We start from the raw sequence: 144,179 nt of genomic DNA on the forward strand, positions 1-144,179 counted from the left end.
TTCATTCTGTTAAGACCTGTTTACTCATCACAGGTGTTAAAAACCATGTGACATGTTCCCCTGAAATCATAAAAAATAGACAAAGTGTTGACGTCAAACAAGAATCAAAAAGTATCTAAGCTCCAAACCAGGTTTGGTTACTGTGTATTTGTATTTGTTTCACCAGTGTTGTACAGTAACAAACTAATTAAACTCATAATCCTATCAATGAGGATTATGTTGTTTCTCATGCTGCGTTGGAGAAAATGTGAATTAATGTGAATCTACATCACATTAAGCTGCTGTATGTTTACAATGAGTTTAAAAAGTTGGTTTGATCAGATGAGACCAATTAAAAACCTCCAAGAGCTCCAAGCACTCACTCCGATGTCCAAGAGAAATTTCAAAGCTTTATTGCATCTTAGTTAGCATACAAGGCATTTGTGATGATGGTCTATTTTTTGACATGAAATGTTCAGAAAACAGTCAGACTACCAGAACAATAAATATTAATCTTAACATTTAATATTTCACTTTCTGGAAAACGCCTGGACTCTCTGGAGTGTGCAGAAAAGGAAGGTGAGCCAAGGTTAATTAAAAGCCGGGACACAGGAGAGCACTGTCATGTTTCATAAAGACAAAAAAAAAAAAACACTCCCTAAGACATAGACAAAGTTTTAATGTGACTTACATGTACACACAGATACACAGAAACTGGGTTTTGGTGTGTAATATCCTCAAATCCTCCTAAAAATCTCCCCTACAGAGGATTATAAAATAATAATCCTTAAAAAAACAATGACAGTGCTTTGGATTCTAAAAAGGGTGTAAACGTAAATAAATCGTTGAAGCTCTTAGAAAGGCAGATGCTTTAGTTAAATACAGTCAAAGCTCAGAGGCTTTTTCCCCATCGACCACCGGAGAATTCATTTTTGGTATTTTGCTGTAAAATATAACCAATTTATTGAGGGAATTCTGCATAGCAACTAAAACATGTGGAAAGTGCTTTAAAGCAAGTGCTCCCCTGAAATTACAACAATACTGAAAGGTTTTTGGAGCAATAGAGATGTGCTTGTTGAGAGAGTTAAGAGCGAGAGAGAGAGAGAGAGATAGAGGGTAAACAGCATTGAGGGAGAAGAGGATTAACAATCAAGGTAGTTATTCATATTTGACAAAAAGAAATGATTGCAATGGAAGAGAAAGGAGCAACATTAAAGACAATCGCAAACAAAAATTGCAAACACTGTATTTGCACGTCTCAGAAAATATACCGAGTAGCAAGACACTATCAAAACATTCTGTTAACCACAATAAAATAACTTATTTTCTTGCTCCTACAAGTTTTGATTTTGTATTTAACACATGTTAATAGTATTAAATGTTAACTAAAAAAAACAAAACAAGGAAAACTAAAACATGAAGAACACGAGCGATAATCCAACCGAGCAGTTAACAGGCAATTTGATCATGTGAAAAGACAAATTCATAAGACACTGAAATAAAGCGTTACCAATTATTGTTTACGTGCTATACCTTCCATGTGGTATCACTGTCATTATGTAAACTGGTGGAAGTCAGTGTTGGTCTTTTGTGACCCACTGGAGTAAACCTTATCCTGTTACAAGAAAAACAAATCACCTTCCCTCCAAATGAATAAAGGGTCAGTAAAACCCTTCAGTATTAAAACTATAGGAACCTCTTCACTATGTACAGTAAGAAATGAACCTTATTGGTGCTTGTTTTATTTGTGTTTTACTGTCTGATATACTTCTCATGAAAGAGATCTCAATATACTGTAACTATATAGAAACTGCTCTCTTCATGTGTGACTTCCCTCTTTGGTATCTTAACAGAAGTTATGGAGGCGCACTGTCATTCTCTTTCAACACATTAGTTACTTAACAACACTGCAAACTGACACAGCAACATTAACAAGCTGGTGGGTCAAACAGATCCACTGGACCATGATGGAGAACTATGTGTTTTAACTGGTTTTTTTACCTGACGCTATGTAATAACAGTATACGTTGCTAAAGCTGCAGCGGGGAGGAGATATTTTGGTGTCGGTGACGAAGGTAAACAGCAGATGTAAAACTGCTTGTGTTACAGTTTCTACCACATCCCTCCAGGCAGTCAAGAAAAAGACACACTCTGAATTTTTCAAAGACAATACATAGGTGTCAACATGACTTACATTCAAAAGTGTTGTGGAGACATTTGCCCATGTTCTTCCCCCAGCATATCTCCAGTCTACCCTGCAGATGATCTTTCCTTTCCTGATGCATTCATTAGACGTGATCACCTTGCCAGCCGTCTTTCACCAGGATTTGAAAAAGTGCAACACAACAACACTTCAAACCATCAATAACGCTCTTTACGTCTCTCACTTCTGCTGCAGTTGATTGAAAATCTATTCACTTCAGAGTTACCGTTGTTCTAAAAAGTTTTCATGGTCTTTTTTTTTTTGTGCCACTTGTTGACCACAGGTCACATGAGACTATTTTTTAATGATCTTTGCGTTGATGAATTGCTTTGAGGACATCAAGCAACACTGAAAAATACACTCATGTTTTCTAATTTGAACATTTTCTAGTATATGTGCTTTAAACAGAATCTTCTGAAGAATGGCTATATTTCCCTACATGAAAATACAATGGACATGCTTATTTTAAGCCACAGCAACAAACACATCAATGAGCTACAACACACTGATTTTCAGTGCTGTAACATCGAAGTCTAAGGAATGGGAGGTCCATGTGACAAAACATTATAATCTCTATAATCTTTATCGCAGGGAAGAAATGGTTTGGGAGTCAGTGGTGTCGTAGACTGTAGCATCACCTTGGAAATAAAAATCAGTTTCACGTTCTACTTATCACAGGGAGCTAAACTCTGGAGTAAGTTATTGTATAAAAGCTGATAGATGTGTACAAGTCCAGCATGAAAAGCGAGGGGAGGGGTGTTGGGACAAGTTCTGCAAAGCGATCAGGTGTGTAACTGTGGGCTTAGCTGCCCTGTGTATGGTTCTGCATTTGTTTGGCAATGTCGTACACGTAGGCGATGTCCGGCCTCTTCTCTGGGTCGGGGTTGATGCACATATCTACCAAGTTCCTCAGCTGGTGAGAGATAGACAGGTGGGGTGTTGGTTGGAAGGTAGAGAGAGATAATATAGTCAATGACAGTAATGAAACAGATTTTAAAAGAGCAGATCCACAAATGAACAGACCTAATTTTCTCATTAGCAACAGGTAACTGAGACAAAGACGTGAGGATGGGTAAGAGCACTAATCCCTTATTGGTCTGCTGAATCCATTTGTACAAGAGCCCATGATGCACATCTGCCCGCAAATGTACATGCACACACGCACACACGCACACACAAACACTGCTGCCACTCCATTGCCATCCAGAAACGGTACTTGAAGCTGAGCGAAGCGGCTGATTGGAGCAGATAGATAGACAGGCTTGCTGGCGGAACAGCCACCGCCATCATTAAAAAAAGAAGAGAATAAAAGATGGAGAGGAAAGAGGAAAAAAAAAACATAAATTCTACGCGAGGTCGCTATGGTAACCGTCTACCAACGGCCGTTGTTGCATGGCACCAGCTTGGATGGGTTCTCGTCAGCCGCTGTACACGTGTGTGTGTGTGTGTGTGTGTGTGTGTGTGTGTGTGTGTGTGTGTGTGCTTGAGTGAGAAAGTGAGAGAAACATGCAAATTCAGACAGTCTGAGAATTAGTCCCACAGAATGGCAATGGTGGTGGTGGGGGGGGGGGGGTAGATATGTAAAATATTCATGTGCTTCTTTGCATGGCGAGTGGAGTGGGGGAGTGTCAGGTGGAGGGAGGGGAGGGACGGGGAGCGAGTGAAGGGAGGCGTGGGGGGGAGCATAGATGGAGATGGTTAAATGACACAACAAAGATGAGCAGCTGACAGTTTGCTGCCGATCCTTCAGGAGCATTGTTTACATCCAGACAGGCGCTGCAGGCACCCCCCTCATCTCCATCTCTCCATCGCCCTGTCTCCCGCTCTATCATTCCCTCTCTCTTTCGCTTTGTCTCCCTTTCTGCTGGATGGGGGTGACATGTGGGGCAACACAGAAGCTCACTGTGGTGTGTGTGTGTGCTTCAGTAACAAATATAAATTTGCACAATATCTGTTGCATACATAAAAATACACATCAGACACTGAGGAGGTTTGAACCACTTTACAATTAGCCTCTATCAGCCTAATGAGAGAGTATTATATTATAACAGTCGGGCTCTACAGGGTGTAGTGTCTGACCCCAGATAGTCACTTCATAGGACACACTGTGTAAGTCCGGATCATAGGACACAGTGTGGACTGTGTTAGTCCAGATCATAGATGTGAGGAAGGCAAGGACACAATTTATTTTTTCTCTGAGTAAGTTTCCATTAATTTAAAACTAATACATCCAAAATGAAACCTCAATATGACCAAAAGTAATACATACTTGTAACGGATTACACAAGTAAAGTACATGGCAATAGTCCGAGGACTTCAGTGTTGTTAAGAACTTTTACTTTAAGAATCATTTTCTAGTTTGTGTCTTTCAAATGTGAAGTTTTGCTCTTTTTTCTCTATTTTAAGTCACTGTAAAATAAATATAGGTTTTGGACTGTACTACTATGATAACAGTAGTATAAAAATCCCTAATGTCAAAGTCCATACAATATCTGTGCAAATGTTTGTGTGTGTGTGTGTGAGAGGTCCAGGTTATACTCCAGTTGTTGGGACTTAAATCTGTTTACACACACAATGGGGACTTATTTTCATTCTGGGGAAGCAAGTGAAGACATATTTTAAAGTTAGGTTAGGGTGCAGGTTAAGGAAATCAATGTAAGTCAAAGTAATGTCCTCTGATGTCATAGAGACATGACTGTGTGTGTGTGTGTGTGTCTTAATATACTGTATGTAAGAGAAAAGAAATGCCACCCACACAAACAGGACATGCAACACAAAGCCATACGCACTCAAACACATGTCACCAGCAATCACCAATAAGACAACATTTGACCGCAGCCCGACTAAATTACATTTTTTGGTGCACGGATAAGTCAACGTAGAATTACAGCAGATGATTTAACATTTAGTTTAGGGAAACATGACTCTCCAGCCCATTTAGTTTCACCTCACTCTGTAGCACGGCCAGATGCTTTTGATATGTGCATTTAATTTTAAAATCATAGCCGGCCTTTTGATCACAGAGTAATATCATGGTTCAGACAGTTGGGTGGATTACACTTACATATAAGAAAATAAATTTGGTCAGTAGAAGTAAAAATCAGCAAACCACCACAGAGAAAGAGGAATGGGCCACTATTGCTTAAAGCAGTAGAGTGTTTGAAAATATAAAATATTTCTACAGTTTCTTTTAAAGGAGAAGAGACGATTGTGAGCTCTTTTAAAAACATTGAGCAGGTCCACGGCAGGAAAAGGCAACTGAGACGGTACTCACCTCCTCTGAGTAGTGATCTGAGGGAAGAGGAGGGTAGTCACACTGTTCTATCTTCTTACAAAGGGAGTAAAGGTTCATCTTATCCCCATAGAACGGGCTCTGTAGAGCTGCCATCTGAAATGTAAAGATGTGAGGAAAAAAGGAAAGGAGATGGTGAGAAGACAAGAGGCTGGGGTATGAGAGGGTGAGGTAAAATTCTCAACAGGTGCTACACAAAAAATAATGTAGAGTAGTAAAAGTATTGCCTGCAGTTTACTGCTATCAGGCTATACGACTAAAAGTTTTGTGTACATACCAGAACACATTTATGTATTTGTTTTCGTGGTGGAATGAGCGATGGTCATGAAATTCAAGTGAAGCGAGATAGAAAATTCCACAAGAGCCTCCCTTAGCTTATCTGTGTGTTTTTCTCCAGTTTGCTGGCCCTTTCTGCTGCATGGCTTCAGAAACTTAAGTGATGAAAATGAGAGGAAACAAAGATTTGAGGGTGGAAAAGAATGAGAGGTGGGGTGCAGGGATGTGGTGGGAGCGAATTTTTCAGTTTGCTGGAGCAGCTAGAAAACTGTATCCTCCTGAAAACAAACGCAAGCAGGCAGAACGGAGGGAGGGCAAATGGGAATGGTAAGGAAGTGTGGAAAGCATGAGGAGACCTTTGCTGGTGAGTGGAAATAGGAGAAAAATCCCCCTCCATCTTTCTTAGACTCTAAAACATGGCATGCACTTTTGCCAGACTTGTGACTGACTGACTTCCTATTATTTGAATAGTAGTGTGGAAGGTGAAGCTGACAACACACATAGAAATCACACTGGAATTTTTTTTCATTCAATATAAACTGTTAAGCTTATGTGTTGGGCCCATAGACTCTAGATTAAGGACAAAGCATCTGCTTATCGATACTGTTTGTGTCTGTTACCTGAAAAACTACTATCATATCATACTGTTATATTTCTAGGTAGAAAAACTTTACTGTTACATCAAAGTTCCAATGTAGGATGAGCATCCTCTGGACCAATGCCCGCTTGGTTTTGTTTTAGCATCATACCAGTTTGTTTGGATCTTGTTTAGTGTTTTTATACTTTGGATGTGTTAATTTATTAGCATGGGGACGGTGGTAACTTGGAATGAGGAGCATACATTTCTATAAAAAGAAAAGAAAAGTTGATCATATTGAGAAGTTGTTGTTTTGTTTATATATATATATTTTTTAATGTTTTGCTTAAATCCCTGTATTATGAGTGGATAATGTGCAGTATGTGTTTGACAGGCTGCTGATTGAAAGTGTGGAAGTAGATGAGAACATCATCTCCACATATGAATCCAAATGGAATCGTTCCATACAGATTAGAGCAGGTTAGTGTGAATGTGCCACCTTCCACAATATCAGGCCACATGCAGAACTTTTCTGTGTCAATAGGACCAGAAGGGAAAGAAGTGCAGAAGAACAGAAACTGTATCCTGTGATGAGTGTTTGAGCATTTCTACTGCAACCAAGAACACCAGGTGATTTTTCAGCATCCTTTAACAAATGTTTGTCTCAGCAACAGGAACCATTCTTCCCTTCCTGATCTGATTCCGATACCTGGTCTTAAACATTTCATTCTAACAGATGAATGCTACTAACCCTGTATGGAAGTGACATTGCTGACATTTTCGCTATAGCTCTGGTATGATACCAATAATCACTTCTTCATCGCTCTACCAACACTACTTGCCAGTGGCAGTTAAGTGCAACTGCTTTTTTGAAGCAGCGAAGAAGAAGCGACTTCTGGGAGAGAAAATTGCAATTTTATCTGGGTGAAAATAATAGACTTGAAAGATGTGGTACTGGATCAGTACATAGATTCACATAATCGTTGATGCCCAACCCGACATGTTCATCAGTATCAGAGTTAGTCAGTTGTTATCAGCCAACAGATAATAGATAATTGGTCAGTCTCCAGTCAACAGGCCTCTTCATCAGCTCACCTGTTAAGTCAGTTATTACGATTACAACATCTGACCAACTGAGGGATTTCTAGCTTTGTTTCCTGTAGGTATGAGGGGAACTGATACTGCCCAAAAAGCAATGCAAATCCCAAATTTGTGAACAGCTTCTTCATTTTAGTCTTCACTGAAAAATGTGTCAGACATTGATGGTTCAGAAAGAGAAAAGTTCCCGCTCCCTATCGGGCAGATTTTGACAGCGTCTCTGTCACAGCTTCCAGTGGGAAGTCAAGATGACAGCAGCATCTCAGCGGGCCATCTCTCTTCTGGACACGATACACTATCGCTCACTCATCCGCTCAGTTAATCAAACACTTGCATTAATATGATACAGCCTCATGAAAACGCATGTGAACAGTAAGTAAAGAGGATTCCCCTCCCTCTCTCCTTGGACACCCTTCCTCCCTCTGCTCCAGCGATTAATACTGAGACTGGCACAGCAGGTGGTTGACAGTGATGAGGTGTGTGTGGAGATGCACGTTCCTGTGTGTGTCAGCAATGATGCACTTCTACTAGTAACAAAGCCTCATATCTGTAACCGGAGAGTTCACATTTGAATGTACAGTGATTAAGAGACAAACAGATACAAGTATAGATAAAAACACAAGCACCAATCCTACAGCCTTTAAAGGACCAGTTAGAATTAGCATATATGGTATCTGGTGAGACATATGGTGTGCTCGACAAAAACAGCTGCAACAATATTAAAATTGTTAAAACAATATTTAAATAAAACCTCCAGCAACTAAACCAGCAGTTCAATTGCCAATGACCAGGGCCAATCAACAAAGGTGGCGGCCTTCATCGCTCGCTTATATTTGGATTTTTTTTTTTTTTATGCTCCACTTTTTAAATTTTTTTATATATATTGCATGTTACAAACATTATCAACATGTGCACTTGTTTGCTGTGAATTTTCCAGACATTTCCCTGCTGTATTGTGACATGTGTTCGCTGGAATATTTTCAGGACATTCTGGCAGGAAAAGTAACGGAATATGTCCCTTAAAGCATCTCAAAGTAGCCTAAACAGGCATTGCATTGCATTTCATTTCAGAAACTCATCACTTCGAAGCAACTACACATAAAGCTCTAAAAATGCAGCGGTGCCAGGTTTATCTGATTAAACTCAGCTTCAGGCCTCGGTAAGACTTCAATGTCTTAGAAAAGACTCTTAACTGATTTAAATGAATGTTCTTACAGCTTTTGTTACTTTATAGGAGGTGGTGTGTATGTTTGTAGGGTTGTGTGTAAGGAATGCATAGTACTTCCCAGAAACATACATTTCTCAGTAAGAGGAAAAGAGGGGGAGGGACAGAAACAGAGAGAGAGAGAAAAAGAAGAAACTCAGCCAGCTCGAGACACCAGGAGGCAAAGGGTTAAACAAGACCCCATCGTATTTTCATGCATCTTCTGCTTTTGACAGATGAAAAATGTCAACTGTCCTGTTTGTATTTGGGAGTTTTTGCACTATTCATCTGCTTCATTAGTGCCTGCTGCTCTGAGCCCCTGACAGCTGCCGGCCCCCTGCTCTCAGGCACGCACATACGCGCACGCACACATGCAAGCACACACACACACACACACACACACACACACACAAGCAGAAAGATGCATGCCCACAGACACACACACTTACTCCTTTTTTCAGACTGTGTCATCGCAGGGTTAGATGATTGACTCACTCTCTGACCTCTGCATCCCTAGTGTGTGATTGTGAGACTGTGTGTGTGTGTGTATGTGTGTGTGTGTGTGTGTGTGTGTGTGTGTGTGTGTATATGGTTCATTGATATTCGAAAGACATACAATGCACACGCATGCCTGCTGTCTGTCTGAGGGGTGTGAGCTGCTGGTGGCAAAACACACCCACACCCTTACTAACACGTGCACGCACTCACACATTCACATACACATGTACCCACGCATATACACAGACACGTACACACGCACTTCTTTGTTCCTCAGCACATCTTCAGCTGGCCAGGTTGTGCCCTCCTCAGCCCAGGCATGTAAACCCAGCATCTCTGTCCATGTACAAGGTCTGGATGGGGTCTTCCAGTTTAATTAACACCGATCCATCTCTTTCTCTCTCTTCAGTGTCTCTCCCTGTACACCAATTAAAAAAGAGCTACGGAAGGCTCCCGTCTTCTTCCTCTGCCCCCCCATCATCCCTGGAGCCCTTACAACCTGGGACCAAAGGGCTTCTCATAAGTTTCCTTACTCAATTACAAACACACATACAATTGTAGGCATATGTCACATCAAAACAAACATCTAAATGTTAACACACACAAACAAGACACATGTATATTTGTATATTTTTATCCATCAGTCTCCCTTTCTCTTTCCATCTGTCTCTCATAACACACACGCACACTATAACTGTAGAAGTGAGCAAGGCATGACTTTTTCATGTTCTCACTGGTCCTTCATGTGGCTTTATGATGATATATTAATCAAGGCAATAAGTCACAGAGCAGGGACAGTCATTAAAAATATACCTACACCCAGTGGAGTCATCACTTCTCTACTTCAACACACTAAAAAGGGAGGAGGGAAGGAAGAAAGAAAGACAAGAAGAAGAAGAATAGACGCATGAGCTAAAAGAGCAAGATTGTTCCACGAAGCTGAACTTTTGAGGAAGACTGATAAAAAAAAAAAAGGGTTTTCCCCAGGACCCAAATGCAGGCATTTGAATTGTGAAACATAAAAGGAAAAACTTAATTTGGGAAATATGATTATGAGTTAATTGTTAATTGTTAGTTGTCAGTTAAATATGAAGCTGCCACCAATTAAGCTTATAACTGAAGCATGGGTAAACAGCCTGGCTCCATCTAAAAGTAACAACATCTCCCTACAAGCTCCTCCACAACATCACCACATTTTCTTTTCTAGTTTGTTTAAGCTATACCAAAATGGACATGAGATGGGTCTTGATCTTTTCATTTAACTCTCACCAAAAATAGTTTTTTAAGACATTGTCATATTATAGAGGTACAACTGAGTTTAATATTTGGTTATTAATACAGATAAAATACCATAAAAAAAGGATTTCTTCAGGATGGGAAGGAGAGAGTGGATAAATAAGAAAGGTAAGGGATCAAGAAATGTATAAAGTGGTGAAATAAAAAAAAAAAAAGGCTTGAGATACTGCACAAACGTTAAATGGTTTGTTGGATATGTCACGGCCAGACACTGATATTGGTGTGAGGAACGTGGGTTGTTAAAGCCTCAACAGATGCACACAGTATAAAAAAGGTTAAAGGACAAGCAGGCTTGTTTTGCGAAAAAACCTGAAAACATGCAGAGACATAGCCACAGGGGCAGCTCATCACACACAAACCGCAGCTCCTGAGAACACAGCCTTTCTGGCTCTCATAAAACAGCAAAACAAGAGGGGAGGGACAGGAGTGGAGGCAGGAAGCATGGGACATAGGCACAGTGAGAGGTATGGATGACTGAGCTCCACACAGGAAGGAGACAGATCTTGTAAAGCTTTTCAAGATATTCTCCTCCTTTACGAGAGTGTGCATATAATGCACTGAGCGTGAGAATTACTGATGTAAATATATAATAAGACATTTTGATTGCGAGCCAAAGGAGAGACTGCTGTGATCTCATTGACTGGCATGCGACCAAAATATTTTCCTAATCACTCTCGGCGACAACCATGACGAATGCAGCATCCCTGTTTACCTCGGTGAGTGCGTTTGGGTGAGGAGGCACAGGGCAGGGTCAGGTGATGTAATGAGGTTAGACACGAAGAGAAAGGGATCAAACAGAATGGGAGATGAAGACAGACGCAGATACAATGACCAGGTATTGACATATGGACCCTTCGGACCATTACCCAACCCTCGAGCACAAGAATAAAAAATGCAGGCGCTCTCAAACTGAGCCGTTTCACACATAAGGAACCAAACTCCCTCGGATGCAAACACACATAATCATGAACGCACACACACAAAAACCTCAACCCACGGAACCTCAGCCCCCACTGTATGTCCAGAGTGAAATCAATGAGTACCAAAGGGATCAGGCATGGATTTCTATGTGAATTTCTAATGCCTGAAGGTTAAGTGAGGAAAAGGGAGGCATACGGAGGGGAACCTAAAAGAAGGGAGGAGAACAGAGCACAGAGGAATGAAAGAGAGAGTTTGGGAGAGAAAGAGGCAAGTTTCCTGACACCAAAATGTACCGCGCAGCCCACTTACCAAGAAGTTGGAAAGCAAGGATCTGTTCTTCAAAGAGAATATGCATGACGTGGTGAGCAACTCCTCTGGTAACAATGAGGCTGTAAAATCTTTATCTCCACAGGCTCCTTGCATGGCTCACCTTGACCTGATGGTTGGAGTTCTGTCTCTGCTCTTGTACCAACAGTACTTTCTCTCTGAATGAACACCCCCCATCTTCTCTTCGCTCCAGCAATCTATAACCCTGCTCTTGCTATTTGTTATTTTTCCTTTCCACTTCTCACCCTCTGTTCCCCGTCTGTCTAACCTTCCATCTCCTCTTTCTTCTCATTCTCTCTTAAGACTAAGCCCTCACCCTCCACTAGCTTCCTATATTGTTCCTGTATAGATTCCTAAACTTTTTCACCTTATATCTTCATTCAGAGTCCTCTGACCTCCTCAGGGAGAAATAGGTTTCCCTCCATCTTTTCACGTTTGCTCTCCATAGCACTATCCTTTGCTCTCCTCATTTCTGGTCTCCATCTTGGCTTTCTCAGTGTTTCGTCTAGACTGTGACCCCTAGCAGTTCTCCTGTGGTGAAAGGTATAACAGATCAATGCACTGCACCGTGACTGAAACTGTATAACAATCAATGCTAAGGCTCCACATGCAGCACCTTGACAATTTCAAACTGAGCAGCTTGCCCAACAAAATATTAGAAGAATTTTGGAAAATGTCAAGAACAACAAAGCACAATGTCTGATGTTTAAAATGAGAAATACCGCCCTGCAGTTTTATCTCTCTGCCGACCCGTGCAGATTCAGTCTCTCCAGGTGATCCTAACATCACCATGACCTTTGACCACTGAAATCTAATTAACTGATTAAGTGAAAACTGGTCAGAAATTTGAACAAAGATGAGATATCATGTACAAGAGGCCAAACACTTGCTGTGAGGTCACCATGACCTTTGCCTATAACCACCAAAATCTAATCAATTCATCTGTTAGTCCAAGTAAACTTTTGTACCAAATTTAGGAAGTGTTCCTGAGATATCATATTCACAAGCATTAACTGGGATTTCTTAGGACACAAGAAAACTGCCCAAATCAGTTTTTAAATAAACCTTAATCAACATAAAACTTGCCTCAATGAAAAATACACCACCCATATCGAAATGACCTTAATTTAATAAAACCAATTGGTGCTTGTGAGGTTACACAATCATGACACCTACATAAACTACACAACTGGAGCAATGTAACAAAGAAGTCCGATTTTTATTAACAGCACAAGTAACATCTTCTGTGCAAACACACAAGTGCACCACATATAAAAAGTACAAAAACAGACTGTGACCTGCGGCACCCGCTGCTGTAAGCCAACCACAGCCGTGCATTACCACAGTGCATTGTGGGGAACTAATTAGCATGAAGGACTGTGGTCTCTGAGCAACCATGACCTGCAAGCTGAGCTCAAAACTTCTTCCTTGCGTTCTCTCCACCTCCTTGCCTGAGGCGCTGTAGAGTAGGTGCAGTCACCGGTGCGTTGAAATGCAGCCCAAGTGATCAGCAGCTCAGGGGAGTTGGGAGAGAGGAGGAGAGGAAAATGTGGGTGTTTCCTTGCCCGGCAGTGTGTCTCTGACTTCGTGCCTGTCTGTTTGTATTCAGTGCATGCCAGGGTTGGCAAGGTGAAAAATCAGATTGACTGCTATCATTCATGTCCATCATTATTCAGCTCCTCACTCTTCCGTCTTTGTTCCCTGTGCTGTGTGCTCCTCCCGGGCTTGTCTGCTCTCAGTGTGGTCTGCAGCCCTGTGGTGTTTTACTCCTGACTAATCAAACTAGTCAGTGTCACCGGGCAGCCTTATCTAAAACACATGGCCATGTCAGTTCTCTTCACTCACCAGCTTTTCAACATTCAGCAGGTACCTTGCCTAAAAACCTCAGTCTCAGAGTTGAGCCAGGGACAGAAGCAAGGAACACGAGGGACATGAGGTAAAGAATTATGACAAAGCATTTAACATTTAAATGATTAAACTGTGACTAAAGAGTGTGTATTGTTTTCCTTGGCATGTCTAGTGATGCTCATTGTAAATACAGCATCGCTCCTTGGGGAAGCATAAACATCTGTATATATTTTCTTATAGTACTCCATTATATGTGGGATTGGGGATGGTTTGTTTGTTTGTGTGTGTGTGTTTCAGCCGCTGTGTTCTCACGTCACTCCTGCAGTCGACTGCAGGGTGACAGTATGTGCACATATTCCCATAGTTTACCTCATAGAGCAGACATCCTAGCGACCAGATGTCAGATTTGAAGTTGTATCCGTTTTCATGTATCCTCTCCGGTGACATGTAGTAAGGAGTACCCACTGGAACACAGACAAAGGGGGGAAGGAGGGGGGAGGCGGAAGGGGGGGAAAGGACAGAAGGAGATAGACGGAGGCAGAAGAGAACAAGACAAAAAGAGAGAGTGAGTGTTAACATTTTGCATTGCAAACCCATGCTTCCCCCCCAGTTCATCAGCATCACTGACACAGCTCACACAGCACAGAGAAGCGGGCGAGGAATGGAGGTGTAGTCTCAAACTTTGACACATTCAGGGGCTGCAATACTTACCATTTTTTAGCAATAGTACAAAAATAAAACAAGACTGACTTAAGGTGGATTCCCTCTGTTAATTCTAAGTAGGATCGGATTTAATAAGGTTACATTTCATCATGTACACCCACATACAGTGCATGCAATTGTGCAAGTACCACAGAGTTGCAAACATATGTACAGCAGACATACTCGCACACACAAAATACACATAAATCAGTTTTGATTACTGGAGCTTGGTAATGATCTGAAACAGTAGTCAGTGAATATGCCCGGAGAGCAGTGGTGGAAACTTAAAAGTTGGCCACTTTCTGGTTCTGGTTTTGAAACTCAAGAATCCCAAACTGCCATGGCGACTGGCGCAGCGCCAAAGAATCAGATCTTCATCCGAATGGACACGACAAGGAACCCCAGCTCTCAACATTACATCCATAACACACCGCAGGAAGCTTTGGAGATATGCTGCTTTCTTAGCTGAATATGACCAGATGCTTTTTTTTCCTGCATTTGCTTTCTGTTTATTGTGATTTCCCATGTAAAAGTCTATCAAGCACATCCAGCAGAGGGTCCACATTAATCACGTATGATTTAAGGATGGGAATTTTAGGAGCTCTTTAACCTGTGCTTAGCAGCTCCCGGGCTTCTCTTTTCAAACCCTCTCAAACAAACGTGTGAACTGAAGACTTACTGAAATATAATGACGACAGCTGCTCAGACGCTGCCGAGCTGCTATACAACTTCCATCAGTAGCATTGCAGCAATGACTGAGTAGGTTGTGTGTCTCTTGTGCTTTAAATGTCAAAATAATCGACATGTTCTTACATTATCCGTAAAATCCACACTGATTGTTAACCTCGTATATATGAGAAAGATAACCTCACACTGTTACTTGTTAATTACGCAATTTTTCTGCTTATCCAAAATCCTGCGTGTCCAGTGCTGTATCATAATTCTCAGCTTCAATCACTGCACCAGCTAATTTTGAGGGTGCACATACTGGTGAAATGTGTTTGTAAAGTAACTAATGAATTTAAATCTTAAATAACACTTCACACCACAGAATGAAAGGGAAAACTAGGGACTTCATAGATCTGCTGCACATATTACACAAATTAAACTAAAATTTAATTAAGAGCAGTGTATTTGTTATTGTATTTCTGAGAGTCTCCCCCGACCTTTAAACAAAGAGTGTTGTGATGAGTTTTTATAGAGGGATGGTTGTTGCATTTACAATACTGGAAAACAGTTGCAGTGAGCTGGATAGGTAAGAACAGGTCTCAAGTGAAACTCAGAAGAAAAGTCAGCTTTCAGTAATATAGAAGGAAAAAAATCCACAACTGCACTTACTCTCACTCACATTAACACACACACACACACACAAACTCTCCAGAGCCGCTTTGCACATTAACAGGTTGGAGGAAGCTGAACTGATGTAATTGTAATTAACAGAACTAATACAGAGGGGGTATTAGATTTGAAGTCTGTGGGAAATGAAATGAAAGCTAGCACTTTTAATTTTGGTGCACAACTAATTGAGTTGAAAAAACACGCTTTTATCTTAAATGTGCAGTTTTGAATAATAAGGTGTTACCTGTCATCCCAAAAAAAATCTGAATCTGCACAGCCAGAAGCAAGAGAGAGCACGCAGAAGAATAAACAGGGCACTGGGGATTGCCATTTTAATTGGTCATCAGGTTTGTGCTGTGGTTTTTGTGAGTGTGTGTGTGTGTGGGTGTGTGTGCGCTGTGAGATTTCATGGTACGGTCTGAACAAGCTCCCCTAACATTCATTATTAGTTGATTAAAAAGAATCAGCCTCTCTTATGCTAATAGTAGCATAAAAAAAGGCAGCAGCGCCCGACTCTGTCTCCTTCAGCATGCTAAATTAAGGGTACATTACTTATTCATGCAAATAAATTGAAAGTCATGTTGGGATTGATTTCCATTATTGTAAATGTCTATGACAACACTGTATTTTCTGTTTAACAGGGTAAGTGTTACTGTATAGGAGGTGAGATGCTATCCAGTGTAACGAACCCTCCTCATCTGAACTGCTGCAGAATGTACTGTGAAAATTAACAAATCCTGTCGTTTTAAATACATTTATTGATATAATTGCAAAGACTGTTCGCTTAAAGCTTTAAATGGACCGTTTAAACACAGTGAAGCATTTTGTGGATAGTACTCATTAATGATGTTATTCTTCTCTAATCTGTGATCTATTACCAGTTTACATTTGTGTGTTTTAAACAGGGATGAGATTCTGCTGCTGTCTCAGTGGATAATAGAATTTCTTCGGCGTTTCTCCAATCTACACGAACAATCCACCCAAGAAGATTGAGACTCGTCCAGAAAGGTGAAATCACTCTGTTTAAATTTCATATCTTACAATTTGAAAGTCTTATTTCATTTTTTTTCTATACTAAAACATTTTTTTATCACACACCAAACTAGCATCTACCGATAGTCTGGATGTAAAGTGTTTGGAAGATGTCTGTGAATTTGGGCTACAGTTGACCTATGTCATATACACTCTCCCTCCCTGAACTGCATGAATCTCTATATGCACATCAGACATGATAAATTCTCATCCTGTAGAATGACTGTTCTGATTCAGAGCCAGTGGAGGAGTTAGGAAACTGCCACTCCAGCGTGTTTTAACAGACAAAAGATTTCAACTATTAATCAGGAGCACAGCCACAAACGATTTATTCTCATAGTCAGGGGATGTTTTCTGTATTCTCTTATAATCCAATTAAGTTTTCCTTGGTTTTCTACATGTCCTGGTGAGCCCTCGCTCCCTCTCTGGTCCTCCACCTACGCCTCTTTGTTTTATGACTCGCTTGTTTGGCTTTATAAGTTAACCAAGTCTTCATAAACACATTGAAACAGTCATAATTCATCTGCCTCTCCTACTTCCGTCTGCTTCAATTTTGTTTGCTCTCCTCCTCTTTTCCTCCCTATCCCCCAGTCCTCATCTTTAACACCTTTCTCATTACAGGTGTTAATTGTAGGTTTATTATTCTAATTATTACTGCCAATTGGCTTGTCTCTCTTTTCTTTAATGATTGCATTAGCTTTCCTGTTACTTCTCTTCTTTTGTTCTTTTTTGCTTTATCCAACTGTTTCCATAACCCTACATACCTATCCTCAACACTGGAAAGCATAAAGTGTATAGTGGGTGTCTTTTGCATGCTTGTGTTTATTTTTGTCTTATGTCCCAAGTGGATATCTATGATGTATATATATGATGATGACTCTATGTGAATGGTTATCTGCTCTTTCATATGTGTGTGCATGCGTTCAAACCCACGTGGATGTACATTTCAACATTCATCTGTATAGGAGACAAAGAGTGTGTGTGTGTGTGTGTGAGAGAGAGAGAGAGAGTCTGAGTGTCTGCAGGCTGCTGAGCAGCTGAGTTGAAAGCCTAGGAGCTGACAGGCTGTATGCCTGGACCTCCATCTCAGCTCCACCACCCTGCTCTACTGTTCAGCTGGGTGGCTGGGCTCATTACAGACCCACGCTGGCACGTGATTGGGCATGCGAGTACACGCGTGTGTGCGTGCGTGCACACACGCGAAAGTACACACACTCTTTCTTTCTATCCCTCTCTCTCACTCATGTTTTCCCTTTTCTCCTCCATTTTTTCTGTCACATTGTCATATTCTCTCCTCTTACTCTGCAGCAAACTTTTTTTCCTTTCTCTTTGCTTGGTTTTTTTCTCCTCTTTTTTCATTGTCACTCTGTCACGTTCTCCTCTCTCCCAGCACTCTCTGCCTTTCTTTTTTAGTTTCTTTGTCACTTGTTCTTTTTCTTATGCACCTTTCTTTTTCTGACATATTGCTTTCTCCCTCCTCTCCCGTCTCTATTCCTCTCTCTGTGTGCTGTCCTCCATTCTCCAACTCTAGTTTTCTCACACCTTCTCTCTCTTTCTCTTCCACCTTTGTCTTTCTCTTTGACTAAAAGTCAAGGCACCAGAGGGAGGGACAGAGGGAAGAGAAGTGAGGACGAGTAAGGTGGAGAAATAGCAGCAGGAGAGAAGGAAAGGTGACAAAGAAAGAGAGAAGATCAGCTGTTTAAAACGCACTGCAAGAAATGTCAAATGGAAAGCCAGTGTCCCTCAGAATCCCTTGTTGACAGGTCACTGTAACCTGGGACATCATGCATTGCTACGGTACAAGATCATCTTGGAAAACCTTCTGCCAAATATCCTTGTTTGGTTAAAATATTCTTAAAAGAGTAAAGAGTACTGTGGTGACATAAAGACAAATTAAGTTCATCTTTGAAATGAACATATGCATTCTCATCATGCTTATGATATCATGTCAAATGCATCTACATATAAAAGAAAATACACATGGCAATATTTCCCCCTTCACTAGAAGAAATATTACACTGTGAGCTGTGTAGATTAACGCAGTTTGTTTGCTAGGAATTAATAAGTGGAGTATTCCAGTTGACCCCTCAGCTTACGGGGCTGCCTATCCTCTGTCAGCCTAAAGAGGGTGCTGCGGACTCAACGTTTAATGAGCAATCACCCCGCTCTGCGAGCACTGCAGGCTGCTTAGCTGATCGAGCTTCTGCTGAGTTCATCATGTGATTCACACTTTCAAAGGCTGGGCTGCTGCTGTACAGGGGCTGAAGATAGCGTGCTGTTTGTGGTAATAACAGCGTGAAATAGGGAATCGAGACAGTGCGAATGACAGCGTATATTTTGGTGTATATATTTTCCAGTTCTTGCTAAAAGAGTTGGAAAAGGGAGAATTCCTTTTTGTGCTATGAATATATATTACTTTTACTATATCATGTACAATTTCAGTTCCGTTATTGTCATGTACAATAGTATACACATATCATATGCAATATGATGTTTATTATCATGTGCAATACTTCTCATGTCACTACCTTTTCTATTCCTATTTTAATGTAGTTCTTATTTTTTCTTGTATATTTTTTGATTTTTATAACTTATATTACTTGTATTGTTATATACTTAGACATATTTTTCTATACATATTTTTAATACTATTACATCATTCTTTGTGATTTTAACTTTGGAGCAAGATTTGGCACAGGGATTTCCTTCAGATTAATAGAGGCCATTCTTATCTTATCTTAAATAACGATTAAAAGAAAATTCTGCTAGAGTCCTGGCATCCTTCACTCTCTTTACCACCATTAAGTACATTCTGCAGGATATCCCTACATTCTCAAAACATATCAGTGGTTTAAAATTGTGCCTTGAACAACATCTTAATTTACAGACTTGAACAGTAAACTGAACATAGAGGGTTTGGTGTTTTTCTTGATTTCTTCTATCTTCTAGTTCGTTACAGTGGCCAATTTGCTCCGACTCTTTCTTGACATTGCAGCATATGCACAGTTAATCACCAGAGGAGGTGCTGGAGCAGAGAGACTGAAACAGTGATAAAGGCTGGTTGGAATAGTAAGTTGACAAATTGTTTAAAAGGTAAGCTTGTATTTTAAACACCCATGAAGTGAGGGAGATGAGTGTGTGCATTTGTGTTAAAACCAGTGCTGTGTGGTAAGTGCGATAAGCTACATGTTTTCCCTGAGAAGACAAAGCTAGAAGTGGTAGAGATGTCTTTGTAGTTTATTTTAAAATCAAGAATTACTAAGTTTTATTTCGCTCTCCTCTTAATCCAAAACAGATTTGCAGTATAATTCCCATTGTCCTTGAATACCATAAACATTAAAGAATGTATTCAAACATGTGGTACAGTTCGTATAGTCTAAGGTTCGGAAAACCCTGTTTTGTAATGTCTTAGTTATCGTGGAAATTTTGGGCAACAATTCTCACTTCTCTGAGACACAAAAAAAACTGTGTTATATGATTTTATTTCCAAGAGTGACAAACACACCCAGCACTGCCAACAATAACCCTGATTGTAAAGTTGGCTTGTTTTATGGCACACAGTCACAATCAGAGCTGTGTTTCAACCCACCTCTGCCCACTCTTCATCTGTGTTAGGGTTAAAGGTCAAGGCAACAGGAAGTGGCTAAGTGGCCTATGAAGGGGGTGGGCACAGCCGTGGCCAGGCTGCATGACTGTATGACACATGGCTCTGGGCTCACCATGCCTAATGAAACACATCCAACATTGGGTGATTACTGGGGGCCGCTCTTTCTCTCTTTCATTCACTGCGTCTGTCTGTGTGTGTGTGTGTGTGTGTGTGTGTGTGTGTGTGTGTGTGTGTGTGTGTGTGTGTGTGTGTGTGTGTGTGTGTGTAGACTGCTGAAAAATACCTAGCGAATGAGCGGCAGTTGTTTTGGAGCTGAAGAATCGTCCCAGTCCCAAGTCTCCTAGTTTCACTACTCCTGTGGCTGTGATGAAAACATTGGCAGGCTTGATATCTGGAGAAGAGAAGTGAGGAGAGGAGTCAGTAAAAGCACAAAAGGAAAGCATTTACGAACTGGTTGAAATTAACCCAGACTCACTGTTTAAGGGCCTAATATAAATGATATATTAGTAACAGAAGCAGCAACAACACCTGTGGTAGGGATATACCATAGTAAACCAAAAATTGCATCTCCTCTTTGCCAAGAAAACATGTCAGCGTTACGGAAAAAATGTACACAATAAAAATATTAATCTGAGGTAATGTGGGTGTTAGCATCCCATTTCTGGAGCTTTTTCAAACTTAATGTTAATGATACACGCATCAGCCTTTGAAAATTACTGCTCCCGTATAACTGTAAGCAGCTTTTGAATAGACGGTCTCTGTTAAGTGGTCATTAAAACTCAGAGCTTAGGGTTCATTAGTGTCCCTATGCCCTAATCAGAGTCAGTCCAACGGAAGTACATCACCTGTAGCTGTGTGCGTGTGTGTGTGTGTGCGTGCGTGCGTGCGTGCGTGCGTGCGTGCGTGCGTGCGTGCGTGCGTGCGTGCGTGCGTGCGTGCGTGTAGCAGCCTATGTACATGAATCTGGGGCTTGACTTGACCAGGCCCTATTGAAAGCATGTGGGGCCATAAACACTGTGTTCTCTGGTCTATGTGTTGTTTAACAGCTGCACTTAAACTTTCTGTCATATGCAACAAGGTCATTCACAGTAAAGAAAACCCAGAGTCAAATACGGACATAATGTTCGGTTTTCGGTCATTATCCTTTTTTTGGGCCATAGTCTGAGTGTTGTATGTTTTTTTCTGTTGACGAGGGACTGTATATAATCCAAATAGCTGGAAATGATATGCTTCAACTTCTTAAAAATGCCAACATTATGCTTTTCAGGTTTCCTCTCTTCCCTTAGTGTGTCATATATTTTCATATATGTAACAGGTCTGCTAAGTTACAAAAGCCATGGGACTTGATGAGTGGCAGGGACATTCCCTTGTATTATATTACAGTAGTATTACAGTATTCTCTCGATTGCCCTCGTAATGTAATGTACACCAACATTTTCATACATGCATGATATATTTAGTTAATGGGAAAAGATGGTGCACTGTCAATCACTAAGTATATTAACCTTAATGAATGAATTACTGAGCTGTTCAGGAGGTATGAAATAAAATTAATTAAAATAATGAAATTAATTGGGTCTACAAGTCTGAGAATGAATATTTTCATATAAACCTGGAAATAATTAGGAAGTTTAAGTATTAAAAATTATTGAAATACATAAGACGTTTTGTCATATCAATAAAGAAGGAACATTAAAGATTCAGGAGGAATAAAAGTTACAACACCATCAAGAGATCAATACATCAGTCTTCATTCCCTGAGAGATAGAAATATCTCTCGTCACAGATACAGATAAATAAAGAATCCAAGACAGCAATCAGCTGTCAAAAGAGGGCTGTCTTGTAGTGGTCTCAGAGGACGAGTAGCAGTTTCTAAACTGCTTCTCAGCCGAGAAACAAGGCCAAACATTTGGTGTGGGCTAAGAAGTACTGGCATTTCACTGTAGATGAAAAAAAGTCCTATTTACTGATGAATCCATGTTCGAAATTGAAGGCAGCAACAGAAGAGTGTATAAAGGAGACAAACCGGAGAAAGAATGATACCTCAGTCTATTAGACTGACTGCGAAACATCATGGAGGGAATATTCAAGTCCGATGGTGTTTCGTCTGATCTTGAGTCAGAGACCTGCACCGAATCGACTACACTCTGACCAAAGAGAGCTACCACTTCATTCTTCAGACACATGCTATACTCTGTGGTTTGCATATTTGTGGAGAGAGCAGCAGGACAAAGACTTGGGGTCTTCACCTCAAAGCTACAAACTAAGTCCTGACTGTCATTGCATTTATTCACAGTCACCTGTCCTCTAACCCTGAGAAAGTCCTCTGTGGCATCACTAGAGGGATCACTGGGACATTGGGAAATATTGCAGGTCTCCAATGAGGCATCAAATTCCAAATTCAAAGATTTTCTGAAACGTATGTACATTTGTTCAAAGATTCAACGTGAAATTATTCAGCTCATACAGTCATTGAAAAAGTTAAAAATGAAAATCCACAAATGCAAAAATGCAGCAGATGTAAAATAGTTACATCTTTTAATAGAGACTTTGTATATATTAAATACAACACAATATATTTTCAAGGGCTGACCTATACGTTTGAGTGTTCACATCTCTAACTTAAATTTCAAAGTAAGAAGTGGTACTTCTGCTTCTGTGTTTACTTTTCCATAAAATTCATAGGAGGTGAGAACAGATCTGAGCAGCTGCAGCATTTGCACGTCTCTCTATCCAAGATACATAATCCATTACAACTGAAACACTTTACATTCATGGAGGCTGATTTTATAAGCACAACCTGGTCCAGATTTGAAAGATTTCTATATACTGTATTTGTGTTTGTGTGTGTGGGTGTATGTTTATGTCCAGTGTGTGTGTGTGTGTGTGTGTGTGTGTGTGTGTGTGTGTGTGTGTGTTAACTCTACCTCTGTGCATGACCCTCCGGGAGTGCATATGTTCGAGCGCACTGCAGAGTTGGACGAAGTACTTCCAAACCGTTCTCTCTGGGATAAGCCTCCTCTGCTTCTTAAAGTGCTGAAAAGTAAGAGAGGTAAACTTTATTAGTCCCACAATGGGGAAATTTGCAATGCATGCATAAACACTGACAGGAAGACACACAGAAAACCAAAGTATCATTAGAATACCTGAAAGAAAAAAAATATAAAATACTTTAATAGGGATAGTAAAAGGTCTTGTGTGGAAAGGAATACAATTTTAAGATTGTAGCAAAAGTTTTTATGTCTGCGTGCGTTTGTGCAGCATCAATCCCCGGCCTCAGTCCTCAGCTCTATGACTCCACTCCTAATGCAACCCAGACCACTCTCCTCTTGGTCGGTCCTTTTTCCTAACCAAGCTCCATCTCATTTTCTCAATGACCTACAATGAGAAGCACATGAATTCCCAGAGAACAGAGAAAAGAAATTTGTGGTACCTTCCAAAAGTCTCCCATCTGGCACACAGCAGCTCTTTTGTTAAGTGCAGGTTTGTGGGACGACGGTTCCAGTTTTTTTTCAGTTTATTTATTTATTTATTTTGGGGTGGTTCTGGATCATCAAGACTCTGGTCCCTCCCCAGAAAAGCCACAGTGTTGACAGAGTTTAAACTTGGATATCATGGCTTTTTGATCCACAAAGACTAAAATCACTGACTGAGAATTAGAACTCCTCATATGGCAACATCTAAGACTAAGAAAATATGGCTACTGGCATGATTTTGCAGGATGTTTTCATGGGTCCGTTTGCAGCAAGGAAGAGTCTCAACCCGAGCCAACGATTAGAGTCATGCACATGGAAATTACAGTTTAAACATTTAGCAGAGAGTCTTACCTACAAAATATTATAATAAGAGCAACATTACATTAAGTTCAGTATCAAAGAGGACACTAAATAAATCAAACTTACGACACAGAGTAACTGTGGACGTGTGCATGTTTATATTTTGTATTCGTTGTATCTTATAAAACTAGGGATATCATTTTGACAAAGCATGTGTGTGATTGCTTATGCTGCGCAGTATTTACAGAATTTAGAGGAGCAGATTACAATATGTAGTAGGAAGAAAGTGTATTTATTATAGAAACAAAATAAAATGTAGTCTCTAGTAAGATCAGGGGTCAAGGTGGGGAAAGGATAGGACTATTACAAATTCATAGACTTTAAAGACGACGTAAGAAAGAACAAAAGAGACAGAATATGAGAAAAGAAATAAACAGATAGGAAGAATGATGAGGTGATGGCACATTAGGAAGAATCAGAAAGTAAAGGATTTAGACGATGGAACAGAAAACGAGGGAAGGTGTGCAGGAAAGAGAGGGATAGAGATAGAGGGAGAGATGGAGGGAGAGACCTTGGCCTACATCGAAACAAAGCGTCAGTGAGGAGCCATTCTTCCCTTGCCCTCCCATTTCCATATCAGAGGACTGTTTGATGTCAATGGGGGAGCACACCAACACCACCCTCTTCTCCATGCCTTTAACAGCAAACACTGCACATGCAATATTCTGTAAGTGCATGCAAATCAAGGACCATTTGATTTCATTTGAATTCTGAGATGGTCAGAGAGAGTAATAGAGAATGAGGGAGGAATAGAGAAAGGAGGAGAGAGCAGCAAGGAAGACGGGAAATCAAAAAGAATAAAAAATGTTAAATTCATGCATCGAGGGGGGGGGGGGCATCTGTTTTACATATGGAAAACTGTATGAATGTGTTTACTTCCCATTACAGCCAAAGAAGTGGGGGCTAAGCCCTGGCATGCACCTCTGGACTGCCACTGTTACATTAGGAAAACAAATCATTTAGAGCAGTGCAGGAGACAAATGTGTGTGTGTGTGTGTGTGTGTGTGTGTGTGTGTGTGTGTGTGTGTGTGTGTGTGTGTCTGTGTGTGCGTGTGTGCGTGCTGTCAGCAGCCGTAAGGAGAAGGCACAGTCTGAATGCTCCCAGCATCCTCGGTAGCTTGGCTAAGATAGTGATGCTGTGGTTTGTTACCTTACCTCTTCAGACTGCCATGTTATGTCTTTATAAAGTGAATATCTGAATATTTGTGTGGGCGTTTCCATGGTCGTGTCTGCACATGCTTTGGAGTATGGCATGGCATATGTACACTATGTGTTCAGTTACTAGGTGTATGTCGGCACTGGATATATACCAGTATGTGTATGTGTGTGCTGAGCCTGCCATGTTCACTCTCTTGTACAGCTAATCCTCGCCTCTCCTAATTTGCTGTGTTGAACTATGTGGATGTGGAGCTGCTGAGTATGACTGCAAACAGCTTGTCGAGCTGTGCCGATACAACACTGCAGCATCATTTATGCATGGGAGAAGACCAGGGTTTTTACATGCACACCACTAATTTGCTACACTGGCAGGTTTTTTATCATAACTCAGGATTTTAGTCTAACTCAAAAACGAATAATAGGATGAGCCGGAGATGGAATCACTGCCACTTTTGAACAACAATGTTTTTTTCTTCTGCTCCAATTTTCACAGCAACATATCTGCACTAGAAAAACTAATAGATCGAAGTCAACCGTGTTCACCTATGTGGTTCAAGGTCACACATGACGTACTTTATTCAAATATATAAATGAGAGTTTTAATGGCTATTGAAATGTGTCCTTTATGAAGAATATCAAGTTATGATGAATAACTTGGAAAATGAATTCCAAAAACCTGTGGTCAGTATTTGGAGAAAAAAACAATGTACACAACGAAAAAAAACTATTGAAATCTCAAATTTACCCAAATTATATTGATATTCAACTTCAGGATTTAATATGTAAAAGATATGAGGAAATCCAAAGATTAAAGCCAGATAAGTTATGCTGGGTATTTGTTTACACACTCCTGCATAAAGAAACATGCTGTAACTTCAGAACAATTAATCACAGCTTGATTTTTAACAACTTCCCTTTCACAGTCGAGGCACATGTCACCACAGACTTTCGGGATTAAAGGAGTTTGCAGGAGGCCTTATATTATTTGGCTTTGGTTTCATTGTGGAGTGAATGATTCACTGTGACTCAGTGTCCAGGTAGTCAAAATCCTTTTACAGCCGCAAACCACAGACCCCCTGCCACAATTCCTTCAGTCATAAAAAGCCACATCAGCAGTTTGTTGCTTTCATACTCACATTTCTTTCTGATACAAAATGTAAGATACAATGCTGGACTGGCTATTTTTATGTTCACATATTGTCCCCCAAGGCCCGAACATGAATTAAAACCAGTTATACAAATATTCGTCATCATATTAAAGTACTTCAAAATGTTTGTGATGAATAATTGCTGATTGGGTTATGTTAAGTTTTAAAGTTAAGTAGTGTTAAGACAGGGTAAAGAAAGAAAAACAATATCTGTATAAATCATATTGGTTTTCACAACTCAATAATCTGTAAAACCAAAGTGACCACTATCAAAGCTGGTCTCAGACTTTCCCTTAAAATGCAATAAAATTACTGTATACTTCTATATCATCTGTGTCCTTTAAGCCTCTTGTGGTTGGGTGTTACTGAATTCCTTACCTTGATCATACGTGAGAGGTCCCCGGCATCCGCTAACTCCAGGACTATGTTAAGCTCATTGTCCTCAATAAAAGATGCGTGGTACTTTATCACATTGGGGTGGTTCAATTGCTGTGGGAGAAAGAAAAAAAAATCAAGACATGTCATGAGAGAGATAAAGAAAAAGCAAGTACAAGACATGTTGGTGACACTTGTCATATTAAGAGTGTCCTTGGTCACACTACCTAAACCAAGAGTGGAAAATCCCTCCCTTGTCGAAGCTATAGACAGCCACGTCTTCTTACAAACTTCTTACACATTCTATATCAAAACAACCGACCAGCTGATAAATAACAAAGGTTCATGTCATAAGTTGTGCAATCAACTATACTTTCAGCACCAATTAAAATAAAACAGTTGGATCCATTTTTGGATTCCATATTTGGTAAATGCGGACCTAATGAGATGCTTTTGTCCTCAAGTGTGACAAAGCTGGGTGATATGTCACAACAACCCCTCTGTCTGTGCTGACAACAACCCATGTGTGAGACACACAGATACACAGACACACACACACACACACGCACACACATGCCTGACAGGCTGACATAGATGGCAGTCAGAAAAACAAGCATCCTGGGTTCATCTCTGTCTGAGATTCCTTCCTGTTGGTTGGCCAATAAGGCAGAAACAGCATTCCCTGTAGTAAGCACAAAGTCTCTATCCATCCAGAGCAAGAGAGGGAGGGAGGGAGGTGCAATGAAGGGAAAGAAACAAATGACATAGTGACACAGACAAGGAAAAAGGAATGATGGAGGCAGAACTGGATGGGGTGACGAGTTAGGAAAAGAGAACAAAGGTGAAGGGAAAAAAAGAATAGCAAGAGAAGGAGAAGGTGAACGGGGGTGGGGGGTGATACATGGAGAGCTGGAGGTGTGGAGCTGTGTGGCGTGGCGATGTGGAGGAGAGGGGGCCCGTGATGCAAGCAGACGGAGCGGTGTGACAAGCGTCCTCGACTCGGCTCCACTCTGCTTTCTCTGCTGTGATTAAAGAAATGTTCATGCTCTGGATGATCCAGACAAGAGGGGAAAGGAGAGCACAGTACAGTGCACTCCGTTACACTACACTCTCCACTCCATCCCTGCATCCCTCCGCAATACTCTCCTTTCCATTCCTTCCCCCTTTCCCTCTCACATGTCTCCATCTTTCCTTCACCCTCCCGTGTCCGCTCTTGCCAGATGTATTTTTGGCTCAGGGTGGCAGTTCTGCACGGATCCACACTGTCGCACAGCCAGGCAATGATGACAAGTCCCCTCCTCCACCCATCCCAACCCACTCCTCTTCCACAACTTCAACCTCCAGCGGAGGAAACAGAGAAATAAAGAGATGTGTTCACGTGCAGATGTTTATGTAAATGATGGATTGGAGACTACTACAGTACAACAATCATTCATTGGGAAATATCACATAGCGTCTTGCTTGATTATGTAATTACACATGCTGGCTGAGACCTACCAGTGTGTGTAATCACTTAATCATGCAAAGCTGTGTGATCTATTTGGTGAGCTGGTGATGTGTTTCAAAGAAGAACAATAAACTGATTAATGCTGATGACTCAAAATTAACCATGATAATACATTAGATTATCATTATAAAATTAAATTACATGCTCATGAGCAACAAGGATTGATCCGGTGTACGGATGACCATCACCAGCAGAAATGAATGCCTTGTGTTTTATACTATTTATAATATTCATATTTTTCATTGCAGAGTAAGAAAATGAGTGCATATGGAAATGTTGGTTCATTGATGGAGAAACTAAATAGACATTTAAACTGCAACAAGAAATATAAAGCTTATAAACAGACCTAAAGAAGTGCAGTTAGTTGCTGCCAGTTCTTGGTCATGTCAGTAAACCGCTGGAATAATCTAATCAGATGCAGAACCCTGACATACACGCTAGACGGTGGATACCCGATCCGAGTTCGAACAAAAATATAGGATCTGTGTTTGGTTTCCATTTGGTCATCTCAGTCAAATAATATTTGAATTTTGTGTGATAAAACAATCTACCTATAGCCATTACAATCAATGCTTTTTGACTGTAATTTATAAGGTGCCCACCCGTGTGTAATCAAGGTAAACAGGCAAGCTGTGACCATGGTAACAATTCCATGACAGGGTAACTTAAACTCAGTGCTTCAGCTGAAATTAACTGCATCATGTTCAGACATAAAAACAGAATGCCTGTTTGGTTCAGGTCGGGCTCAGTTACTCTCTCAGACTTGGGTCAGGTTCAGATAGAAATATGCTGTTGTAGCCACACTGTAATACACACACAGACAGACACACTCATTTTTACACAAATACATAAAACACAGAGCACAGAGAAGGAAGCAGAAAGACATCATTATGGCTCTTCACTGTTAATTTGAGCAGATCATTAGTCTTCAGAATACAATCCAGTCTTGATAGTAACCACAAGCAGTGGAATACACAGCTGTGGGATTTCAAGAATGGTGAAGCTAGCAGATTGGCAGGGAGCAGGCTATTTCTGCAACCAACATTCCTATCAGCGAGGGTTTAGACAAAAGGACAGAGTGAGAAGTGAGATTCTCAAGTTGAAATCATCATGCCAGAACAGGAAAACACAGATGAATGAGCAGACACAAACACAGACAGACAAACAAACAAATAGGCAGACTGTTGAAAGGCCATGACTGAATGTGTGGATATGTGTGAGTGTGTGTCCATGCACAAGTATGTGTGTCATTCCAGTAGGCCCATGCCAGTGTGCCTCTCATTATTCTGATTTGGCTGTGTCTCATGTTGGCCTGTCTAGTGTGGATAAGGCAGAAGGACTGTCTCTCTCTCACACTCGGCCCTTTATTATAAGGCTGGCTGGGCAGCACAGGGCCAGGCATAACTTCCATGTTCACTACCAATCAGCTTACACGATAAAAGGAAGGGAACAAAAAGGCAAAAAGCTCTGAGGGGGAAACAAGGGATGGAGAGTGAAAGGAGGAGGGGACGGATGGAACCACATGGCAATCGGGCGAATAAGGTATAGATAGACGAGAAACGAGAAAAGCAGAAGAGACAGACAGAAAAATGGTACGGAGGAAGAAGATTCATATAATGAGAGAAAAAAAGAAAATGCATAAGGAAATGTAGTCACCTGGCAGAGGGTGACATTTAACCCTGCACTGACCCCTCTTAGGAGGTCAGAGATACGGACCCAGGCAAACTTGGCTGTCTCATGCCGTCAAGTCAGTGATCTGCTACTCAGATTACAGCTCTCTGCAGGATCTCGCCAGCATCTGAGTATCGTTGTCTTTGATTGGTCCAAGGAGCCCCAGGAGCTTCACTGAAGTGTTTGAGTGGCACAAACTAATTGGTTTTGTTTTCTTGTTCTCTCTAATGTGTACGTGTGAGCACGCATATGTGCACAAACCGCCTGCAGTGCGCACTCACACACGCACACAGAGGAGCTGCATATATGGAGGGAAACACTACAAGGGATGCATGAATGCACACAATCAAACCACAAACACACACAACTTTGACACACATCTACAATCTTTCAGATAGGAAATACTGAAGCTGTCATTAGTTGTTCATTAGTATTTGAGAGCAGCCCATCTGACATGTTTAAGATAGTTTGATAAATGAAACCTCTTCAATGGGAAAAAGAAAAAAGAGAAGAAGAATGAAAAACCAGAGGAGGTAAAACATCAAGAAGCACATGAGGGAGGCTGCTAAATTTCCATGCTGATGCTCTGTTGCCCACCTTTAAACATTACAAAAAGATAAAAAACAATAATTTTGGCATTGCAAAAGGAGTCAATGTGAGCCTGGAGGGATGTAACACTGCTGCACAATACACACGTACTTTAGAGTCACACACATATTCATTCACTCTTTTTACGTGTATGCACAAATACAAAAACACCCCCTCTGCATTCATAACCATGCAAGGGCGCGTGCACACACATGCACAGGCCCACGCACACACAACACACATCCAAGCCGTCTGGTGCAGATCAATTGTTTTCCTGTGGTGGAAGGTCTCAGCTGAGGCACCTTAAGAGAACAGAGCGCAGCGCATGACGCTGTCTCCCTCTTCTCTGGTTCTTTACCTTAAGGAGATCTATCTCTTTGATGCAATCTTGCCGAGCTTTGGCATCCATCAAGTCGAATATCTATCAAGAGATCAAAAGGGGGGAGAGAGGGAGAGAGATGGAGGGAGAGAGTGAGAGAGAAAGGGGTGTTATGACATGTTCAAGAAATGGTAAGATGGATGTGGATCTGGAAGTGTAGAGAAAGTGGGGGGGGGGGAAAATCACTTAACAGAAAACATGGTTGCTGTTATCTAGACAGTGGCGTTGGAGTGACTACAGGTGTTTCACATCTGAGTAACACGGACCTATCACTCTGTGTGTGTGTGTGTGTGTGTGTGTGTGTGTGTGTGTGTGTGTGTGTGTGTGTGTGTGTGTGTGTGTGTGTGTGTGCGCCAGAGCAGCTTAACACCTCCTGGTTTTGTGTATATGTGTGCGAATCAGTAAATATTGTACATATACAGTATCAGTGTATGTGCATAATCAACATGAGATCTACAATCACACTGTAGTTAGTCATCGCATGTAGTAAATAAGATGTGAAAAACAATCTCTTACCATTTTCTTAAAATGTTCAGCCTATTGACACAGTTAATTTCATATTTAAATTAATTTCCTAAGTTTATTTGTGTTTACACTTCAACACCATAACCAACATAATAAAATCAATGTGTGGATTCAGTTTTAGGTGCTAAACCTCCCTTGTGAGTGTGAGTATATGTTTCGGGTCGGTCTGGTTGATTTAACCTTATGTCAACATGACGACAGGTGATAAAAGGTAGCTGAACATTTCACTTTTTCTAAAAACACTGGCTGCACGAAGCATTCAAAAGGACTTGTTTTCTGTAACCTACCTGGACCTTCTTCAGGGCCACCGATGTGTTGTCGAGCAGATACCTCGCCCGGTACACCTCACTGAACTGCCCACGACCAATCTTCTTCTCAATCTGGAAGTTAGCCAGTGAATTATGGCCCATATCTGGCTGCAGTGGTTTCTGAAAGAAAAAAAACAATTCTATTCAGTTTTTACACAAACACATTGGGGGTGTCACGAATCTGAAACTGAAAGAGAGTTGAACCAAAATACCCAAATTCAATAAACATTTTACAAAATGTCAGTAGGGAACAATGGGTTTTGCATATCGCTTCATCGAGTGGCTGCATCCCAAGTGAATCTGGAATTTTATATTGCAGCTTGAATTTTTTATTTTCTTATTGTGATTGATCCTGAACTGGCACCCAGGAGAATCACAGCTGATGTCCAACTTTTTTTATATTTTAGAAATACTATCCACTAAACCTTACTCCATGTATCATGATGTTTTGGTCCAATCATGAGTGAGTCTACCATGTCCTCTAACAGTCCTAAGACATGCAGTTTTTTATAATTGGTGACTGAAAACCTGTCCGTCTGTGTGTGTTAACGTGAGTGTGACTGGTTGTTTGTCTGGCATCTGTTTGTTCCCCTCCTCTTACCAAACGTCAGCTGGGATTGGCTCTCCACCCCCCCCACCCCTGCAACACTGACAGGATAAGCGGTGTGGCTCATGGAATAACTTCTCAACATTACTGGAAGAGGAAAAGAATGAGAGCTGAAGGATGGGGGTAAAACTGTAGAGGGCCGGCCTCTGTAGTTTGTTTTGCTGAGAGGCTGCTGTAGGCTTCTGATGATTTGACTGGCATCTTGCTGATGTGTCATGCTATGAAAGGTCCTGAGGAATCTGCACAATTTTAACTGCAGCAACACATCACCTCACTAAAAGCCCAGAGATGGAGGAAACTACCTAATTTCTGTTAATTAATGAACTATCAATTCAAAAGTGTTACTTACATGAAGCAGGCCAACATAAACCTTGAGGCATGCAGGAAGACACCAGACATTTTGGCACCAACTTCTGATTAGAAATTAACACTCACCATCTACAATTTAAAATAAAATGCACACCCACACACACACACACTAATAAACCAGAATGAGCCCCTTGGATATGACGTGAGAGGAACAAAAAGCAGAGAGCAGTCTGCATGACCTTTCCAGCCTTTTGTTAAACTTGTACAAGGCGTCGGCGGGAGCAAACAGAAGGTGACAGATATCAGAATGCCACATGTCACCAGTGCTTCTGCCAATGTAGCTGTGGGTGCTGCTCTGGGGCAAGCGACTTAGGACAGACAGAAGGAAGACGAGGAGAGGGGAGAAGGTCAAAAATGAATCTCCCAACCACCAAAACACACGAGGAAGGAGTGTCATCACACTTGTCCGCTTCACTTTAGTGCCAGAGGCTATACAGGAGTCCCTCAGTTGCCAAATCACTACCAAGGAAGACAAAGTCACTACCAAGGAAGACAAAGTAAAAAAAACATGAAGTTAGCAAAATGTCTCAAAATTACTGAACCAAAACAAAAAACATTTTCACATTCAAATTTATTAAATTAAGAAAATCTGTAATTTCTTGCATTTGAGGTGTTAGAAACTGATTCATAAATCCATAATGAGCCCAAGCAGGATTGTTCATCCAAGGCTGGGGTGGTTGGGTGGGGGGTTGGGTAAAGAACCAATTTAAGCACGTCATTGTTTTATGTGTGACAGCCAATGGAAGAGGTGCGAGCCAATGAGATGCCCTGTCCAATTAACACTGCTGAGGTGTGTGCATTTTTCAGCATGACACCACCATCATCCAAAGCTGTCTGAGAGTCAGTCTGACAGCGAGCATGACACTCTGCTCCACAGCCCACTGTTCAACATTACCATTGCTCAAAAGAACTGTAATGTCCTTTGGTAATAACCACTGAATGCTTTAAAAATATAATAACATACCAATGGGGATTTCACAAGAAATTGAACTTGTATTTATTACATGTTAAATGCAAACCTACACAAAAATCTACAAGGGGTGTGTCATGCTGAAAATGTGGCTATATAATGCTTAATAATGACAACTGATGAAGGATGAACATTTTGAGGTGTACAGATCAGGGAGGGAAGAAGAGAGGGAATGAGAGAAAGAGAGACAGAGCGAGCTAGAGAGAGAATGAGTAAGAGAGAGAGGACAAGGGGGCATTGCTTTCATTCGCTGCGTGGTAGCTTGACAAATGTTAGCATGAACCTCTAAAGCGCTGTGACAACCGCCTGCTGAGAGCACAGTCTCGCTAATGTGTCCTGGCATGCCAGCCCCGTAATCACACATTTACATATGCAATGACCTACATTTGCATGTCAGATCGCACACTGTCCGGCATGATTAACAGTGGGCACCTCCCTGTGTGGAGTCGCCCTGGGTGGCAGCAGAGGCCATGCGAGGGTGGAAGAGAGGGCTGGAGGGAGGGCGGCTTTTTTGGCAGCCAAGGGGCCGGGCTGCCAGGCAGGATTATGTCAGCCAGCAGCCCCGGCATTAGACACTTCATTAGAGCTAATCTGTTTAGCAGTGGGCAGTGTATGTAAACTTCACAGGCCATTTGCGGCACCTCTTCGCCCCCTGGCCTGGCCTTCAAAGGGCAGCCAGGCCGCAGCTGACTGACAGGCCGTCTCATCTGCCGCACACGGGTGTCACACAATCAGGAGCTCCCAGCTGAAACACAAAGCCCTGACAAACACACACCCACACATGCGCACATACGCACATACAGGAAGTCACAGAGGAATGACCCTGAAGGACGCAGGGTCAGAGCAAAATTGGGAGGGCTTTACAGACGAGCGCATGAAAAAAATCTAAACATGACTCTCAGGTGTATGTTAAATAAGAAGGTTGAGCTAGAAGATGAGAGTGTCATGGACCTTTCAGAAGAACAGGTCATGTGCCTCATGTTTATCTGAATGAGTTAAGCATCGCACAAATGCTGCCAAGGCTAAATGTTTTATTCATTCATGGGATGTTCATGATTTAAAATACAAAAGAACATAAAAAAATAATAAGTTATGTCAGGTAACACCTCCTGCTCAAGCCATTTATAATTATTCTCCAGAAGATTTAGAATATTTACCTGAAATTAATTAATCACTTTATTTTACTTTTATCCATGAAAAAACAACAGGAGCTGAAATCTTATAGTATTATAAAATATTTTGAAAAGTCTTGGATGACTAAAATAATGAGAGAAAACATCAGATATTAGTAATGATCATTTTTCTACAAGAAAACGCAGAGAAGAAGAAGCAATTAATTTTAGGACCATTGACTCTCACTGTCTCTTAAATCATGATTTTCGTGATGCAGACTTTCTTCATGTATTTCTCACCTCCTACAGTGTTCACTCTTTTCACTCACATCTTTCTGGTTGGTGATGGAGACAAGCTGCAGGGGATGGAAATTAGGTGGCAGCCGTGCAAGGAATTATGGGAAAGGTCTTTAAGGGACAACATGTCTTGGGTATAAAGGTGACACACAACCGCCATGGGCAATTCACCAGCAGGGGGATTGAAAGAGAGAGAAAGAAAGAGAGAGGGGGAGAGAAACGGAGAGCGAGAGACAGGGAGAGCAGACAGACAGCTCGTCGGAGGAAGTGTGATACAGGCTGCCCGATAATGACACCATTGCCAAACAGCTGACAAGACACATGGTGAGTGGAAAAGGGAATGCAGAAGACAGGGAGAGGGAAAGAGGGTGAGAGGGGGGAAGACAAGCAGCAGAGGGAAGAGGGTGTGATGTGACAGCCCAGCAGTGCCAACGGCTGCCACAGAAAGGCCAGCGGCGGCAGAGAGGTGCTGTCTCCCATGGAGAGAAACAGAGGGGGGATGCAGAAACAGAGAGGGAGAGAGAAACTCAGGGCACGTCCACACTGAGCTGGCTAAACTTGAAAAAAAAAAAAAAAAAAACATCTCTAGATCTTGGCACACTGAGCATTAAAAATGCCTGGTGGAATAAATCCGAACCCTGTGGTCACATTCTTTGGTGTGATTGGAGAAAATTTGATATCCAATCATACATAAATGGAAAAAAGAGAACACATGATCGGGAGTGAAAATGATCCCAGACCAGACATGAATGGGGGTTGTTGTGTGTTTTATCATTGGTGCCCTCTTCCCTTGGCCTCCAGGATCACTGATTCAAATGTTAATATACCCAATCATGCAGTACATGTGTTGACATTGACCTGATGTAGAGCTGCCGATAATCTCATATCCTGATTGAGGCAATATCTTAATCCAGACAACGATACATATAATTTCTTATCATTGTTGTAAATTCGCACAGATCTGGAGTGGCCATTGTAATATCCACCATGGTAAATCTTTAACTCAAGATGAGACACTAGAAGAATCCACAAATGTACTTTTGTTGACTCTCTCTGTGCAGTTTGACATGATTTTTGTGTAGTTATGAAAGAGGTTTGTGGTGATTGAGACTTGTGATGACTGGTCTGAGACATTATTTGCCAAGCTTTCTGGTACCTGTCATTACGTAAGAGATCCTCATTTTGTCTCGGTTGGGCAGAGTCCTTCTCATGTTTGGAATTACCCCCTTGTGTCCCATTCACACTCCTCCTTATTTCCTTTGTGCAAATTTCCTGCTTGCACCTGTGCCATGTGAAAGAAGGCATGGTGTCATCCAATAGGAACTGTGTCTTTAATTTTCTTAATGTTTTAGTATGGACAGGGACCTCTGTGTGATCTAGTGTGGATGTAGTCTCCAAGACAGACAGGGAGGGATACAAGGACAGGCAGAAACAGCAACTGGCAAGCAGGGGGGCTCTCTCCCACCCTCTGCAGTCACCAGGCCCCTTGAGCACAGCACCATGCAATATTCATCCTCAGCCAGGGAGCCAGCCAGGCAGTTAAACCGGCAGGATTCACCCCAAAGGTGCTTCTCGTTCCTCTCCTCTCAATCTGCTCCACAACTGCTCCGCCTTGTCCCAGCGCTTACAGACAGATCTGTGTCTGTCAAACTCTGCAGTGACGATCAAAATCAGATCTAAGGGGGGCCTCCTCGCCAACCCTCCCACTCACTCAAAGAGCAAATGCTCCATTAAAAATGCACACCTTTCCAGCTCATCTCGTTTACCTTATGCATATGCATCATACCTTCGGGACCAAGACAAATGATATTGCAAGCAATACAGAATATCCTTTATTGCACATACAATTCAGTAATCTTCAGGAGGCTGGCGGATTTTTTCTCCTGCACTGCAAAACAGACTGAACCTTTGGAAAGTGTGAAAAAGATAGAGGACTTGTTGAAAGGCACCCATCTGGTTTCTGGCTAGACAGCCATCTACATATACTTACTGACTCTCTCTCCAGCTCCCACTAAATGGGAAATCAGTTCAGACGTGTTCTGTCAGAGTGAAAAAACAGGATGCCACACAGAAAGTTCACTGTGCATTCAATAAAAAGTAGGCCTGGAAATAAAACTGATGTAAACTGCTAGAAATAGAATGGAAAAACAGAGACAAGAGAGAAATCATTAAGCCTGAACAATAATACATAATCAACTGTTGGGAGATCAGCAGAAGATCTAGTGCCTGTATGTAAGCATGGGGGGCTGTTGCCTGAGTCAAATTAATCATTAGAGCTTTTATCTGACTTTCTTCTGTGCACAACCCAATTATCCTTAATTCTGCAATTACAAATCTTAGAATAAATTAACCCCCTTGGCAATTCCAGTGTTAATGTTGCAGCGCCCTTGCATACGCAAGAAAAACAACTACTGAGAGTACTGGCCTATTTTTAGTGTTGTTTCTTTCTCAAAAAAAATTACTCTGGGGCATATGGATGATCCTCTTTGTTTAAAGTCTATTCAATAGTTATGGAGGCAAAAACATCCTTCTGGAAAGAAATCAATGGGCCTGATGTTGGAGGGCGGTATTAAAATCCAACAATGACCAGAGCTGCACACAAACCTGAGCTGTATTGAACCAAGAGAGGCATGTAGGGAGGCCAGGCTCTGCCAGGCTTCACAGCTCTGATCAATAAAACAACTCATCATTCATCCACTGCTGTCTGTCTCACACACAGGCTACCGTGGTCTGAAGGATGTTTGGACTGTAAGGCACATCTTGATTGACGCAGGCAGAAGGGGGGGGGTATTTAGAGTTCAAAATGTGAAGGAGGTGGGATAGTATCCTGGCAATGAATGGATGAAGGGATATGATCATAAATTATTGAACACTTTCCCTCATAAATTAATCTACAAGAAAAATGATTAATTCCACAATATCCTTAGTAAATATTTACAAAATCACACTGTATAAAATAAACCCTTATTAACCAAGATATTCAATACAGGTAAAATATTTTATTGTAGCATTTCTAGTTTTATATCAAAATCAAGATAGGTATTGAGTATTGCGTCAACTAGAATCTTAAATATATAAATTTTACTTTATTTGTCATCCTTTTTCACAGGACTAGTTTGTCTCATCTTGTGTGTCTGTGTGTGGGGTTACCTGGGGTTGGAACACTGGCACTGCTGCTTGCTGTCCTTGTGGCTGTGTATCCATATCCATGGTGTCAGGAGCTTGATCCTTTACACCTCTAAGAAACAAAAATGACCATTATCCAATGGAAAAGAAAATCAATAATGACCCTAATCAACGAGATTAATGTCCGTCGTTGTTGTTGTTCAGCAGCTAACTATTGAGTGCTGGTTGCTGCCATGGTGTCCTGTTACAGCTAAACTGGATCCCACGTCACGCCTGTGGATTTGACACTCTTTCTCTGAGTCATTCTCAAGTTGCAGCATGGCACAACTACGTCAGGCAGCAGTATCAATCTGAATGAAGTAGAGACAATGCTACTCTGTTTTTCGTTGGCATTCTTCCAAAGATTCTTCCTTGGAATTTCTGGTTAAGTCGGCATTTAGTCACTTCCACTTCATTCTATGTGTACTAAGAAAACACAGACCACACAGAGGTAAATGTGTTGGGTGTGGGTGTACACCATGAAGCTATATAAACGCATGTTCTGGCATGTAGCCTTGAAGCAAGCTAATTGCATATGATACTTCACCAGCAGTACCGAGGCTTATGAACCCATTTAAAACAGACAGTACCATAATATGAAATGTTACCTGAATGAATAATTTACACAAATGTTTTAGAAAAGTATGATGAAAAAATGATTTTCAAACACACAATTAGCTTAGGATTTTAGAGTCTGCTCTCAACTCATGTATGTGGCAAGAACTCGGATTCTGACAGATGCTCTGGGATCATTGCCAGTGCACACTAAATCACATAATGTGGTTGCATAGCCGAACAATTAACACCAATTTACACAGGATACAATGCTTGTATAACAGCAACAGTGTGTCATCCTCAAGGAAACACAGGTGAGGTGTTTGCATGAATTCAACATTCAAAATTAGGGTTTGGAGATATTTGCACACATTTTCTGTGATGTTTCGCAGTGTGCATGTGGGCGTGAGTGTGTTTCTGTCATCTTTGAGTATAAATTTTACACTATTTCATACTAATCAGTCACTTTGGGATGGCTTGTCCATTTGAGAAGCCACATCCTCAATAGGGAAAATAATGTTTTTTGTGTCGGAGGTTAGATTCAGTTTAGAAGTTAGGTTAAGACAAGTATTTTTAATGAACCAAAAACAGGCAGAGGACAACATACCTGCGTGCGTGTGCTTTTGTGTGATGGTTGGTTTTAGGTTTTTAGTTACAAGTGACAATTATGGGAGTAAGGAATGCAATATGTCAGTGAGGGTAGGGTTAGGGTTGTGTGTGTGTGTGTGATGCAAATAGCTAATGGTTTGATACAATAACAAGCAATCTCCCAATAACTAAAAATTATTAATCCAAATTATAGTGAGTTTATGAATTTAGGATTCTGCCACTATTTGTTGCCCATTTGTAATGTCTTATTTAAATGAATACTGTAAATGCACTCAAACACAAACAGACATACACTCAAGTTCCACACAAGGATAGGGACACAAACACTTCACAGTGGACATATGTCTCCAAATGTGTCTGTCTTTTCTGTGGCCTCAAATAAATTTAAAAATGACCCGGTACTGGCAACATCCAAACTGAGTTTTAGTCTTCAAACAGCTTTTTAAAACTAAAACATCCAGTCGAGCTTTTAGCTTTGTGTCAGAATCAAACTCTGCGCATTCTGACACATCAGAATACACAGATCACATGACCATTCACATACACTGGTCATGCGCACAAGCGTTATCTATTTTCAGTTGCTTCAATAGTTGCAGAAAATCTTAACAATAAGAACAGCAATGGTGAAAAGTCAAGCCAGAGAATGTCATTAAGTCTTAGCATCTACAGCTGGTAGTTGAGTTGTGACTGATAAGGCCCAGTCAGGAAGCGAATGTTGGCGACCGCGTCATTGTTTCCAAATGTCTCAGTGTCTGTCTGTACAAACTACCAGGCAGCCTCCAAGTTTTCAAACTAAAATAGGGCCAGAAGTGTTTCCAAAATTCTCTGTAGTAGTTGGCAGGCCATGCTTAAACATAACAAAAGTGATGACTTTTAAAACTCAAACACGTCATTGTGGATGTAGCCACACTGGAGAAGAGCTGTGGCTCTCCTGATGTTGTCAATACCATTCACTAAAGGTTAATAACGCTAATGAGACACCAGAACTGCTTGTTTGTATTGTGCGCTTTCATGTGCATGTAATAAGAATGTAAATGTGCACATGAGCAGGCAAGAATTGTGCAACTACTGTAGATGTTTATTTTAGATAAGTTCAGCTTTTCTTTCCGGGCGTTCACTGGCCTTCGAGTGAGCTTTGAAGATCAGGAAAATAAGTGTTTGCACAGTGCTTTCTCTCCTGGGATTGTATCGGCTATTTTAGGGAAATTATTTCCTGAAATTTACATTAAAAGCTTGTTTCAAACAAGTTTAAATCAATTCGGATATGAAAAGGGTTTACAAATAATACGGCTTTAAAAGCAACCACTGCTGGAGGCAGCAGAGGCAAACACTATAAAAATGTCTAGTCCTGGGGATTTTTTTTGCTTTCCATTTTTGACCTGATAAACTCACTAAAGGAAAACAACTTTTGAAAGCCAACTAATGTCACAGCTTTCATAAAGGTCTATCTCTGGTTAGGCTGCATAAACACCTTACTCAGATTTTTGGCTGTTTTCATGAAAACCACTATAAGGATTTTAGGGCCCAAACACTGAATGGTACACAGTAAGCTGCCTTAAATTTAGGCAACCTACAATGTACAATTCAGTGTAACCAAAAGTGGTGACAGTGTTACCACACTAGCTTTTTGACAGGGCAATAACATAATTTCAAAAGATAAGAAAACAGCACTTTTTAAATACCCCAACCAGAGAAATGTAACTGAAAAAAAATTAATCACATACATTATAATCACAGTATATGCTGTACCTATGCAAATCCTTAACAAGTAGACTAATGGGTTGAAAATGTAGTTTTGTAATCTGGTTATGTGATTTTACTGTCATGGGGGACTTGCAAGTTGTCCACCCAGCCAGCTTTCCTGCCTCCTGTCGTGACTCTTTTCACTTCAGCCTTGTGTTTTGTTAGATTGGGGCTGGCACCCTCACTCCTCTCCCTCACTCGCTATTGTTTCTGACTCTCGACGTGTCAAATTAACCAGGAGGCATCTGAGGTCCCTGACGTTCTTTTGCCTTCCATGTCCCACATTAACGAGATCAATTAAGACTGCCATGTTAGATTAACGCACGCAGAGGAAGAGCACAATTAAGGAAGCTAACTCAATCAAGTGGAGTCAGCGGGGCAAAGTCAATCTTACACACAGTTCCAATAAAATGCGACCGATCAGAAGCAAAGCCTGGTCCTAGTGATTGAACCAGTCCAAAAAACAGATTGACTACAACCTTCACCATATTAACCCTTAATCTCCCTGAATCACTGTTTCCACAACCCCACTGCGACGTTTCTGTCATCGCCCCCCAAAGGTCCTGTTGTCATCACAGGAAGGAATTTTTGACTGAAAAGATTTGGCTGACTCTAACAGCAGTGGAAACTCAAGGTACCAGTCTGCCTATGAGAATATGGTGGCTGGCCTGACTGGCTGGGATTTTGGCAGCAGCAGCTAAAGCCTAAATCCCCCAACTATTCATAGATGCCTGTCAGAGACTAGTATAGAGATTTGTTTTAAGACAGCTGCTGTATACAACAGGATTAACTTGTGTTTGGAATGTAGTAGAGAATCATGTAGCCTAAATATGTGAATGCACAACAAGGAGTGTTCCTAAAATATTATGTTTTACCAGTAAGGAGTCATCTCACTGCTGAGAACTGCGAAGTGACAGTCATATAATCATACTGTTAAACTTTAAAACGTATGAATATATAATTTTTTTTCCAGATGAATACTGGGGAGATCTACATTATATTAAGAATTGAATATGCAAGAACCAAATTTATCTTCTTCTTTTTTCTGTTGAGGAAAGTGAAAAAAATCTGCCATCCAGACCACCAACCACTCAGTGTAAACAATGTTTTTTTTTCAGTGTGTTCCAACTAATGTGAAATTCTAACCCGACATTCTCACAGCAGGCCCAACCACAACAAGAAAATTATATGATGGACGAGGGAAGGGAGGAACAGAGTGAGGCAGAACAGGAGGAGGAAAGACAAAGACATTAACTATGCTATTCAGTAATTTTCAGTGAACAGCGTTCTTCCTCTTCCAGCACACACCATGATTTTTTTTTTTATTGCTTGACACATGACCACTGTCTTCATTTAATTTCTATCGTACTTATTTTATTCGCCTGTGACACAAGCTCAATTAACCACTGTATCGTGCAAAACATTTAGTTTTTTACTCAACATGAAAGCTGCATTCAGACATTAGACTGCAGTAAAGACATTTTCCTCAAATGTATGGGAGAAGGTAAATGTCTGAGACAGTTGCACCAGACATTTTCCAGCTCCCTAGTAAAAAGTTTGGAAAATACCTGTGTGAGAATACAACAAGAAATTCAGAGCAAGCAAGTTTGGAAGGACATGAAACTGGAAAAATAAAGTGCAGTATATGTAGAGGATGCTGTCAAAGAATGAGATTCAAGACCGAGATTCAAAACAATCTGCTGTTTGTATTTTGAGGTGTAATTAATTTTCTGCTAAATGAAAAATATAAGATTCCATAAGAGATATGTGACCTCATGGTTTGCATGGTCTATTCACTGATAAAAGCAGGTAACTGTGTTCAGCCTGTGTTCATTTATTAGTGGCCTATTTAGTTATTATACTGCAGAATATTTCAACTTATTATTTCTCAAATCAATATGACGATGAGCTTTGCTGAGCCTCAAAAACACATTCTGGAAAAGTATGTACAAGTCGGCTTTTCGCAGACACAGTGGACAACAAGGCGTCCAACTTTGATATGAAAGAGCATATCTTCAATCATCTGTGGCAAAACTGAGTGGGAGTAGGGCACAGCGGGGATGAGGTAGGACAGAGTGAGACAGATGCAGAGCCGAGAAAAACGCCAGGAGAGAGAAAAAAGAAGCTTGTTAGCCCTGATGTGCTCCTGGTCGTGTGAGAGACGGTGTGGAGCTGCGCACCATAGAAGTTGGCACTGGCTTTAGCGCCTCTTTAATCCCCATTTCCTCCCTTCTGCATTATTCATTTAAAACAGGAGAAGAGGAAAAACAAAGAGCCGGAGCCGATTATAAAAGAAAAAAGGTGGATCAAGCGACGTGGGAGGGGGGAGGGGGGTGAATGGGGAAGTGAAGGGGAAGGGTCCTGGAATTAAGCGGTCCCAAAGAGAAGAGTGCAAAATCAGCTTTCGATTGAGGGCAATAAATATGAAAACACACTGATGAACTTGGGTCTAAGGAGGAGAGAAAAGAGAGGGGGGCAAGAAAGGGGGTGACAAGAGGGGTTTGGGGGGTATTTAAAAAGGAGAGAGGAAAAATATAATGCGACACTATCCGGCCCGGGTGTAGGATGTGAGGGAATCAAAGACACCTTTGAGACGCCAGAAGATGACAGTGAAAGTGCTATAAGAGTGCTGTCCATGATTACAAGAAGTGCAGAAATCTTTGAGTCTCTGCTCATGAAAGCCCACCCCAGGCCTCGTCTGAAACCCCTGCTCGACTAACACTGATGACACAGAAACGGAAAAGAGGAAGAGAGAGAAAGAGAGAGCCACTAATGATGGAGGGGTCCAGATACTACAGAAGCAGCTCGCTCTCCAATTCATTTTAATCACTATTCAAAATCATTAGCTCAAATGTGCGAGCACTCGTGTTCGTTGGACCGAGAACCGAGAGAGTGTCACGGAGTGAGAGGGTAGCAATTACACCTCAGCATGTGAGCCGGTCTTTGAGGACTTTGAGTAAGACGGCCCAAGACTTGATGGAATAGAAAATGAGGAGAGGAAACTATTGTCTCTCAATCTATAAGAAAAAAAATCACAACATGAAGATAAAGGAGAAGGCTTTGAAAATGTGCTTTGCAGAGGCAGCCAAAACACGACAGAGTCAAACCATTTAGACTTTTCCGTTTCCCCAAATGCGCCTTTAAAAGCCTTCAGTTAATCAGGGAGCAGCTCACTATGAAAATATTACAGAATCTCAAACAGTCAAACAGAGGATCCAAACAACAACAGAGACATCAAACTGGATTCATTATTCAACAAGCTGAACATGGCTCGAATAATGACCAGGTCTCTTCAGATTGTTTATAGTATGTGAATGTCTAGTTAGTGACTGTAATGTACAAATAAATGTATCTGATCAAACTCAGTGTGGCTTTTCAGGCTCTTCCATCTAAAGTCTGACCATCACTAGATTTTTTAGGTGAACACAGACGACAATGTTCCAGATTGTGATGCTACAGTCACACAGAAGCACTTAGTGATAGTGTCTTCAAATGGCTGAATGTGACTCTTGGTCTAAAATGAGCAAAACAAAATCCATATGAATCCCTTACATTTGGTTATTTAACATCTGTGTTGAAAACCAAACCGACAACATTTGTAAATAACTTAACATATCTTTGGCAGTCCAGGGTGTACCCCACCTCTCAGATGAGTACCATACATTTACTGTCTCAGCTGCTTTTTAACCAAGGGTCTTGGACGGCAGCTGCCTGTACCTGTCACATCTTCACCAAGCGGACAGCACAACTGGACACCACAGCATGAAAGCTAGGAGAACTCATAACTTGAAGAATCTCAGTCAACTAAGGGAGTTCGACTGATGATTCAAGTCTAAAACAGTCAGGGGGCAACCCTCGTGCACAGATGTGCTTGTGAATTAAGTTTGCCATGAAGAGTTTGTAAAATAAGAGACAGGAAAAACAACTTAAAAACATGTAATTTGTGATGTGTCGTGTATTACATGTTTATGTGTCTGTGAGTCTGTGTGATAACTTCACCCTCTCCCTTGTGAAGAGAGCACAGCAAAATGATAAAAAAGGGAATAAAAACAAAGAAAACCACTCAGGTCCACTGGGACAACACAAGGCCAGTGATCCATAATGCTGCTTCCCAACTATTTATAGCCCTCCTTTACATTTTTCACTTTCCAATTTTTATAGGCTAATGATTATTTCACTCCAGAAGTAAATAGCACAGCACAAATAGCCTGGGCTTCATGTGCGGCCTGAATTGATTTATTCCCCAACAATCCAAACAAAGTAGCACAGTGCTCCGCTCTGGTGTGTGTACATTTCACCTACTGCAGCTTCAATAAAACATCTGCATTATCATTTGGCCTTTCATGAACCAGTAAACCCATTAACCACACTGAACCCTCCTCTGTCTTCATCTGTGTGTGTCTGTGCATGCCCACCTGCACATTTGTATCTGCTTCCATCTCAGTTTTCATTTTACCTTCTCAGCCACTATGTATAGTAAACATGTCCACCATTGTGAAAAGAACTCAAGCACATGCAGGTGTCAGCCACTCTCCATCTCCCTTACACTTGTCCTCCCCACCTCCTCCCCCTCATGCTCCTCTGTTGCTTCTGTGTCTTGTTGACACGAGCTGGCACGTGGCTAAAAGCCCAGGCCACCTCTCTGCTCTATTGTCCTGCCCACTACACTTCGGCACCAATGGCTCTCTTGTGGCAAGGGGCCCTTTGTTGCCAGCCCGTCACTTCAGCAGGTGCCCTACAGCAAAAGGCAGAAACCAGCCAGCCAGCCCTCACCGCTTCGTTAGCGCAGAGGCAGCGTTTGATGTGCTCATTTCATCAGCCGGAGACGGCAGCCAAGGAGGATGCTAATAATCACTTGAAAAACAAAAACATTCTACTCAAGCTTGTAAAAGATAAACTCCAATTTCAATGATAAAAGAAGAGTGACAGACAGCCATGGTAACAGTTGGAAAAAAGACCGCCAACCACACTACCCCTCTCTCTTTTTTCCTTAACTACCCACCTTTTCCTAGGTGAATCCAATTCATACTGTCAGTCACTGAGAATAAACAGTACAATGACAAATTGCTGACTGTGTAAGGAAAGACAAAATCATGTGGCTATACTATGCAAAAACAGAGCTGCATTTAAGACAGCTGTGTGATCCCTCGGAAACCTTAGTGAGTGACGGAGCAGGCTGTGTGAAGCAGAGAACCCCCCCAGGCGTGCAGGAGAGGGGACCCCTGGGGGTTTGGCCTACACTTGCACACCCTTGCTAAATTCACAGCCCTTCAAAATGCTATCTCAACATCACACCCCAGTTAAAACATATGAATTGAATGCATAACAACACGGGAAAGAATGTCAATGTCACTTAATTCATGCTGGGTAATCTAGCTGTACGTGATGATTGTGACCATAGTTCCCTCGTTTCCAGTGCATTAAGATTATTCCAAACACGGATTAACTTCCAGCTCCTGGTTGCAAATGGTTCAAGGGTTAGGGTTTTCAACTTTTACAATGACACTGCTTCATTAAATGAAGTGCATCATTACAAAGAAAATTAAAACTTACAGAAAGACACTAGAAGGGCATTCAGACAGCCCACCTCCGCCAAGGCTGAAGCTTTATCTCACCATGTTTAAGAAAGTGAGGGGGAAAATTGGACACAATTCTCCATCCCTTCACAAAACTTCATAGAAATTGGTTCCAAAATTTTGAGTAATCCTACTGACGGATAAACATGGAGGTAAAGGGCTGGGATTATGAAATGATCAATTGATCATGTATTTTCTTGGTCAACTGATTAATGACTAGTCAATTTAACATTGGAAAACAGTGAAAAAGAACTATCACAATATCCTAGAGCCCAACGAGACATCAAAACCTGTTCAATTACTTGCTCTGTCTCACCTTTTTTACAACTGAAGGCCATAAATTAATCATTTGCCTGATTAATCACATCTACAGATATTATTTTTGTTCTATTAAAAAAGCACAGTGGTCACTGTTGGGGGTGTTAAAAGGTCAAAAATACTTTAATATATGAAACTATTCAAGTTGAGAAACAGTGCATCTGTAAAGCACTGTAAGGTGGAGCCTGGTTTGGTTATTTAAGCCATTATGGAAAATTTGTTGAGCCTTTTATTATTTTGTGAAGCATTTTAACTTTTTTAATAAAAGTGCTACACAGATAAAAATGATGATAGATTATTATCAATAACATTATCAGTTCATCTAAACATTTGAAACAAATATCCACACCCAGATGTGCACACCACAGCATGCCGAAGATCCCGAGGCTTTAGGGTGCATCAGTGCCCTGTGGCAACGGCTCATAGCCTTTCACAATGCAAAACAGAGCATTGCACAGCAGAGCGCCCAGTGCTCGGGGACCAATAAGGACTTTGTTTGTTAGCCATGTCACTGACCACTAAATTAGCTTCATCACCTCTGGAACCAGGATATCGGATGTGACATTCTGTACCACGGGGCAGGGGCTTTGTTTGTCTGCAAGGCTGGAGGGTGTTTAGTGTAAAAAAGGAGAAAGACATAAAATGGGGACAAATGAAGGGATTTTACAAAAACATAAAATAAGGAAATGGCATGCCCACTTTTATTTTTTTGCCCTGTTCTAAATAAAGGATTGTTTTACACAGCACTGTCAGCACTGACGGTCTGGTCTTCGTCAGAATTGCTGTGTTTTCTGAAGCCTATAACCTTGTGATCATGCTAACAGGAGTCAACAGATGGGAGCATCATCTTCCAAGCAGCGTTCAGGCTCTGAAATTACATTACCCTTCTTCGTCCTCTAGCAATATCTATAGAGGAGGAGATGAGGCTGCAAAGGAGGCAGCTTGACATGGCCCATGTGAACTGAAAATTGCATAAAAGCAAACAACCAACGGCAACAGAAACTTGACTATACAGCAAACAGCAAATAATTTGGCCGAATGCAATAAGACCATTGCAGAGAAGAATTAATTAGTACCCTGTTGTTTGGAAAAGAAACTAGATGTTTATAAGGAGATAAAAATTTACTCTGCATTTCTAGCTGTGCCTAGGTTTTTGGACAGCATCAAATGCATTGGTTGAACAAGAATGGTGGAGGTGTGGCAGTGCAGGAGCAGCTTATGAATGAATGAGTGAGTGAATGTGATTCCTATTGTAAAGTGCTATTAGTGGTCATTAGTAGAAAAGCAATTTGTAAATGCAGTCTTTTTACCATTTAGGTACGCTTGCAGCATGGTAGATGCTATTACAATGGCGGATTTGCAAGGTAGAAAGAGACAATGTTCCTCTTCAGAGGAAACAGATCTGTGTGTGTAACAAGCAGTATACGTGAGTTGTGCACATGTGTAAGTAGGTGTAAGTGCGTGTAATGACTATTTTACTCTTAAAATAACAATGAAATACTGCAGCAAATCTGTTGGTCAAAAGTGCAATCGCTTTTCCAATCGCTAACAATGTACCTGACCACACGGCATTTTTAGACCAACACACCCATGGGCGCTCAAATAGGTGCGAGTACATGTTCTGTGTGTGGGCGCCAGATGAGAAAATGACAACTGCATCGCTCTGAAACTAGCAAAGATACTTGGGTCAAACTTGGCAACGCCAAATGAAAGATAGGGCCCTAGTGTTGTTTGAGACAATGAAACCTGTCATTTTATTTTCTCATCTATGAAATAACTATTGAAAAACATCTGGTGAATGTAGTCTATTTTTCCTCCACACAAAGCCAGGAGTCTCTCATACTCTCTTCAAGCAGTCTCCCCCCTCCCTGGATAGATTGAGGCCATTACCCTGCGTCATCACCAAAGTTTTTCTAACGGGAAATGTCCAAATCATTAGTAACGTGAGAGGAGCAGTTCCCAGGCATGTCTTGTTACATAGTTGAGTGCTAACGTGGGGGCTAAGGACTCGTGTTGGGGCTTTACTGAGCCAAAGTCTTTTCATAGACTGTGTGGGGGGTGGGAAAAAGAGGACCACAACCCCTCAGCATCTCCATGGTCAGTAATGGAAATATCCAAGACTCTACCAAAAACAACCTGAGCTCAACACTGGCACACTGAAGAAAGAGATACCAAAACATTAAGTGTGGTCCACACATTAATGTGATACACACAAACCCACAAACAAACATATGCAAATGGTTTTAAACTGAACGCATATACTGAATACATACAAATAGTGGGCCCATGGGAGCACGGCTCCACAAAAATCAATCTTTGGTCTGGCTCTGGATCCATTTCAGCTCGCTGTGGCATCTGTGGTGGGCCCTGCTGGCTGCCGCACACACGCACACACAATCATCTAACCAGATCCAGAGCACTGCTACTAAATCAGAGGTCAAACGCAATAATGATGCTGCATATGAGTGCGTGTATACCCCCATGTTGTTTTCATTCTGCCAAATAGGACGACTGCAATCTATGAAACCAACAACAACAGGAGCATGTCAGTTGATTCCAGGAGCCCAATTTATCCCGTCCTACTTCACATCACACAGAGATGATTCAGCTTCACCCCATATGTTGATCTACAGAGCAAAGCCAATTTTAGCAGCAAAAGTTTTGGTTTTACACTTTTGAATTTAGGATTTGAAAAACAGACATTGTGTGATTATTATTATCAGGGGTGCAGACAGGCGTGCATTGTTCATTTCTAGACATAAGGTTCTGTCTTGAAGAGTAGGTATACCTTTGAGGAAAACCTTGGAAATGAAAATAAATCAGGAATAATGTGACCATATAAAAGCCAGTCAACATTTTTGGAATGGGTACTTGAGAGAAAAAATTCTTTTGGCTTCTATTTCAGACCACGTCTCTATTTCCCATATTCTATGGACAGTAATATTTGTTTTCTCTGCACAGCAATGGAGCGAGAAAATGAGAAATGAAGCTTATTCTACTGTTTCACTCACTCACACTGCTCTGAATGACTTTGGCAAAGATGCCGAACGTCTGGAAAATGTACATTTTGAAACAAATTGTTACAGAAACCTATGAACTAATATGCATGTGAGCACAGAAGATGCACAGGCAGACCCACAAATGCACACGCGAGAAGTTAAACGTTTATTTTTATTCCTCAGGCGCTCATTCTTCTTTGCATGAGTGCATCATCCAGCGCGCTGACAGAGCATCCCCAGTATGTGAGCGAGTGTGTGTGTAAGGAGCTGACGATCAGAGAATAACGTTACCCCTTAGGGGTTGCACCTCTCTCCATTCTCGCCCTCCTCCCGTACCCCTCTGCTCAGTGCCTGCAGGGATTTCCCTTTTCAGTCCAGGAGAGATGTCAGACCTGTTCCACCATCCCTCACACAGAGGCTGGACTCTGTCCTCCATTCACCCAACATCTGTAACCAACTCCATCAATCAGCCTCATTTCTAGATATCAGCTCCAAATGGGGATTAACAGCTCCAAAGCTAAATTAAAAACAGGAAATAATCATAATGTAATGGGAAAAAGTGTTACAGCCCTTTAGACGGTCGCTTTTATATAGCTCATACCAGCAAGTGCAGTGACGGATCCATCATACTCCATTCTAAAGATCATGACACTAATTCCTTTCTTTTGTCTCTCTTGTCCTTCCTTTAATATAGCAACTATCTTTATTCCGCTACCAGAAACACAAACAATGTGAAACTCAATCTATAAATAATTATAGGACACAATCAATCTATTTAAGGACCAATCACACGGACCTCATGATGCAGGAGAGCATCTGGCATGTTAAAGGTTTTTGCTTTTATATACCTTTGAACAGATGGTAAATACACAAAATGAATCCATAACTGCCAAAAAACCTTTCAAAGACTTAATGATTAATCAATTGACAGAAGAATAATCTACAATTGTTTTGATAATCAATTTATCGTTTTGAATAAAAAATCTCAGGTTTTAGCTTCACAAATAACAGGATCTGCAGTTCATCTTTTTTTATACAATATTTTTTTTGTTGCAATTTTAAGAAATGCATGTCAGTTCATACAGTAAGAGCTCCATTATCATCTCGTAAGGTCACAAACACAATCAATTTTTCTCAAATTTATCAATCCGAAGGTTTAACAAAAAGGCGATTCTTTCCATACTGGTTACAATATTTATCCAGTCTGTCTTAGCTGAAGGTTCGGTCTGCAGCAACTTTTGTGTCACCGCTTTCTTACTGGCTGCTAGTAAAATGTTAAAGATGTATTTGTCATGTGCAGATAGGTGAGCTGCAATATTTCTCTGATAGACTGAAGAAAAGGAGCAGTCAACTGTGTCAGAAAAAAATGCTCTTTATTGCCCGTGTTACCCCCTGCCAGTAAGTCTGGATGGCCGGGTAGCTCCAAAAAACATGGAAATGACCGGCCAGCTGTTCTCCAGCAAAGACCTCTGCTCTTAAGAGACATTTTGACCATCAGATACGAGTCTGAGGATAAGCTTCTATATCCGAATAGAACTGACAATATTCAGAGGGAAAGAAAGAAAGAGTAAGAGAGAGAAAAAAGCTCCACAACAGGGGTTGAAAGCAGCTAAACCAAAGAGGTCTTCCCTGCCGCCTTCACATATTACAATATTAATATTAATGAGACTCCCTGTTTTTCCCCCTATGTTTTTCCCCCTTAGACGATTTGAACATGAAAAACTTAAAAAGCACAAATTCCAGGAGTTGCGTATCACAGTTTGACCTGGAGCCACACAGCAGACACCAACCACGACAGACTCGCTGTTCAAAGTAAGCAGGAGCCGCTTTCATCAGGGGATCCTGGTGTTTTTTTGTTTTTTTTTTTACAGTGTGACACCACCAGCCCATGCCATCTGCCTTTTTCTAAAATGAGAACTTCAAGATGTGCTTTCTGCTTATGTGTTGTTTTTAGGTGGGCTTCACAACCAAGGCCCAGCGTCACGCAGGCTTTTGCTTCTATGCAGCTTGCTGACTGCTGTTTACAGCCAAGCCCCGCAGTGTGGCGCAATGTTGAATATTCACTGTTAAACTGTCTAGCCAGAACTGGTTGGGAACCCAGCCAGGCCTTCACAGTACAGTGGCGTAGGATTCTCCCCCTCCTCAAAAGCAACCCGACAAAAATCCATCACTCCTTCTCCAGCCAATCCAGAGACAGACCGGTCTACTTCCCTCCTCCTACAACACACAGTCTTCCTGAAGTGTCTCGCCTCCTGAGGAGTCCTATATTAAGCCCAAATCCTCCTCCATTCTTACTTAAGTACATTTAGTTCATCATAAATAACTACAAACCAATACATTACCACACATATCATTTGCACATTAAAGGCACCTCTCCTCTATATAGGGGCAGGCCTCTGCTGACTCCTGATGCCTGCCTTCAGACATCTGTAAAATATTTTTATTCTGTGCCCCAATACCGCACTGGCAAAGGTCTCTCATCCTTGGCTTGGCAGGACTTCTGACAGAGCCAGCCGGCAGCGCCATACAGGCCTAACCCCTGCTGCTGCAGCTTCCTGCTGCTCCTAGGGAGTCAGGCTGCCTGCCTCCCATTGACAGAGGGCCAGGCTGGGCAGGGAAAATGAGGCTGAGGGGAAGCCCCCGGGAGAGGACCCCCACTAGTGGAGAGCAGAGTCAAGAATGGGGGGGACAGACAGAGACTCAGAGGCTGAGGGGTGGACAGAGGCGAGTAGAAGTAGTGAAAACTAAGTAGAGAGAAGAATGGCAAGTCAGCAAGAGGAGCTAAGGGTCTAATGCATGAGGCAGTCATACAGACATAGGTGGCGTGGAAGTGGAAAGGGAGCGAGACAAAGGGGCTCGAGGACATGTTCAGCAGCAGGAGTTGAGGGGACCTTCTCATTATGACTCCACTCCCTCCTTCATGCCCCCAGGCCGTGACCACAACCTCAAAGCCCCAGGCCAAACCAAGGGACCATGGGAAACCAGGGAGGACTGCTGTGAGTCAGGGTACAAATGCAGAAAAAGGAGAGGAGGGGGTGAAAAGATGTCCTCAGCACCCAAACTAGGCAGCGTGAAACAAAGAGACTGAAAAGAATATGGATTTCACAATTAAAGGTGTTTTTTCTGTGATCCTAGTCATGTAAGATGAATTTTCATGAAACTTGCTCTGTTATTTATTTCTTCTAAATTACAATCTATATTAAAATTAGTCTAGCCAATCCAAGTTAGAAAACATCTGACATCCATAATAAATAACATGAAGAAAAGCCTTTATCACAAACTTGATCTGAAATAATTTCTCATGATATTTATTATTTTATATAATGTGCTTGTTGTTTGAACTCCCAGTAGCTTTGCTCTTAACAATGACAATATGAATACAATTGAAATTGCTGTTTTTGCTGCTTAGCAGTTCAGTAGCTCTGTAAAACAAACAAAGCACACTAATGTTTTTATCTGGTATACCAAAAATACAATGTGTTCAAATAGAGCTTCTGGCTTTAAAAACCTGATCCAGTTAGATTTTTTTTTAAATGCCTTAATCAACCCTAAACTTAATCTTGCAGCTCAATTTGCAACGTCAATAAAAGATTAAAAAACAGAATATTAAACAAAAAAGAGAGACAGCGACATGTCCCTATATTTTCACACTGAAAAGAGGGAGGGTAAAACAGACAGTCTGTCAAAACAAAATGCTCTCATACAAATTTGTTCTATTCTGCAGCAAATCCCGTGTGAAACATTAACGCTCATTTGTGGTGAGGCTGGAACAAACGCCCATAGCACAGTCAGCAAGCAACACACAAAAAAAATCATTCCTCTCTTTTCATTTCGTTCATGAGTGCAAATTCATTCTGCTTTTGTCTCATCTCATGACAAATGCATACTGTCACTGTCACTGATGTGGTGTTTACACTGGCATACAGCATCTTGTAATTATTCTGTGAAAGTGAATTCGTATCCTGAGGGATTTGTATTTTTGCATGTGGATAATCAAAAGAGATAGAGAGGGAGAGGGGACACTTGGAGAGTGATCTCCAATAAAAAAGAGAAGATAGTGCTTGAGAGCCATCTTTTCAGTGCAGTTTAAAATATGCCAACATGACTTTGGTATCTGTTTTGATCAAATGTGGACAACCTCCGGGGTCCGGGTCGTATACAGCCCTTAAAATTTGACACTAACCACAAAACAAGTGATTGATAAAAAAAAATTAAAAAACACCCAAAAAACAAAATCCTAACAAATACAAAAAAGATGTTAAGATTGCAATTATTTTTAGTAAGCAACAAAGTGCAGCTTATTTCTTAACTTGCAGTAACCCAAATGCGTAGTTTGTAGGGTTCTATAGGTAGAGATACACACAGTATCTACGGTATAATTAATATACAGGTAGTCCACAAACAGGTAAACTAAGAGGCTCTTTTTGTAGCCATAATTTGAAATACAAACTCAGTCATTAGAGTCCTATGCAAAGTTAGAGGAGTCTGTGGACTTAAACAAATACTTACAACAGCTATACCACACAGCTACTCCGTTAAGTCAGCAGCTCCAAACAATGAAAACAGAAAGCTGCATGCTAGTAGTGTCAATACATCAAAATTAATGGAATAAATACTCATTCTGTGTGGATTTCCAACATAATTTCAAAGTAGACCCTGTTTTAACCTTTCCAGTACGCAGTGGAAAAAGGGCAGGTGTAATGAAGCTATTTTTTCATCTTTGTTTAACATTTAACAGCGTAAAGAAAGTTCTTAAATTAACCCATTATTTGAATAGGTTCCTAACTCAATTACACATAAAGAGAATAGTTTTCTATAGACCAGGATTTCAGAGTCAAAGCAAAGACAATAACTGTTGAAAAAATAAAAAGGAATGAATAAAATCTTTATCTCAGACACCCTTTGCGGGGAAATAAACCATTGATATTGTGTGGTCATGACATAAGCTGACCAAGGGGCACTGACAGCATTTCATAAACTTTAAGCAGGGTCCTAGGTCAGTAATTTTTGTGTTTGCATGTCTTTTTAGTCTGTTTCCCCCCCAGAGCACTATAGAGCCCAATGAGAAAGGCATCGACGCCACAGTGAAACTGAGAACTTTCACGTGACGTGGGGAGCCGCAAGGCATCCTCCAAGGATATTTGAATGCTTGAAACATCAGTGACCCTTCATAAGATAGAAAAGAGATGGATATGAAAAATATTGACGGGCTGGCTGTTTGAGGGGAGTGTAAAAAGCAGCTCAGACAGCCCACTCTCATTGCCAAAGACCTTAGTCTAAACCCTAACCAAGCTGAGCCTGGAAAGGATAGACGATGCTTAATTCTTCTGGGAAAAGCTTCTAGTTCGCTTTTTCTTCTTTGAATTTTCTTGCTTTTTATCATCTGATAATCTAAGAGATAATTGCAAAGCCCCAACACCAAAGTAGCCCATATCCTAAGCAGTGATCTGCTACCTTTGCCAGCATCATTTCTGTACAAGGCTTGGCCAAGGTCTTTGACATCATGCAAAAGACAGTGTTTAATGTAGCTCAAAAGTCGCCTAAGGAAGCATCTTCCTTTAAATATGCTTTGTGAAAGAAAAAAAGGCGAGCATTTTTTTTTGTTCTTTGCGAAAACCCAAAGGCAAGATGACTATTACAGTGGTCAGATGACAAATGTCTCATCTGATCTTTAATCCAGTGGAAGGGCCAGCTCCAGGGCTAAAACAGGAAACTCTCACAGGATAGAGCGATTTGGTAAATTCCACTGTGCTAAATCACTTCTGTGGGTGCAGTAGATTTCTCCACACCAATGAGTAGCATTTTAGTTTCTCTCTCTCTGAATGTCTTAGTAGTAGAAAGCCATTAAAAGTGCACCGACAGAGAAGATATGTACTGAACGGCCTTGGCCAATATTTATGTATCTGAGACTAGGATAAATTATCGAGAGAGATATACTTTTTATCTCTGCTTCCAAGAAGGCAAACAAGTAAAATAGAGAAATAAAGGTCAAGTAAAATGACCATTATCTGTTATCAAAACAGCAAATAACACATTTTCTGTCAAATTGAAATGATTTTTTTTCTGTGTAAATTGGGATCATGCCTTTGTGGATATAAATTGTCTGTGATTTGCTTTTACATTTGTGGCTCTCGTCTGTAATTTGACACAATTCCTGCGTAGGTGGTTGTGGGGACCACTCTGGGATATAATTTGCAAACTATGCTTTTCTAATTCGTGTAAGACTCAAGACTTATCATACATGTGAGAGAAGTGGCTTCTTTTTTGTGTGAGCTCCACGTTGACTCAGCTGGTTAGAGTCCTTCTCCTTTTGGCACTTACTCTGTTCTGTGTCACAGTCACTTTCTTTGAGTTGCTTTCATGCAAATTCTCTGCCTGAATGTGTCCAAATTAACAAAAAAATATTGCCAAAAAAGTGTGGTTTAAAGTGAAATAAACATTAGCAAAACATGGAACATTATATATTTTTCTATCGTAGCACAATTGACATAGTCACATTAAGTGTGATGACAAAAGAGCTCTTTCTGTTCTTCTATTTTCAGTCAGACTAACCACAACTGAAAACCATTGCTATTATCTCTCTAGTTTAGCTACTTTTATAAAATGCAATCACTGCAGCCGGAAATCAAAATCTTTACGTTTTGCCAAAAGCTGTCAAAAGTAATCCACCTCTCATCAGCTGAGATTCAAAGCAGGGTATACTGGCAGGAATCCCTCATCACACAGACTGACACGAACATTTGGCAGGGATTTGCTGATCATCCGGTTCATGACACATTCCTTGATAGTCAACTTCACAGAGCCAGCCGGTGTTCATCTCCATCACCTGATGACGCTGGCACATTTAAGCCTGTTGTCTTTGACGATAATCGAATGTGGCAACACAGAAGTGAGTAATAATTGTGTCAACAAGGTATGTCAGTTTCCACTAACTCTCATCTGAATCATCCCTGTGCAGCGTAGCCAAATGTGATAGTATGACGCCTGAGATATTTGGCTGTGATAGGCAGCGACAGCAAACATAGTATGAGATACTGTTTTAAACCTTTGTGTGACCTCTAAAACGTTCAGGCCACGGAGAAGCATGCCACTGCCTACATACCTGTATGGTTCAGCTCTCACTTCATTTTCTTGATTGTTTTTGAGGCTTTTGGTTCACTTTATTTTATTCATCTAATATCTTATATTATAATTTCATATTTATTGTGATTATTATTATTTAATACAAGACTTTTTCAGAATGGGCCACTCAAGTCCACAGCTATGAATTCAATCAGTATGTAAAGGTTTTGGAAGAATCGTTCTGACTCAGAAAAAAGCAGTGAGTCACACAAGAAAAACCTCCTCCTCTAAAGAAGACTTCTAGATTTATTTTTCTTTCAAATAAACCATATTGTACAACTACTGGTATTTCGCTTTCAAATAAACCCTGTCCTTCAGGCTATAACTCTTATTGTGGTTTAACGGTGTAAAACAGACAGCTGGAAGCAGTGCTTGGGCCAAGTCTCTCTTTTTTTCCCAGAGAAACAATACACATTTAAACTGTATGGTTTAGAAAAATATACTGACAAAATTTCCACTGAAAACTAATGGCTAAGAAACATTTGTTTGGTGGCATTGGAAAACACAGCCTTAGGGTCGGGAAGAAACACACAGTGGTCCTTGTGTTGAAATGTAAGAGCATGTTGTTTTAGAATATGTTTGCTTTGGTTTTAGTCGAATAACACTATATATTGCCACATTAATAATAATTAAAACTGAGATGATAAATATCAAGCTGGTTGAAGTATATGTTTTTCATAATGATTTCCTTCACATTTTTTATTTGAAACAAATATTTTATTCAATTTAACTAAATAAATTATCTGTTTATTCAACATATTTACAGTTCATTAATCTATTTATGCCAAATATCCTTGAAGTTATGCACTGATTTAAACAACACCTAAACCACTCTTGTTAAATCAGATTAAATTACAATTTAAATTCACCTACTTTTACTATCAGGTCTGTATTAACTTATCACATTTTATTCAACCATTCATACTCAACAACAGGTCTCTAATATAACTTAAGTGTCCGTACAGCTGAGGAGACACTAAGGTTAAGTCACCAATAAAGTTTGTCCAAGCAGAGACAGCATGGATATGAGTACTGCTATAATTGAAGTATCTGCTCTCCATCTGTGAACTTCCATAAAATGCTTGTCGTGTCCTACTTTTGTGGTATGTGAGTTAGTTCATTGGATGCAGATGCAACATAAAGTTATACATGTTTTGATACTGGCTAGGGACCAGTGCAGCATATCATTGCCTTCTCATTCATTTGTATTATTTTAGTTTTTATCAGCTTTGCATCCAACATGCATTAGAAACATCATCAACACACCCATTAGCTCACTCTGACATTTTCCAGACATTCTAGTAGACGGCTGGCAGGAAGTTCTGGAAGATGTTCAAAGCAGCTGACTCGGACACGTGTTTTCACATACAGCCCCTTCAGAAAAGTCCAGGAAAATGTCCGGAGTTAATGCACATCTGCATGAAGCTTTTGTCTCCTCACTGCTGACTGCCAAACATAGGTAAAAAAAATGAAATAATATATAGCGGCAAAAAAGGTATCAACTTATCAGCCTCTCTTTTTCCTTAAATGGGCTCATCAAGTAGACAAGCAGCAAATGAACTAGATCTGGATTTGCTGATTTATCAGGGTTTCTGCAGGTTTCAACAAGTTGAATTTAAGACTTTTAAAGACATTTGTAAAGATTATAATGAATGAAATTCAAGACCTCTGTCATGTAAGACAAAATATTGGAGTAATTACGTACACCTCCGCATAATTAAAGACATGGTCAAGGGGCCCAGTCATGGATAACCCTCGATATGCCATATCATCTCAGAAACTAGAGACAGAGACAGTAGGTATCCATAGTCTATACTCTTGCCCACAGCCAAGCTGAGTGTACGGTGATAAATTCTGACCAGGGGGTTCGTAGGCCAGGTTTTTTGTATTTTGATTAAATTTCTGAATATTTACTTCCCACTTCCACAAAAGAAAACTCCACAACAATAATCATAGGAAGAGAACCACACAAAACAAGTGTCTTGTTTGTAGTTGTATCATAGTTTCTGTCTGTATTATTGAGATAGAACTACAACACATGGAGACACGACAAACTATGCCTTAACTAAAAACTAATATTTAGGTGCCACTGAAGTAGCGTTAAATGAGCGACTTACCTCAAAGTGTTTAAGGGCCAGTATGAAATATGTGATCATAAGTTCAGATTATTGATTTCTGGACTTTTTAAGACCCAGACCCTCTTTGTGACGACACGGCCTGATATTGTCTGTTGTGTCCACGTGGATGAGATGATATCAAAGTGTTTATTTAACTTTTAACAGGACGTGACACCTTAATGGTCCAAAGTAAACATGGCAGGATGAGTGGATGATTACTGTCAAATCACTAAGGAGAACTTCTGATCCACAAATCACACACAAGAACAGACACGAGCTAACTTACATGCAACATACATGCAGAGTAAAAGGACCTATTCTGCTACCTCGTCTTTAGCAGTAAAACTTGTAAACGAAGAAGTACTTGAGCAGTACTGTACTTTAACATCACTGTGAGGCTGTAGCGTGATATCACACGCGTGTACTGTCTTTATTTCCCCCTTCAGCTTGAAAGCTACGCCGAGATAAAGCTGCAATAACACACGCTTCCATGCTAACGTGACCGCGACACTGTCAGGCTGAAGTGACAGCATCGACCGCGGCGGTGAGAGTTAGCAGCGGCGAAGAGTTAGCAGCGGCATGCTAGCTAGCGCGCTAACAGGCTAAGCTAGCTGGCGAACTTCGTAGAAACTTTCCCGTAAGTGAGCGTCAACACAACCAGCGGCTAACGTGAGGCTTCACGGCCGAGTCAAAATGGAGGGGGGCTGGGGGGGTTGATAACACGGTACCGGGGGGTTCGTTAGCTGTGCTCCACTTTCACAAGCTGGGTGTCAGGTAACGCTGTGTCAGTTCTTACCAGGAAGTGTGGGACTCTTCTGGTTGCTAAGCTGTTCCTTCTTCTTCTTCTCCTCCTCGCGGTTATGGCGCACGTCTTTGTTTTGACTTTCGCTTCTCTCGACAAGGTCGCTCCGGGGGGGAAGTCGTGTCTGCGGCGGCGGCCTCTCGTCTCTCCTGCGTGGCACTGCGGAGTCTGAGCTCCAAACTTTTTTCTGTCTCTGCTGCGTGTGTGTGTGTGACTGTGTGTGTGTGTGTGACTGCGTCTGTGTGTGTGTGACTGCGTGTGTGTGTGACTGTGTGTGTGTGTGGAGCGGAGACAGAGGCTGTGTTGTGGAGCCAGTGGAGATGTGTACGTGTTTCACAGACAGCCTCTCCTCCTCCTCCTCCTCCTCCTCCTCCTCCTCCTCCTCCTCCCCCACCGTCATCAGCAGCTCTCCTGACCCGTGTGCCAGTAATGTCAACACGGCAGCATTCCCGGGAGGGCCCGGTGTCAGAGGAGCGGAGGGAGCCGGGCAAATACCGCGAGATTCAACAGGGCGACTCCAACACTCACCAGCCTCACTCCGTTTCTGTGCGTCTTTTATTTTAGCCCCGTTCAATGTGTGTGGAGTGAACCACGTGTTCGCCGAGACAGAGGCCGTGATGGTGAGTGTGAGAGTCCGCTCTTCACCCAGGAAACAGCTGCGGAGCTCAGCTTTACTTTCACCAGGGTTGTGAACTTGAATGTTTGTGTGCTCGGCCTTGTGGTGATGCTGGCTGCAGCTTCTGCTCTGACCCTGTACACATCTGGTATTAAAGGGATAGTTCACTGAAAAAATGAAACTTCACTCATCATCCACTCACAGCTGCAGCCAAATCCAACACAACTGAAGTAACTGGTGAGCGATTCTTAACATGCCTCCACACTGCTCCCGCGGTGTCGTCCAAGTGTCCTCGAGCCCCGACATTCAAATTCTACTTGGAAGGCGTCATTTACACTGTGTCAATGTCGTCTCTTCAATCAGCCACGTTTACGTTCGAGCGCAAACACACACACTGTCCCAGGGGTACGTGACCACTAACTGCAGCCATGCAGAGATGCTACCGGAAGTAAGAGCAGTGTGGAGGCATTTAATGTTTTTTTCTGTTGTTTTTTTACGTTTGTAAAGCACGTTTGTTATCGAGGATGATAAAGCAAATGCCCTGAATACATTTGTAATCATTGAAAAATGACATAGGTCTTTTGGGGCCTGGGGAGTCATGAGACCACGGGAGAGTTACTTGCTCTGCCCAGGTAGTCAGTCTTGTATTGTGTTATTATTATGGTAAATTGGATGTATTTATACAGCATCTTGTCTTAATGACCCTTCAAAGAGCTTTACAGTGTAGTCCATTTATCTCATTCCGATGCTGCAGCCATCTGGAAGAATTTGGGTGTCAGTGTCTTGCTCGAGGCCTTTCGGTTATGTGGACCGGAAATAAATGCAATCAAACGTGCAACATTTCTTAATGAATTTCAGTGGTTTAGAAATTTAAATAGGAATGACTTTCTCCACAAATTGAATTTAAGTATTGTAATGAATGAACTCACTCACTTTCACCCACTGTGTGTGTGACACATACTTGCAACAAAAACAATAAGACTGGTTGATGTAACTTTGCTCAGAATATGCAAGATGACTCACCGAGGGTGTGTAAACGTGTGTGGGTGTGTATGTGTGAAAGAGAGAGACAGAGCCAGCCGAGGCTTAATGGATTCTCCTGAACACAGTCGTATTCACACACATCGACACAGAGCCTTGCTCGCTATTACCATACGCAGATGCATGCAGAATACCCTCACGTCCCATGACACACACCCGCTGCACGCACACGCAGCGGGTAATTGGGTATATCATGAGAATTTATTGACAAAAATGGTATTAAGGATTGACTCGCATGGACAGAGAGAGCATCTGGAATTGATCAGCTTACTTTGCTTTGATAAGAGCTTCAGCGCTGATTTCAGACTGACAATTCAAACACTGCTGATACACAAGAAACACATCTGTCTCCTTCCCATCCCCATTGTTAATAATCAACAAGTTAGGTAGGTTTGTGTTTTTTCTCCCTACTTCAATAGCCTTTCTTGTTAACCTCACTGCAAATATGGAAAAGGGAGAGATGCCTGGAGTGTAGGATTTCTCCCCCTTTTTCTTCAACAACAGTTGAAGATTAAAAGAAACGTCTCACGGAAATCTGTCAATTCTGTATGTGAATAATGCTGTGTGGAATTTAATGGCATGAGTTATATTGGGTTTCCTCTACACCCACATTTTCTTTCAATAAGATCAATGGCGCTCAGTGACAGATAGGGACGGTCTTTTGTATCTTCAAATTTCAGGTTTCTGAGGGAATAATTAGATGGATGGATGAAAAGTAATGCATCAGTCTGCGAGGGGAGCTGCACCCAGAGATCCTCTAGTTCAACATGCATGCCTCCACGTCTGTTTGGTAGAAAAACTGTTTAATAATCGTGTCGAATTTCCATTGTTCTAAAAGTGGCTCTCTGCACTGATCTGGCGCTTTAAACCAATAGCAAACTTTTTGTGTTCTTTTTGCTGATATTGTTTATTTGACAGAGGGAGGATTTCCTTTTGATTTGGGGATATTTTTCCACGTGAAGAGAGTATTGTCATCTTTTTCAATCTCTTCCCCTTTAAAACTTACTGGTGTCGCTCGCAGCAAACCCCTGAATCCAAGGATCTTTCTCCGGATGCACTGAGGAAGGTAGAATCGCTGGAGTTGCAGTGATGCTTTGGACATTTGACTAAAAGTGTTGTTTAACTCTGATGGATTTAATTCTTGATCATATTTTTGTCAAATTAAAGTTTGCACAAATGTAATCTGAAGACTATTAAATTGAGTTCAATTGACATCTAGAAGCAAAAATTCTGTCTCAGATTATTTGTAAATCTGCTAAATATTTAAACTGTGAATAAGAGCTGTGATAGTCTGAGAAAACATGCACACTGGCTCAGTTTATGTTTTCTTCAAGACACACATTTCACTGCAATTCTACCTGGGTTTTTCATTGCTAAATATGCAGAAATGTTTGCACCCAGAGGCTGAAAGCACATTTTAAACACTTAAAAAGGGAAAAAATGTTGATATTCTCACTCATGTCTTTTATATCTCCCTCTGTGTTGTTGATCTGGCTCAGGGGTTAGGTATGACTGCAATGTGGTAGAGACAGAAGCTGCAGTCAAAGCTCCTGTGATCGGGTGCAGACTTCATAGAGCCCAGCAGATGGAGGGGAGAGGAGCTGCGTGCATCCTGAAGGTTTAGCAAGAACTGAGAGGTTACACTCCGCCAGTACAAAGATGACCTGTCACACACTGAAGCATGCCGTATCAATGCAGACGAGCTTCCTGTTTATCTACCTCACAGAGCGCAGCCATTAGAGGAAGAGAGAGAGGGATTACAGATGGAAATATGTATGAAATGTTGTCTCTCCCTTCATAAACCCAGGCGAACTTGGAGGCAGCGAGCATGTGATGCCTGCATTTCCATTTTATTCGCTAATTAATGTTGTTTTGTCTTCAAAGCGCAATTGCAACCCATAGTTATCAGCCTTGATCGCAGCATTTTCAAGGTTGTTTAGATGTGAGCCGTCACATAACAAATACGCGTAAATATAGAATAACAGCACAACAGAGAAATAAAGGATTTATGGCGTGTGGAGAGCACTGTGCAAATGAGGCACAGGAGAGATAGTCTGTGGTAATGTGAAGGACAAAACTGGCATATTATTTCTGCCTAGATCACTACAAAAAAATCTATTTCTCAGTGGCTCCTTTTGTGTGTCTGCATTTGTGTGTGTGTGTTTGTGTGTGGATGCATGTGCACAAATGTATTTGTTAGCATATTCCTGCTCTTGGCAAACAGCCAGCACAGTGGATCTCTCCACCTGCTTGGCGTCAACCAGAAGGGCAGGCCTCAGTGTCTCACACACACACACACACACACACACACACACACACACACACACACACACACACACACACACACACACACACACACACATAGCAGTAGAGCTGCGTCTCATTCACATCATCACCCCGCTGACATCTGCCTGTGTGTGTGTGTGTTTACTGGTGCCGGTGTGTATTTGTGTTAGCAGGGTGGCTAGTGTGCAAGGTGAGGTTAAAAAGGTGCCTAGCAATGAGAGGATGGAACTGAGGTGGAACTGGCAGAATAACACACACACACACACACACACACACACACACAAGCAGCGACAGTAAAAACACCATCAGAGACACATGTAAACTGCAGGTTGAGGGAGAGTGAAGACCTATGCCTCAGTGATCACTCCATACTTTGTTTTGACCCTGTCACCTGTCAGTTTGTGTGTGTGTGTGTGTGTGTGTGTGTGTGTGTGTGTGTGTGTGTGTGTGTGTGTGTGTGTGTGTGTGTGTGTGTGTGTGTAATACCTTGCAGAGACTTGCTGATCACACAGAAGGGGTGTAGTCATCAAAGTTAATTCATGTTTGGGAAATAATCACACATTTGTGTCTGATGTCCACATGATGAACGACCAGCAGAGTTTTTCTCTCATATATTTTTGCTGTGACAGATAAAGTCAAGTGCTCATACCTTCAGTTTATCATTTGGCCTTTATGAGTGATGCCCTTCTTGAGGCAGATCTGATCATATAACAGACCTCGGCTGCAAATGCCACAAATTAAAACAGGATTGTAAAACATCACCTGATGAACTGACATGTATGTGGATCACAGACCCTCTTAATTACATGTGACTCCAGCAAAGGTTTCACCAGCAGCTATTAGTCCAAACCATTTGACTTTGTCTTTGTCTGTACCAGTGGCAGATCTAGGATTGTTCTGAATCATTGGCCATAGAGGGGCCACAGTTTACAATAAGGGGCCGATTATATACAGTATACCTAATTCAGTACGGTTCACATTTAAGTCATTGCTTGTTTACATATAGCTTTAATCAAAGTAACATGTCATTGAATATATTTAGAAATTTTGTCTTGTACAAGCGCAATATGTATTTAATAAGAACTTTAAATACATTTTAGGTTCTTCATTATTTATTAAGGGCCAATCAGATTTAAGCTGGGTCCGGTGTCCCCCCTGGGCCTCCACCTGGATCCGCCCCTGGTCTATACATTTGAACTGTTGCAGTGGGGGTTGAGTTCCTGTCAAACATTAAAATAGAGATTGAAGCTGAAAAGGAAAAACACGGTGTCACACCTATCACCATAGGATTACTGAAGCTCTATGGACAAACTGCTTGTGTGACGGCAAACACGTCGTGTTGTCTGGATTGTTTTTGCACAGTCATTGTACACAGACGCTTTCATTTAACAGGAGGTGGGAGGAGGACGTCAGCTGGCAGAGACCCCCCCCCCCTGTCTCTCACATGTTGAGGCCTCGACGCCAACAGGCAATATTGCACTTGTTTATTTTGTCAGCGGTTGATGCAAAAGTAGGGATCAGAGTTTGCACAGGGTTGTTACTCTGCAGCGGGTAGATGGACCAAATATACATGTGCTCAAATGCTTTTATGCAATATAGTCGTCATTATGTCCGCGAAGGTTTTCACATCTGTCCAGTTGTTTGTTGGTTTGTTTGAGGAACCCATTAAACTAACTTTTATATTGTGAGATAGTCTGGTTTTGTTTTGTTGTTGCCATTTTCACCATTTTCCCAAAATGAATCTTAATGAAAAAAGTCAGTTACATTTTGGAACTGATATCTATGAATGTGTGAAATTTGGTGAAGCTTGATTGAATTACTGTTGGACCTCGGTGGAGGTATGTTCTCTACTGAGTGCCATTCTAGTTCAGCAATTCTTTCCCCTGTATTTTTCCATTCTTCAAATCATTTAATATATCTTTGGAAATACCTGGAATAGGGTGAAGCAATCCTGCTGGGAAGAAGATGCTCAGACACACAGACACACACACACACACACACACACACACACACACACACACACACATTCTAATGTTGTGATAGGCTGCATTCCAGTCACCAACAACAACACCAACAGGCAAACCCCTGAAATTCTTGTCAACACGGGGCCGTGATGTTGTCCAGAATTTTTCATCCCGCAGCTCCAAAGGAAGAAAAAAAGAGAAGCTGAGCGGCGCTGGCTGTGTTTGTTTGTGTTTCTTCTCCAGCTCTGCTTCCTGTAGCTCTGTGGTGTCAACCCGCCCACCGTCAGACCCAGGGAACGCCAGCCCTGCTGCCACAGCGCGCAGGCACCCCAGCGACTGAGGTTTCGTCTTGGACTGACTGAAGTGTTTGCTGTTTCCCACATTGTTGGAATTCAACACCAGCCTGTTTACTGGTCCCCATGTGGCTTTAGTCTCTCTCTCTCTCTCTCTCTCTCCCTCTCGTTCTTTCTTTCTCTTTTTTCTCTTTCCACAACACACCCTCTTTACATCACACACATAGAATATAGATACTAGGTAATGAGACTGAACACTGCCAAAGTGTGAAGAGATGTGTGTTCTGTAGTTTGCATATAACCATCTCCAACCATTTCACTACATGTCAGATTTGACTTCAATAACAAAGATAAACTGTTGTTTTTATTGCCAAAAACCTTTGTGTGAAAATGTGAGTTTAAATTAGAATTTAAATTTTTTGTTTTGTAAAATAATTTGTGAAAATGGCTGCATGTTGTAGGATCTATATATAGGAGCAGCAGAGGCCAAGTGCTCAGCAGTGTTGTGACATGCTCCAAATATATTTTGCTTTCGCGCATCTGCAAAAAAAAAATGAGGAAAAAAGCCAATAATGTTTTACGCTCCACGTTGAGCTGAATGTCAAGAACAAATAAGCCTGAAGCAGCATGTCCATGTCCTTTACATTTGTTTAGTTTTCCACTGTGAGGTGCTGTATGGGCATCAGGGACGTCATTCTTATCATTATCGTGCTTTATTTTTGCAGCTGACAATGACTCATACAGTGAATCAAAGGAAATAATATACATCTCAAGGAAAATGTTAACAAGATGATGAGCGCATGCAAAATGAGAATCTCTTCTTTATCTGCTTTGTGTTTTTTTCTTCTTCTTCACTTCCTTCCCTCGGTACAGCCAGATGGCAAAGCTCCAGCTCTGCAGTCCCCCTTCATACACTCATCAGATTTGATGGGCATCCTGCTGCCGAGTTTCAAGGAGGCCATGTGTTTATGAAATGACACTCGTGACAAAAGAAAACTTCTATTTAGCAAGCTGATTCTTGGGTGGGGGTGCATGGGGGCAGCAATGTGTGTGTGTGTGTGTGTGTGTGTATAGAATAAGTATAGTGGGGATGTATATATTAGGCTTACATAGGAGCAAGGAAGTGTATGTGTGTGTGTGTGTGTGTGTGTGTGTGTGTGTGTATTTCAGTAACATCCATTCCGTCTCCGTTTCACACTGTTGTCATGTCGGATGCCATGTTTTTTTTTTTTTAAATCACATCCTGTTTCTTTCTGATGTCTTTTCTTTTTTTTAAACTATGTTACAATACATTTTATTATAATTTTGTGCATTTACCATTCCAATACAGAAAGATTGTTTTCTTTTTTTATCACACTGATTTTATACATTGTTGGTTCTCCTCCGTTGATGGACTCAAACATTCAGGACAAACCTTTGTACTTTTTCTTTTTAAAAAATCATCTGTTGTACATTTGTAACTAACACAGGTTTTTATGGTGGTTGTTTATTTGTTCTCAATTTGCTATCATCTTATCCTAATATTGTCTTTGTCTTCAATGGTGATGAATTCCCATCAAAGTTTTCCCCTTCTCTTAATACTTTAGGGAATTTTCAAACGTCGGGATGTATGGCTGTAATGCCCCAAGATTTGTTCTCCCTGAAAGAAATGATAGAGTAAGAATATATTAACTACAGAGCAACCTGGCTTTACTGGGTCTGCATTTACTCTTACTTCATTTTAGGTTTACCAATATGTAATGCATAAATATATATATATATATATATCAATATATGCTTTGCAGCATTCCTTGGATTTAAATTTTAAAGCCATGTTCATGCATTAAAAAGCAATTTCATATTTTTGACTGCAGGGTTTAGATGCAAATCCATGGGGCATTACGTTAAAAAACCATAAACATCATAAAATAGGAAATAGAAATTAAAAATGAAGGCAAAAATGAGGACGTTTAACTGGTCATCAATAACTGAATGCGGTCTCATTTGTTGATGTGAAACAAAAGGAATCGTATTCAAGAAGGAACACAAAAAATGGCAAGTGTAATGAAAAATAAAACCCATTTAAAGCAAAGTAGTTTTATTCACACAAATTTAATAAGATATATAACAACCGTTTGGTCCATAAATATTTAAGGGGAAATAGTTTCTATACACCATCTTTATCAAGAAACAGGGAAACATGGACAATCTTGATAGAACACTTACTGTACTCAACTATTAACACGAAGATCAATATATAAGGTTCTTGGATTACCCAACTATATCTGAAAGAGTGCACAAATGCTTTCTATGACATCGCTGCCCCCTTTTTTTAAAACAGGATACACCAAAAAAAGATCTTCGGAAATAAGATGCAAAACAGTACAAAACTAGTGAGGCGTCAAAAGGATGTGAATCAGTTAACAAAGAACACATATATCCTGAATTTCACAAACTTTCTCCCAAGTTATAGCATAAGGCACATAGTAGAACTGAGTTAGGCGTCTACCTCATTGAGTAGATCTAGAGTTACCACTTTGTTCTACAATAGAACAAACTGTGACACGCTCACAATGAAATGCATCAACTCCATTGAAGATTTGCTCTTTCCCTCTTTCTCTCTTTTCGTTTCCCTCCTCCCTCTTTCAGCCAGAAGAAACATGTTTTTGGTTTCTGTTCAGTGGCAAGTGTCGTTAAAGAAAGTATAAATATGGCCAAAAAAGAGAACACATGGACGATGATTTCCCACTGGCTGCCTCTCACGACTCCACCTTTCTGAGGTCATTTGAATGTTTGTGTCAGCTCGACAAATCTAGTCTGCAACGTCGCAACCGCTCACCCCCCCTACTCCTTTTCCCTTTTTAAAAAAATCACATTGTTACCCTGAGCAACATGATAAAAACAATAATGCACTTTTCACTGGGCAGTATATTGTCACTGTGCAATTGAGTTTAGCTGTGGATCTGTGGATATGTTTGCTAGGATTCATCCATTTGACTGCGGTTAATCGATGAGGACAACGAATCTGAAAAAGTGCTCTGTCATGAAAACAGTCGATTACAACGGTGCCCATTAACTGCTCTCCAATCTGAATTCCTCCTGCTCGTTTCTAATCACCAAGCGTTACATGTTGAACAGTTACCACTGTACAGATTGTGGGATTAGCTTTTCTAATTTCTCTTGTGAATCAAGACATAAAAATGTGTGTGTGTGGTTTTTGGGCATCTACCTGCCGTATAGGCCGCGATGGTTGGCTGCTTGTAATGTAATTTAGATGTTCTACATGTAGCTCTGTGAAATATCCCAATGTCTGATTCCGTCCAACTCAGTCTCACAGACTGAAACATTCGGAAATAATTAAAGCCTGTTTTCTGGAGTTACCCATATACAGAACATTCTACAAGTTTATTTCCAAAATTATTCCAAACAGAAAAAACTCTTTAAATTGAATAGTGCGAACACAGTGCATACAAATACAGGGTTCTGAGGGCAAAATATTCATATTCTTTTCCAATTAACCATAAATTAGAGAGGGCTCATTAGATCATAATTCAATACAAATGTACAAATCAAGTCAAATCAAGTAAAACTAGTTTTTTTCCAGACAAGATTCAAGTTTAGTTATTTTTTTCCAATAAGCTGTGAAACACACAACAATTTTCCAATGCCTTCAACTTCAAAATGTCCTGTCCAAGATCGAGATCTGCACACTGTGAGTCAACTACAGACATGGCTGCCATGCGGTTTCAAATGCTACACATTAAAATGATTTCCTTGTGTTTTAATGTGGTCGCTGCTGTTCTTGTTCCTGTTGTTCTTGTTTGTGTACACAGTACAGCACTTTCTGTGCCAAGGAGCTGTCTCTGGTTCATTTAAAGGTGTCACTTAAAAAAATAAAATGTCAATTGAGGAAGATAAAATAAAATTAAAAAAACAAACCAACAAATAAAGATCAGATAAAATAAAAATAAAAAAAATCAATCTGCTAGAGATAGATTGTTAGAAAAGGTTTGTCAAGGTAGTTTGTGAAGGGCTCCCCGAATCATGGCTGTCCAAACTAGAGGTGACGGAGGTCACTACAGTGATAGAGGGGTTTGTCAGGTCTGTTAGTGTGGCCGCGCTGGAGGGGGGGGTCAGGGCCCCACTGTCGGATGAGGGTGGAGGGAGTGAGGTGCCATCAGCCTTATCAACACCTCCATTCTCCTGTCGCAAAACGTTCCTTCTGAATTTGGCTCTTGCGTTTTGGAACCAAACCTGCAAACCAATCCCAGTGTGGCTTTTACTTTTTGTGTTTAAGTAGAATTAATTTTTAAAAAAGAATCATGTGTACATCAAGTTATCACAGCTGTCACTCTATCAAGCTGCTCTTTCCTCACATAAATAAATCTTTATACGGCATTTTGAGCTGAAGGGGCAGAAAGCTATGAACCAGTTAGCTCCTGAACAAAGATATTTAATAGCAAATCAAAACAATAATCCTGATCCTTATAAAAACTTTTATCTATGATAGTTGAATAACACCTTTTTCTGTTCCTGAGATAAAAAGGACATGTGCACTCTCGTTATTATTAATATTAGCAACAGTCTTAACTAAAGTTTTTGCGCTTAAGAGCTACTTTTCTCCTTTCTTTCCCAAAGAAAACATTAAATAATTGACAAGATCTCAGATAAAAAACCCCTGGATATACATCTAATGACTAAATGGACCAACCAAACAAACAGAAACGAAAAAGATGACGTGGATGATAATTTGGGTGTGGAATGAGGGGGACGTGGAGGAGGGGTGGGGTGCAGACACACACATGGGCTGATCAGATCAATAAGAAGAACGGACTCGCTGCTTACCTGTAGAACTCTCTTAGTGAGGCCCGTTTTCTGGGCCAGCTGCTTTAAGTCCTTGGCATCTGGGTTGTGGTTGATGGCAAAGTAGGATTTCATTGTCCGCAGCTGATGGTGTTTGAAGGAGGTCCGCATGCGTTTGGTCTTCTGCGTCGGAGGGTAGGACTGCTGGTCCCTGTCCAGGTGATCGGTGTCATTCTCGTTGCAGCCTGAGAGGTCAGAGAGCAGAACACAGGGACGGCTCAGAGACGGATTCATTTTGATTCTATAAACTGTTTCCAAATTAGATTTAGTTGTCTGAGGAATTTTCTTGAGAAAATTGGTGATGATGAACTTCATGTGAAGCAAATCACTACAGTGAGAATAATGATTTTCTTTTTATTTCCAGTAGCGAGACTAATGAAATCACTCAGTATTATGATGAACATGTTTCATGGTCCAGGTTTGCAGAGAAAAAAGAGAAGAAGAAAAGGCTCCCACACACTATTTGAACTCAAGTAAATACATACATTTCCATTGACCTCAGCCAAATACAGAATATCATTATGTGCTGTCATAGGAAATAATTAAAGTTTTTATACCTAATTAGAAAATAGAAATCATTGAAAGTAAATAAACTGACCTGATGGAACTATAACGAATTGACGCTTTGGTTATTGTGTTTTTTTTGTGAGTGCCAGAGATTTAAGAAAAAAATGTAATAAAAATAAATTGATGTATTTGAACCGTACACTGAGATTGAGCTAAATTATTTCTGCTTGTGTTTGACTAATAAGACTATTACGCCTAATGGGCCTCATTTGTCAATAGCTTAGCGTGAAAATTACTTAAATACGGTGATATGCAAAAAACGTCTCCACTAAATTAAACGCATGCATGGTAACACTGAGGCTGCTGAAAATCACAGCATTAAAAAGTGTATTCTAACACTCAGTTATAAAAATGTTATTTAAAGGAGATCAGTGCAAACGTCTGTGCTGCTGCAACAAAGAAAATCCCTTTGTCTCATAAATTATTGCATGTGACTGTGGAACATTTATATGATTTCTGTGAAAACATCCAGTGATTCTGATTTATCCATAGGATTTAGGTCTCATGTTAAAACAGATCTCATCACTAATTTCACTGACGATGCAGAGGAACACGAACCAGCAAAGATTTTAATAGAAATCATAAAGTAAGCTGCTGTCATTTTCCTGTCTCTCTGCATGTGTCCAAAATGCTGAGCAGTTGTTTTTCTCTGTGGCTGATAAATGAACGAATGAACGATATCAACACAATTTCCTAATGTATGAATCATTAAGTTAAATCACAGATCAGTTTAAATGAGGCAGGTTTTAATGAACAGTGGGTTTTGTGTTCTTTGTTTTACTACACATGTGACATGTCCTGGACATCTCATGTTGTGCAGCTCCAGCCTTCACAGGGCCTGTGTTTGACTTGATGTTACCCACTAGGGGTCTCTATATCCAAACAAGACCCAACTATTGAGAGTGCTGCTGAATACTCAGTGGACCCACACCTTTCCCTGGTGAGAACAAACATGAATGTGCTCACTAAAGCAGAAACAAAACCTCGAACAAAACCTCGTCCCATTTGTCAAGAATGTGATTCTCCTGATCTGCAGAGCCAAACAAAAAAAACTTAACAGCACAACAAAGGGGAAAAAAGGAAATGTCAAGATAAAATTATTCTTATAGATTATTCTTATATTTAAATGTCCAATTAATTTTTTAGTTAATGGGATATTTTGACGGTTGCTAGGTGGACATAAATTCAGTATAAACATTTAAAAAATGCTACTTCAGCAAAAAAAAACAAGCATTTTTTTAAATAATACAAATATTATATTCTATTTTTAAAAATCCCAAATGAGTCATATAACATTCCCAGTGGGGCCTTCACCGTGTCTGATAATGAGTTCATCTCCCTGCATTTTGTCTTTCACTGCGGCTACATGCTTTTTCTTTTGTTTGACTTTTGTACCTGTTGTGGTTGTGTTACTTATTTTAAAGCTTTGTTTGAGGAATGCGTGTTGCCCCATTAAAAAACAACCCTGCAGACCCTCAGTGGTTATTCTCATCGCATGAGAACTTGAGGATTTGCATAATCTCCTAAGAATTGTGTTTATACGGAAAACAAATCACAGCCCCTCTCATGCAGCAGTGTGGTGTACAGTGCTGGGTCTGCAGCCCCCGGGCCTCTCTCCCCGCTGCAGGCCCCTCTGCGCGGCGCTGAGAACCGGCGCTGACCGCCGCACAGGAGGCCAGGGATTCCAACGTCACCTCCAATTAACGGAGAACAATTAACGCGCAGATTACCCTTATTCCTCCCTATTCACCGGGAACACAGGAAACTTGGCAGCACAATGACAAACTTTCTCAAGCGCGCACTAATGCGCAGAAAGCGACAGCAGAATGGGGACGCTGCAGGGGGGTCGGGGGGTCGGGATATAACATTCACCGATTCAATAGCAAGTTAGCAGAAGAAACCTACATTCAACAGTAGCTCAGTGTCCACCGCCCTGACTGTTTTTGTTCCGCCCGCAAAAAGGTCAAGCACGTGCAAAACGTGCGATGAATTTTCTTGACGTTTATTTGGCTGCGAGTTTTTTTTTCCTTTTTTACGCACGGACCCTGCGCCACATTTGAATCCCTCACACTCGCGCCATGCGTTTAATTTGACCCGAATTAACGTTAATTGAAGAAGTCGATGGACGAGGTCAGATTTCGATTATTCTCCCGCACAGTTAGAAGCAGAGAGACGGTGCGTTCAAGGACCACGTACAACTGAGAGCTGCAGATCAATTAGCCCTCGGCCGCGGGCGTTCACCTGTATTTGCATCTGCCTACAGGACACGTGGATCCATGTCATATAACATGGGAAGCAAACACAAGGTCGAGGAGACATACGTAAACCATGGGAACATTAAAAAATATTTTAAACGTTGTTTTTAACAATTAAAAAATATTTGCATTTATTTATGAGCAATGTTATTTTGTATTATTATGGGCTACAATTAAATGAATACAGGAAACAGGATGGTTTTAATTAAACGATGAACCATAATGAGAGAAAAGGTTCCCAACCTGGGTCCAAGGACAAGTGGGTCTTTGAGTGGATATTTAGCCTGAGCTACATAAAGAAAGGCTCCATGTTTAATCAACATTAGCAGAGTGTATTTCATAGGTTTCAGTCGCAGGTTAAAGCTCATTTTGCACCATAATAAACAAAGAGAAGGTGATTGGCCTATTGTGTATGAATGATATATTTATACATAGAAATGATATCCTCTCCCCTGTGTGTGAGGCCCAGCCTGGAGCATCCCTCACCTGTGTTGTAGCTGGGTATATCTATCCCCATGGCCGGGCTCTTCCTCTTGCGCGGCCTCCCCTTCTGCGCGCTGCCGGTGCCGTTGAAGTATGGCAGCGTGAGGCCGCCGCCCTTGGCCGCCAGCTCGGCGAAGTTGAGCTGGGGGTGGTAGTCCGGCCCCTGCACCAGGGTCTCGAAGTGCAGGCGGCAGTACACCAGGCTGTCCTTCATGCCGAAGTGGTCGCCCGTGGTCAGCGTCTTGTTGCACGTGGTGCACGTGAAGCAGCTCAGGTGGTACACGGAGTCGCGCGCACGCATCACCATCTCCGAGGCCGAAATCCCGAGGTGGCAGCGCGCGCACCTCTGCACGGAGAACCTTCTGGAACAGACACATCGTCAACACACCTCATGGACACCAGGTTACACACACACACACACACACACACACACAAACCGGCGCAGGAGCGGGATTCACCAAGGTTAACACAACACACACACAGTCACTATGGCTCATATGTAAAAAAACAACAACATGTGATTTACACGCGTGTGTTTCTGCCCCAGCAGCCTCCCTGTGTGTGAGTCTGCTCAGCTGTAACGAGCCAACACACTGAGATCACACCCTGAGCTCCAGCAGCCACATCTGGCCTGCAACTGGCTGACGGCTGCATGGTGCACGAGCCACACTGGGTTTAAAAATATTATCTGTGTACAAATACTTTCCCTCCTTAATAAGAAGCTTCATAACACCAGTGTTAGTAAAAAATTAAATTGCTAACCCAGTGTATTTAACATTAAACCTATGAGGCTACAAGCAGGCTCACAACAACAATTCACATTTAACAAGTTCTCATGTACTTTACTGCTGCTGTGGATTATAATGCCACTCTGGACTATGCGTGGACATATATACATATATAGGCTATATTAAAATAAAGGTTAACGTGTGACCCAAAAATATTTAGTTTCACTAGTTATTTTCACTCATGCTGACAAAACCAACACAGGAGTGTGTAATAGTGTTTGTTCTTTGTTTATGAGAGTGACTCTCAACTTAATATAAAGTTTACATAAAACACAAAGAGCACAAACATTTAAAATTACAATTTAGGATTATTTCTATTCAACACAATACATGGTCAATGCAGACAGTTGTGGGTTTACTTATTAAATAATAAACCTGAGGCCTGATTGGACCAAAAGGCTGAAACATAAATCCAGATGAACAGTCTGAGCCTGTTGATTCACTGTGTCTGAACTACAGTTTGGCCAAATGTTCAGTGTCTTTAATTTAGTTGAATCTTTACATGAGACCAGGAACAGAAATGAAACCATGCATTGGGTGGGTGATTGTACGCGCGTGCGTGTGTGTGCGTGACAGGGACTCAAATGTAAAAGAATCGATGAACCTGGATTTTTCTTACCTGTAGTAATCCTCTTTGCAGTAGATACTTCCATCCTTTGCAAAACACGTAAGCTCCGACTCCAGCGCCAGTTTACATTCACAGCATTTGAGGCACCGCAGGTGCCACTGTTTGTCCACGGCCAGGAGGTAATATCTGTCCGAGATCTTCCCTCCACAGCCGGCACACAGAGCAGGCTTCTCCGGGCTCATGGAGGGCATGGTCTGCGTTCAGAGGGACATGGACATGGTGACTACACTTTACTCCACTGACGGAGACATACACGATGTGATCACACATAATACACAACTATAGCTGGACATTAAATTCAACTTTATTCTTGACCTCGATGAGGCCATTAGAGCTTTTTAAACACGATGTTAAACAATTACAAGCTTCTGGCCCAAGTAAAGGAATAATACTGAACAACTGTTTCTAAAATCATTAAATGTCGGGCAGAATTAAAAACATTTGATTTATGATCACGAGTTCAATCTGCTTTTATAGACGTGAACAACACATTTATTTTATATATAATATTTATATATAAAATATATTGAAAACTTAATTAATTTTTCTGTCAATAGCGAAAAGCACCAATTTAACTACAACAATTACATGAACAATAATTATTATTATTACTTTAGTTCAGAGTGTTTTTCTCAAGTTATTTTTATAAAACCAACAGCAACTGAAATTATTTAATTAGCCCACAGACTGTTACTGTTAATTATAATAATGTACAATCTTTAATTAGATTTGAGAAATTCAATGTTTCAACTATTTAAACAACTGCATGTTAAGTTGCAGCCAGTTTGCTTTTGGTAATTGATTTTGTGCAGCTATTAAAGTTCTCAACAATTTCAACAATCGTGAAGTGAAAAGTAGTTTTAACACATTTATTTGGACTAAAATATATCTTTAATTTAATTTGTCCATAAAGAAGTGACTGAGACCCTCCTCTCCAGTCTCCTACTTCAACCCCAAAACAACTACAACACGATTTCTCGCGCGTTATCGGTGCCACAGTCGCCGTTTACGCAGCAGCGAAGGTAGAAAAATGAGTTTTAACACGGGTCGACCCCCGGCTCTTACCGACTCTCTCCCGTTGAGCTGCATGCCCTTCGCCAGGCGCGACTCCGTTTTCGACCTCCTCTCCATCTCCTCCATGATCCCTTGGATGTGATCCCCGGAGATCCCGTGGAAAAGCATGGCTCCCGGTCCTGGACGCAACGTGCAACTGCCTGCCTCTGTCTTGCAGCCCACAACTTCCATATACTGTACCGCAGCGCTGCGCCCCGCGCCCTCAGCGCATCCAACGTGGGCTCTGGGGCTCAGAGAGAAGCGCAGGGAACCGGAGCAGCAGCCACACAGCCCCAGAGACTCAGACTCAGATCACCTCCTCCCCACAGTGCAAAGGCAACTGGAAGAAAAGGAGGAAGAAAAAAACTACAACATGGGTGGGACAGGAGGAGGAGTGGTGTGTGTGTGGTGCACCAGCTTTTTCTCCTTCTTCCCCTCAAATGTCTCTCTCCTCCAGAAAGAAAGACAGGAACCACAACAAAAAAATTAAAAAAAAAAGATTGTATAGTCCAACTGATGCGACAGACCGGTGTGGAAGTGGTGTTGGTGGTGGGGAGGGAGGAGGGGAGGGGAGGGGGTGCAGTATGAACACTCTCCAAAAATAATGACACACAGTTATTGTTGTTTCTCTCTCTCTCTCTCTCTCTCTCTCTCTCTTTCTCCCGGTTCTCCCAGTCAGGGGCTCCTCGGTGTTTGGAGGTCAGGTTGGGACTGCCTGGATTTCAGCACCGTGTCCTATTTGTGAAGGGAGCAGAGCCTGCCCAGTCTGAATAATTTGGTAGGAGGAGTTCCCCTCTCTCTCTCTCTCTCGCTCTCTCTCTCGCTCTCTCTCTCTCTCCCTCACACACACACACTCTCTCACCCTCTCTCTCTCTCTCACACACTCTCTCCCTCTCTCCTTCGCCACTGATTTTCTATTCACCAACAAAGAGCTGTCACTCTCTCCCTCAAAAATCTCCCGATGCTGGCTGCACGCTGCTGCGAAGGACCACCACTTTATGGTACTGACATTTTCATTTACTCTTATTCCCACATTTAGAGGCGAAGACGCTGAGCCGTGGACTCCAGATGCAAAAATAAATAAAATAAATACTAATAATGATAAATATCAATTTAGAATAATTAAAATGCAAATATTTCATCCAATTTACACATCTCAAATAAATATATACATCTAATTTAAAAATTTAAAAAGGCTTTATTAATAATTATAGGACGTGTTATTTAAGGAGAGTGTATTAATTTTAAATATTTTTTTTTATTGTGGAATTACATTAATGCAGCTTCACTTTTAGGGATTTAATTTGTTTTGAGTTTGTTGTTAGCGTGTGTGTGTGTGTGTGTGTGTGTGTGTTACATTTAACACCGTCTAAATTTTTTATCAAAAATTATAAAAGAAAAAACCTGCTAAATGACAAACTCCTTCAAAATAAGATCAAGACATATTACATTTTTCCCCCTTATACCAAGGCTCTTATTTTGATGTATTGATAACAGATTGAATTTGATAAGGCGACAAACCACTCCCTCGTTAATAGTCTAAATTTACAGGCTGGTCTTTTCAGAGCAAAATCCATTTTTATCTCCATCAAACGAGCATCAGACATTTGAACCGAGCGTTCATTAACACGGTCCCTGCAGAGTCTCTTGAATTAGACCAAATCCTCGTTTACTTCTGATCATGAACAAAAACAGGACTATAGATTTTTTTTGTTTTCTAATGGACCCTGCAGCATGAACAAAAAACACCTCCATCATATTTCCACGTGTTTCTAAACATATTATAATATAATCTAAACACTGTGCATGCTACGCTAAAAGATCCGTGTCCGTTTTAAAAGGGTGTGAAAACTCTGCAACACAATCTATATCATATATATATATATATGTATATTTTTATATCTGCAGACCGGGTGGGTTTAAGGTCCGACTCACTGCAGGACGAGTAATGGTGACAACAAACCAAGAAAGAAAAAATTAAATCCAGCCTCGAGGTATTTTGACAAACACAACACAGGCCTTTACAGCTGAAATCCGAAAAACGACCTCTGCATGCTCCCTGGAATATTATATATATAGAAAATACAAATATATATATTTTGCATTAAAACAATAGACAAATACGTATATATATAATGTCTGAATCTGTGACTCTTTGGTCCCATTAATAGATTTACTGAGGGGAGGGAGGTGAGGGTGGTGGGAGGTGTTTGCAGGTGTGGATGCTTCATAACTTCATCTCGAGACGTGTTACATTATCTCGTGTGTCTCAGCCCCCTCCCCACCGCCACCGACATCACCCACCACCATGAAGTTGTGTTGGCTTTAATTGGAGGCCCCCTGATAACGCAGCCAGAGGACTTTAAGGCTCGGGGCCCCTCCTGGACGAGCTGGACCTGCAGCTGTTCATGTACGCTCTGTCAGTGTCTCTGCAGCACTGATGGTGGTAGTGGGTTTGAAAAGAGTGGGGGGGCACGAGGATCTGATTTCACCTGGACAAAGACACCCTGAGAGGAGGCATCAGCTCAGCCCTGCGTGATATTATAACCCACCGCAGGTTTCTACACCCTGGAAATTAAATAAAGGCGATTTATGATTAGAAAATAACTTATTCCCCATTTGTGCATGCTCCTGTTTTCTTATATTTTAAAGATGGAGACATGCAGAAGAGTGTTGTGACCCGTTGCCTGCAGCAGTGACATTTCATTTGACTGAAGTGGGTGTAACATTGTGTCAGTGAGGGGCTGAGGGAATCTTGTCTTTTGTGTTGTCGTTTTGTTGTGCTACGTCCCCCCCCCCCCCCTCCTTGTAATTGGGATATTACCTGCAAATAAATAAACACATACACACTAATGACGTGTTTTCTTTGGATTCTTTTAAAATATCACTTCAGACTGCAGAGGGTTCCAAACCAAAGCTCACGCAGGAATTTTCTATTAGAACTAAAGTGACAATATTTTGAATTGGATTTTGAATTGAATTAACTTGAATTGGAAATGAGTCCTGTCAATTAAATAATCTGGTTCTATGCTTCCCATCACGTTTCATTAGTGGCTTCAGATAAAGGGGAGGCAAATGAATCAGGGCGATTCTGTGTCATTTTTCGTTTCGCTCCAGAGAATGATTTGCCCTAATTTAAGGTGCATGATCTTGTTAAAGCAAATTAAATCTTTAAAAACACAAAATAATCCGAATTAATCACTATTTTTTTTTTCATGGCTTTTATATATTTAAACCTCACTTACAAAAAAGTGAAAAAAAAGACAATCGTGGTTTAAAAAAAAGATGTCTCAGGGCCAGAGTTTTGTCATATAAATAAAAATAATAAATATCTCAGTTATTAATACAAATAAAATGAGAAGTGTGTATTTGTAGAAAAGCGTCTTTTTGGCAGCATTTGGATTTGATACCAAACTCCAGAATAACAAATGAAATAATTTAAGATTACATTCATTCATTGCTGGAAATATTTATCTACAATATTCGTTGTATAAATAAATAGTTGAAATGAATGAGGGGTGGGTTTTACCTTCCACCACATCCATGCATATCCCGGAGACGAGCCTGTATCGCCCATGTCACTGAATATATCAGGCATCAGATCAGTCACACATTACTTCACACGCTCTCCTCCGTCGTTTCTTTTTTTTTATTCTGTATTTTTAATTTCCCAGTCAGACACGTGCATATAGAAGAGGTCTTACCTGAGGCTTTGCGGAGTGAGATCCAGATCCCTGTGCAGCGCGCAGGCGGAGGCGCTCCGGACTGTGCGCGCAGTGCGCAGAGCTGGAGACGGAGGAGACGCTGCCGGTAGATGGGGGCTGTTCCTCGTTTGTGAGCCTACACTTCCAGCTCATGCGTCAATTAAAACACAAGACATTAAAATATTCCTCTCCCATATGCAGGCGGCCCTCAGCGCACCAAAAAACACACGCACACACTCACATGGAAAATGGGGAGATCCATGATCCACTGGCCTACTCAGCATTATAACGTGTGATGTATACTCGTGAATTAAAGAGGGTTAATCAGTCTGTGGAGTCGCCAAACGGTGAACAAACATCAATACAGAGATTTAAAACAAGTTTCAAGGATTTTCTTTCCCACTTTCCACTTGTGCTATTACAACTAATGTATGAATTCAGCTCCCAAAGTTTTATTTTGGCCCTGAAGCACGAATAAAACTTCAATTTGCGATTCAAATAACTAGCAGATTAGCTCTTAAAATGATAATCACATAATGTGTGGGTCGAAACTGAATGAGACTCACGTCAAATGGTCACAAGTCTGATTCCGCTGCAGAGCAGAGGTCTGTGGGAGGAAGTGATTGGAAAGGTCTGTACAGTCAAACTAGATCGATCAATCTGACGAAGACGTGGAGCACAATGACACGTGCCTGTGGAAATGAAAGATTATTGATAATTACATCAAATCGAAATCAGATGAGAAATAAATCTTGATTTAAATTTCTCAGTTTTACGCATGGATCCATATGTGGGAGAAAACCTAGATATTTACTTAAGATCATACAAGTTTTTTTTAATGGCAAACAAATGATTTATTGAAGTAATCAAAACAGTACAAATGTAAACCAATGAATTCACAGGTCATGATTTATAACGTGTGTTTTTTCCACTGGGTGTGAACTGAATACAGAATATTTAAATAATTTCATTACTGGGTTCACGTTTCGTTTCCCCTGAACTGTGACGTATGTTTCTCCATTTATCTCACCTGGAACAGCGGTGACAAGCCTCATCAACACAGCCAGGAAGCATTTTACACACATTTGGCCTCATGTTGCAAAAAATAAAGAGTAAATAAATTATAATAATGATGTTAATATTTTAGCAAATATAGTTCATGTTTTGAAGATGGTTTGGTTGTGTCTGACTTTTGCTGTTATAAAATGACCAATATCAATCTTTCACTGTGATGTTGCTCTAATTTCCTTGTGCATGGCTGAATCACCGCTCACCCGAGAGGCTGAGCATAATAACACACCATTAAATAATAATAGAATTAATAACCCAATGTAAAACAGTTTAAAGGGCATGTTCTGGATTGTATACTTACTGTGAACATGACAAAGGGAGGTCATCCACAAGGCAGGATGTCCCAAACCATATTCACACTGGCCACACGGAGGACAACACACTGACGTATGGACTGGTTTCAATTGACAAGTGAATACTGAGTGAGTGAGCGCTGGGACTGGGAGCAAAGGGTGGCAATTAATTACACCTCTGTACTGCTTGCATAAATGATCATGTGCCATACTGCCAACAGTCATTTTGCTTCGCTCCTTCCGCCTGGGTTGACATCACAATGTATCTCATCAATAATGCAGCGGCACTGAGATCCATTTCACTGTGTACTATGACGCGTACTGTGCACACAGCGTTCTCCAAGCATGATACCCAGCTCTGTAGCATGCTTGGTTCAACAGTGGAGCCGCGGATGCAGCACCAACCGGGGTGCCTCCCTCCCTGCCTCCCTCCCTGCCTCCCTCCCTGCCTGCCTCCCTGGCTGCATGGCTCCTCTCTGCTGTAGGGCACGGCGGTTAGATTACCACACATCCAGGGTTCATCTGGAGTTATCATTTCTGGGTCACCTCAAGTGACACTCGAGTCTCACAGAGGGAAATCTCAGTCGCTCCCGAAGCAGGGCCAGAGAGAGGAGGAGAGGTGGAGGCGATGAGGCAAGGAGTGGAAGAGAGGTGAAGGAGGAGGAGAGGAAGGAGGAGGAGGTGGGAAGGCGCTCCCAGGATCCAGTGTGGCTCAGGGAACCACAGGCTAAACCCTGACAGAATGAAGGAGAGGAGTGGAAATGGAGAGGGGGTTTGAGGAAGAGGAGGAACAGAGGGAGGAGTGGAGCACTGTAAAGCTGTATCCCAGTCACATGAGACTGGGTGGGTGGGTGGTGAGAAGATGGTGAGACATCCTGGAAATATTTACAAACACACCATGGACATGGCGTCACAGTTATTGGCAGTAAAAAGGAAATATTAAAATATTAACAGAAAATATAGCCACGCTGATGTTGTTTTTATTATTTCTGATACCTAGAATTTAAATGTAAACAGAGGTGTAGAAAAATAATGGGAGACGAGGCTATAAATAGATTTTGTCGGTCGCCATGTATCCTGTTTTTCATTTCCATCCTTATTTTCTCTCTCCCTCACTTTTTCCCCTCTCCTCCTCCAAACTCCCCACTCCTTCCACACTTTCTCTTTTCCGTCTCATCCAACCAACGCTCCCCCCTCCCTCCCTTTACCCCTCTCTACGCCCCCACCCCCACGTCCCCTACCCCCCCCCCCCCCTCCTTCGATCTCCTCCCTGCTCTGCTCTGCTGGAGCTCAAATCACAACCCCGGTCCCTGGCAGATGGAGGATAGGAGAGAGAAGCTCTTAACTAGCCAGCCTGAGCCTCTGCTCTCTGCACACCAACTGCTGCCTGCCTCCCCTCCCTGCCTCCAGAACAGCTCCGACTGCACACCGCCACCTCTACACACACACACATACACACACACATACATGCACACACACCCTCCCATCTCCTCTGGGGACAGAGTATCCTCCTGAGGAATGGTGCACGTATTAGTCCATATCTGGCCACACTAGAAAGGACATGGAAACATAATAGATGGATGTTCTTTATCGCTGTATAATCTTATGGGGCAAAAGCAGCTTTTTGGGAGGAGTCACACCGGTTTATGTGATGCTTGTTGTTGTCTTGTCAAACGGCTCCTGCTCTCGACTACAACAGAGTCAGAAGGGAACATCATGTGAAATAAGTTGGTAAAAAAACAAAGGCATCCCTTGTCTTCTAAATGTGAATCACAGATACGATTACATCAGTGAGGGACCTGCAGGGAAGTAAACAGGCCAAAGTACTCCGCGGGCACTTCTAGGTTCCCCGTGACTGCCCCTGACTCTTCTTTCATCTGGGCTCATCTGGCAGCCACGACTTGGCCTGGCATGAGCCTGACCACCAGTTGCGGTCAGAGGCAGAAGCCGCTCCTCTGTGCTATTTGCAGCCCTGTCTGTCCAAAGGCATCTGACGCACTGACTGTCACTCAGTGGCCGTGTGTGTGTGTTTTTTTTTATCACTAATTCAACCACAGGGATCTGGTTGTCCATATGACCACTGTGGGGGCTGCTGCCCCGAGGCGAGCTGACATTGTCTGTGTAGAGCGACCAGACGTTGATGTTGGGGCTGCTCAAATTCTGCTTGAATATCAACACGCAGCCGCACATGCACACACACAAACATACAAAGCAGTGCCTGGCCAATTGCTGAGACTGATGTTCCTTTCAGCCATCATACGGCTGACACTCAAGTTTTTTTCTTCTTCCCCCCACCAACACTGTGTCAGTTCCTGGCTGGTCTGGCCAACAGTGATGGAGACACTGTAACTGACTGTGGTTGGGGCCATTGGCCGCGGGGCTTCTCTGCCTGTTTGAGATGGAAGTGGGGGGCGGCGAGGGGGGAGGAGGAGGGGGAGGGGGCTGCTCGGCCTGTTAACTGGTTGTGACTAGAGCCTGTCTGGTCACAGTTCCAAACTGGACAGCTCTCTCTTTCTCTGCGGCAAGTGCCACCGTCCTGGGGAAAGGCACACGGTGTATAGCTGCCACTCTGCTCCAGCGCAGCATATGCTCGAGCTGAAGGTCAGAGATGTTCAGTCCAAAATGCCTGAAATAAACACCTCACGTCTGGTTGGCTTGGGAGGCACATCTGCGCTGTGGGAATACCGCTGTCTGTGCACTGGCTGTGTGTTTGTGCATGTGTGTATGTTTGCTTACACTGAGGAATAAAACTTTTTCTCAATTTCATATAATTCAACAAAATGAAATAATTGATGTACCAGGTAGAATAAAGTGTTTTTGAATAATATCATAAATGTGTCAATATCAAAACCAGCAATAATGTAATTATTAATAAAACATGGATTTGAGTAAAATGCTTTCTTGCCAATTATTAATCACGGATTTAAAGAAACACAATTCAAGAAAAAGCTTGATTAAAAAAATAACAGTTTTAATATGTTTAACCAGTCAGGACATAGATTTTCAAGTAAATTTCACCATAAATCTGTCGCTGTGCTGTTTGTGTCTAAGTCACCAACTGCTCAGCTACAACATGATGGGAGGAGAAAAAAAACCATTTCAAATTGTGCCATCACTGGATTGGGGAGACGTGGAGGGATGAGGCAGACATGAAAGTTGGCCTATTTCATGGTCAGGCTGCGGGACCGCCGAGGCCCTGAATGGCAATGCATCTACTTTAATGTGACAGACAAGTCCCTAGGCAAAACCCGCAGAGCCGCGGCAGGCAAGCGGGCCCAGGTACTTGATGAGTGTGACACCTTCACCGTCCCGCTGTAGAAATGTTGCTGCCGCACGCTCCGCTGCCTCGGTTTAGAATAACACCAAATAAATTCGCCTCTCATCCCGCCTGACGACGCGTCCCCAAGAACCTGTCCTCCCCAGCACTGTTGGGATCATGAATCTCCTTGTAGCCGCTCACAGGGCTTTGCTCCGATCACTAAGCACTTGCCTTTGGGACCCACCTGCCGAGGAAAATTGTGGTCGCGCCAGTAGGCGTCTGCGACAGAATTCCGCGGCAGACACATCCTCTCATCCCGACGCGGTTTGCCCAATCAGGCGGAGATGGGCGAGTGTGTGTGGCAGGTTAAGAGCCAGCGCCTGAAGGCATCGAGCTGCCTACCCACATGCACTCACAAATCAAGTGGCGCATCTTCCCCTCAACATCTCTTGCACGCACAGGTAGCACAGAATGTGCGCTTGACCCCACCTTGTATCATTACTGTGGGCTACAAAGTGCGCTGCTTAGTGCAACCTTTATTCTATATTGGCCTATTAGGAGCCACAGGGTATTCTGATGGAGTAAGCCTTCCTATGCATGTGTGCGTCTAAGCATGCTCCTGAACATGAGCTGATCTAGCGCAGTGCTGGGATAACAGGGCCCAGGAGTTCATTAGGCTGCAGCTCAGGAGAGCAGCTGCGGGGAGCTGCGCTGTAGCCAAGTGTAGCCAGGAGGCTGAGCTGCGAGTCCGGTGGGGAGGGCTGCTGTTGATGTCCATGGCATGTTTGTTAACAGCCTGATTCCATCAAGTGGTGTAAAAGCAGCGCAGCCAAGTGTGAGGGCTGACCCTTGGCCCCTGCCTATTTTTAACAACACAGTATTTCAGTCAAAGGTAGACAGTTCAGTCGAGCACTTGTGGAGTGAGAATGATGCAAATATTCATGTAGTACATTTGGGAGAAAAAATAACAAGAGAGCACAAGACTCCGTCTGACTATCTACAGTTACTTTCGCTTATGTGCCCTTTATCTTGAGGGCGAGGATCTAAAATGCTCTTTCAGTTTTCATCTCCATACTCCCACAACCCTGGTAAATGTATCAGACGAGCATAAGCACCATAATATTCAAGACTCTTAAGTAGAAACGAAAAAATGAATCTCGTGGCACAACACTGGACATCCGAGTGGCACCACTGAAAATAAAAATACAACAGAGACGTGATAAAAGGCTATTTTACATGAGGTTCTATGGAAAGAATCCTCCCCGTCTTGTGAGAATAAAAATAATCCTCAGAATAGTTGTGATTCATAGGAGGTAAGTATTGCACAGACACTACCCATATTTCATCATTTAGTACACTGATAAAAAAATGACTCAAGTAGTCAAAATAACGACAGGCAGAAGACAAGCAACATGCGCTCCATTCTAAACAGGCTCTTACATTTTACCTTTGGCACCAGTTTGCTCAGCCTATACATAAAATAAAGAATTAAACTCTTTCTTCATTGCAGGGTCCTTCACGTTGACTTGGCCAAATGGACACTAGAGGAGAATTAACAAAAATATGTTAAATGTCGAGCGGATCTTTACTGAACAAGATATTAACATGTGCAAAGAACATATAAGAGAAGAGCAAAGTGAGAAACAGATGAGAAACCGAATCGGGACTGAACCACTCGGAGAACGAATGGACAGAAGTGGGGGAGATGGGATGGTGCCAGGCAGGACAGAATATGAGACTGGATGGGACAAGATGTGGACTGGACAAACCAGAACATTTCGCCCTGGGATATGAAAAAAAGAGTGTGATCATGAAAACTATCCTGCACCCCCCCTGTGTGTAATTCCAGGTAAGGTGTAAAAGGTTAGAAGAATCCTACCATGTCCACCCACAGAATTAACTGTGAACTGTGTCGTTCATTTCCACCACTAGTGAAGTGTAGTTCTAATCCTCCCTGTTTGGAATGGACTGTTCTCTGGTCCTGTGGTGACCTGGTTGCAGCTTTCTTTCCTAAAACTGTAAAAGTGACCTGCAGCAATCGAGTCACTGCAAGTAAAGACCGGCTGCAGGACCCTGCACCACTGCTGCTGCTCAGAGAGCTGCCCACCTGTTTATTCAAAGTTTGGTGAAGCTCGACTTAGTAAACAGAACCCCGACCTGGAGAAACAGCTGTCGTCGCTGTAGTCGACTTCCATATTGCTGCTTTTTGTCCTTTCTAGTTGTGCTGCTTCATTAAACCGACAGCCTCCAATACAGGAAGGTTAATTTACTAGAAATTCACAACAACTTCATGCAGAGAAGACACTGCTCACATTCATCAACTTCAAGAATCAACACTTTAAGATCTAAAGCTAAACTATACATTTACTTTCTTACACTAACTTCCACTGATCAACATGTGTCATATAGATGCAGCAAGGTGGAAGCTCGAAGTATTAAATGACCATGACGGTGGACATAATAAAGTTAAAACATTTATTATTTTATTATTCAAGTGTTTGTGTTCACTTGTTTCAACGTGATGGAATCAGGAATTTAACACTGGAGATAAACTATTGTAGGGAAACAGACCCCAGGACAGAAAAGGACCAAACACGATGGGACGGGGGTTGAGCAGAACACAACAGAACAAAACTACACAACTGAAAAACACAATAGAGCTCAGAGAAAAAAAACAGAGTCGAGCAGGAAGAAGCGATTTGGTAAAACAAAAAAACAAAGAGCTCACATGTCTGCACGCGTTGCCACAGCATTTTCCTCTCTGAAGGTGGGCATATTCTGTCAACACCTTGTACCCACTGGAAGGGTCGACATACATCTGCTTCTTTGCCTGAATATAATGAAGATATTATTATTTAATTAGTATGACATACAAACACATATGGGGGATGTGTGACCCCTGCATACTTAACCCTATACATTACATATACAAAAAGGCATGTTCAAGCAAAAAACTGAATATGAACACGCACATAGAGACAGATTGCTTTGGGTCGACTAGAAGATAATGGATGACCTCTATGCATAGAAACAGATGTAAGACAGCCTATTTCTTATGATGTAACTAATTAGTCTTTGCTTTCCTTTCGTGTGCATTTCACAGTGCACGAGAGGAAGTTTGTTTTTATTAACTGCAGATTTGCAGGACGCTTAAAAGAACATATTCCAGACACAATGGGCTCTTTTATTTGTTGTATTTGGACCCATCGTTTGTCTTGCACAGCCACACAAACACCTTCTGCGAATGGAAAACACTGAACTCCTCTGCCATCCCTTAGGAAGTTAGAAAATGTCATCTCTCAGTCTGTTTCAAACTGAGAGCCCACTAGTTGGTGAGCTTTGACAGGCTACAAAGGGAAAAAGGCCCCAGGCCGTTTGGTGACACAGCCTGTCATTTCACATGGCATTGCATGGCCACATAGTGAAGCTGGCATAGCTATGGCCCCCTCTGTATTGTGCTTTTCCCACCCCGGCTCTACCACTCTCCTCAGGTCGTGGCCAACTTGCTTCAGCTTCGTACACAGTCAGAAGCACAGTATTTACAGCAAATAAGCCCAAAGGCGCACAGACGACACCCGTACACTGCGGCCATCAGCGCAGAGCTCACTGGCTCTGATAAAGAGCCGGGAGGATTTAGTGAATATGATGGATCTGATGAAAACAATGATCATTGCTTTTATGACATGTGCTGGGTATAAAACACTGAGATGGTTTGCTTCTAAAGAAAACAGTAACAAAACTGCTGGGACTGGAATCGTCTTGAAATATCTCCAGGCTACTATTTGAAAGGGTTTTACATCACACGTGGTGAATTCAGCCACGATCTCTTTGTTAAATGGTTCAGAAAATAATAAATATTACAGCTGGGGAGAGAAGAATGAGACGAGTGAAATCTGATACCAAAACAAAGAAGTTTATACTGCAGCTCTATAGCCACTAGTTGTAATTGAAATGACAACATCTCATTTTGCCAGGGACCCATGGGGGATCGCTGCCCTGGAGACAGATGGGCTCTAGAGAAGCACAACAGCGAGCATATCATAACGGCTGGTGCAGCATCAGATTATATAAACAATGTTGGTATTGGTCCAAAACCATTTGCAACTCGTTAATATCAGGCTTCATATGCAACTGACAGCAGGTCTCATGCTATCACATGTTAAATATGGTGTTTTTAGTAGCATTTAAAGGAGACATGTCTTACACAATTATCCTGCTTTGTACGACGATCCTCAAAAAAATCCTTGGTCAATATACTTGTGAAAATACTGAGTATTGCTTTCAGCTACAAAACACATTCTGACAAACAGATTCAGCCTGTGTAGTTAGTTGTGTTTGTTTCATTGCAGCTCAGCAGTTTTGCTATAATATTATTCACTAATGACAAAATTCATCAGTATAATTTTTACCTCAAACAAGGAGAATATGTTTTCACCACTGTTTGTCTGTCAGAAAAATTACTCAAAAAGAATCTGAACAGATTTCCATGAAACTTGTTGAAAGGATAGAACCTGAGCAAAGACAGAACCCATTACGTTTCAGGGCAGATCTGGACAAAAGATCCAGAAATGTTATTTTCACTTACTCCAACATCACGAGATTTTTTGGTGTTTGTTGGTGTTTTTAGATATTTTCATCATAGAATGTATATAAAGATGGATGACATGACAGTTCCCCATGGGTGAAGCCAAAGCATCTATATTATCACCTGTTATCTCGACTATGACTCTGGCTCGGAGCAGTGTTCATATTGATATTATATAGGTATTTTGGCTTCACTTCTGGATAGTGGAGGGAAGTGGAGATGCGTCATCCATCTTTATTTACAATCTGATGTTCAGCTACGGCCTAAAATAAACACTTTGAAACTATAAGCACATTCACTGAAGCACTGCGCACACAGTTTTACACTCTCCTACATTTCAAAGAGAAGTATTGCCTTTTGACTTTAATTATAATTATTTGATAAATAGAATGTATTTGTTAATTCACAATGTTCATACATAGGATATGATTATCTCATAACCAATAAATAAACTATGCACAACACAAAGATGCTCAACATAAACTTGACATAAAAATGCTGCCTTTATGTCAATGGACTATGCAATGAATCAATCATTTTCGCAATAAAAGTAAAATCATTAAAAGCAATATGACAAAGGGCCAATACACAGTGAGGAGGTATAAACACATAAAACCTCAGATATGTTAAATGTTTCCTTCACTCAGGGGCAAAATTCAGCCTTTAAATAATAGAAATAATATCGAGATATGTATATATACACACACATATATATGTATATATACTCCGACATGTGTAGTTTTACTTTCTATGTATGCAGGTACTTTGCTGGTAATACATTGGGCTCATGATATTGTACTTTTACTCGCATCATATTGTGAATGATAGACTTCAGTGGTATTTCTAGTGTAAAGGAACATATCTGGATACCTGGTGTACTGCAGTTTTATTACACAATAAACAGTAGAAACACTACAACCACGTGGCTCTCATTCATCACAGATAATCGAGTAGATGACTGAACAGATGAAGTTGGATGTGTCTCACCTCACACGCCTCTCTATGGATCCTGTGGACGTCCATCTCCTCCTGGGTGCACCTCCTCTGGTTCTTCTCCTCCCCCGCCCTGCTGCTGCTGCTGCCGCTGCCTGTCACTGGCTCTGACCGCCTCCTGTCGGCATCGACCCGGGACACGCAGCCGCTCCTCCTCGGTGGCCCCGAGCTTTCTTCGGAGTGGTTTTGTAACGACATCGTTACGAGTCGTTTATTGAAGCGGAGGCGGATCAATCCGCAGACGAACGCTTTACTCGGGTGTTTCTGGTGAAACATGCTCCTGGAGGTGGAGGTGGTCACTGGAGAGAACCCCTCAGAAAGTCCCCTCACAGGCTCACCTGTCGCAGAGAGACACAAACCAGTTCTTTATTAAATAACGTGACGTGTGTGTGCGGCATGTTTACCTCCACGATTCCTCTCAGCCCTAAACTTTCTACTTCCTCGTCACATTGGTGACATGTGACCGTCTCACCCACAAGTCCACACAGCGCCCCTGCTGGTCACAAGCAGCTACCGAAACACTGCTGACGTGAGGATGTCTACAGTTTACTGAAGGGGGCATAAAACTTAAAGGTTCAGTGTGTAGAATTGAATGGTGAAGTTTCATGTTGCAGCCGAACACCCCTCCCCTCCCCCTCCCCCTTCCAAACAGGAAAGAGAACCTGTGGAAACCTTGAGTTGTCATAAAAACTTAAAAGATGTTTATTTAGTCCAGTTTGGATGACTGTAAAAAACATGGTGGCCTCCGTAGAGAGGACCCACTCCTGATGTAAATATAAAGTATTTAAATATAAAGGACCCATTCTAGTAAAGAAGACAATAATTCCAGACGAGTGAAAACATCACTAGGATTATTTTATATATTAAATTTAAACTACTATCTACCAAAAGACAGTGTTGTGTCGAACATTATGAGATTCTGTGGACTATATTATTCTCTGGGTGTCAAGGTGGTGAAGCAGCTCCACTATCCCTGCACTGTACGACTTCTCTCTCCTTGACTGCCATGGAGTGCAAACAAAGACTTCTTATAATGTTGAAGTAATGTGGGGACTTGGAGAAAGCACTGCAAGGTTGATGAGGGGACATTAATGAGTCCCTCCAAGGTTATCCACCGCTGTAAGCCACCTCCGATGATGTGTCTACTCCAGGATTCTGGGTAATGAAATCTGACAAGTGTCTTTTGACTGACATTGTGAGGTCAATTTACCATCAGACAAATTACACATCACTCGTAAAAAAAAAGCAGACCTACTATGGGAAGCTTAGAGGACATAGAAATGTGGTAGATGCACATAATGCCTTTAGTTTAGTTTAGTCCATTTTTGAACAACAATGGTGATATAATATATTGAATATAGAGGAAATACACTGAGGTAAAGGAACATATCTAAATGGATTATTCAGAGCCCTCCCTTTGTTTCAAAAGAAAGTAATATACAATAAATACATTTTAAGCCCATTTATTTTCTATTAAAAATACAATTTTCTGATGTATTTGCAAACCAGCTGCTCATATTAAACTGATAAAAATCGATAATACAGAGGTTTCATAAATGATATTGCCTTAGACTCCAGAATTCATTGCAATCATTTGTATTAACTCTGCTGTGGACTGCATTAAGTTTAGACTTTCTTTCTTTTTCTGGGCCTGAAAAATACAACGCTTGATTGTACTTTTTTATTGTTAGTTTCTAATCAGTGAATATAATCTGGGACTGTTTGCTGTTTCTTGAAATATGAATCCTCACTGGTTTGCAGTACCCAATGCTTTATGTCTGTTTGCATGTGTCATATTGTCTTTTTTATGTTAACACTGCAGCACCGCCATTATCATTTCATACGGATGCCTGAAACAGTATGCCCCAGTCTGCTGCCACTTAATTACCTTCCAGTCAGCCTGGAGAAATCTGGCTCTGATCCAGACACACTCTCTGGAGAGGGGAGAGGAGTACATCTGAGCTATTGGTTTCAATTTACCATGGGACAAATATTGCTTAAACATGAGATGCAATGTAAACATTAAAAGGAAAAAGTCCACCCTAAAATAGAATTCACATGGCGCGGAATAGCGGTAGTGATTGCGAAGAAGGGAAATCAACACTTACAAAGAAACAAATATGTCCCTCAAGATGGAAATCAGAGCCTCTAGTTATTAATTGATAATGTCATTCGGTGTCACTGTGGGGAGTTGGTCCACTGATGAATTAGCAGCTGACTCTCTCAGCTCAGAGGACGTTTTGTTTGCGATATTTCACTGAAATTCGATTTAACTGAATGACTTGTATCACAACATGTGAAACAAGGAGCTGAAATCTGACCTGTTGAGCTATGAAATAACATAGAGAATAATAAAAGTATTTGTATTTTATTTTATTTTAATATTTTATGTTATATATTTTATTTTGGGTTGAATTTCCCCTTTAAGAGGCCAGTGACTCCACTGATTCATGATCTCTGTATTTAAAGCAGCGTCCTGAAGCAGTTTCCAGTCGCCATACACAGTAGGATGACTTTATACATCATACACACAGCATGACACACACACAGTCTCTCATAATTTATAAGTGTAACTGAGTTATGCTTTGCAACTTCAGCACTTATTTCACGCTTGGACAACAGTGGTCTAACATGGTTAGTGTAAGTGGCATATGCTCATGACACACTGTAATTACGTGAGGGAAAGTGAGGTAATCGTGCCAGCGTTCACCAGACTTCCACAGCTCACCACAGTGGGATTTGTTGGCGACGCAGCAGTTTCTCTGTTGAGGGTTAAAGACCTTCGTTGGGGGCAGTGAGGGAGGGGCAGGCTCTGCTGGTTCCTGTATCACATTCAGATGAAGCTAAACAAGCTCTACACACAAGTTTGCTTCTCAAACATTGGACGGCCGATAGGTTAAAGAGGTTCACCTTGAATTTGATTGGCTTGCTCCTGGTGCAGCTTGAGGCGACATAAGAAATGTGAGAGCATTTATATCAATATGTCAAAAGACTCATAGTCAAAAGTCCCTTTACCACGCACCTGTAATGAAAACCCACTGGACTAACACACTTCACTTTTTAAACTAACAGTTTATTCATGGGTCACATGATCTCAGGTCAGCTCGTGCGCATCCAACCTGTTTCCCTCGTGCAGGGGGAGACGCTGATCCGACGCGCTGACGTCAGCAGGTCTATGACAGTACTTCCTGGAGTGGTGTTTGTTGTGGGAAATAATAACCACCGTGGAGTCGGACCTCTGAGAGGACAGGACGAGCTTACAACCACCACACCGACCTCCGAGCATGTGTCCGCGGCATCAGATGAGACGGGCGGAGAAGTGACGGCCGGGACCGAGTAGGGGGGACACGGGGGATATCCACGGACTGACAGCCCCTGCAGAGCCGAGTCGAGTCGAGCCGAGCCGAGCGGAGCCGCCGACAGCCTCCGAGCTGTCGCGATGTTGTAGCCCAAACCATGGACAGCAGAATAAAGTAAGAGTTTGTTTCCTCTCTCATGCACAACTGTCGAGCTAACGGCTAAAAGTGTAGCTCGGGCTAACCCGGCGGCAGCTGAACGTGAACCGCGGAGGAATGTTGTAATTTCACCGCCATCCCCAGCATCATGTCCGGCTGTGGATTTAACCGCCGAGGCCAGCTGGCTCCTCAGCATTTGGGTCAACCAGTCTGTTGCCCTGCTCTTGCTAGCTCGCCGCCAATTAGCCGCTCCGCTAGCCGAGCAGACAGCCTCTAAACCGGGGGGTTACCTGTGGACGCGACGCCCTCCCCGCCGACACCACCACCGCCCGGGTCCTGCCCGCCGTGACCCCGGTGCCCCCCCCCCCATCCTCCGCGTTTATATGAAAACTGCTCATTAATGCACGCAGAGCAAAGCGGTGTCAGCTGTAGCTAACCTGCTGGTGTGGAGCTGTGACTCATGGTAACTGAAGTAGGCCAAGTGAGCACAGGTCCCCCTCACGAGCGCAGAAATGCTGTGAATGTGCAGGAATCGAACAGTAACACTGTTGTTACACATGCCGGGGATGCTGTCAGCGGCTCCATGTAATAACAGCTGCTTGTCATGTCCCCAAGAATCAACAGTGGTTTGTGTTGTTTTCAGGGAGAATCCAGAGAGGACATTTGATCTGGTGGTGCAGGTGGCGTGTCCAGCTTCTGAACATGAAGGTATGTGATGTTATGACCACAACTGTGATCTGCCTGCTTAATACTAGTTTTTTTTTAAAAAGTTTCTGATCTAAAATGGATAGAGGTATAGTTCAAATGATTAGTCACTTCATTATTTCATCAAAGGCATTTAGAACGTTTTTATTAAGTGATTGTTTGGATAATTTGCGTAAAAATGTCTAAAATGTCATTGTATTAACTACATAGCATGCCACTCGCTAAGGCAAATGCAAAAAGAGCTTAGGGATAGGTCAGATTTGAGGATGTTTGACACGTATTCATAAATGATGTTTGCACACGCTCAATCTACAAGAGTCACTTCAGCTCAGTTTCACCACTCAATCAGCATTTAGTTTCATATAAACCTACAAGCCAAAGCAAACAATATAAATTAGCTCTGGTTTTTGAAGATCACGCTTTGATATCTGATGTGCTGCTTTTCTCAGTGTTATTGATCTAATATAGTAAATAAGTCATATATTTTGATTATGGCCATTGGACAGGCAAACATGGCACAGAAAGATTTTAATTTAAACTCAGATTTTCACACGGATCCAAGATCTCATAAAATAAGTAATTATTTTATGAAGACAAATAAAGAATTATCGAGAATGAAAACAATTATTGTGTCTGTGGCATTAGCTTCTGTTTTCATTAAGATTTTTAGGTGTGCTTGCCAGTTGCATTTTTTTCGTTCACCATTTGTTTGCCAAAAATTACTGTTTGTTGTGTAATTACAGTAATTGTAAGGCTGCACAGCCAAGGTTTCATGTAACGTCAGCAGCTTTGTTTACCAAGTGTACTTGCACAGTATTTTAGGACAGACAGTGAGCATCACACAACACTGCATGGCTGAGTCTAGCCGTGCACAATGAGAGCAATCATTATGTCTGCTGTGTTACTGTGTGTTCCCCAGAGAAGAACCTATTCTGTTATTAAGCCTGACCATAAGTTCACCATTGTAGGCTTTTCTCTTGCAATTGTGACCCCACAGAGATTGTTTGAGAGAGATCACGCTTGGGTCAGCAAGCTGCATTAACAGTTCTGCTGCTTTCAGTGGTCAAACATTCCAGCAGCCGTGGTTGGGACAGAAAGTGGTCAGGCTAGCCTGGGAAATGACTGCGGGTGATGAGGAACAACATCATATTCTGCCTTTATAAATATGGGAAATAAAGTAACCAATATTTCACATCAGTATCCAGTGTCACCCATAAGTCAAATATCATGTAAAAACATTTTCACTGCATATTACACCAGCTGTCTTATTTTGCCCACTGAGTTTTGACATTAAGGAGGTGTTATGTGGATGGTTCACTCATGCAGCTGCTGAGCTGACCAGAGCAGGCTGAACGTTGTCCTTGGATGTAGTTCTGATATTGGATTTTAAACCAAACTCATAAACCACCGGCCTGTGCTGTAATAACTGACTTCCCCCACGTATGATCCAGGGTCAGACTCATATCCGGACTTCTGCTCCCTGGAGCACAGCTACAGAGCAACGTTTGCACACCCCTCCGGTCAAATGGAACATGAGCATTCGGTGCAGTCATTTCACTGAAGCACACTTTCTGCTCTGTGCGGAGCCTTGATTGGACAGAAGAATATCCCTGTTGAGGAAGTTATGTTGTAGATGTATGTCTGCCAGCAGGGGCTTACGGTTGTGGTGGATTGTTTTTTAAAGGAGCAGTTTCAGATGGCCATATGAGGAATATATCACTTCTCTCTGAATCTAATCAATTTCCCTTTCTTAGTCTTGGCTTTTGCTTAAGTTTATATGAAATTAAATGCTTCTTGAATGGTAAAACTGCTGAATGGACTCTTAGGGCCTAAGTGAATTGATTGTGTAAAAATATTATTTATGTACGTCTGTCAAGCACTAAAACATGGCCTATCCCTTAGCTCTTTTTTGCATTGGCCATAGTGTCATGCTATGTACTTTTATTATGTGATGAAAGGGTTAATGCTGTGAGTCATAACACAGGCTTTGGCCATGATATGAAACCTCCACAGTCACTCGCCACAAACTGAAGCTGTTTCTACTGCGGCCAAACATCAGGTGTGTTGCCAAAACGCACAACTTCACAGTTCACACATTATCTTCCCACTACCTCACAAAGGCAAACAAATAATAGTGCAACCACGACAGACTATTAAATCGTCATAGCAACAAAGTGTAGAAAGCATTTTGAGAAGTGGAAGGTTTCGGCTTGCTCATATTTCTCCTATCACCTCACAGTGAAGGGAATTCAGTTTTGAATTTAGATTGATTCTGGCTGCATTTCAGTTTCTGTGACATCCTTTGACCGGCAATTTGGTTTACTGTGCACTGTGCGTTATAATGACTGAAAGGGTGTACCCTTTGTGTGTCTGGAAAGCGTGTGTGTGTGTTTGTGTGTGTGTGCGCTGGGTTTTGCTGATGCCGCACCAATGTTGTGACACTCTTGCCACATCCTGGTTGTGCAGGTCTGAAACTAGATCCACTTATCACAGCCTGACATGATATCACTGAAGTGTAGTGGGGAGATCAATGTGTTAGTAGTTATCATGATCAAAATGCAGATTTAAAAAAACCCTGCAGCTTTAGTCAGACAAAAATTGCTTTGCCTCTTGCCTCTATAGATGGTCAGTATAGCTTTCCCACGACTTCCTGCGTTCACTGAATTTCACACCTCCTGTAGTCGGCAAAATACATGCAAATAACATCCACATATTTGCAGACAGGGTTGCTATAAGCCTGTATTTTAATAAGTTGTTTCACAGTGACCTTTTTAAACAAGTGTTTTCAAAATAGATTTCTCACTCATTACATCGTTGACATTTTGGAACAGAATCTGTCTGAGTTTTAAGTCCACAAGGTTATAATTCTTCCAGGCCAGAATTTCCTAATGAAGTTATTAATACTTAAAAAAAGAATAATTAATGAGTGAATGCTAATTGTAAAGTTTGGATGGAAAATACATCAACTTGCAAATACACAAAATCACCAGACAGTAATTGTGCATGCACAGGAAATAGTTTACATCTGTGGCCTAATTTTAGTAGCTTGACTTGTGCTTACTTTCCATATAGCAGGGATCACAGGGCCTTGTGCAGCATTAGGCACTGTTATCTGAACCAGTGATGCAGGTGTGGTGTAACAACCGCACACAGCCCATCCCAGACTGTGTAGATAAATACACACATTTTAAAAGAAGAAGCAGTTCGCTTTGTAAGATAAGGGACTTTTCTTTTTCTTTTTTTCTTTTAATAAATTGCGGCTTGATATAGTACAAGTGACAGTGTTACGCGATAACATTACTCTTTTTCTAAATGATCACAGCATATCATTTTGTGTTTTTTTTTTAAAGCTTATAATAATGAATCTGTTTATGAATAATTATTATTTATTTTTTGTTCACAATTGATTAAAGAAATGTAATTTACAGACGAACTGTTAACGTATGTGCAAAGGTAGTAGGTAGCCATTTAGTACGTTTTGTCACTTAGTATTACCATTACTGAAAACCTGACAACTCCACTTAAAGCATGTCCATTACAAATTAATGTCTGTTTCTGTCAGACAAGGTCCCAGTTATTACTTTCATGGGTTGGTTTAATTTTTGCGGTCTGTTCCTGGAGAGCATCCACAGCAACAACATAACATTATGAGATAAAAGATAAAAACACACAAGTCCTTCACAAATGTTATTATAATACAGAAGGTTTCATTTTAGTAAAGATTTTTTCCAGGCTGTTGGAGTTGCGGTCTCCACACTTAATAAAAATTTGTCAGTAAATGAGATTTTATGAGAGCATCAACATTCCATAACTGGAGTGTTGCTGGAGGGGGAAAAAAACAAGAAAATAAAGCTCACAGCTACAATGGTGGCATTGTCAATATCTGGACTTGGCCCCACACTTCTAACCATGGATGTGTGGGTAGATGACAGACACTGGCCCTTTTTCCTCGTGCAGGCCCATAGAGACCTGGCCTCCCTGTTCAGTGCGAGCTCAGTTCCGCTTAGCTCTGTTGGCTCAGTGCTCCGTGGATGCTCAGGCTGTGAGCGAGCGTTGCCTGAGAGCGTGACTGGCATGCTAGCGACTAGCGGCCCTGGCTACATAAAGCCATATTGATGTGTTTCCAAGATGCTGCCACAGCTAGCAGATGACACTAATGCTGCCAAGGCAGTAGGTGGGGACAGATGCTACCTGTCCTCACCCGCTCTCTGCAGCCAGATTGTTCCCAGTAACAAAGCAATAAACTTAATAGATCAGCATATCAATTTTACCGCAACATTCATGCTGCAATTAGGGGAACGATTTATTGTTTCAGAAAAAACCCAATGAGGGCAGCTTGGTAAGAAATGAGTCTTCACAGAAGTGGGATCCTGATTTTGAAATCAAGCCCTGGTTCCTCTCTTTGTGCTTCGCTTTCTGTTTCTCACGCCTGACTTTTCTTTTCTCGTCAGTCCTCCCACAGTTCGGATATGCAGGTCAGATGAATTTGAAGCTCTACCTTGTCCTTGAGTGGACGTGAATATTTTTTGTGTGCACTGAGACAGACAGACATTCCTACCAAGGTGTTTTCCTGCATTTTACCCCTGAGCTAAGACCCCCGTAACACCAAACAGGATTAAACAGTAATGGAGATTATGTTTTATTGATATAGTCCAAAATCACAAATTTGGGGATTTATGTCACATATATGACACCCTCTACCCTTAAAGAGATACTGCACACTTGAACATGTCTTTTGAGCTGTAAACTAAAAAATATGATAAGAAATAGGTATTTCATGGGTTGAACATGGCTCATGAAGCCACCCAGCAATTGAAACCTACTCAGACCTTGCAAGGCCGATGCTGATTTGATGCCCTCTATTCAAATACTGGTGGGTTCATTATCAGACTGGGAAAATGGTGTTTATAGACGATTTGGTCTGGTTTTATTCCAGTAGAGTAGAATTACCTTTGGCACCTTCCCTGTGGTCCTCCACCACACTAATGCCCACTTTAGGGGATTCATGAGGGGAAAAGTCCTCCACTTCTAAAGATATCAATGTGGCAGAGGTACCATGTCTCTCTCTGAAAATGTTACAACATTGACACTGTCACTCTTACATCCTGCCTCCCTTGCCTCCTCAGTTTCCTGCCCAGTTTTTTGCATTTTTTTCAAAATTATCAGTGTGTGAACTAAGGATCAGAGCTAGGGGTGAAGTTGCGCTTAAAAGGATTGTTGTCATTTTGTTTGTGGCTGTCAGTTATACACCATTGTTCATGCGTCTTTTTTTCCCATCTGAAACAAGTGGCAGGTTTATTGTCTACTTTGGTATTTCAAGAGTTTGTCACTAAATGCTGCCTGAGGTTCAACTGTTAAAACATAATAGCACTTTCATAAGTTTTGCGACTCCTTCAGAAATTCATAAAGAAAAAAACAGACAGCAGAAGTAAAGAGTAGACATGTTTTATGCTTTGATTCACATGGCCTTATAGCTTCACTTTGTCCAATTATGAAAAGTTACTTTTGTTCTGTATCCTAAGAACATTTTCGCTGAGACCCGGAGGTTTCACGGTGTCACCTGCTGTTCGCTAGTTATTATCAATCTGCCTCTTTCTCTGCCATAGCCCTCTCAAGTAGCACTGTGATGTTCCATTTTTTTTCCTTTTAGCTTTCACCTCTTCCCATATCCACCCTTCGTAACCGTAGAGCAAAACTCCTCTGTAGAACTTTTAGAAAAGGTTGAACGTTGACATTCTGCAAAATGTCAGATTTGCTCCTTGACCTGAGCATTGCCGGTTCTGCATTCTGATTGGATCCCGGCTGTGTGTTGAGTTCACGGCTCACACTCAGATGGAAGGCCATTGGAGTACTAACAGATGCCATGGCAACAAGGAGGGTGTTGATTGGTCATTAGAGAGGCCACACTCCTCCACTCACACTCCTGAGAGGACCCCAGGGTCTCACACTTTGTTTATCTCACAACCCTCCTGCCTCTCTCTTTTGTCTCAATCATATGACTTCGCTAAATTGGCTCTTTTACAAAGAATCAGATATCATCCAAGTCTCTTTTGTCTTTTATTCTGTTTCCTCTGAAAATAATGGAGGAGGTCTCTTAACGTCCCTACCATGATATGGTAATTTACACAGTATGAGTGAACTTTGAGAATTCCTTCTAACTCTGTGTCCTCAGAGTGGCTATAGGATCACGTTCCACCCACAGTCCAAGTTATAGCAGCCTAACCTCTCTTTGTGTTTGCATCCATGGTCTGGGTCAGAGGGTATTTGGGCTATTTGTGAAAAGTTTTCATGACATCATGTACTTAAACTTTGACCTTTGGTGGGCACTCTAAACGTCCACAGCAGTAGCAGGGACTATTACAGGACTATTTGTAAAATTGTATCACTGGTGTGGAGATCAGATGTTTCACTTGGAACTATACGATAAAATATCCTAAATATCCATAAAATGTTTGACAACAAGTGTAGACTTGTGAATCTATGGTAGAGCCTTTAATTATGCTGTAATCCGCTTTTTCCCAGGAGTATCACACATTAAGATACAACCCACTGCTTGTTTGTATATTATTTTTGGCCAGTCAGTGCTTCTCTGTGGTCTCCGGCCTGGTTCTTTTGTTCAGGTCTGGAGTTATTTGTAACTCCCTACCCGCAGTCACTCATCCATTCAGTAGCTGTGCAGAGACCTGCTGCTTACTGGGTCCAGTTCCAGCTCTTTTCTTATTTAAAAGAGGTGGAGGCAAGTGCTGCCCTCACATTTCATCCTAACCTGTTTGGGGTCAGATTATATGGAGAAGCTCGAATATGTAACTTTGAGTATTGTTTTGAGTTTGTGATGTTATGTGAAAACACAGATGATTTTTATCATTTATATTTATTTTAATCTATTTTGTGTTCATGTGCCTTTGGCAAAAACAAAACTTATAAATATTACAAGCATTTTAATTGGATCCCAACCAATATCTTGAAGACCAGTGCTGATGCCAACATTAGGTAACAAAAGCTTTATTTATTAGATAATAAAATATTTCCAATACCTATATAATGGCTGATGTGTGTGTACGTATGTGTATGTATGTATATTAAAGCTGTTGATATGTCTGTGAAAAGTTAAATGCAGGAGAATAACACATCATCTTATTTCTCAGTTTTTTCTTGGTTTATGGAGATAAAAATATTTCTGTCCAGGAACAGCTGCCTGTTTCACACATACAGTACATGCATTACTCACGTTGCATATCTCCTGTCTCAACCCATTCCTCCCTTTGCATATCAACTTTTTCTTTGTGATCACACCTTGTTTGCACGCTCTCAATTAAGGTGCAATCCTTCTCACTCCGTTTCATGACTCTCACTCGTTATGACAGGGACACACAGGCTCTGAAGGGAGAGCAGAAGGAACAGGTCACTGGGACTTTCCAGGTGGTGCCATGTTACCTCACGACACATGTTCTTACACACACACACACACACACACACACACACACACACACACATAGCGAGTGGACTTTTCTGTTGCTTCTTCAGAGTAATATAGTATTATACAGGGTATTATTGACTAATCCTTGAGGAACTGGGGCAAAACGAAGTGGAGTTGGACAGGGAGGAAAGGAGGGAGATGGAGGAGGAGGATGAAGGGGGTGGTGGATATGCTGATGGCAGTAGTCTATAAACTGAGAGGTGAGATAATGTGGGGGTTGCAGGCTGCAGCTTTCCCATTCACAGAGGCAGTGAAATGCTGAAACTCCAGGGGAAAACAGTTTTTTGTGTGACTGTGATATGTTTCAGTGTGTGTGTGCGTGTTAGTATGTGTGTGCATGGCAGCATGGATGTGTGTGGCTGGGCCTGAGAAGGGGAGACAGAATTCACTAATGCTTCAGACGGGGAGAACATGGAAAGACTTCTAGGCACTGGCGCTCACAGGCTATTTTTAGACTGACCCTTTCCACGACGAATAAGTAAGGAAAAGTAGGGGCCTGATCAATAATTTAAAATGTGATGATTTTGATGAAGAGTATCATCACATCACCTTCACCTCACTGCATTGTGTTTGGTGGCCTGTTTTGTGTGTTTGCGTGCATGTGCTATACATCTTTGTCTTATGGCAGATGAATGTATTCCCATGTGACCACTGTACGTAATGCTCTAGAGAGCTGTGGGAATTTAATATGTTAAAAATAAACAAAGCAAAGGCTAAGTTAATGTCCAGCTGAATTTAGCTTCCATCTCTTTCCAGTAGGTGACAATCGATGGCCAGGAGTTTACAGTATATGTTTAGCACAGCAGATGGCACAAGCATATACAACCAAACGCACACAATTGCATGCACACAAACATATGCAACCAATTATTCTGAGTCGAACAACAATGATTGGCTAGTTCTAATGCATGTAATACCAATGTGGCCTAGTTTAGCCCACAAATAAACAGGATTAGCGCAGCTCCTGCTTTAATGGAGCTTTAGTGATGTTAATCTGTCCTAGTCTGGCAAATTGGATTTCATAAAAAAAGATGCGCTCAAAAATATGGTGACTTCCATGACTGTCATGCCGAGCAGATTTCATGATGACAGGATTTTAACAGGATTTAGGGATGACTCACTTATCATGACTACAGCAAACAGCCAATTCCTCACACCATGCACAGAGGCAATGACGGCATAGAGCGCTGCAGCGATGGCATATTTGTCAGTGAACCCAGAAAGCAAGTGTCAGACCAGTTCCCTCGTTGGCTTTTGGAACATTGCAGAAAAAAATCTCTGTGAGAAAGGAAAGATAAGGAAATGTTTTGTTTGGCAAGATAATCTTCACAGATGAACATGCCTTTGATGGTCTTCTAAATGTAATCGCCAGATTTAAAAAGCTAATAAGGCTTTAAATTAACTACACTGTCGTCACACAACTTCAGCATCACCACCAATATGCTTCCAGTTTGTAAATTCATTTAGTGCACTTACCTCCTCTGCAAGCCCCTCTCTTAGAAAGCTATATCTCTTTAATACCAAAATTAGCAGGTATCCACCTTCTAAAAAAGTGATTGAGTCCGTTCCCATTGCCTGTAGAGGCGTATGCTTTTCTTTTTTTCCCCCCAGAGTCATGTTTGACGTCACAAATTAGCCGGAAACTGAGAAGCTCTCTCAACTTGCTCTCTTGTCAGTAATGCCTCTTGCATGATAAAAAAAAAACCTGAATTGTACATTGTTCCCAAGAAAAACAATAAATACACAAACATTGATGGCTGTTCTTGCGCCAACGCAACAAAAGGTGCAGCGTCAGCGTCAGAATAAAGAAATGAGTGAGGTCACAAAACCCTTCAACTTCAGAATGAGGGAACCAAAAGTGCAAAAATGATAACTTATTTAGGGGTTTTAGACACATTCCTGCAGCCCTTTATATTAAACATTTATAAAGCTTTTCATATAAACCAAACCTTATTAAACAAGACATAACTTTCTCTGAGATTTTCCTACAGGAACGTGTAAAGATTTCAACAACATTGCATACAGTATATTTATATTTCTGACTGCATTTTTAGCAAATTACAATCTATATGAAATCACAAGTATTTATTTTGAAGGGTGCTTTGAAGGATCTCCTGCCATTCTCAAAATCGCATTTGCAGACTGATAGAGAAAGCAGGGAAAGACAGAGCTTGTTACAGATGATGTTGTCTCTTATTTTCTGGGGTCACGGTCTGCTGCCACATAGACTGATGTAAAACTGTCCCAAAGATGAATGATTCAAAAGACAGAAATTTATTTTCTCCGGCAATTAAGGAAATCAACCTACTTATTGATATGATGTGAGTACCGGTATCTTGACAACTAGACTGTTGTCCTTTAGACCTTTATGCTGTGGCCAAGGCCGAAACCCATGTCAAGCAGAACTAGTAGTGGAAGGCCACTGTCTGTGCTGTCATTTCAGCTTCTCTCCTCACTGTTTACATGTCAACAGCTATGCCCTAAGGCTACGTCTCTCCACTCAAGGCTTCTCCTATGTTGCCTAACACCACACAATTACTGTGAAGATGATGGTGTTTACATGCGTGTTACCCCTACTGGCCCTTAATTTGGGTTCTGGCCTATTTTTCAAGACTGAAAATATAGGTCGATCTTGATGCCTTTGTGAGTGTCTGAGACCATTTATCATTGCAAATCATGCTATTCATCCAAAGTCTTTGTTTTGGATTAGATAGACACACAGACAAAACACATTTATGCTTTCCTCTGTTCATCTACCTTTCAAATCCTCCGGCCTTTTTCTATTGTTGAGTGAATTTTCTACCAGTAGAATACCCGTTAATTACCTCACTGAATGGGAGTTAGTTAAAATTAGACTAGCAGCTGTATGGATCTAGATTTAATTGACATTGACATAACAATGTAGGACAGACCCATGTTATTTAGCTGGGCTTCAGGACCTGCTCCTGACCAGGGCTGAACTGGTCTGACTTTGAAAGGATGCAAACATCTTTTTTTAAATTCTTAGATAATTACTACAATATTATATTATGTAAGCATCATTGTAGATGGTGGAGTCAGCATATAAAAATTAATATTTTAGGATGAAGAGTTCCTCAATTATAGAGTTCCTCAATTATACAGTGACAAAATAAAGAAATCTTATCAAGTTACTCCACCGCAACCATGTTGTCTTCAGTGTTTTAACCTGTGTATAAGCAGTAAGGGCTTTCAAAGAACTCAACATGGAGTGCCAATCTCTATTCAGGCAAAAAGTCGTGAAGATATTAAGACTAGTGCTAAAACACTTCAAATTAGAACTCAGTAGAGCTCATACCTCCACCAGTACCGTAAAATGTTGCCAGGCCGCACCACATTGTTCACATGCATGAATATCAGTCCTGTAACTAAATCCTAAAATCAGTCCTAAATATGCCAGATTTTGTTTTCATCAAGATCCATGTATTATTCCCTGGGAAATCTCACAATGCTAAAGAAGTTAATTTTGTTTTTCCTGGATCTGCCCCTATATCCAGATCCGCCCAAAAGTTGAATGGATTCGTTGTTGGCTCATGCTCCATCCTACATACAAACAAACTGGGGCAAAAACATGAAGTCCTTGGCAGAAGCAATCAAGGTCATAACAATTCAAACAAATCCACGGTTTGAATCAAAGATTTGAGCCATGGTTCATAACTCGTATTTCTTTTGTTCTTTTTATTGACTAAGTGATTAATCAATTCTTTGAAATAATCATTCAGAAATAATAGTTGGTTGCTACTCTAATTAGATTTTTTGTAATTGAATGGTTTGTCAGTCATCTCTATGGAACTACAGCATTAAACCTGAGTTGCGTGTGAGTAGTTGTTATACTATCATGTCATAGCTCGTGCTGTCATTTGTTGGCCTTGCCCATTTCTTCCAATTCCAGTGAGATTCAGAGAAGTTTGGTGAAACAGTGACACATTGTGACTAGTACAGATGATTTTGATTGTTGACAGTGGTAATAATTGTGACATGCAATGTTGGCTTTTACCCAAGAATATTTGAATTTAGATCATGATGCTTCTTGATGGCAGCAAAGATAATGTTGCAACCAATATCTTCATTAAAAGTTTGTTGCATCTTGTTTTTGGTTTGCAATGAAAATGATATTGTGCAAAGTGAACACAGAACAAACACACATTTGAGATTGAAGTTGAACTCTTGAAGCCACTTAGATAAAACTGGACAAAAGGAAATGGAGGATCAAAAAATAGACGACCTACAGGTGACTTTTCTTGACCCCTCTTTCAGTGATTATCACAGAAAATCCCCTCAGAAGTTGGTGTTCTCTAAAAAATCACTCTTACATTTTCTACTGAAGCCAGTTGAATATTTGGAAAATGTTTTATATCAAAGTATGTTTGCTGTAAAGTGTTAGCCCTGTTTTTTTCTGTTAGCATTTTCCACCGTCAGTCCTGTGGTGCATTGAGACCCCTGTGAGCGCGTTTGTACGCTTTTAACAGATACAGATGTATTGTCATCCCTGTGGAAAGATTGGCTGACTCACTGACTGTCTGCCTGCCTGACTGAGAGCTGTCTGTCTGTCAGCCTTTGCATGTGAACTTCAAATCACAGCTCTGCAGCACCGAGCATGTAGCCGCCAAAGGCAAGGCTTTACACTGTCATCAGCACCACACGGCTGCCTCTGGGTGCTGTGCCATATGACATTAACTGAGATCGATCCTCTCCACACCTCAAGGAGCTGCTGTGCTACACACAGTGTTTTCTCTGATGCTGCAACCACCACCTCAAAGACAAGAAAAAGGAACTCTCTCCCAAGCATATGTAACTGTCTGACAATGACCTGATCTCCAGCTTTTCGGAAACTTTTTAAGTTGAGCATCCAAAAACAAAATTTTGTCAGGCTCATCAGGCAAAGGTGCCCATTCTGTCACATGGGACGTCAGCACAGAATTCAGGGATTTCTTTTTGACAGAAGAGCTAATAATAACAGTGTGCAACCATAACAAATAGTCTCTGCCCGAGAGTAAAAACAACCTCGAAATTATCTGTTATAATGACCTTGTTTTCGTCTGCGCTTGTTTCTTTGTCCATTTGTTATTTAGAAGGCAAGAATGACTGGGCGGATTACCACAAAACTTGGTGTAAGGATGCAGATCCAGGATTCTCCTTGCGAGATTAATGGATCTTGATTAAGGATTAGGATTTTTAGAAATGATTTTATTGACATTTTTGAGTCTGCAATTTGTTGCAGATCCAAAGGTGAATATACATTTGGTTTCATAAGGGGACTGTTTTGGAAGGTTTTAGTTTCCACATGGTTCAGCGTAAAAATAAAGCTGATAAAGTGAGTTGTACTGTTTGCACTGGTTACATTCGTGTCTTTTTATGCATATTAGATTGATAAAAGAGATATTAATTTACTATGCCTTCATAGATGCTGTTATTTGACTGAAGCAGATGGTTAAACCATATGGAAAGAATTACATGAAGAACATCCTGCTAACAACTGGTGACGGAATCACAGTTACCTGTGCTGCTGCAGTCCATCCTCTGTGTTTCTCCTTGGATTTGGAAAATAAACATCTAGATCAGATCTGGGATTTCAGACTTTGAATTATGTCTTAGATTTTAGTTCACATTCCTGACGTCATGGAAGAACTCGATTTCTGTGGCAGTTGAACATCATACAGTGTGAAGACAGTTGGAGAGTAGTCGGTCTGGGGAGATACCGGTTTGTTTTTCTTTAGCTTAGGAGGCTAATACTCCCCCTACAAACATGCTGTCTGTGTGTTGGATTGAAGAGGCAGTCATGCGGAGCTGGTGTTTGACATAATGTTGGACCAGTATGGAACCTGACTGGGAATATCAACGTTGATATGTGGTGATACACAGAGGCTGTCACAAAGGTTGCATCCATATGCTGTGCCACTCACTCGTGAAGCTGTGAAATTGGGTTGCATCCCAACTAGCCTGGAGACAGTATCGCTTTCACTTCTCTCTTTCTGCGTCCCTCCCCACCTCTTCTCCCCCTCCTTCTCCCTCTCTATCTCTCTCTCTCTCTTTCTCAGCTCTTCCTGCTGAAGGATTTTTCCTCATAAAGCCGGGGAAGACGGAACAACTAATGTGGCATTAATAGGGTCACATCATCACCATGCAGCTCTTTCTTTCTTCTCCTTCCAGTGAGGCTGAGGCAGTTGTTTATCTTCTTCAGATGTAGCTGTAGAAATGGCTTAGAAATCCCCCAGGCCAGCATCTCTCACATTTGAAGCCTGCCAGTTGATTATTTTTTTTGGCTGGTATAGCAGGCTCTACCTTAGAGGTTTTCTTTTTGTTTATTTAAAATTTCAAGCTAAAACTGGAATTAAATTGTATCACTCCTCTGCAAAATGCAGACCTGTTTACAGACCTATTCTAGATCTGTGTTGGGATATATTTGTCAGTGACTTTTATAAGAAATGTTTCGATAAATATGATGTTTGAGTGTTCTGCATCTTGTTTTATTTGCGATCCAGTAACCAATTTGATATCCAACATACATGTCTTCTAATTTAATTCAGGTTTGATTTAATTCGGTCTTTCACGGTTTCTGTCATTCCCAAAGCCTCATGTTTGACAACATAGTGTGACAAATCAGTATTAGTTAACTTAAGGACCATATCATCGTTTAAGAAGTTTCTCTTTGCTCGAAACCTTACTAAATCAGCATGAAATGTAATGCCATTTGCAGTGTGCAATCTGAGACTTGATGGGCAAAGGGGGGAGAAAAAGTTTTAAACGTCTGTGAGTGTGTTTTTCTTTCTGCTGGCTTTTGAAAGACGCCCGTTAATCTGCTTACTCCTTTAATTGTGAGTGGCGGGGTTGGGCCTCCTCCTGGCCAGAATAAGGCTACTGATCCAGAAGTAAAACGATGACCACCACAGTTATTCCTTCCCTTAGGTTGTGCAGCCCCCCAGTCTTCTTTAGCCACACCTCGTCTCCTCCTCCTCCACCATACCCTCCCTCAGAGGGAAGAAAGCTCCTTGTTCTGACAATAGACATTTTTTGCCATATGTTGGCTTGACATCTTCATCAGGTTCACAGCAGGTTACCTTAGTTAACTTTCACTCCACTGCCTGATGGGATTTTCTCCCTCTGTTTCTCCAATCGGCCCAGGCTCAAAGTCTAGACGGCCTCCGAGGCAGGGTCCTTCCAGCCCTGTGCCCACAATGGCAGTATTGTGGATGGTTAGTAGCGGTAGCTTCCTCCCATTACAGCGAACAGGCTAGTGCTAAAACAATGCTTTTGTCTGGGGGCATATGGGGGGGGCCTAATCCACTACATACTGTGAAATAAATCTCTCTCAGAGATGAGAGAGCGAGTGAGCGAGAGAACCAGAGTGAATGAAATCATTGCCAAGAAGGTTAGAGTGCAGCAGTTTAACCCCTGGCCAAGAAAGAGGGAGGAGAGGAGGCAAACAGAGCGAGAGAAAGGAGGAACAAGGAGAGGCAGGCACTACATCCCTTCATCTCTGGAGCACGGATGGAGGAGAGGGGCTGCCGGTGGCTTTCACAGCCTCTCTTCTCACCAGAGGAACTGCTGTTCACCATATGGGATTTGGCCTCCCTTAACAAACAGGCCCCCTATTCACTTGCAACACACATTCAGTTGTTCGTGGAATAAGGTGAAAAAAGTGCATTTTTATGCCTTTAGAACATTGGATGGCCATGAGGGCTCTAAGTCTGTGTTTGATTCACATAGTATAGAGAATTATAAACTAGAGGCTTTCATCTAAATGTGTATTCACACTGGATTTAGGGTTAGGCCTTTTTTGTGTTATACTGAAGTCTCTCTCAGTGTTAAAGCCAGAACCACGCATTCAGGCCACTGTTATTGAGCTGCTAAGGTGATCCTATAGAAAGACTATACACCCACAGAGCAGAGTGCACTGTGGGTGTATATCATGTCTACCATACGCTTTCCCAGCAGTTTGAAAATGCTATTTTTATAAAGCTTTACGTTGTTCAAAGTAAGTTAGTGACAAAATGGCTTAAAGTTGAACAACTTGCAATGCAGTGTTGGGCAGTGTACGCTTTCTGACAGTAGTGTTACATGCCAACTTTTTCTCCCAGCCAGCAGCATTAGGGCAGCATTAGGAATGACATTCTCTGCCAACAGCCTCCTTTTAGCCTACTCAGAAATCCCAAGAAGCGAAGATTTATGCCAGTAAGATGAATATGCCAGTATTTCTCGTTTTTTCAGCCTACTTGGAAGCGCTAGTGAAAACAGATTTATGCAGAAAACTGAAGAAATGAAAGATGAAGGGGTAGGCTTATTTGTTGTTTCTCTCATGTTTCAGTGCACACGTACCTTGCTAATTTATTCTGTTTAATCCCGTCACGTTTAATGATCCACCTGTGTAGGTAGGAAGGAAGTGGTGTCAGTTGAGAGAGGAGAGGTCTACCTCCCACTCTTAGGCATCCATCCATTCCTTCCCTCACGTCATCCTTCCTCCTCCCACTCCTTCCCCATTGCCCCGCTCTCAGTTCCCAGCACCCTTCACCTATTAACCCTCCTCTCTCCTTCCTCCTCCGACATATAAAGACAGGTGTCTTAGGAATAGCCAAAACATTGATTTTTGACCATCTCCACCCCCACCCCCCAGCCCCCCAGCCCCCCACCCCCCCACCCCTTCCCCTGTATCTGTGTCATGGCTCAGAGCTGCTTTCATGTTGCCCCCGTCGTTACTGTTGGAGGTCACCCACGCTTGAAGCCCTCAGGGATCAATGGACATGCTACTATACAGTAAATATTCACTCCCGAGCTTGCCATGTGTCTGTAAACACGCATGCACACATTTGCACGCAGATACACTTGCACTTTGCACAGAGACCAAGGGTCACTGCTTGAGCTCGTCGTCACATTTACCCACCTCCATTTCCCGGGGTGTGAATGAGGAATCTGATTCTGGATAGGTGATTTCAATTCAATTCTCACCCACAGGATCTGTTTATGCTCCACCAGGGTGAAATATGCGATAGGTTGGTGACTGGCGTCACATCAAATGGACTGTTTTTATACTGCTTGTAACAACTCTTTATAGATTTTGTCAACTGTAGGAAATACAATAAACACATTTCAATCTTTTGCATTTTTTGGCTTTGGCGGACAGAGATGAGGAAGAGGCTGATGGGTAACAAATCAATGTATTATGCAGGCAGGCTGACCATGTGGTGCCTGACAGATTTATTTGTTGGCTGATAATAACCAGATATGAGCAGATATTGTTTATTTTCTTCATTAAAGGTTCAATTTATTTAATTATATTTGTGTTTTCTTTTTATTTATTAATATTTATAATAAAGTCGAAGATTTAACTATAAATCACATTTCTATCATCAGGGTTTGATAACAACATATCAGGAATCATAGCCAGGTTTTAAAAACATATTTGTTGGTATTGGAAATTGCTAATCCCTTATATCGGTATTGGCATAGGCCCTCAAACACCCATATCGTTCTGACTGTTGTACCACGTCAGATGTCGGAATCTGATGAAGATGTGTGTATTTTATGTACTCATATCTTTAAATGTCTTTCCTGATGTCTTCTAGGACCCATGTGTGTCCAATTTTAACCGACAGCTACTATGGTCTGTTGCAAGAAGAATATGTTTTATGACCTTGTGGATAAGTCAAAACATTTATATTGGCCTGGTGCACTTGTAAAAGGTGTGTTTTGAAAGATCACAAAAAAAGTCCACATCCTCAGAGGTGGCAGACAGAAATGTATTGAGCGGAATCTCTGCCCTTCAAATCAAGCACTGAAAAATTTAGATGAAATTTCAACAGCACGTGCTTTTCACCTGAGATACTATTCATGTGCTCGAAATAAAATTGTTTAGCCATTTTGCATATTTCACAGTTGACATTGGTGTTGCACAATTCAGAAATGAATTGCATTATATTTTTTGGTCAGAGTCGCAGAGCTCTTTGTGTGTCTGTGTGTGTGTTCTGTGTGTGAAAAGGGGAGGCTGGATTAACCAGTGCAGGATCTGTCATGGTGACATTTGTGTCCCCTGGCGGAGCAGCAGGGGTCCTCTTCACCTCTATAACCTTCAACTTACAGCCCCAACTCCCTTCAGGCTCCCTCTCACGTCCACCACACGCCCAGCACGTCTGAAGGGAGGGGCATACAGACACAAGAGAGAGTGAGGCAGGCACAGAGGTTGATATGTAGCGAAAGAAAGGTTTTGGAAGATGTAGAATAAATGCAGCATGTATAAGCACAGAGAGGAGAGGACATTACGCAGAAAAAAGGGGAAAAAACGAGAGGAGTAGATAAAAGTATAAAGACCGGAAAAGAGTAGCTAAATGAGTGGAGGGAAAATGTGGAGGTAGAGCAGAAAGAAAGGAGCCTGTAGAAGAGAGAGAAAGACTAACCATATAAATCATTGTATTTACCGGTAATATACAGCGTCATAATACATTTTCTGTTGAAAAAGGAGCCCACTGCTCCAGCTGTGAATTTGATCACTGCCGTCAGGATCGTGTGGAATGTGGAAAAAAGTTTTTCCTTTTGCACCTAAACCTTCTCCGTTTTCATTCCGCTGCACACCTGGGCAGTCTCTGCGGAGAGCCAACAGAGCTGTCAAAAGTTACTTACACTGGGTACAACAAGCCACCCCCCCATCTTCCCTCCTCTCTTCTGTACCTCCCGTCCATTCTCCTCTTCTTCTGTCCTGTATCATTGTCCGACAGCAGTTCCCATCCTCTCACCCAGTAAATCGGCATAAAATAGCCCTAACTTTGGCAGATCATAGGGTGGGGAGAAGGGGCAGGGGTGGTGGTGAGTGGAGTTGGGGAGTAGAGCTTTGAGCTCCGGCGCTTTTTTTTTCTCTTTCAAGATGGGGCCCATGAAATTATCCAACAGGATTATGTAAGCCATCATGGATTCTGCTGCGTCCTGTCATGCGTTGGTACATTGTATTACCCCCCCCCCCCCCCCCTCAGGCAGCCTGCCACTTTACAAGCTTCTCTACACACCAAGCCTTTGCATATCCTCTTTACTGCCCCTCTCCTCTGACTTTAAGCTGTTTATGTTCAGCTTTTTGAGCATATGCGTAGGTTAGGCTCACAGGCAGATATAACCCTTGTTAAAATGGTCATACAATAATCAACCTTCTGGTTTACACTTGTTGAACTCGCTTATTATTTTTTCTGCTGGAGTATCACTGCTATCAAAAGGTTTGTTACTCCCAGATAAAGAAGTCTGGTATGTTCATGAGCCTGTGGGCCTTTTGTGTGGCCGAGATGGTGAACCTTGCATGTGGGAGCACGTCTCTTCAAACCCTCGCTGTTCCTGCGGAGGTCACAGGGTGACCTTGGAGCTGTGGAAACCATGTTTACCAGAGACCCCTGTGTTCAGAATGTGGCTGGCTGGCTGCTTCCTTTCAACCACATTGTATAAGCTAGAGAAAAAACGAAGCATATATTATTATTTTTGGAACATTACTTTAAGAGAGATGTAAACAAGTTGCTTTCGTAGACTGGCTGGTTAAACAAATTGTTAAACAATTTCTTGCAGTTTGATATATTTATCCTAAGAATTTGTCAGTTCCTTCTTTATTATAATAGTGATAATACTAATTATAACTTTAGAGCACTTTTCAAGTCAAAGTATAAAGTGCTGCTTCTTTAGTGAACAGTACTCATCCAATAATATGAGAATGTCTGTTTATTTGCTGTTTGACATGTTTTTAGTATTAAAATAAAACATTGATAACATTTACGAGTGTGTTTGAGGCATATTCTTTTGATTAAAATCACCATTTACTGTAGATTAATCTGTTTCTGACTAATCAATTCATAATAAGTTATGTTAGTCATAACTGACATAACCGTTATTTTGCAATATCAGATAGATTGTTAATTTCCTGTCAATCTACAAATCGGTTCATCTACTTTGCAAATCCTGCAGCACTAATTTGTTTGCGGAAAAAAATATCACAAACCCCTTTACAACCCCTATTATAATAACAATAATAAACCTTTAGCGAAGCATTTGCCTCAATCCAGCAAATATCCAGGCTTGTATCAATGTACGAATAATTAAGCAAATAAACTCGAGTATATGTGCTGATGTGGCTTTCTTAAACGTGCATGATTTGGTGTATAATATAAGCTATCATATCTACACTGAGGATATAGATTTGCATATTTACAGCACATACAGCCGAGACACACTCTCTGTCTCTTGTCTTTCAATGTGTGCGCTCGCTCGCTCGCTCGCTTTCCGTGTGTGTGTGCGTGCACAGACTCGAAGCAGCCACCCTTGCCCCCACCCCTCTCATTAATATGTATGTGTTCTGAGGCAGCTAGCGAAGACGATGTGTTTCTCACCAGCTGATTAATGCTGTCTGTCAATTACCTCTAGATCCAACCGTGCTGTGGAGCTTCCCCCAGGACCACACAGACCAGGTTGGAACACACTCTGCTTTTTCATACTTCTCTAACTCTCTCTCTCTCTCTCTCTTTTTCTCACTCGTTCCCAGTTACAGACAACCTCCACCTTCTCCTCCTCTCCCATCTCCCTTCCCTTTTCTAATGCCCTTACTCACCCTGCCATCCTGTGGTAACCTCCCCCAACACCTAACACCACCACTACCACCACCACTCTCCTCCTCATTCCTATCTCTGCTTCCTCTCCATCTCTCTCGCTCTCTGGCTCCCTCTCTCCTCCTCCTCCTCCTCCTCCTCCCCTCTCTCTCTCTCTCTCTCTCTCTCTCTCTCTCTCTCATTGTACGTCTGTTGCTGGTAATGAAAAGCAGTGAGCAGGTCTTCAATAACCGACGAATCAGTAATTATCATGCAACCGTGACAGGAATGCACACCTCTGTTTTCCCCTTTCTCTCTCTTTCTGTCTCTCTCTTTTTGTATCTCTTGCTTTTTCTCTCATTGTCCTACTCTGCTTGCTTCCTTTTGTTTCACATTCACAGTATTATCGGATTCATTTTCAATCTGAAAGCAGCAGTTTTGCAGCACGTTATGTTACGGCACTCTGTTCCCGCTAAACTAAATTCTGCCAGGTTTTCTATACATGCATATATTGTATCACCTAGTTATCTATATGGCTGAAGAATTAAGTTTTTTAATGAGGACATTGTTTAAAAGATAATTGCAGTATTTTACAGCTTCAACTGCAATCTATTATAATAACACTGTACTCACCAAAGAAATGGAACATGGTGAAATTGCTGCACTTAAATATGAATGTGCAAATAACACGAGCAGTCAGATTGTTAACAATCACAGGTTGTAAACAAGCAAACAGTTTACAACATGTCAGATAATGTAATCTACTTAGTTTTGAGGTGAAATAGAAATGAAGTCTCTGCAAATTGCCTCTCAGAAATGCCAACTGTGGGTATATACAGTAGAGGTCAATGGTTAAGCAGATATTCTGCCTGCAACCTGCAATGGATGACACTTGTTCAGTCACTTTGCGGCCAATGCAAATCATGGCCTTGCATCCCAGTTCCGTTTCCAGGTAATGAGGTAAACATAACGCTTGGTAATGAAACAATGTAAATAATTAAATGTAAAAAAATGTAAAATGTTTTACTTTTTGCATAAAGATGAGTTTAAAACCACAATTATATAATTAATTATATAAGAATAAAAAAAAATACATAATGCGTTTGTTAATTGTTTGATTGCTTATGTTTACTGCTTGTCTGACGTCACTGTAGCTAACTTGATGAGTACCAAGTTAGCGCTTACAGAATTAGTCAAAACCACTGTTGTCATAAAGCTGAATCATTATCCAGTCGTAATCTTATCCACAGTCTTTGGGGGACAACACACTTTTTAAATTGGATTTGATATGCTTTTTATTTAAAAGACCTGCTCTTTACTCTTAGAAAAATACACAGTCTCAGCAGGGTGCCTTTGTTTTAATTTCTGGCTTCACCTTCAAAGCACCAACAGTCGAGATCCAACTTGATAAAAACAATCACACCGCCAATGTGTATTAATTTCTACGTCGTGCTTGTCACTATGTACTCTAAATAGATTAGACTGAATAATTCTCCTGTTGTTGCTCCAGCGTGTGGTGACACCATGACTCCTGCTCTCTGTTGCCGTGACTTCCCAGGCAGTGAATGTGTGTGTGTGATTTTTGTACCGACACTTACATTTGACAGAAGAAAAAAAACACAAGACGTGGAGCGAATTGTGTCTGTGCCAAGAGCAGCCACGAACAAAACGGGACCTGGAGCAAAATTACTGGACAGATGACTGCAACAGCCCACAAGGGAGAGAAGGGAAGAAATGCACAAGTAAAAAGAAAAGAAACAGAGTGAAAGACAACAATGTGCGTAGGCTAACTATTTCTTAACACAGCAGCCAAGCCAGTGAGTTTAAACAGCTCTCCTGCCTCTCTGATCCACTTTGAGGAATAAACGGGCTTGTAAAAAGATGCTTCAGGCAATGTCTGCCTGCCCCACAAGAACCAGAGCATGCTATCAGAGTAAGTGGTAGAGGGAGTGAGGGAACGAGAGTGTGAGCAAGAAATTACAGACTTACAGAGGTAGGCACAGGAAATGCTAGTGAAGGAAGACGAGTGAAAAGAGCAACTGAAACCAAGAGAGATGAAATGGGGGGGGAAATAGTGCAAACATAGTGTGTGTGTGTTGACATGAGCCTGTCTCATCCTTCTCCTCCAGCATGTCTTCTTTTTTAGCCCCCCCACCACCTCACTTTTCTTTCATTCTGTTGTCAACCAGATCGTTTGTGTGGATAAGATGGCCCTTAAGATGGCTAGTTAGCGTGCTGTGTACAGAGGGATTGGCCCTTTCCCCCATATACATAAAGGCTGTATTCACGGGCCTCATTACCAGGATTAGGGCTCCTTTCCTCCTTTGTGGGGCTGTAGGCTGGAGTCCTCTGTAGCCACGGTCTCCTGTCTCTTTCCGCGGCCCGAGCTGGCCAGCATATGGCAGCAGCAGCCAACAGTCTCTGTAGAGGGGCTCAGAGCTCAGAGCAAGGCCTCCTTTTGTTTAGGCCGTTATTGTTGCTCTGCGTAGTGACATTTGTAGGCCGTAGGATCGGGGTGGAGGGGTTAGTCTACCCCAGGGGAGAAGGGGAGAGAGAAGGAGACAGAAAAGCGAGAGAAAGAGAGGGATGGAAGGAGGGGGGAGAGGCGAAGACATGAAGACAGACAGGAGTGTGGATTATGGAAATATGAATTGATTTTTTTCTGTTCTGTGGTAGAATAGAAAGCTCAAAGGAGAACAGACTGCAGGCTGGCTGGCACGCCGGGGTGGTGCTGGGGAAATGTGAAGTGAGAGGCGCTTGCTCCCTCTCTCTCTCTCTCTCTCTCTCTCTCTCTCTCTCTCTCTCTCTCTCTCTCTCTCTCTCTCTCTCCCCTCTCCATTTCCTCTCTTTTCCCCCTCCTGCTCCCCCTATTCCTCCCTCAGCCCCAGAGACTCTTGATGCCCTGGTCATCTACAGATGCCACTTGGAAAGAGAGGGAGAGATGGAGGAGAGGGAGGGGAAGAGATGGAGAGAGAGAGAGGTGGCTAAAGCATATATTTGAATCACAAGAAGGTTTTTTTTTTTTCATTTTTTGCAAATGGAGCAGACAGATGGAAATCTGTCCGTTTCCTCTCAGATCTCATCCCAAAGTTGTGGAAAAACACAGTAGGCAGAACGCACACACACACACACACACACACACACACACACACACACACACACACACACACATACAGAGTAAATGATTCTGCCAGTTAATCCTAGCTAACCACAGTGTGATGCATATAAGGCCCACTTTTCTGTAGAGAACAGAGGATAATATGATAAACACTCAGCAAGTTCCACAAACGGACGGAAGACCAGTTGAAAACTTAGAGACTGTGGAAAAACTGTACAACTTTTAAAAATGAAAAACTTATTTTAATGCTTAGAGCCTCCAGCAATACATTGTTTATTTATTTAATGTTTTTGTTGTCATATACAGAATGTTCATGTCTTCCTGTTCTATATAATTAGTTTTGGTCTTTGGTTATATTAACAATGTCGAGAAGACCACATCAGGATCTACTCCTGCCAGCCAAGAGCTGAAACCTGAGGCTGCAGTGGACACACTCACTAAAACTGGTCAGTTCAAGACCTCGTCTGATGAATGAGGATTTCTGCTGAGGCTGCAGATGGTAGAATTTGGCATCAACAGCATGAATCCATGGACCCAACCAGCCATTTGTCAATAGTCGTGGGTGGCTGCAACAATGTAATGCTGTGTGGGATGTTTTCTTGGCCCTTAATACCAATCAATCATCAATTTACCAGCTTCTAATCGCCACTTCCAGCATGATAGTGAACCATTTCTTGCACATTCCTTTCTTACAGTTTAGAAGCAGCTTTCCTCCCTCAGTATAGTTGTATATCATACATGCACTCACATGCATACAACAAGAGATAATGTCTTTTTTGCTTTCTTGGCATATGTTATGGTTCATTTTGTTGAAACCTCTTATAGCTCCTAATCTTTCCCCCTATTTTTCACTCTCCTCTCTTGTCTTTTTCTTTCTCCGCTTTCATGACAGTTTTTCTATTTTTAAACTACCCTCCATTGCCTCAATATCCTTTCTATCACTTACTCCCTGCCTGTTTATCAACAGACACAAATGTATTTTTGTAGCAGTCTGGTTGTAGCATAATATCCAAAAAGAGATAAAGGAAAATTTGAATTATGAATAGATTTACTGCAAGGTCTAACTTAAGTTGATGTTAGGTCTCTATGGCCATTCCTAACATTTTAATAAGGAACCTTTGATATTCCTGCTGCATACTGCATCAAATTGACCATATAACATGCGGTTTTTCATTTATGCCAAGGCTACAGTAGCTATGATTTGATTCTAAAAGGAAATATCTTTGCTTTGATACACATGCGTTGCCATGTATAATTAATTGGTCATATTAAATGTATTCCAGGGCTTATGCTGTTCGCTTGTATTGTTTTTGAGCAGTTTTCTTGTGACTCCGTACATTGACAACGATGCAGTTTTTATTTGCAACTTTGACTGTCAAAGAAAATCCTGCTCACGTCTACTCAAAACCTCACTGTTTCATCGCTAGGACAGAAAGTGAGGTAGGGACAGAGAAAAAGAGAGACAGAAAGTCTCTCGAGGCTTCAACCTTTGTGAAGCCTCGTGTTGCTCTGACGCCATGCTCCATCAGGACAGGCTGCCTGGCATGTTGTGATTGGTGGCCGTAGCTCTGTAGACTGGCCCTGGGTAGGGGATGTATTGAGGGGACTCTTCGGAGGAGAGGTCAGGTGGGCGGCTGAGGGGCCCCGTGGTCTGAGGGATGGAGCTGGGGGACATGATTGGTGGTTTCAGCCCTGAGGGAGCTAAGTGTTGACCTTGGGGAGAGAAGTAGATAGTGGGTAGGAGTGGTGGTGGAGAAGTCAGTAGCAAGGGAGCAGAGATGCTAACTTGAAGACAATGACATGTGGCCCTATTGAGACCTTGTAGTGTAGAAATGTTGTTTAGGAGAAGAGGCAGAAGCAAACAAGAAATGGGAAGTGTTGGGGTTTGAAAAGAAATGTTTGACAAAAAGACAGTGAAGATAGAAGGAGGTGAAAAGGTCATGATATTGATGGGATAGGAAGATGAAGGGAAGGTGATAGACTTGTCGAATTAGGGTTAGGACGTGAAAAGTGAGTGGGTAAGTGTGGCAAGTTTGTGGGTTTCAATGTTGTGTTTTTCAGAGATGATGTGTAAATTTCACTGCCTCAAGGTCCTTACCCAGTCATTTTTGCAGCTTTTGACAAAGTGACACATTTAGGTGTGAAATGCAGGGAATTAGTAACATAGTAGATGATATAGTCAATGACATACTAATGCAGCACATTGTAAGGTTTATGTAGGCTGAGTGCAGTTGACGGAGGAAGGTAAATCTGTCAGACTACAGGCTTTTCACAAGGACAAAGCCGTCTTCCCCACCTGTCTTCCAAACAGATAGGAGACAGAAAAGGCGTGATGTTGCATGGTGAGCTGTGTGAGTGTTTTGTCAGCTCTTTGGCTGCTGCTGCAGCCAGTTATATGAAGCTGTAACAGCAAGGTGTAGGGAACTGAGAGATGAAAAAGATGGAAATTCATGCCTTTTTTGTTTACGTGTGGAGAAGTATAGGCCTGAATGTGTGCGCGAATGTGTGTATTTGTGTATTTTGTGTGTGTGATGTCTCAGTGTGACACGGGTTCTCGTCTTTCCCCTTCACTGCACCCTGACAGCAGTGTCAAACAAGGCCTCATATGATCTGTGTATGTCTTTGAGAATATGTGTGTGTATGTGTCTGGGTTGATCGTGTTTTTATTCTTCTTTCTAACCTCTTTCACCTCAGATCCCTGGGGTGTTCCAGGGGTCTTGCCTAATGGACAGTCTCGCCCCACTAAGCTGGCCTTTCTCTCGGGCACTGAGCTGGACGCCTAACTAGGGCCCTTTGTTGCTCATGGGTCCTGATTGCGCTGACCTCTGGGCTCGCTTCCTGGGAGAAGAAGGGTGGTGGAGAGGATAGAAGAGGAGAGCAGGGGAAGTGTTTTTACGCCCCGTTGCTCACATCTCTCCAGTATCGCCCAGTGACTGGTGAAAAGAAAGCAATGGTCTGTTTTGGCAGCGGTGTAAAAAAACGTTGGCTGCTTGTCTTACTCATGCTGCTGGTGGACAGTCATGGATTCAGCTACAGATGCATCCATCTCATAAGTACCTCAAGCCAACTGCTCTTTGGTATAAATATGAGCTTAGCTAGTTTCTACCTAGGCAATGAATCATCAGATTTTGCAATATAATCCCTCCATCCATCCATTATCATTATCACTTACGTTTGAGTCACCAATTCCAGCTGGCTTTGGGTGAGAAGTGAGATAACCCCTGGACAGGTCGCCAAAGTATCCCATGGCCAATTTATTAGGACAACTATATACACTCACATTCACACCTAAAGACAGTTTAGGGTCTAACCCCAATCAGCATGTCTTTAAGCTTTGGGAGGAGCCGAAGTACCTGGAGAAAACGTGTGTAGACACTCTGGGAACAACGATCTTATAATCAGGATCCAAAAAGGGAACCTTTGTGCTGTGAGGGGACATTGTTAACCGGTACAGTGCAAAATCCACTGAGGCATGTTAAAAGAGAGATTTATAGGAAATGCCATAGCATCCTTTAGCATTTGATTGGCAGTCACCAATCACCAATGTGTGAGCTCTTCTAAGACACGATTCCAGAGGCTTGCTGACATGTTGCCTCCTCCAATCAAATGACAAATGTAGCCAATCAGAGTGGACCAGACTTACTATTTCAGTTTCTCCTGGGGAAAGTGTGCAGTGTGTGAACCCCTGTCCCCAGCCAGTAAATAACTGCATGACTCCCAATCACAAGAGAGCGAGCCATGTTGTGTGAGCTGCACAGTGAACCGATGACTTTGAAAGTTGTGTAGTCTGAACTTGGCATAAGATGGGTAACTGGCGGTCATTCAAAAGATTCAAGTTTCTCACATTTCAGAATTGGAGCGCCGATGCTGGCACAGAGTGGCTGGGATGACCACAAAAAACAATAGATGAAGACAACCCTGCAAGAGAAAAACATTCAAGTTCAACCTAAACATGCACAGCTTTCATTCAAAGCACTCTTTGATTATCAGAGATTTAAAAAAAGAAAGTAACTGCTGTTGGGGCCTGTTTGAAAACATATAGCCTCAGTAAGGGAACAGAGATTTAGAATAGAGAACAGGGACATGTGGTAAAACACTCTTCCACTTTTTTTGTTTGGTAATGAAATATTGAATTCAACATCCATTTGTCAGAGCTGTGTTTTGCAATGAACATATGCTGACTGGACTTGTGTAAAGCTGCAGCACATATGCTCCCAAATGTATGTATATTTTATTTGAGAATGATGCCAAACTCTGTCAGTATCACGGCTGCAGTCACAGAGGAAGAAAGAGTGCATCTCCACTTGGAAACAGGTTGTCCGCCAGGAAGCTCACATTTACAGTATCACATGCCAGACTTACCCGAACCATACTCTGCCTTTGCCAACAAAGCTATCACACCTACTACGATGTGGCTTAATTGGCGTTCACTACCCCATGCATGGCACGACCGGCAGCCACCAGCCAGCGACAGAGATGGAAGCAATGGCAGAAGAAATAGGGTGTTGTGTAAAAGAGGAGAAGGATGGAGAGAGAGAGAGAGGGAGGGGAAGAGTAAAGGAGGAAGAGGAGCGTGCAGTGATGACCTGACCCTCTCTGCTAGATTCCATGTACATCTGTCAATGAGACGTCCATGGCCAAATGTTTAGGAGCCAGTGTTGCACTGCTGCCCCCCCCGCTGAGCGTCAATGTATACATTCTTTGTGTGTGCGTGTGTGTGTGCACGTGTGTGTGTGTGTGATGCCATGTGTTAGAGGCAGGCCCACATCAGGGTTCATACAGTCGAGCTAAGCCCAGTGGGAGCTGAAAGCTTAAAGAAGGAAATCCCCCCTGGCTGCTTTGCACACGCGCACACACTCGTACACTCCCTCTCTCTCGCTCTCTCTTGTGCTCTCTCTTGTGCTCTCTCACTCACCCCCTCTCTTGCTCTCTCTCACCCCCTCTCCCTCTTCTCCTGGCACTTCATTAATGAAGCCCATGCTTGTATGTTTGGGGCATATGCAGCTCTCTTGGCCCAACACTACAAGTGTGTGTGTGTGTGTGTGTGTGTGTGTGTGTGTGTGTGTGTGTGTGTGTGTTAGCGAGTGAGACATCTCCCCCTATCACATGGTAATATATTCAGTGGAAGATATCGGCAGAGACATAATACTGCCGCTCTCCCCTGTCTGAGCCCATCTGTGATATGTAGAAAGGACATCAGCAGGACAGGGTATTAGCACTGGAATAATGCACACTGTTATTGTTGATGCCACATACTTATTCGCCACGCAATATGCCCCCTCACCCCGTAACATAAATACACCCATTGTGGAGAAAGCAGAAAATAAATGAGTGCTATACAATGGATGACATGTGTACTACCCCACTGGAATGTTTTATTGGAGGTGACTCCAACAGCTGATAGATGGGGAACGAGTTTGGCACTGGACATTGGGGGTTAACACACATTTTTAAATTCAGTCTACATGTGCATTAAAGCCAGAGAAGGATGGAAACTTGTGACAGTTGATTTCCCAGTGATGTTTCCATTGAAGAGGTGGATATAGGTCTTAAAATGGAAACTTGTGCTATTGCGTTGTTCGCAAGAGGCCCAGCGTAGTCTTTATTTTGTCCTTGGTTTAGGCAGCTGTGATGTCCTCAAGGGTCCAGAGCTACACATTTGAAAATTACAAGTATTTTCAGCAAGGTTTCTTCTTGCTATAGAGGTGGCACATACACAAATGAATATAAGAACACATATACCTGTCAGGTGTTGTCATGAGCTTGAAGAGGCCAGAAGATTAGTCTGCCACCTTCAGCACCTCCTGAAGAAGAGCTCAGACTGTTGTCAACCAAAATAACCTCCGTCACCAGAGAAGCTCTGCATCTGAGGGGTCACCGTAACCCGAAACCTGCGTTGGGGATTAAAAAACATCCAGAAAGACAAAACTCCCTATTTCCCCATCTCCCTCTCGTCTCAGCCCGGGCACAGTGAGCAAGAATGTGAAAATGTAACGCCCCCGTGTCAATTTAAAAGTGCACCTCATCGGCTCCTATGCCCCTCCACCTCTCCCTTTCAACCCCCCCTCTCTCCATCTTCCCACTCTCAAGCAGCTCTGTTGCTTTGGTCCAGCTCTGAAGGCCGTTCTTATTACCGGCACAGAGCGCAGGTCAGAATGGCAAGCCGGCAGCATACTATTAAAGCCTAATGAAAGGAATCTCTGCAGGGTCTGGGGTCTGCAGCGGCCAGAGGAGGCTGTGCCTCTGCCCATTGTTCTGCTTCTCTCCTCACTATTCTGTAAAAAAATTTTTTTAAATATCCCATCTCTAAATCTGACTTCTTTTCTGTCTACCGTCTGTCACTGTCTTTGTCTCTCTCACTCATTTTCTGTCTTTTCCTTTGTCTTGTTCTCTCTCTTACTTCGCATCTGTTTCACTCTACCTGCATTTGAATCAGATGGTGTGTCTCAGATGACGTTTTCACTCTTCATTTGTCGAGTTGCCCATGAAATGAAGTTGTGTGCTCATGTAAGTGCACAGTTTAAGAAATAACATTTGTTTGTCCTGTGGAAATAATAAGACTTGTCTCACTCTTGCATGTTGTTCATTAAGGGCTTCGAAAGAAAGAGATGCTCACTTTTTTTAACATATGATTCAATTTGGCCACTCACGTACGCAAGAATCAAATTGATATAAACTGAAGATTAAGAAATTACTGTTTCCCCCCTCGACAGGAAGGTCTGAGGTTAGCTGTTATAGTGTTATCCTACAATAGAGTGTCTCTTTTGCGGACACATGAAGTCACATGAATTGGCATCATCAAAGTGAAGTGATATGTGTGTCCTTATAAGGTCAAACTGTTTTTAACTACAATATGACTCATGCAACACTTTCCAGGGACCAGCATGCCTGCATTTATTTCACGGCATTGTTTAGGAAGATGTAGTGGTAAACTTTATTGGAAGCAGAAGTTGCTGGTATAGATTGCTTGGTACTTATAAAGCACTGGGTTAATATGCTGTGGTCTATAACATGACAGGAGGATGTATGAAAAGTTAGTAATAGTACTATATTATTGGAACTATTTGGTTGTCTCAACAAGACAGAAACTGCTCATCATGTAATAGTTTGCAATGCTAACTTTATATTACAATTCCCAATGTTAATGTTTTGATTTTAGAATCTCTAGGAACTAAACATTAAATTCCCCCTGGTTTATTTTTTTGGTCTAGGTTATCATCTTTTCCACACATATACCTGACTAAGATTGAAGCAAAATATCGTTCCTCTTCATGGACCTTGGTGCAACACCGACCTGAGGATTGTAAACTCCACCAGTGGACCACTCCTTCCATCTCTCCTCTCTCTCACCCTCTGTCTTTCTTTATTCATTTCTGCACTCTTTGTCTCTGTCTTAATATATTTGTCTCTGTGTTTCTTTCAGTCTGCTCCTCTGTGTCTGTCCCTCTCATCGAAGCATCACTTTCAGTAACCTTTGGGTGTCTGGTGCTGTAGGTGGAGATTACTGAACAAACAGGAAGTTGCCAGGAAGTTGTTGATTACAGTATATTAGATCTAACTAACACTTCTTGTGAAAGCACTGATAATCATCTTCCGTTCAACAGTTAGCATGGTGCCAAAATAATTTATGAGTCATTTGAGTATGACTTTGTTTTTGTCAATTTTGAGCTCAGTTTTGATCCACGAGCCTACGAGCCTACCCAATCAAGGTTTCATACCATCATACATTTTTCTTCTGCATTATTTATTTTTTTCCTCTCTCTCTAAAACCAAGGCTCAGCTGTCCTTGTGCCTTTACACATTGCAAATGAATGCATATCCATGCAAATTCTTAAAAAAGAAAGGCTGAGAATTTGAATATTTTGCTTAAAGCTGCACCCAGGTCGACCCTGCCATTCGGCATTTGAAAGCAGTGTGTCTGTTTGAATACTGAGGATCTCTCTTTGTCATGTTCGCCAGAGGGGCTGGGTGAGCGAACCAGCACCGGCAGGATGGGCAGAGATCGGCTGGCTAGCTGCACACAGACAGACTAATTGGGAAAAGGGGGGCGGAAGGGGGGGCGAGGGGTGTTGGTAAGGGTGAGGAAAAGGTGGGGTGTGCAGGAAGGGGGGAATCTAAGATGACGACAGGGGGTTTAGGAGGGAGGTGAAAGAGGACGGAGAATGGGGGGATGCAGGGAAGGAAGAGAGGAGGTGATGAAGAGGGCACGAGAGCGTGCGGGAGGAAGAGGTGAAGAAAGGGTGAGTGGAGACACTGTGGTTTCCAGTGCTGATGTGTTAGTAGCCCTGCTGACTATGTCATTATGCTGTTGAAGCACTGGCTGGATGTTCAGGGTCCCTGCCTGCTGCAAACCGCTGTATCCTCAAACTGTACTTGACTCAAATGGATGAGAAAGCTTTGCATATATATATATATATATATGTGTGTGTGTGTGTGTGTGTGTGTGTGTTGGTGTAACAAGGTTTTTTTTTTATTATTCTATTTCTTAAAATATGTGGCCTGCAGCTTTCACAGCTGAAGGTAAAAATAAACAGGTTGATAGTGATAAACCAAATGTCTTTATATAGTATATATTGTGGTCTTCCTGTGTAGTTTAAAGAATTAAAAGTAAAGAACATGGACTTTATATAAAGATGTAAGACACATCTCCACTTTCTCCCACTAAGCCAAAAAACCCTGCTACCATCTTGCTCGTTTGGAGCAACAGTCTGCGCAGTAGCCCTCGAGGTGGATGGAACCAATGTGTCAAGGTCCCATCGATACAAACGCTCAACCCATCACGAGAATCTCAGTCTCATGACATTTCACCCGATTTCTATGGCATCACATAACTCATTTAATCAAAACTTAAAGAGAAATGAAACATAACACTTGAACAAACCCACTAACAGGTTTCCATTTGAATGCTTTGGCTTCATCTATGGGGAGCGGCCATGTTGTCCATCTTTATGTGCTATGGGGCAGAAGCATTGAGGCCTGGACTCTTTGTTGCTTGATGGGTCATTTTTTAGACCATGTGGTGTCATCCTCTTTAACTTTTTTCTGCCAAGGTAACTTATCTTACTACAGTTTCATATTTGACCCACTTTTTATTAAGTATGCAGCAATAAACTTAGATAAGAATTCCATATTTTGTGTCACGATTATGGGTTTACAGACATTAACCTTAAATTATTTACATTACGGTCATGAAGTTGTTAAATTTAGATCAACAAAATTCCTGGTTTGATACCCAAGTCCCCTGATGTGACTATAAATTGTCGTACAGATGCACAGATGTGAAGCTTACTGTGCCATTAAAGATGTTTGAATTTGTTTTACTACCTTCCCCAGGTTTAATTGATTCCCATTCATTTCCATATGCTATTAAAAATGTACTTACAAAGACTTAACTCAAGTCAGGTAATTCATTGCAGTGAACATCTTGTCCGCATTATTCAGAATTGTGATATTTTCTGTGGTAATGCAGTGCAGGCCTTTAAAATCAGACTGCACTTACAACTGCATTACCAGGAAATAATAAATTAACTTTGACAAAAAAAAATAAAAGTGGACACAATGTACACTGTGATGGATTATACAGTGAAAAAGACATTCAGACATATAGCTGACAGCTGACAGTAATGTAAAGTACATGTGAATTGTAGTAATAGGCTAACACATGTATGCAAAAACACGGATAATAGTCCTTTACAAAAATCTGCTTCTAATATTATATATACCAGTGGTGCATTTACAAATTTGCCTGACACCAGCCTCCATTGCTCCTAAAACTACATCCTGTATAAGGGGCTCTGGGGCCCCGGCTGCACTGAACTAGGTTGAGTTACACTGGGTAGCTAGCTAGATTGATCTGGCTGCAGTATCCAGGGGAATATAAAGCAGGGCAGGGGCTTAAAGTCTGAGTCCCCCCAGGGAGGAGTCCTCACTGCATGGGGAGAGGGGCATGAACTGAGCTGCTTTACCCCCCCCCCATCCCTCCCTCCCTCCTTCTGCCGTTCTGTCCGTCCACTGAATGTCTTCTCCGTCTCTGCCTTCCTTATGACATTCCCTCCTGTCAGTCTCTCAGTCTGCCTCCATCTTTTCCTTCTCCTTGTATTTTATTACTCTCAGCATTAAATTGCCCTTTTACTCCGTCCACACTCCTTCCCTCCTTTCATCCACATTTTCTCTACAACACTCCTCTGTCTCTCTCTCTCTCCTCTGTATTTGCAAGCATATGGGAAAGTGAATATTGCTCATGAAGTTCACACCCAAAATGAAACACCATCAGGGCTGGTGCTGAGTTCAGTATTTAATCTGCCTATAAGGGACACATCTTTTTTTAAAACTGGTTAACATCATTCTGTCCATTCTATGATCTTAAAAGCTGCTTTTCCCCCTTTATAGTGATGGTGAGTGGCCAAGAGGGGAGGTGCATGTGTATGTGTGTTCGAAACAGTCAAGCTGAGCCCACACAGTATGATCTATCACGTGTCAAATCCCCCCAGTGCCTGCTGTGTGCCTCAACCATATATAGCTTAACCTGCTACGATTACTTCTAAAAGAATCAGGGTACAGCAGGAATAAAAGTGAAGTTTAGGCCTGTTTTTTTAAGAGTAGAAAAGCGAGAGTGTTGCGGCGTGCTGCAAAGTTAGCTGCTCCTCCCTGCTGAATCGTGCTATTCTGCTGGGGCATGGCGCAAAGCTTGAGTGTGGTGCTGCTGTGTGCTGTTGTAGTGTTGTGGTGCCGTGATAGCAGGATCGTCCGCTGGGGGAACCCAGAGCGTTCTGTCTCACTGAGTGATACCCCTGTCTCCACTCACGATAAACAGCACGCACAAACTCTCTCACATACACATACACCAGTGTCTGCCAAGCCCAACCTAGCAGCAGATTCCTCCCTCACCCCCACCCCACCCCACCACACAAAGCTGCAAATATATTAGCTGCCTCTTTTCCTTTTGTCTTGAGAAAATGGCAAGCAGGGTGTGTGTATGCATCTGCGTGTGTGGTAGTGGTGGGGTCCTTGCTGTACACTGTGGTGGAACACCCCCTTTATGCCATTCCAGTTAAGATATCCCCATGGTATTTGGCCAAGGCATGGAGAGAGGGAAGCAGAAACTGAGCTTCAGATGTGTAAGAGAACCGGTAAAGGCTCATTTATGCTCATCGTTATTTATATATATATATAGATACGAATCCAGATGGCGCCATCTCTCAGTTCATTTTGTCCATATTTATGCACCTTGTTTATGTCAAGATATGACAATAGAACACAACACCAATTCTGTAAAAATTCCGAACATTGCAAACCAAAGTTCCACCTTTTTTAAACTACAAACGTCTACACGTGGTACATTTTTACGACCTCCTCCACCGCTGCCATGTTTGCCGCGGCCACAAACTGGAAGTAGACGGGCAGTTCCATTGTTTGAAACGTATTTATTCATTTTAAAGGGAGCATAAATGAGCCTTAATGCAGGTTTTATGTGGGGAACAGAAAGTAGACTGACACATGAGGAAAAGAGCGATTTTGTTTCTTTGATTTGAACAGAGAGAAGGTGTTGGACCAGAAATGCATTTTAGATCAGTATAAGTGGTTGATTCATCCAAATTACAAAATAAAATCATACTCACTCCCTTACCACTTTTGGTGCTGTATATAGTCATGCATATCGTTTTGGTTTTACTTGAGGTATTTTAACGTTTTGAGATATTAGTCCCTGTGGTCTCTTTTTAAATACAACCACCTTCTGCCAGAGACATAGACCCAATAAAAGTGTTTGACAGTAAAGTCTGTGGATTAGCCAGAGTAAAGGAGATTCCAAAAAATTGCTCATAAAATTTAGTTTTCAACTCTCTAGTAAATTTATTTCTGTCCTGACTCACTTTTGTTGGGATGGAGGCAGACATAAAAACCATGAGCAGAACACAAAACTATTTGCATGGCTAGATTACTCAAATTTTCTTTGTGGCATTTTTCTGGTAGTTTGGGTGAACTAACCTTTTAACACTCTAACAACATGTGTTGCATTACACATTTCATTTGACAGTGTTCTGCAGACTGAGAGATTTTTTACCATGTTAGCAATGGTTCTTCAGCAGGTTCCCTTCAAAGCTTTTATAGATTTTCAATAGTACAACATAACAGTTAGTGGTTAAATAACAAGGCCCCATTGCATCATCAGTGTCATCGCATTGATCCTAGTAATATTTGAACAGAAATGATTTGACAATCAATCAGACGCATATGGAAGCCTGAGTCCCCCTCCAGTAGTGTGTACAGCGCTGTATTCGGTTTGCTGCGTGACTTCTTTTCAATAAAGTTGAAAAACCAAACATAAAAAAATGTGAACTGAATTTCTTTAGGTTTTCGAAATATTGCAATTTGAAATTTTTGGGACATTTTGTAGAGTAAAAAAATCGTCACCTGATTATTAAAAAATTGCAGCCACAAGATCTGTCTCTCAAGCCTCAGCCATTGAGTCTCTTAAAGGACTAGAGACAGTAGATCGAAAATGTCTGTAGATTGTATGTCGTCAGTATATCTGAGGCAGATATGTACATGTGGTGCTTAGAATGTAAAAAAAAAAAAAATATATATATATACAGAAGATGTCTGTGGTGTCAGTGACACATTACACACATACAAACACATCACTTCCCATTGGTCCTGTATGAGATCAGAGTCCCTACAGCCCCTCGACTGTCACTCAAACACAGATACCTGATGTGGGCGGGGCTGCGACAACTCTCAAATCTGGCAAGTCAAATGTTTTTATTTGTCGGGAAGGCAAGTGCCCGTGTGTGTGTGTGTGTGTGTGTGTGTGTGTGTGAGCGTGTGTTTGGGTTTGTGTGCCATATGCAGTGCACCAGGGAGGGCTCGCTGGAACATATTGGTGTGCGTACATGGTGGTTAATAATAGTAGCAAACGCATGCAGCGATGGCAGCTCTGATGTGTGTGACAGTTTTACAGCCGCACACGCCGAGACACAGACACACACACACACACACACACACACACACACACACACACACACACACACACACACACACACACACACACACACACTCCCACAGCAGAGACGGAGACCTCCTCTGCCACAGAGCCCTCCATCTTTGTTGAGTTCTCAATTTTATCACAGATCCTCATAAGTAAAAACAACCACTTCCCACCCGCCCTGCCTCGCCTCCCGCCCCTCCCATACACCCCATATGTGGGAACGTGCACACAAACATATAGCGGAGCCAAACTCAGCCACCCACACACACACATATCTACACAAAACACATACAAATGTACGTCTAACCATCCTCTCACATTGAAAACACAAAGTCCTTGAAGCAGGCACTCACATACTGTACATCACACACTCAAACGCACACATACATATACACCCTCCCCCCCCCGTCGTGGCTCATTGTTGCTGTAGCCTGCTTGTCTGTTGTGATGGTTGTGTTGTGTTGGGGTGGCAGCTTTACGTTTTTGATAAGGAGGGGCAGGGGATTCAGTGACTGCTCCCCACGGCGAGGTCTTAGCAACAGTCGGCAGCAGCAGACACCCAACCTGTCGTCCAGATCAGTCTCTGGGGGAGGCAGAGAGAGGGGGGGGGGGTGTTGGGGGGCTAGTGGAGCATCTCTCTCAGCTTGGTCATCTCCAGTCAGAAAGAAGAGACAGACCTTGGGTTCAGCAGCCAAGCTTGGCAGGCAAACGAAAGAGAAAAGAGGTGGACGGCAGGAGAGGCCAGAGCATAGCAAAAGAGCCATCCAGTCCCCAGGATTAGTCAGTGAGTTTGGCAGAGCCTGGCCAGGACTGAGAGAGAGAAAGGTAGTAGAGAGACAGACGGCAAAAAGGACCTGGTGCCCGGCGTCTATTCAGAGCCAGCGAGACGAGGAGCCACAGACAGAGCTGGGACCTGGTGCTCGGTGGCTGCGTGGCTGGTCTGGAGTGGCTCACCCATATGGTGCTCCGCTCTGTTCCTGCTCCCTGTCTAAATCCATATGCCGCTGGTGGAAAGGTGCCCCTCTCTCCCCTCCTCCCCTCCCACCTCGCTTGAAGAGCATGCAGACCCTCACCCTCCCCACAACCTCCCCCTCAAACCACAGGGGAGGTGTTGGGAGGTGAAGCCCTAAAGGCTTGCCCCCCCCCCCCCCCGTCGCTCCTACCTCTTAACCCCTCAGAGCTGCTTAGCCCATTGTCACTACAATCTGCCACCATAGCCTTGGTGTTGTGCCCCCCCCCCCCCCCCTCTCTTTGCCTCTCTCCCTCTTTCTTTTTCTCTCTCTCTCTTCCTTCATCTTTTCATCTCCTCTTGGCACCCGATAATCGATGAACTTATTAACTGCTAATTATTCAAGCTGTGGATCGAGGATCCCTCCCCACCCTTGAAAAAGGGGAGCCTTTCCACTCTGTTCTACCAAATGAAGTGGTTTATATTGCCCATTCATTTGGATTAAGTGCATTTAGGCTGCAGTGTTTAGGATGTTAGGACTTTGTCAGATTTTTATCAGCAGCATTTAGCATTCATCCTCATTTTGTTCAGCCAGTTGTGCAGCCCCTCAGCAGAAGCCCAAGAGATTTGTAAATGCACGGTTTTTATTTGGATATGTGTTTCTCACTAAAAGGTTGTGTTCTCTCTGTTCTGGTTTCTCAGGAGGTCATTCAGACGATACCAAAGTTCTGCTTTCCTTTTGACGTGGAAAGGTACGATTCCTCTCTTTCTCCAGTTCCGTATTTTTTCTGAACTGGGGCTCCTTGTCACCTACACACACACACACACACACACACACACACACACACACACAATCCCTCCTCTGACAAACATACACACACACATGCATTTAACACATATAAAGGAGGATCTGTGTGTTTTGCATCTCTTGTTTTATGAACTGTAACATTACCATCATTCATTGGATCTGCCAACATGACTATTGACTATGACTCTCAAACTTTAATGATGAGTGTGTTCATTATTACAAGTGGCCTTTCTGGATGTAAACGCCCGAAAATGTCCCTTTATAAATTTATTTTAGCAAAAACATCACAGCTGTATTCGAAACATCCCCCGAAATCTAAACACTGTGCTGTCGAGGACACATGTTAATGATAACGACGAGTGACCAGCCCACTTACACATGTCATTCACAGCACTGTGTTTACGAGACCGTGCATGTGACAGAATCCAGAATATGACGGAGTGTGTATCTTTCTACATTTTTAGTCTAGTCAGGCCAGCAGCTCTCTGAAAAGTACCGGGCTCATATTTTCAGCATGGAAAATTACATGTTAAAATTCCCATTGTAAAGATGGGGGGGGTGGGAGTGGGAGGGGGGGGTGAAAGGGGAGGAGGCCCATACAGTCTTTTACTGAAGCTGAGCTGCTGCCATCTAGTGGTGAAGGGGTGCAGGGAGTTTCTCTGGAATTCACCTTGAGGTTAGAAAAGCTCTTTACAGCTTTTCAATACTAGAAATGTGTGACATCAGATTTGGACCCTGAATGGAAATTTCTCTGATGGTGAGAGAGAAAAGAAAGAAAGAATTTCTGATCCAGGCCCTAAATTGTGTTGAGATATACTGTCTTTTAAATGTGAGGTTTCATAGATTTTCTTTAACCTCATTCTGTGTGTGTGTGTGTGTGTGTGTGTGTGTGTGTGTGTGTGTGTGTGTGTCCGTGTGTGTGTGTGTGTGTGTGTGTGTCCGTGTGTGTGTGTGTGTGTGTCCGTGTGTGTGTGTGTGTCCTTTGCGTCTGGTCCCAGGATACACCACAGTCAGGTTGGGCAGAACTTCACCTTTGTGCTTACGGACATCGACAGCAAGCAGAGGTTTGGTTTTTGCCGTCTCACTCAAGGCTGCCGGGTCTGCATATGTCTGCTAAGGTAGTGCACGTGCACACTCACACAGAGACACACCCACACACGCATGCACGCACAGACACACACCACCACCACCACCAGTCCCTCTCCCAGCTTTACCTTTTTTTGAGGAACTCTTTTTTTTTTCTTCCAGAATCATTCTGTCCTAATGTACTGAGACTCATTGCAGTCTTTAACATGTCACCCATTTTTTTTTTAAAGGAATAAACGTATTCGATCAATTAAACAAATGTCAAAATAGAGACAACAGAAAGTCCCAGGAACTAATATGTCTTTTACAAATGCAAACATTTAAAGTTAGCCTTTCACATTTTACTTTCTAAATCAGAATCCAGTGAATATGTGAAACAAGACCTTGTTCAAACACCAGTGTCTTTACTTCAAATCACTGGACTGTTTTGCCCTTTTTCAAATGATCAACATATTAGTGTCAGAACCAGGTTCTTTAATATCTGCATTTATTTCTCAAGTGTGATGGGGAAACATTTTTTTTTTTCACACAACTTGGAAGTCTATAGAGCTTTTTGAGACAACATTTCCATTCATTCTCACGCTTCACACTGAGCTGCACTATGCCAGAATAACAAATTTATATTCTCATCTGCCCACACAAATATGTTAGTGGTGTGCCTATAATTATCCAAAAGTTTAGCAGTTTTTTGATATTTCACAGGTGGATTTATCATATCACAGGATGCCTAAATGAGGAAACCAAACCCAGGAAAATTACATTTTCTTCACATAATTACTCTTCAATAAGAGCTATTATCATTTAATTACCGTGTAATTGCATGTTGACACAACGTTTTTACACGTGTCCTCACCATCACAAAGGAAGCACTCCAGTGTTAATACCAGTGTACAGGCTCATGCACTTTTGAATAAACTGTGCAAAATATTTAAAATAAATACATTTTTAATGAGTGTATTAAACTGTTTAACAAACACCAAACTGGAAAAAGAGCACAAAGCCTTTTCTTTATCTCAGTGTAAAGCAGCACTCATGTAAGTGCTTCTGTATATATGTGTGTGTATGAGCGTGTATGAGCGTGTGCGTGCGTGTGCGCTCGGTGTGTGTGGCTGTTGATGGACAGTCGTGGGTTTGTCGCTGCCCTGATGAGCTGCTGTGAAGAACGGTGTCCCTCCTCCCCACACCACCCACCCTTCCCGGCCAGCTTCCATGGCCTTTGTGTTTCTTTTCTCTCCCTCCGTCTCTCTCTCTTCCTCCCTCTCTCTCTTTTCTCCTCGTTATTCGGCTACTGCCACAGTGCGACAGCAAAGACGCTTGGCCCATAATTATGCATGAAGCTTCGCTGCCAATTAGCAGAGGCTCCCCTGTCCCTCTCGCTGAGTTAGACATGCTAATTCATTTGACATATGATGTATAAAATTCATTATGCATTCTGAGTAGTTTGCATGGCTTGCTTCATTTATAATAAAATAATGTATAGGAAGTTTTATTTTTTAATTTCAAAATTGTTTATGTGCTCCTAGTTGCGGTTTTCTTTCTTTCTTTTTTTTTAACCATGATCTTTTTCCTTTTTCTATCTTAAACAGATTTGTGAAAAAAGTCTAAAACATAAATAACAGTTGAGATATCTCATTGAGGAAATGTGTAATTAAGTTCCTGTGTTCAAGGTTCTTGGTTTAAAAGTTTGTTTTCTTTGTTTAAAATAATTAAATCCATTTCCTTCACATTAGTCATGCAAGCCAGCATCAAAAAAAATTAAAAGTGGATTGCTTTGCTTCAAAAAGCTTGCAATTGTAGAGAACTGGTGAAAATACTTCTTATATTAGTTGTTCATTCTAAAGAACTGTAAGTAAAAATGTGTCTGGTAAAAATCCAAAGCACAAAGGCCCAGGCCCCAATACTTTATATTAATTTAATCCATCATTTCCTATGGATACAAAATAAAAGTAATTAAAACAGTTTGCATCTGTGTGATTGTTGAAGTGCTGGGACCATAAAATTGTCACCTCTCCTTACGGGAGGAAGTGCCTTAATGAGTAGGACAGTTTTATGTGTACAGCCCTTTATAGTTTCATTGCTGAAGCTGTGGTCCAGAGAGCCAGGAAAAACATCCAACAAAAAAAAATGCGTACGAAAACACAGAATTATAACTGGTTTAATTGTTAAACTGTTACTCCCCTGTCTTCCCTCTTTCTTCTCTCACATTCAGACAGACTTTCTGATGAATGGGTGTGATACAGAAATGAAAAATAAGGATTTCCTCAGTTTTATTTAATGGCCGAGGCTTCAGCATACGTTTGAGGGACTGCGTTGCTCTGTTTAGTTGGTCACTTATGGACTTGCCAGATGACACTTCCTTCCCCTGTGCTTAACCCTTGACCTGAGAAGGTAAATGTGTAATGAAGTCTTCCACTGAGCCGTCTACAAAGTGTAAGATGACTTACGATTACAGGTGCCTGCGCTTTTAAAGGAAATTTAAGACTCATCGAAGGAACATGAATAAATGTCATGCTTAACACCTTACAAGTGCTTTATGGTGGCACGAAGGGCTGAAATTAGTGCTCTAGTATTAAGGTTTCATCAAACAACTAAGCACTGAGGTTTATAGGTGCAACATGTGAGAGAGAGTGTCCACAATATTCTGAGCTTTTGTGGACGGTTTGTTTTATCCCACTCTAAATTTTCATCGTGGATGCAACCAACTCACTTGAAAGATTTATTCCAGTGAGGCTGCTGTTTGTCTGTGTTGCTCTCCCTGAAAGCATGATTGTAAAAAGTTCCAAAGACACGTCCATGGCCCTATCGTTTATCAGACCATCTCCCAGCAAAGGAATATCTGAGTCTGGGATGGAGAGCACGGCGAGCTGTGAGTGGGCCACAGATTAACTGGTTCATTCTTTGAATACATGGCACTTTGAGGAGACATGTGTTTAAAATGGCAGGAGAGATTGCGGGGCCCCACGCACTGAGCACGCCAGTGATGGATGCCTCTCTCTATCGGAGGATTTGCGAAGCACAAACAGATCTGAGCAATGAACTGTGAAGAGTAGGAGTATCTCTCTAAGCTTTTCTAAACTTTAACTTTACATCAACAAAGCCAGCAGAACGGGTGGGGTGGGGGGTGGGGGTAAAATAAAACAATACACCTCTATGTTATATATATTCTGTTGTATTTGAACAAAGCATAAATAATTAATTAGCTATACTGTAGGACCATGTTGGAAAGAATATTGATAATTTGGGCTTGGCTGCCTTCCCCATACTGATCATGCATTTTCCTCTAAGACAAAGGATTTCCAGCACCTCGGTGTAGGAGTGTAATGACTGTGAGAACAGTGAGGCCTGATGGCTGGCCCTACTGACAGCCAGAGCCCTATTTACATCTCCTCCTACTGTGATAAATGAAGGATTAATGTCCAGAAGCCTGGCTGTTTGAACGCAGTCTTTGTTCCCCCCCAAGTCATTATATCAGGCTGAAGTTTTCCTGTAATGGTTAAAAGTAAAATGACCTCATATGCAGATATTTGCATGTTGTTTGACATGGCAGAAATAGGTCTTCAGGTTGATATCCGGTCAGCATGTGCATTAACATACGCGTGTTTGATTTGGCCTCTCCTGCGAGTGTGACCTGATTGCAGTGAATCTCATGCAGACGTCAAAATATTGGCATGTTAAGAGGCTGATTGTTTCAGACTAATGGTCACTCAGCCTCTCTGATTGGTGCGCTTGGCTGCACTTCTTCGGGAACCCGGCCTGTCATTGGCCCCTTGTGGATTTAGCGATAGGAAAATTTGCATTAGGTTCACTTTATTGTTTTCTTGTTGTCTGTTAATTCCAGTCTACAGAGCAGCCAGTGACCCATGCCCTGGATACTCCTTATTCTCCAGCTAACAGGACGTCTTCGGCTTATAAACTCACACCCTCAAAACTCTGACTCTGACAAATGAATTATATTATCATGGAAATGCAGATTTTATCTTTCTCAGATTAATTTTAATTGAATTATAGTTTTTATTTTATTTAAGACAATTCACTTACAGCCATTTTTTTACAAAATTCAATAAAAACATATAGGCATCCACTGATTGACTAATTTGATTTTCAACTCATGTATCCAGTTAATTAAACATTAATGGGAGTTTCTGTTTATTTCATTGCGATGCTAATAAGTTCTTTATAAAGAACTATTAACCATACAATGTTGGAAATGACAAGTTAAAACCCCCAAACTAAATAAAAATTCAATACCTTGATTGGACATTATTAATTAATTACATAACATTTAATGAACTGAGCCCTAACAGCTTCTATGCCAAAAAGAAGATGTTGGCCACCTTCCACTCAGATTGCAAGTGGACTTGGCCAAGAATATGTCAACTTTGTAAAGAAAGCCATGCTGCAGATGCTTTTAGCTTATGCTGGGTGTTCTTAGTGATTAGCTTTAACACAAACACTGCAGTATAAATTATTTTGAGCTTGTTAATGAATTTATTTATTGCATGTTCATTACATAAGGCAACGATTTTTTTAAATACGTGAAGGGCATAAAAAGAAGCAAAGGGGGGGTGGGGGCAGGAGGCATCTTGGGCTGCATTTTTGTTAAGCTTGTGCATCTGGGAGCAGCATGCTTGTAAACCATAGCATCCCTCCACATCACATTAAAGCCATGGGTTTTTTTTTTTGGGTAAAAGATCTAAAATCTATTGTTTTTTTCTTCCACCCTGTCGTCCTATTGGCTTATAGAGCAGAAATGTCAAGAATTCATAGCATGTGGAGAGCCCTGGGTGTGAAGAATGTTAAAATACAGACTCTTCTCTTCTTTCAATGTAACAATGACATTGGAGGAGCTGTAGTGAAACACAAACATTTTTCCATGTCCTGTATACATCTGATGTATTAGGTTGCAGACATAAGCCAGTAGATAAATCCAGTAATATTATAAGAGTACATTTACAAACTGTACTTTTGTACAGTGTCCAGCACAGAGTGAAATTATTCATAGACATTGTGACAAAGTTTCCAGGAGAAAGAATCTCACTGCATATGATGTACTTCTACATCCTGCAGGAATAGAGACCCTGTGATGCATCATATGATAATCTGTTGTGGTTTGTTCAGTGCATTTTATTTGTTTAATGATTAAACAATAAGAATTGGTTAATGTTGTTCACACCTTTGTTTTTCTGTCTCTTCCAGTTATTTACCATGGTTTGAAATCTACTACAAGCTGCTAAACACCCTGGCAGATTACCTAATGAAACAACAGGTAATTATTGAGTTTATGTACATACAATGCTTTGCAAGAACACAATATGAAAATAAGACATGGTTGTATGATTTGACTCAGAAACAAGTGCACAGTTTTGTGTTTTTGAATCTGCACTGTGGTAAGATATTTCTCTCCATTCTGTTCTTCCTCTGGATGCTGCATGTTATCTTTTGTGTGCAAGTTTTGTTCGGCGTCTTGGGCTCGACTTGGCTTCTGTTGTTAGCAGCAACAATGTTGACATTTCACAGACCAAACGCTGATCTGACACTGGAAGTTATTCCTGATGATTTACTGGAAAACAAGTCGTTAAGAAAACACACACGCACATACACACACAAGCGTACGCACACGCACAAATGCTCGCATTTTACAAAAGTCTTTTCCCCTGACTATTCACTGCATTGTACGAGCAAAGGGAGGGGAAATGTAAAATATGCAACAAACTGGGGAGATGTGCAGCGTCTAGCGCAGAGGGTGTAGGTGATGTTCCTGTGTTTAGAAGAGAGAAGAGGGAGATAGAGGAGGAAGGAAGGAGGGAGGGAGGGAGGGAGAGAAGAGGAGAGAGGCAGAGAGCTTTGGGACTGCTTTCAATTGTCATGTAGTCACTGCTTCCCCTCAGAGACACTCAGAGAGTAGTGATCAGGACTCAGACTTTTGCTAAAGTAGACAGTCACATAAACATATACACATTTCTCTGACTGAAAGGAATTCAGGAGGATAATCTATTACATACATATATATATATATATATATATATATATATATATATATATATATATATATATATGCATGTATAATATATATTTATTTTACAAATGTATATATATAGAGAGGGAGAAGCAGAATAGGATCCTTTTGTGTGTGGGAAAGAATGAGGAAGAGAGAGACAGAAAGATTGCTGGAAATCCTGAGTGACTGAAGTGTTAGTGTGCATGATTTGGTTTCTATTTACCCCGCTGTCCGTTCCAGGCGAGAGGGAGATGTTGACAGACGAGGGAAGACAGAAGAGCGATGAGGGTTTAAGGCGAGGGGTAAATGAACTGTTTCCCCAGGCCGTGTTGCTGACCATGCGTGTGAGCATTGAGCCTCTCATGACAGGAGGCTGTTCGATTGCACACACCCCGACTCCCCCTCGTCCTCTCCCACCCTCCTCCTCTTTACTGTATATTGCCACCCATCCCTCTTGAGTTTGTGTTTCTCTCTGGCTCACAAACACGCACACACATGCACATTTCCTCAAACAAACAACTGCTCATAGCCAAAACGAAAACAAAGTTCCCTGAGAGGGCAACAGAAAAAGAAGCTAAAACCAAACAATGCTCAACCTCTGTGTTCACAGTAGTTATTTAAGTACACGTTGCAAAGTTTTGTCCCCCTTCAGTTTTGCAGCCATTGGTTCAGGAGTGTAAATAGCAGTCTTGTTGTAGAGCTCATAAATGCTGGTGGAACAATCTCGGGGCCTAGTCTGTGGTCAAGCCGTCTCTATGACGGCTTCTGAAAGCCCCCATCTTCAGAGCGTAGACCCCTGCTTAATTACCGACAGCCCTCTCAGCCATAAATCAACGCTGCAGGATAATAAGCGTCTGCAGCCCTACACTCAGCCGTCTTTTAACCTCACCACTGCTCGTTAAACATATGTCAGTCGGATGTTTTGGAGCCCTTCAGGCCTCACTGCAGGATTGCCCTCTGGTCTGCATCAGTCCCAACGCTGTTGTTAAGATTGACACATAACTTGCGACACAAGTAAATAGAAATTATTTAGACTCTGTGTTTTTATGTTTTTTTTTGGTTTCTCCCCCCAGGAAAATGACTTGAAGGACATGCTGAATTCTCTCTTTGATCTGCCTGTGCCAAAGCCCTTCACGCCAGTCAACCTGAGTGTGGTAGGTATAGATCTTATATTCCCCCTTATCAGAGGTTAGACAGCTTAGAGTAGCCGCAGAAAGAGAGAGGAGAGAGAGCCAGGTTGGTAACTCTGGTAGTGTGTTGCATCAGGATAGGGGCTGTAGCACTAAAGACAAAATGTTTAACATGTGGCTTTCAGTCATGCACTGAATATTATATATTTTCTTTAAAATTTCTGCAAGTCTGTCAGTAAAATGTCTGCGTGAGCCCATGTGACAAGACAGCAGGAAAATGTCTGCAGTGAGTGAGTGGACGTATTGATGAAGTTTCACATTCACTAGATCTGGACTTTGATTTGGATCTCCAGCAAATTACACAGACTTATAAATATCAGTCCCCTAAACACTAACACTACTCTCTGAGAAATCAAAGAAATTAAAAAACGCCATATCTTGCAATATTAAAGAAATTGGAAAAAAGTGGATCCCCCTCAAAATTGATTTGGTACAGTACAGTATCCTTTCACCAAGGTTTGTGCGAATATGTCTGGAAGTTTTTGTGTAATCTACCTAACAAGCAATTGGACAGGTATGAAAACAGAACCTCCTTGGCAGAGATGGAAAAAACAAAAACAATACAAATATCTCAGGATGAAAAAGAGGTGCCACACACGTCGAGGAAGCCGACAAAGTTGTCAACCTGGAAACCAAACGAGATTCGAAATTTTGGTGATAAGGGCAGATGTTAATGTGCTGTAAACAAAAACATGATTTTCACTGCAAAATCTACACATCGTGATCTGCCTCTCACGCTCTACCAAGATGCCACTAACCTGAACACTCATCTGACCACGACAATCTCCTGCTGCGATCTACACATGTTAAAGGAAAAACATTTTAAATCGCTCAGATATTGTCTAGAGTTCATGTTTTAAAAATGGCTTTTAAAAAAAGTGGAGACAAAGAGGGAGAAATAATGAGAACCAAAGTGAAATTGACACAAGGAGGAGGAGACAAAGACATGGCATGAAAACAGAAAACATGAAAAATATGGGGCAGACAAGCAGGAACAGGGAGAGATCAACAAAGTAAAGAGGTTGAGATAGAGGAGATAAATGAGCGAACAGCAGAGCAGAAAGAAAGTGGGCAGCCGGAAGAGGTTAAGATACTGTAGGTAGGAAGAGGGAGACACTGAGGGCCCACGAGTGACACTCTGTTTGAAAGCAAGAAGTGGCGCTAACAGGTTTCTGTGTGATTTGCCTGAGCTGGGCATGTTTAAACTTGAAGGGTCCTTTCACAACTTGTCATGTCTCCTGCTTATCAAAAAACTGAAATGGATTAACGACCCCAGATCCCTCAAAGTCCGCCTGTGTTTGTGTTAACTCTGACACAATCTCCTTGTCTGGTTCCAGCTCATACATAAAGAAATCACTCTTGAACTCACATAAACCTCAACCAATATAACGGTTTTCAATGGGATTGTTTAACTTATAATATTTTTTTTTTTCACTAATATCTGTATTTTTGAGTTGCTCAGGCTCATGGGATCAAAAGAGTTTCAGCGTTTGTCCTCCAGGACCAACCCTCCTTTTTTCTTTTTTTTCCCTACCAATTAAACAAGCAACTCTGGGTCTTTTCTGCGGCACAGGTCTCAGAAGGAAACCCATCTAATTACACAGATGAATATACAACATAACAATACTAATAAGAGGTAATCAATACATCTCCACCAAGGTTAACAAGGTCAATTAAGATTCCTTGTGATTTATTTTTTCTTTGTCAGTTTTTTTCATCAGCTCTCCATGAGAACAAAACCTTTTCATCTGAGTCTCAGAGCTTCATTGGAAAAGAAGCCCCAGAGAACAGAGGTGATAGCTTCATCTCTTTTTCTGGAGAAGCCACTAGTTTGATATTTAATTGATGAAGCAGAATTATTCCCTAAAAGAGTGGTTTTTTGTTTTATCATGGCAGCCAAGAAGAAGGATCATTGTCCCCTTTCATGTGTGAACCCTGTTTTGCTCTCTCTCTCTCTCTCCCCCTCTCTCATTGTGCAAGAATGAGCAGTTGTATATTGCCACTGGGCAAGTACTGAGAGATCGGCGAAGCAAGGAGCCGGTGAGTGGAGGGGAATGAGTGAACAGCAGAGATGGGAGGAGGGAAGGAGGCTGCTGTGTAATATGAAACCGTCGCTGCACTAATCGCATGGGAGTTGCGGCTTTCCAATTTGGCCAAATAAGCTGCTCTATCTTTTTAAATATAACAAAAACAAACTATCCTGGGCCTTGGTGTGTGTTTCTTCTCTTCTGGAAAACAATCAAACTTTGTAAATGATTAATGCCATTCCACTCTGCGATATTCTCTCTCTGAATATCAAAAGTTTTTTTTTCTCCACACTCTCTTTATGTTTAAAGCAAAGGCAATTGTGCTCAAAAAATCTCCTTGATGCCTCTCCAGTTAACCCACTTTCAATGTTTTTATATAAACATGTCATCGAAAGAACAAGAAAAAATAATGATAAGATAAGCAAGCAAAGAGCCAATGAAAGCCCGGGTTGAGTTGAGGAGCATGGCTTGTGATTATCACAATAGCATGAATTTACAGACCAATGGGGAAGGAAACATTTAGCAGACAGAGGAAAGAAAAGAAAGAGTGGTGCCAAGAGATTTCCACTGTACGGTAAACTGTTGTTTGTGTGGCAGTGACGGGGGGTGTCCAAATCTACTTACGTCTTTTATCACAATTTTACTTATTTGACTCATGTAGTTTATAATTGCCCTGTTACTGGTTCTCTTTTCGGTTGGTTTACAGAAGTTTATTATGAAACAAAGATTTTTAATGCTGTTACTACAAGTGCTGCCCAAAAAACATTCCTTTAATTGAAATGATTAAACCATAATGTTGCCAATAAAACACACAGGCAAGAGAAGCGAGTAATACAGTGAAAATCTGACTTCATTTTAAGATGTTTAAAGTTTTCAGGCATAGTTTATTTCACGTGCATGACAGTAACTACTATTCACTATTTATGTTCTATAAAATCCACACCGCTAATCACGATCGCTGTTTACCCCAAAAATCTGCAGCTCAACACAGCTCAGCCCAAGATTCATTAACTGTCCTCAGAATAAACTAATTAAAATCTTTAAGT

At 41.7% G+C, this 144,179-nt stretch overlaps 4 protein-coding genes and 1 long non-coding RNA gene across 17 annotated transcripts in view; 2 read left to right on the forward strand and 3 right to left on the reverse strand.

Moving 5' to 3' along the window:
* Positions 1 to 376: 376 nt before the first annotated feature.
* nek7 (NIMA-related kinase 7) lies at positions 377 to 60,424 on the reverse strand. Of its 2 annotated transcripts, XM_020098567.2 has the most exons (10): positions 60,049 to 60,424; positions 38,199 to 38,286; positions 31,673 to 31,813; positions 30,840 to 30,902; positions 26,719 to 26,829; positions 23,126 to 23,234; positions 20,482 to 20,589; positions 13,889 to 13,983; positions 5,457 to 5,570; positions 377 to 3,095 (listed from the first exon to the last, which is right to left on the reverse strand). In XM_020098567.2, exons 2-10 carry the CDS (start codon positions 38,256 to 38,258, stop codon positions 2,985 to 2,987), a joined length of 912 nt encoding a protein of 303 aa, XP_019954126.1. In that variant the 5' UTR covers positions 38,259 to 38,286; positions 60,049 to 60,424; the 3' UTR covers positions 377 to 2,984. The 2 variants fall into 2 exon arrangements, with proteins under 2 accessions (XP_019954126.1, XP_069377848.1); XM_069521747.1 differs by lacking the exon at positions 38,199 to 38,286 and having other exon boundaries at positions 60,049 to 60,360.
* Positions 51,459 to 52,108, forward strand: LOC138407172 (uncharacterized). Its single transcript, XR_011240585.1, has 3 exons — positions 51,459 to 51,580; positions 51,717 to 51,825; positions 51,968 to 52,108. It is a non-coding gene; the product is annotated as an uncharacterized lncRNA (long non-coding RNA).
* Positions 60,425 to 67,685: 7,261 nt separating the features above from the next.
* Positions 67,686 to 81,139, reverse strand: lhx9 (LIM homeobox 9). 5 transcript variants are annotated; one of them, XM_069521743.1, is made up of 6 exons: positions 80,575 to 81,139; positions 76,883 to 77,210; positions 75,809 to 76,011; positions 74,405 to 74,763; positions 71,079 to 71,281; positions 68,315 to 70,487 (listed from the first exon to the last, which is right to left on the reverse strand). In XM_069521743.1, the coding sequence occupies exons 2-6, from the start codon at positions 77,060 to 77,062 to the stop codon at positions 70,233 to 70,235; spliced, it is 1,200 nt and encodes a 399-aa protein (XP_069377844.1). In that variant the 5' UTR covers positions 77,063 to 77,210; positions 80,575 to 81,139; the 3' UTR covers positions 68,315 to 70,232. The 5 variants fall into 5 exon arrangements, with proteins under 5 accessions (XP_069377847.1, XP_069377844.1, XP_069377846.1 ...); XM_069521745.1 differs by having other exon boundaries at positions 74,405 to 74,760; positions 80,575 to 80,765; XM_069521746.1 differs by lacking the exons at positions 68,315 to 70,487; positions 80,575 to 81,139 and adding an exon at positions 67,686 to 67,893 and having other exon boundaries at positions 76,883 to 78,853.
* A 3,749-nt stretch (positions 81,140 to 84,888) lies between these two features.
* On the reverse strand, positions 84,889 to 91,295 carry c3h1orf53 (chromosome 3 C1orf53 homolog). The gene is made up of 4 exons (XM_069521748.1): positions 91,180 to 91,295; positions 90,770 to 91,113; positions 87,926 to 88,027; positions 84,889 to 86,738 (listed from the first exon to the last, which is right to left on the reverse strand). Exons 2-4 carry the CDS (start codon positions 91,049 to 91,051, stop codon positions 86,667 to 86,669), a joined length of 456 nt encoding a protein of 151 aa, XP_069377849.1. The 5' UTR covers positions 91,052 to 91,113; positions 91,180 to 91,295; the 3' UTR covers positions 84,889 to 86,666.
* Positions 91,296 to 93,556: 2,261 nt separating this feature from the next.
* Positions 93,557 to 144,179, forward strand: part of dennd1b (DENN/MADD domain containing 1B) — a 100,805-nt gene continuing 50,182 nt past the window's right edge. Inside the window, exons 1-8 of one of the 8 annotated variants that reach the window (XM_069521760.1) lie at positions 93,557 to 94,248; positions 94,874 to 94,938; positions 114,812 to 114,855; positions 132,727 to 132,776; positions 133,831 to 133,950; positions 139,115 to 139,184; positions 140,990 to 141,070; positions 143,087 to 143,146. In XM_069521760.1, coding sequence (XP_069377861.1) covers positions 94,232 to 94,248; positions 94,874 to 94,938; positions 114,812 to 114,855; positions 132,727 to 132,776; positions 133,831 to 133,950; positions 139,115 to 139,184; positions 140,990 to 141,070; positions 143,087 to 143,146 — 507 coding nt within the window. In that variant the 5' untranslated portion in view covers positions 93,557 to 94,231. The remainder of the gene's footprint in view (positions 94,249 to 94,873; positions 94,939 to 114,811; positions 114,856 to 132,726; positions 132,777 to 133,830; positions 133,951 to 139,114; positions 139,185 to 140,989; positions 141,071 to 143,086; positions 143,147 to 144,179) is intronic. The other 7 variants (XM_069521756.1, XM_069521754.1, XM_069521755.1 and 4 more) reach the window with 7 other exon arrangements.

Source organism: Paralichthys olivaceus, chromosome 3, assembly GCF_024713975.1.
Source record: "Paralichthys olivaceus isolate ysfri-2021 chromosome 3, ASM2471397v2, whole genome shotgun sequence".
NCBI lineage: Eukaryota > Metazoa > Chordata > Actinopteri > Pleuronectiformes > Paralichthyidae > Paralichthys > Paralichthys olivaceus.

Excerpts from the sequence above, each read along its gene's own strand:
- lhx9 (XM_069521743.1), bottom strand. The coding sequence starts at position 77,062 with ATGGAAGTTGTGGGCTGCAAGACAGAGGCAGGCAGTTGCACGTTGCGT. Across the intron at positions 76,012-76,882 it reads AGCTCAACGGGAGAGAGTCG|ACCATGCCCTCCATGAGCCC; the intron begins GTAAGAGCCGGG and ends CTCTGAACGCAG. Across the intron at positions 74,764-75,808 it reads TGCAAAGAGGATTACTACAG|AAGGTTCTCCGTGCAGAGGT; the intron begins GTAAGAAAAATC and ends TGTCTGTTCCAG.
- nek7 (XM_020098567.2), bottom strand. The coding sequence starts at position 38,258 with ATGGATATGGATACACAGCCACAAGGACAGCAAGCAGCAGTGCCAGTG. Across the intron at positions 30,903-31,672 it reads TGGCCCTGAAGAAGGTCCAG|ATATTCGACTTGATGGATGC; the intron begins GTAGGTTACAGA and ends ATCTCTTGATAG. Across the intron at positions 5,571-13,888 it reads TAGGATGTCTGCTCTATGAG|ATGGCAGCTCTACAGAGCCC; the intron begins GTAAACTATGGG and ends TTTACATTTCAG.
- c3h1orf53 (XM_069521748.1), bottom strand. The coding sequence starts at position 91,051 with ATGTTTCACCAGAAACACCCGAGTAAAGCGTTCGTCTGCGGATTGATC. Across the intron at positions 88,028-90,769 it reads TCCATAGAGAGGCGTGTGAG|GCAAAGAAGCAGATGTATGT; the intron begins GTGAGACACATC and ends CATTATATTCAG. Across the intron at positions 86,739-87,925 it reads GTGGCAACGCGTGCAGACAT|TGTCCATTTGGCCAAGTCAA; the intron begins GTGAGCTCTTTG and ends ATTCTCCTCTAG.